Source organism: Ranitomeya imitator, chromosome 2, assembly GCF_032444005.1.
Source record: "Ranitomeya imitator isolate aRanImi1 chromosome 2, aRanImi1.pri, whole genome shotgun sequence".
NCBI classification, from domain to species: domain Eukaryota; kingdom Metazoa; phylum Chordata; class Amphibia; order Anura; family Dendrobatidae; genus Ranitomeya; species Ranitomeya imitator.
Genome location: NC_091283.1, coordinates 52,835,740 through 52,979,918, shown reverse-complemented (window position 1 = coordinate 52,979,918; position 144,179 = coordinate 52,835,740). Strand labels below are relative to the sequence as shown.

General features: G+C 45.2%; 1 protein-coding gene across 1 annotated transcript; it reads left to right on the top strand.

Moving 5' to 3' along the window:
• The first annotated feature begins 57,844 nt into the window (after nucleotides 1–57,844).
• LOC138661804 (cytochrome P450 2F2-like) lies at nucleotides 57,845–107,232 on the top strand. Its single transcript, XM_069746731.1, has 10 exons — nucleotides 57,845–57,920; nucleotides 62,293–62,470; nucleotides 67,957–68,119; nucleotides 71,922–72,071; nucleotides 74,185–74,345; nucleotides 97,761–97,937; nucleotides 98,039–98,180; nucleotides 103,829–104,013; nucleotides 104,114–104,255; nucleotides 104,758–107,232. The coding sequence occupies exons 2-10, from the start codon at nucleotides 62,294–62,296 to the stop codon at nucleotides 104,958–104,960; spliced, it is 1,500 nt and encodes a 499-aa protein (XP_069602832.1). The 5' UTR covers nucleotides 57,845–57,920; nucleotide 62,293; the 3' UTR covers nucleotides 104,961–107,232.
• The last annotated feature ends 36,947 nt before the right edge of the window (nucleotides 107,233–144,179 follow it).

The window sequence follows — 144,179 nt, the reverse complement described above, 5'->3', positions numbered from 1 at the left end:
ACACTTTTCCTGATAATGTTATTTTTGATTCGAGGTGCCCTAAAAATTTCCTCTGTTCCCGAAGTATCTGATGTTGCAATGTTCGGGTATGGAGTTGTGCCCACTGAACGGCTGGAGTACAGGAGGAAAGGGATCCTAGTAAGGACATACCTGCCCTCAAGGACATATGGGGTTTTTGAATGGCCGCTACTACTTTCTCCTCTATTAGTGATATCTTTACTTGTGGGAGTAGACATTTTTGTTTTGTGGAGTCTAGATTAAAACCTAGGAATGTCTGGAGAGAAAGTGGGATGAGTCTGGATTTTTCATAGTTGATGATCCAGCCCAGGTCTTTTAGGGATGAGACAGTGTTCGCTAACCGCTCAGCACACTGAAGGGATGAATTTCCAACAACTAAAAAATCATCCAAATAGGGGATGATTAAGGTGTCTTTTTGGCGGAGGTAGGCCATCACTTCTAACATAACTTTGGTGAAAATCGTTGGAGCTGTAGAGAGACCAAAGGGCATAGCCGTGTATTGGAAATGATATGTCTCCCCCTCAAGAGTTACCGCCACTCTTAAGTATTTTTGATACCTGTTATGAATAGGGAGATGGTAGTAGGCATCTTTTAAATCAATGCCGCCCATTTTACAATTTGGATACAGGAGTTTAATGGCAGATCTAATAGATTCCATTTTAAACGTATAATTTTTTATAAACTTATTGAGTTTTTTTAGATTTATAATCGTTCTAAAGGAACCATCGGGTTTAGGGATTAAAAATAACGGAGAGTAGAACCCCCTACCCTCTTGTCCCTTTGGCACCCTAACTAAGACATTTTTAATTATCAGACTTTGGATTTCCAGTTCAAGGGCCCTTTGTTGAACTGGTGAGGAAAGGGCTGTTAAAACAAAAAAATCATGGGGAATTTGGAGGAATTCTATTTTCATTCCTTCTTTAATAATATTCAGAACCCAGGAATTTAATGTAATCTTCTGCCATTGGGGAAAGAAAAATTTTAACCTGCCCCCTACTGGGGTAACTGGCCCTTTAATATTTGTTGTCTCTACGGAAGGGGGGCGCTTTAAACATAGTGCCACTCTGTTTTCCCTCTCTTGTAGCCCACCGTGACGGTCTTTCATTTTGCGTTCTTTTCCCGAACGGTCTCCTCCTAAAGGTCTTCCTATAGAAAGGAATTGAGGGGTCAGGGAAGGCTTTTTTCCTCTCTTTTGCTTTTTTGAGGATGTCATCTAAAGCTTTTCCAAAAAGAAACTCACCCTCACACGGGATACCACAGATCTTAGCTTTCGAATGTGTATCCCCCTTCCAACTCTTCATCCACAATGCACGTCTGGCATTATTCACTAGGCCTGCTGACCTCGCTGCAAGGCGTAGAGAGTCGGCTGACGCATCGGCCATGAATGCTGCTGCTCCTCTAATTAATGGCAGTGCATCCCGCAATTTTTGTCTGGAGATCCCCTGCTCAATCTGTTGATCTAACTGATCGATCCAAACAAGCATAGATCTAGCTGTGCACGTGCTGGCAATCGTAGGCTTAAATATGCCCATGGAAGCTTCCCATGACCTTTTCAGTGACGACTCTGCTTTCCGATCTAGAGGATCAGAGAGTAGCCCTGCATCCTCGACTGGTAAGGCTGACTGTTTAGAAGTGGAGGCCACCGCAGCGTCCACTTTAGGAATTTTGGTCCATGTGTTTAATTCCTCGTCGCTAAAGGGGTACTTCCTTTTGGAGGCTGATGGGAGAAAGCCCCTCTGGTCCTGCTTTTCCCATTCCCTCCTTATTAGTGCCTTAACCGCAGGAATTACTGGGAAGACTCTTCTCTTCCTCTCTGCCAACCCTGCAAACATGATGTCTTGTGCAGTTTGGTCGTCTTTTGCATCCTCACAACCTATGGTATTCCTGATAGATTTTACCAGGTTGTCAACCCCATCAAGGGGGAAACAAGCTCGACCTCCAATGTCAGATTGTGTCGAGGATGAGGATGATGAACATGAGGAATCAGAGTGGATGACGCCTTCCTCATCAGACTCAGAGCTGGATACAGCCTTTTCCTTACTGGATTTTTTAGGGGGTGCACTGGCTTGTTTAATGGCCTGCAACTCTTCCCTAATTATGGCCCGTATATCCGTAACCGACATGGATTGGCTCTGCATTGTTTCGGTGATACACTGGTTGCAGAGTTTTTTGGGGTGGGCGTCTGGGAGAGGCTCGTCACATAATGCACACTGTTTGTGTTTAGACTTTTGTCTCCTTTTGGCCTGGGTGAGGAAGATATTGTGGAAAAGTGTGTCAGCTTTATAGGCAGAGGGATTTTAACACTCACCCAGTGAAGCTGTACGGTACCGGATCAGGTTGTTGAAGCGTCTTCCTGGATCTGGAATCTGTGGCTTCACCTCTACGGCTGGCATCTGAGGACCTCCTGCTGGATGGCTCACCTGTTGGGTCCACTGACTTGCTTGACTTGCTTGACTGACTTGACATGTTGCATCGCCTGTGCGTTTGCAACCATCCCCTTTTAACTGCCAGGATCCGGACTTTTTTTTTTTTTTTCCTTTCCCCACCCCTTCACACAGCGGTGTACTGCGCATGCGCGAAACCGCGCTTTCCCTCACCGCTGTGTGAGTGACCCGGAAGTAGTCCAACACCTCCGGGTCAGTAAGGGGAATCTTCCACCGCTCCCCGCATGCGCGGCCGCCATTATTCCGGCCTGCGTCTGGGAGCGGTGTGCCGGCTGCCGCTGCTGCAGAGCCACGGATCGCGGACCCCAAATAAGCCGGTCCAGCGTCCGGCGCCTCCTTCGGCCGCACTCCCGCAGTGTCGTACCAGGATTCGGCCGGCCCCCATGGACCCAGCCATCCCACATGCTGGCCAGACGAGGGGGGAGCCGTCTAATGGAGTCTCCCCCGACGCTGCTACTGGACCGCATCCCCTGCCGTTCCCGCAGAGACCGCACAGGCGGATGCTTATGGCCCAGGTATGATTTTCTGTAAGTCTTCTTGGAGAATCCAGAGATCCTGTCCCCTGGGAACAGGAAACCTAAACTGAGGAGGAGAGGGGGACCGCCCCCTTTTATGTCTCTGTAGGTTTCCTGTTCCTTGGGGCGGATCCCTATCTCTCCAGTGGGTGCTGTCATGGCGAAGGGTAAAAATGCAGATACTGATGATTATACCCAGTATACAGGACAGGAGAAGTGGTACTGTGCAATGTATATATACAGAATAATACAGATACTGAGAATTACACCCAGTATACAGGACAGGAGAAGTGGTACTGTGCAGTGTATACAGTGGGGCAAAAAAGTATTTAGTCAGTCAGCAATAGTGCAAGTTCCACCAATTAAAAAGATCAGAGGCGTCTGTAATTTACATCATAGGTAGACCTCAACTATGGGAGACAAACTGAGAAAAAAAAATACAGAAAATCACATTGTCTGTTTTTTTAACATTTTATTTGCATATTATGGTGGAAAATAAGTATTTGGTCACAAACAAAATTTCATCTCAATACTTTGTAATATATCCTTTGTTGGCAATGACAGAGGTCAAACGTTTTCTGTAAGTCTTCACAAGGTTGCCACACACTGTTGTTGGTATGTTGGCCCATTCCTCCATGCAGATCTCCTATAGAGCAGTGATGTTTTTGGCTTTTCGATTGGCAACACGGACTTTCAACTCCCTCCAAAGGTTTTCTATAGGGTTGAGATCTGGAGACTGGCTAGGCCACTCCAGGACCTTGAAATGCTTCTTACGAAGCCACTCCTTCGTTGCCCTGGCGGTGTGCTTTGGATCATTGTCATGTTGAAAGACCCAGCCACGTTTCATATTCAATGCCCTTGCTGATGGAAGGAGGTTTGCACTCAAAATCTCATGATTAGTGTTGAGCATTCCGATACCGCAAGTATCGGGTATCGGCCGATACTTGCGGTATCGGAATTCCGATACCGAATTCCGATACTTCCCGCGTATCGGATACCGGAATCGGAAGTTCCCGGAATTCAAACTGCACGCAGCAGCCAATGAGGAATGAATGGAAGTGTGGGCATATCCTGTTTAGCATGGTGGGCATGTAACTACTGGCAAGGCTGTGATTGGATGCTGAACTGATGTCACCATGCACTATAAAAAAAACGCTGCCGCCATTTTGCGCTCACTCTGCTGTGATTTCAGTTAGGAACAGGACGCTGTGTTCTAACTGAGGGCCAGTTGAGATAGCTAATTGCTTTATTTTCCTTTCCCAAGGCTAATTTAGCAAAACGCTGTGTGTTCTTCACTGTTCTAAGACGATGGTGCAGACAACAAGGATTCGGATTCCTGGACCACGGTGTGAATTACTGGTATGTTGGACTCCTCGCCAGAGACGGACTACACCTCAACAAACCTGGGAAACACACATTCGCCAGAAGACTCGCTACACTCATCAGGAGGGCGTTAAACTAGAAGAAGAGGGGACGGGAAGAAAAACATTAGACTTGAACAAAGAAGATCCAGGAAAACATACTCAGAAGGGAGGTAAGAACATTTCTAAAACAATCCACAGCGAGGAGATTGGAACAAAACAAAATCCTCTAAACTGCATGCTTGCAAACGCCAGAAGCCTGACAAACAAGATGGAAGAACTAGAAGCAGAAATATCTACAGGTAACTTTGACATAGTGGGAATAACCGAGACATGGTTAGATGAAAGCTATGACTGGGCAGTTAACTTACAGGGTTACAGTCTGTTTAGAAAGGATCGTAAAAATCGGAGAGGAGGAGGGGTTTGTCTCTATGTAAAGTCTTGTCTAAAGTCCACTTTAAGGGAGGATATTAGCGAAGGGAATGAGGATGTCGAGTCCATATGGGTTGAAATTCATGGAGGGAAAACTGGTAACAAAATTCTCATTGGGGTCTGTTACAAACCCCCAAATATAACAGAAAGCATGGAAAGTCTACTTCTAAAGCAGATAGATGAAGCTGCAACCCATAATGAGGTCCTGGTTATGGGGGACTTTAACTACCCGGATATTAACTGGGAAACAGAAACCTGTGAAACCCATAAAGGCAACAGGTTTCTGCTAATAACCAAGAAAAATTATCTTTCACAATTGGTGCAGAATCCAACCAGAGGAGCAGCACTTTTAGACCTAATACTATCTAATAGACCTGACAGAATAACAAATCTGCAGGTGGTTGGGCATTTAGGAAATAGCGACCACAATATTGTGCAGTTTCACCTGTCTTTCACTAGGGGGACTTGTCAGGGAGTCACAAAAACATTGAACTTTAGGAAGCCAAAGTTTGAACAGCTTAGAGATGCCCTTAATCTGGTAGACTGGGACAATATCCTCAGAAATGAGAATACAGATAATAAATGGGAAATGTTTAAGAACATCCTAAATAGGCAGTGTAAGCGGTTTATACCTTGTGGGAATAAAAGGACTAGAAATAGGAAAAACCCAATGTGGCTAAACAAAGAAGTAAGACAGGCAATTAACAGTAAAAAGAAAGCATTTGCACTACTAAAGCAGGATGGCACCATTGAAGCTCTAAAAAACTATAGGGAGAAAAATACTTTATCTAAAAAACTAATTAAAGCTGCCAAAAAGGAAACAGAGAAGCACATTGCTAAGGAGAGTAAAACTAATCCCAAACTGTTCTTCAACTATATCAATAGTAAAAGAATAAAAACTGAAAATGTAGGCCCCTTAAAAAATAGTGAGGAAAGAATGGTTGTAGATGACGAGGAAAAAGCTAACATATTAAACACCTTCTTCTCCACGGTATTCACGGTGGAAAATGAAATGCTAGGTGAAATCCCAAGAAACAATGAAAACCCTATATTAAGGGTCACCAATCTAACCCAAGAAGAGGTGCGAAACCGGCTAAATAAGATTAAAATAGATAAATCTCCGGGTCCGGATGGCATACACCCACGAGTACTAAGAGAACTAAGTAATGTAATAGATAAACCATTATTTCTTATTTTTAGTGACTCTATAGCGACAGGGTCTGTTCCGCAGGACTGGCGCATAGCAAATGTGGTGCCAATATTCAAAAAGGGCTCTAAAAGTGAACCTGGAAATTATAGGCCAGTAAGTCTAACCTCTATTGTTGGTAAAATATTTGAAGGGTTTCTGAGGGATGTTATTCTGGATTATCTCAATGAGAATAACTGTTTAACTCCATATCAGCATGGGTTTATGAGAAATCGCTCCTGTCAAACCAATCTAATCAGTTTTTATGAAGAGGTAAGCTATAGACTGGACCACGGTGAGTCATTGGACGTGGTATATCTCGATTTTTCCAAAGCGTTTGATACCGTGCCGCACAAGAGGTTGGTACACAAAATGAGAATGCTTGGTCTGGGGGAAAATGTGTGTAAATGGGTTAGTAACTGGCTTAGTGATAGAAAGCAGAGGGTGGTTATAAATGGTATAGTCTCTAACTGGGTCGCTGTGACCAGTGGGGTACCGCAGGGGTCAGTATTGGGACCTGTTCTCTTCAACATATTCATTAATGATCTGGTAGAAGGTTTACACAGTAAAATATCGATATTTGCTGATGATACAAAACTATGTAAAGCAGTTAATACAAGAGAAGATAGTATTCTGCTACAGATGGATCTGGATAAGTTGGAAACTTGGGCTGAAAGGTGGCAGATCAGGTTTAACAATGATAAATGTAAGGTTATACACATGGGAAGAAGGAATCAATGTCACCATTACACACTGAATGGGAAACCACTGGGTAAATCTGACAGGGAGAAGGACTTGGGGATCCTAGTTAATGATAAACTTACCTGGAGCAGCCAGTGCCAGGCAGCAGCTGCCAAGGCAAACAGGATCATGGGGTGCATTAAAAGAGGTCTGGATACACATGATGAGAGCATTATACTGCCTCTGTACAAATCCCTAGTTAGACCGCACATGGAGTACTGTGTCCAGTTTTGGGCACCGGTGCTCAGGAAGGATATAATGGAACTAGAGAGAGTACAAAGGAGGGCAACAAAATTAATAAAGGGGATGGGAGAACTACAATACCCAGATAGATTAGCGAAATTAGGATTATTTAGTCTAGAAAAAAGACGACTGAGGGGCGATCTAATAACCATGTATAAGTATATAAGGGGACAATACAAATATCTCGCTGAGGATCTGTTTATACCAAGGAAGGTGACGGGCACAAGGGGGCATTCTTTGCGTCTGGAGGAGAGAAGGTTTTTCCACCAACATAGAAGAGGATTCTTTACTGTTAGGGCAGTGAGAATCTGGAATTGCTTGCCTGAGGAGGTGGTGATGGCGAACTCAGTCGAGGGGTTCAAGAGAGGCCTGGATGTCTTCCTGGAGCAGAACAATATTGTATCATACAATTAGGTTCTGTAGAAGGACGTAGATCTGGGGATTTATTATGATGGAATATAGGCTGAACTGGATGGACAAATGTCTTTTTTCGGCCTTACTAACTATGTTACTATGTTACTATGTTACTATGTTCACCTTGCTCTTGCCTTGCAGCGCTGTTTTAACAGCGTTCTGCAAGGTCTCTCTGTGTGTGTGTGTGCAGCTCACTCTGTAGTCTGTGTGCAGCCATATACCCGGTTGTATTCAGCTCAGGGGGGGTTCACACTGCCTCACACAGTTGTCCTTTTTTGCTCATAGTGCAGCCTGCTGCACATTTTTTCTCAAATTTCCTATTAGTGTTTTTCCACCCGTCTCCAGCTAAATTGTGGAAAAACACTAGATAGGATAACCTAGAGGGGGGTTTTTGGGCCTTGCAGCGCCGTTTACGGCTGTCTGCACGGTCTCGGTGTGAGCGCAGCTCGCCCTGTAGTCTGTGTGCAGCCATAGCCGGTTGGATTCAGCTCAGGGTTCGTTACTGCCTCATACCTTGAAAAAAATTTTCCTTTTTTTCAAATAGAGCAGCCTGTTTAAAAATTTTTAAAAAATTTTCTATTAGTGTTTTTCCACCCGTCTCCAGCTAAATAGTGGAAAAACACTACATAGGATAACCTAGAGGAGGGTTTTTGGGCCTTGCAGCGCCGTTTACGGCTGTCTGCATGGTCTCGGTGTGAGCGCAGCTCGCCCTGTAGTCTGTGTGCAGCCATAGCCGGTTGGATTCAGCTCAGGGTTCGTTACTGCCTCATACCTTGAAAAAATTTTTCCTTTTTTTCAAATAGAGCAGCCTGTTTAAAATTTAAAAAAATATTTCCTATTAGTGTCTTTCCACCCGTCTCCAGCTAAATAGTGGAAAAACACTACATAGGATAACCTAGAGGGGTGTTTTTGGGCCTTGCAGCGCCGTTTACGGCTGTCTGCACGGTCTTTGTGTGAGCGCAGCTCGACCTGTAGTCTGTGTGCAGCCATAGCCGGTTGGATTCAGCTCAGGGTTCGTTACTGCCTCATACCTTGAAAAAAATTTTCCTTTTTTTCAAATAGACAAAAATATTGAAGGATAGCGGCGCTGTTACGTTTGACAGGGGTGGACTGCAGCAGGTGGACCCTTATATCACTTATAGGGTGTGTATGCACTTATTGTGTATATTTGTTATCTTTTTTTCAAATAGTGCAGCCTGTTTAAAATTTAAAAAAATATCCTATTAGTGTCTTTCCACCCGTCTCCAGCTAAATAGTGGAAAAACACTACATAGGATAACCTAGAGGAGGGTTTTTGGGCCTTGCAGCGCCGTTTACGGCTGTCTGCACGGTCCCCGTGTGAGTTAAACTTGCTCTGTAGTCCGATTTGCAGAAAAAAAAAAAAGTAAAGTTCACCAAACACCACTTAACACTTGTGTAGGCCACATTTGAAAAATAATAAAGTTTAGTCCACACTTTACAACATTAGTGTTTCTTACACCTGTTAGGAGGAGCATTTCAGGAATAAGCACACTAAGGCCTTAGTACTTTTCTGCTTATCTTTATCTGTCAACCAAGATGAAGAGGGCAGGGAGTAAGGCATGTGGGCGTGGGCGCGGAGCAGGGAGAGGAGCAGGGAGAGGACGTGGTGATTCTGTGCCTGCTGCGGGCACCGGTGACTCGTCGTCACTCAGTTTCAGCAGGGAACAGTCCTTCATGCACAGCTTTGTCGGAGAGCGCCGTGCACCGCTGCTGCGTGAAGATCAAATTGAAGCCGTTGTCGGGTGGATGGCAGCTAACGCCTCGGCATTGACTTCAGTTAGTGCCACATCCTCTCAGGCACAGAGCACTGGAGAGCAGCCATCTGTCTCTTCACCATCTGCCAAATTGGCCAGGCAGTCAGAGAGCCCAGGACAGGAGCCGTCTCTACTTCTGTTCTCTGAATCTCTTGGCTTGGAAACAGGGGGCCAGCCAAGCAGCATTGGAGAAATGGAAGAAGAGGCAGTGTGCAGTGATGCCCAACAGCTTTGTCTCTCTGACTCTGAAGAGGCGGGTGGGCCAGTGCCTGCGGTGACCACAGCGCAGTACGCATCTGATGATGAAACTCACGTGCCGCTTTCTGGTGCGTACTGTGCTGCCGAGACTACCCAGGAGGAGCAGTTGGTGGCAGAGGGTAGTGGAGATGATGAGGTCCTTGACCCATCGTGGCGTGAGGAACAGGAAGGTGGTGGGAGCAGCTCAGAGGAAGAGATTCCCCTTACGGGCCAAAGAGGGAGAGGGAGGGGGAAGACTGCGAAGCCTGTAGCCTCCATTTTTGCACCCGTTAGGAGCCTGTCTCTTTCCAAAGCCAAAAAGGGCGCTCCCAAGACTTGCAGTGCCTGGTCCTTTTTTGACACAGTTGCAGATGACATTTGTTTTGTCAAATGCAAGCTGTATCATCAGAAAGTCAAAAGAGGTAAAAGTGTCAGCAACCTCAATACCACAAATATGTGGAAACATGTGCGGACCAGGCACGCAGTGGAGTTACAGAAACACACTGAAGATGTAGGCCAACCAACAGCGGCAGCTACCACCTCTTCAGCTCGTGTTGCCTCTTCCTCCAGCTCACGCACAGCTAGTTTGGCTTCCTCCCAGGATCGCCATGGAAGAACCTCTGGCACTGTTGTCCAGAGACCTTGTGTAATTCCACCCACAGCACCACCTTCCCAGTCATCCTCACACTCCCAGCCTAGTCTACAGCCATCGGTAGTACAGGCATGGGAGAAAAGGCGGGCATTCTCGGCCAACCACCTCCGAGCACAGGCTCTGAATGCAGGCATTGCCAAACTGTTGTCCCTGGAAATGCTCTCATTCAGGCTGGTGGAGACTGACAGCTTCCGTGACTTGATGGCATTGGCAGTCCCACAGTACAAGGTGCCCAGCCGCTTTTACTTCAGCAGGCAAGCTGTCCCTGCCCTGCACAGGCATGTTGAGGGAAACATAAAACATGCGCTACTGAACGCCGTCAGTAGCAAGGTCCACCTCACCACCGATGCGTGGACCAGTCAGCATGGACAGGGGCGATATGTTTCCCTCACTGCCCATTGGGCTAATGTTGTTGAGCCAGGTACAGATCGTGCGAGTGGCGCAGGACGTGTCCTGCCCACTCCAAGGATTGCAGGAATCCAGTCTGTACGCATTGACTCCTCCTCTTACACAAGTTCCTCAGAATCATCTCTGCAGGAGTCGTCACAGTCCACCTCCACATGGACCCGTGAACGTTTACCTATGACCGACATGAGCACAGCCGTGGCCAAACGTCAGCAGGCTGTCTTGAAACTAGTTTCATTGGGGAATCGAAGCCACACAGCGCAGGAGCTCTGGAATGCCATCAAGCAGGAGAGCGATGTGTGGTTACTGCCAGCGAATCTCCAGCCAGGCATGGTAGTGTGTGACAATGGCCGAAATCTGGTGGCAGCTTTGGCCCTTGGCAACCTCACTCACATCCCATGTCTGGCACATGTGCTCAATTTGGTTGTGCAGAGTTTTCTGAGGGACTATCCGGATCTTGATGCACTGCTGCACAAGGTCCGCCTAGAGTGTGCTCACTTGCGGTGTTCCAGCTTGGCAAGATCCCGCATTGCTGCTCTGCAGCGCCGATTCCGCCTTCCGGAACACCGCATCATATGTGACCTACCTACCAGGTGGAATTCCACGTTACATATGTTGGAGCGGTTGTGTGAGCAGCAGCAAGCAGTTATGGAGTACCAGCTGCATCAGGCGCAAAGAAGTCGCAGTCAGCGCCGATCAGACTTCACAACCACAGAGTGGGCCACTATGAAGGACGTATGCCTGGTTTTGCCTCCTTTTGATTATTCCACGCGGATGGCAAGTGCAGATGATGCACTAGTCAGCATGACTGTCCCCCTTATCTGCCTGCTTCAGCAAACTTTGCAAGGGTTAAGGGATGATGTTGTGGAAGAGGTGGAGGATGAGGAGTCACCTTTTCCATCAGCTTCTGGAGAGTCAGCGCCACGTGGTTCCTCACAAAGGGGTACGCAGGGGCCACTTTGTGAGGAGGATGAGGAGTCAATGGAGGAGGAAGAGCTCCGTCCAGAGGAGGGAGTGACACAATTGTCCAGTGGTCAGTGTGTACAGCGAGGATGGGGTGATGACGAGCGGGCAGAGATCATGTCTCAAGCAGGGGACAGCGTTTCTGGGCCAGTTGGCAGTCTGCAGCACATGGTGGATTTCATGCTGCAGTGCCTGAGAAACGACCGCCGCATCGACCACATTCTCAACATGCCTGATTATTGGGTGTTCACCCTCCTCGATCCTCGCTACCGGGACAACGTCCAAAACCTCATCCCAGCGTTGACCCGGGAGCGTAAATTGCGGGAGTACCACGACACACTGGTGAATTCCATCATCTTCTCCAGTCCAACTGAGAGGAGTGCTGCTAGTGCTTTACAAAGCAGCTCAGTGCGTCGAGGCAGTGGGGGAGGCTCTGCCCAAAAAGGGAGCAGAAGCAGTGCCTCTGCCCAAGGCAAGCCCAGTATGGCACAACTCTGGCACAATTTTGTGTGCCCGCCCCAAATGTCTGCACCATCACCGGCGGCTCCAGTCAGCAGGAGGCAACGGTTCCGTCAGATGGTGACAGACTACATGGCTTGCCCTCTTACTGTACTCCCAGATGGCTCTTCCCCGTTCAAGTTTTGGGTCTGTAAGCTGGATACATGGCCAGAGCTAAGCCAGTATGCATTGGAGGTGCTGGCTTGCCCTGCGGCTAGTGTCTTATCGGAACGTGTCTTTAGTGCCGCAGGTGGTGTACTAACAGACCGTCGGATGCGACTATCCTCCGATAACGTTGACCGGCTTACTTTCCTGAAAATGAACCAGGCCTGGATCTCGCAGGAATTTGCCACTCCTCTGCCTGATTAAGTAATTGGGTGTCATCCAGGTCTCCTGCTGTGTTCATCTTTCTACCACCTGAACTGCTATTCCTGGGCTCCAACACCGCCAGTTGCGGCTCAGAAGTGCAGGCTGCACAGTAAAAACATACAACCCAGTGTTATTGGGTTTCAGTAACGTCAGCTGATCCCCAGCTGTGTAGCCGGCAATGTGTCCTGCGACCGCCACGCTGGCACAACAACCTAAATGTAAGGGAAACTGTCCCCCCCCGTCGCTTGTTACTGAAAGAGCCACCTTTAGTTTAGCTCCTTGCACACGCAGAACTTAACACTTATAAAATGTGTTCACTGATACCATTATACTGTCCCGGAGCTGGGACTTTCCTTCGTAATGTGACGCAGCACAGCCGTCATTCCTACCCCCTTGCTGCCATGCGCTGCCTCCTCAGCGTTGTTTTAAGCTGTCACGGAGCCTGCGCTGTTCTGTTATCCCTTGGCCATGCCCTATTTGCGTTGCCTGTCTTCTGACATAATTTGGTGTCAGGCTGGCTGCGCCTGTGCGGCCGCGCTGCCCGAGATCCCGCCTCGCAGTGTCTTCTGATTGAATCACACTGCGGGCCTGGGATCCATGGGCATGCGCAGTGCATATCTTTCCCTCGGGCTCTCGCTCATCTCCCTCCGCCTTCTTTAGACTGTGCGCCGTCAGCTGATCCCTAATAGCATGCCACGGCCGTGACACTGTACAGTCTGAAGAAGAGGGAAAGAGGGGAGTGAGAGTCGAGGATATGCACTGTGCATGCCCATGGATCCAAGGCCCGCAGTGGGATTACGTTAGATGACACTGCGAGGTGGGATCTGGAGCAGCGTGGACGCACAGGCACTGACAGCCTGACGCCAAATTATGTCAGAAGACAGGCAGCGCTAATTGGACATGGCCAAGGGATGACAGAACAGCGCAGGCTCCGTGACAGCTTAAAACAACGCTGAGGAGGCAGCGCACGGCACCAAGGGGATAGGAATGACAGCTGTGCTGCGTCCCATTACGAAGGAAATTCGTACCTCCGGGACGGTTTTACGGTATAAGGGGACACATTTTTAGTGTTTACTTCTGTGTTTGCAAGGAGCATAATTAAAAGAGCAACCTTTTCCTTTTGCATCTTGCTGCACAAGATGGCTCTTTCAGCTACAAACGTCTGGGAGGGGGGTTAAAGGTTCCCTTTCAAATTGCTCCAATCAGGCTTCGGCCTACACTCTGTTCCTCTGCTCCTCCTGCTGTCCCTGAGCTCTAACACCGCCAGTTGGTGCCTGGAAGTGCTGTCTGCACAGTCAACAGTCGCTCCTCTGTTATTGGGGTTCAGTAACGTCAGCTGATCCCCAGCTGTGTGTGCGGCAATACCTCCAATCTGCTCCTCCTGCTGTCCCTGGGCTCTAACACCGCCAGTTGGTGCCTGGAAGTGCTGTCTGCACAGTCAACAGTCCCTCCTCTGTTATTGGGGTTCAGTAACGTCAGCTGATCCCCAGCTGTGTGTGCGGCAATACCTCCAATCTGCTCCTCCTGCTGTCCCTGGGCTCTAACACCGCCAGTTGGTGCCTGGAAGTGCTGTCTGCACAGTCAACAGTCCCTCCTCTGTTATTGGAGTTCAGTAACGTCAGCTGATCCCCAGCTGTGTGTGCGGCAATACCTCCAATCTGCTCCTCCTGCTGTCCCTGGGCTCTAACACCGCCAGTTGGTGCCTGGAAGTGCTGTCTGCACAGTCAACAGTCGCTCCTCTGTTATTGGGGTTCAGTAACGTCAGCTGATCCCCAGCTGTGTGTGCGGCAATACCTCCAATCTGCTCCTCCTGCTGTCCCTGGGCTCTAACACCGCCAGTTGGTGCCTGGAAGTGCTGTCTGCACAGTCAACAGTCCCTCCTCTGTTATTGGGGTTCAGTAACGTCAGCTGATCCCCAGCTGTGTGTGCGGCAATACCTCCAATCTGCTCCTCCTGCTGTCCCTGGGCTCTAACACCGCCAGTTGGTGCCTGGAAGTGCTGCCTGCACAGTCAACAGTCGCTCCTCTGTTATTGGGGTTCAGTAACGTCAGCTGATCCCCAGCTGTGTATCTGGCAACGTGTCATGCAACCGCCACGCTGGCACAACTAAAATGTAAGGGGACCTGTCCCCCCCCCCCCTAGGCGTTTGTTACTGAAAGAGCCATCTTGTGCAGCACTAATACTGCACAAGGAAAAGGTCGCTCTTGAAATTATGCTCCTTGGAAACGCTGAACTACACACTCATGTAAGGTGTCCCCTCACACCGTCCAACCGTCCCGGAGGTGGGATTTTCCTTTGTAATGTGACGCAGCACAGCTGTCATTCCTACCCCCTTGGCTCCGTGCGCCGCCTCCTTAGCGTTGTTTGATTCCGTCATGGAGCCTGCGCTGTTATGTTATCCCTTGGCCATGCACAGTTTGCGCTGCCCGTCCTCTGACATCATTTGTTGTCGTCCTGGCTGCGCCTGTGCGTCCACGCTGCCCGAAATCCCACCTCGCAGTGTCGTCTAATGTGATCCCACAGTGGGCCTGGGATCCATGGCCATGCGCAGTGCATATACTAGCCTCTCACTCCCCTTCTTCACGCTTCTTCAGACTAGGCGGCGTCATCTGATCCCTAATAGCATGCCACGGCCGTGACGCCGCACAGTCTGAAGAAGTAGGAAGGAGGGAAGTGAGAGGCGATGATATGCACTGCGCATGCCCTTGGATCCCAGGCCCGCAGTGGGATTACATTAGATGACACTGCGAGGTTGGATCTCGGGCAGCTTGGACGCACAGGCACTGCCAGCCTGACACCTAAATGATGTCAGAAGACGGGCACCGCTAACTGTGCATGGCCAAGGGATAACATTACAGCGCGGGCTCCGTGACAGAACCAAACAACGTTGAGGAGGTGGCGCACGGCACCAAGGGGGTTGGAATGACGGCTGTGCCGTGTCACATTACAAAGGAAAGTCCCACCTCCAGGACGGTTTAACGGTGTGAGGGGACACATTGTATGAGTGTGTACTTCAGCGTATGCAAGGAGCATAATTTTAGGAGCCACCATTTTCCAAGTGCAGTATTACTGCTGTACAAGATGGCTCTTTCAGCAACAAATGCCTGGGGGGAGGGTTAAAGGTTCCCTTTCAACTTGCTCCACTGCAGGCTTTGGCCTACACTCTGCTCCTCTTTGATTCCCTGGGTTTCAACACTGTCAGTTTCCACCTGGAAGTGTTGTCTACACAGAAAAAACACTCGCTGATGTGTCAGTGGGGTTCAGCACCGTCAGCTGTTCCCCTGCTGTGTAGTCGGCAACGTGTCCAGCACAAGCCACGCTGGCACAACAGAACAAAGGCTGCCACCAGTGTAGGCTTCGGCCTACACTATGCTCCTCCTGCTGACCCTGGGCTCTAACACCGCCAGTTTTTGCCCGGACGTGCTAGTTGCACAGAGAAAAACACCCGCCAATGTGTTAGTGGGGTTCAGCACCGCCAGCTGTTCCCCTGCTGTGTAGCTGGTAACGTGTCCTGCAAACGCCATGCAGGCACCTGAACTGAAATTAAAGGGACCCTGGCCCCCCACCCAGGTTTTTCTATGTACAACAGCCACCTTGTACAGCAGTAATGCTGCATTTGTACAAGGTGGCTGACTTTTTCTCCTTGCCCACGTGGAACTCAACACGTACAAAATGTGTCTCATTAGAGTCCATTACACTGCCCCTGAGGTGTGACTTTCCTTACTAATGATACACAGCACCCCCCTTGGTAGCGCTGCCCGTCTTCTGACATCATTGGTTGGCTGGCTGTGCCTGTGCGTCCGACCTGCCCAAAACAACGCCCCTCGTTGTCTCATTTCGTTTGACAGCGAGGGTGTGCTTGATGGGCACTAGCAGTGCATATCTTCGCCTGTCTTCACTCCCCTCCTTCCGCCTTCTTCAGACTGTGCGGCCTCATGGCCGCGGCATGCGATAAGGGATCAGCTGAGGCCTCACAGTCTGAGGCAGGTGTAAGGACATGAGTGAGCGGCGAACATATTTACTGCACAAGGCCATGAATCCAAGACCCGCAGTGTGAATTTTAAGAAAACACACTGTGGGTCTGGGATTCATGGCCATCGCTAACCGCACCGGCCAACATGAAATGAGGTCAGAAGACGGGCAGCGCTCACAGGGCATTGCCAAGGGATAACACAAGAGCGCAGACTCCTGTACAGCAAATAACAACGCTCAGGAAGCTGTTATGAAAGGCAATTCAGAATCACAATGGACATGGAGGTCAGAGCACATACAGTGATCTGACAATAACCCAAAATAATAGCACGAGCTCTGAGACGTGGGAACTCTGCAGACCGCAATCCCTAATCCTATCAAACCACACTAAAGGTAGCCGTGGAGCGCTCCTGACCAGAACCTAGGCGCCTCGTCACAGCCTGAGAAACTAGCTAGTCCTGAAGATAGAAAAATAAGCCTACCTTGCCTCAGAGAAATTCCCCAAAGGAAAAGGCAGCCCCCCACATATAATGACTGTGAGTAAGATGAAAACACAAACATAGAGATGAAACAGATTTAGCAAAGTAAGGCCCGACTAGCTGAACAGAACGAGGATAGGGAAGATAACTTTGCGGTCAGCACAAAAACCTATAAATAACCACGCAGAGGGGACAAAAAGACCCTCCGCACCGACTAACGGTACGGAGGTGGTCCCTCTGCGTCTCAGAGCTTCCAGCAGGTGAGAAAAACCAATAAAGCAAGCTGGACAGAAAAATAGCAACAAAATAACATAAGCAAAACTTAGCTTTGCAGAGCAGCAGGCCACAGGAATGATCCAGGGAAAAAACAAGTCCTACACTGGAACATTGACAGGAAGCATGGATCAAAGCATCAGGTGGAGTTAAGTAGAGAAGAAGCTAACGAGCTCACCAGATCACCTGAGGGAGGAAACTCTGCAGTACCACTTTCCTCCACAAACGGAAGATCCCAGAGAGAATCAGCCGAAGTACCACTTGTGACCACAGGAGTGAACTCTGCCACAGAATTCACAACAGGAAGCAGCGCCCAGCACAAAGGCGTTATTTTTGGACACCTGTTCTGCGTGTCATTAAAAAGACAAGTCACGCCTCCAATACAGTTCTACTGTACAATGGGCAAAATTGTGTACGTCTTTCATTCTGCGTGTGCAATGAGCAAAATGTAAAGAGCAACCTTTCACTTGTGTAGCATTACTGTTGCACAAGATGTGGCTCTTCTAAATTGTAACACCTGAGGGTGGGTTAAAGGTTACCTTTGAAATTGGTTCAATTAGGCTGCGGCCTATACTCTGCTCCTCTCCTCCTCCTGCTGCTGACCCTGGGCTCTAACACCGCCAGTTTGGGCCCGGATGTGCTAGCTGCACAGATAAAAACACCAGCCAATGTGTTAGTGGGCTTCAGCACCGCCAGCTGTTCCCCTGCTGTGTAGCCGGCATCGTGTCCAGCACAAGCCCCGCTGGCACAACAGACAAAAAGCTGCCAACAGTGCAGGCTTTGGCCTACACTCTGCTCCTCTCCTCCTCCTGCTGACCCTGGGCTCTAACACCGCCAGTTGGGGCCCGGAAGTGCTAGCTGCACAGAGAAAAACACCCGCCAATGTGTTAGTGGGGTTCAGCACCGCCAGCTGTTCCCCTGCTGTGTAGCTGGCAACGTGTCCTGCAAACGCCATGCAGGCACCTGAACTGAAATTAAAGGGACCCTGGCCCCCCCCAGGTGTCTCTATGTATAACCGCCACCTTGTACAGCAGTACTGCTGCATTTGTACAAGGTGGCTGACTTTTTCTCCTTGCCCACAAGGAACTCAACACGCACAAAATGTGTCTCATTAGAGTCCATTACACTGCCCCTGAGGTGTGATTCTCCTTTTAAATGACACGCAGCACCCCTCTTGGTAACGCTAGGCGTCTTCTGACATCATTGGTTGGCTGGCTGTGCCTGTGCGTCCGCCCTGCCCGACACAACGCCCCTCGTTGTCTGATATATTTGGACTGCGAGGGTGTGATTGATGGGCACAAGCAGTGCATATCTTCGCCTGACTTCACTCCCCTCCTTCCGCCTTCTTCAAACTGTGCGGCGTCATGGCCTGCGGCATGCGATAAGGGATCAGCTGAGGCCGCCCAGTCTGAAGCAGGTGTAAGGACATGTGTGAGCGGCGAAGATATTTACTGCACAAGGCCACGAATCCCAGCCCCGCACTGTGACTTTATTAAAAGACACTGTGGGTCTGGGATTCATGGCCATCGTTAACCGCACCAGCCAACATGAAATGAGGTCATAAGACAGGTAGCGCTCACAGCGCATGGCCAAGGGCTAACAAGACCGCAGACTCCTGTACAGCAAATAACAACGCTCAGGAGGCTGCGCCCAGCACCAAGGCGTTTTTTTTGTGCACCTGTGCTGCGTCTCCTTTAAATCAAAAATCACGCCTCCAATACAGTCTTACTGTATAATGGGTAAAATTGTGTACGTCTTTCATTCTGCGTGTGCAATGAGCAAAATTCATAGAGCAACCTCTGACTTGTGCAGCATTAGTGCTGCACAAGGTGTGGCTCTTGTACTTTGCAACACCTGAGGGGGGGTTAAAGGTTACCTTTGAAATTGGTTCTACTAGGCTTCGGCCTACACTCTGCTCCTCTCCTCCTCCTCCTGCTGACCATGGGCTCTAACACCGCCAGTTGGGGCCCGGACGTGCTAGCTGCACAGAGAAAAACACCCGCCAATGTGTTAGTGGGGTTCAGTACCGCCAGCTGTTCCCCTGCTGTGTAGCCGGCATCGTGTCCAGCACAAGCCACGCTGGCAAAACAGACCAAAAGCTGCCACCAGTGCAGGCTTCGGCCTACACTCTGCTCCTCTCCTCCTCCTGCTGACCCTGGGCTCTAACACCGCCAGTTGGGGCCCGGACGTGCTAGCTGCACAGAGAAAAACACCAGCCAATGTGTTAGTGGGGTTCAGCACCGCCAGCTGTTCCCCTGCTGTGTATCCGGCAACGTGACCTGCAAACGCCATGCAGGCACCTGAACTGAAATTAAAGGGACCCTGACCCCCACCCCCAGGTGTTTCTATGTATAACAGCCACCTTGTACAGCAGTACTGCTCCATTTGTACAAGGTGGCTGACTTTTTCTCCTTGCCCAGGTGGAACTCAACACGTACAAAATGTGTCTCAATAGAGTCCATTACACTGCCCCTGAGGTGTGACTTTCCTTACTAATGATACGCAGCACCCCCCTTGGTAGCGCTGCCCGTGTTCTGACATCATTGGTTGGCTGGCTGTGCCTGTGCGTCCGCCCTGCCCGACACAACGCCCCTCGTTGTCTCATTTATTTTGACAGCGAGGGTGTGCTTGATGGGCACAAGCAGTGCATATATTCGCCTGTCTTCACTCCCCTCCTTCCGCCTTCTTCAGACTGTGCGGCCTCATGGCCGCGGCATGCGATAAGGGATCAGCTGAGGCCGCCCAGTCTGAGGCAGGTGTAAGGTGTAAGGACATGAGTGAGCGGCGAACATATTTACTGCACAAGGCCAGGAATCCCAGACCTGCAGTGTGAATTTTAGAAATCACACTGTGGGTCTGGGATTCATGGCCATCGCTAACCGCACCGGCCAACATGAAATGAGGTCAGAAGACGGGCAGCGCTCACAGGGCATTGCCAAGGGATAACACAAGAGCGCAGACTCCTGTACAGCAAATAACAACGCTCAGGAGGATGCGCCCAGCACCAAGGCGTTATTTTTGGACACCTGTGCCGCGTCTCCTTAAAAAGACAAGTCATGCCTCCAATACAGTTCTACTGTACAATGGGCAAAATTGTGTACGTCTTTCATTCTGCGTGTGCAATGAGCAAAATTTAAAGAGCAACCTATCACTTGTGGAGCATTACTGCTGCACAAGGTGTGGCTCTTCTACATTGTAACACTTGAGGGTGGGTTAAAGATTACCTTTGAAATTGGTTCAATTAGGCTGCGGCCTACACTCTGCTCCTCTCCTCCTCCTGCTGCTGACCCTGGGCTCTAACACTGCCAGTTTTTGCCCGGAAGTGCTAGCTGCACAGATAAAAACACCAGCCAATGTGTCAGTGGGGTTCAGCAACGCCAGCTCTTCCCCCGCTGTGTAGCCGGCAACGTGTCCTGCAAACGCAAAGCAGACACAAAGCTGCCTCCAGTGCAGGCTGCGCCCTACACTCTGCTCCCCCTGCTTACCCTTTGCTCCAACACCGCTAGTTGGGGCTCTAGGAAGACAATCTTGAATAGGCAACGCATCCGGGTTCCAGCACCACCAGCTGGTTCCCGGCAGTGTTTTTGTCACGGGTACTCCCTCGTGCCCAGCCTGGTTCCAGCACCGTCAGCTGTTTCCGGGTCCTGTCAAACTCACTGAGACACCTATGCGTTGCCCCGTCGTGTTGCGGTCGGGTTAGCCAACTCCAGGGTGCCTCCAGTTTAGGAGCTTCCTATGTGGGCTGCGTGAATTGGTAGTCAAGGCTGGTTCTGTAGTGCCAGTAGGCCAAGCTCCCGCTGTAGGACTGTTGGGGTTCGGTAACTGCGGCTGCCTCGCGGCCTAGCTGTTCTCTCCTGTGGACCTTCGGGTCCACCGCCTGGTTCCAGCACCGTCAGCTGGTTCCGGACAGAGCCTTTGGCTTAGGTGCCTCCTCCTGGGTGTCCGAGTTCCGCCAACGCCAGGCGGTCCTCGGTAGTGCTTTTAAGCGCGGGCACCTACAGCTTAGTAACCGGGTTCCAGCACCGTCAGCTGGTCCCCGGTCGTGCCATTGGCTCTTGCACACTGGGGCGACGCATCCGGGTTCCAGCACCGCCAGCTGGTTCCCGGCAGTGTTTTTGTCACGGGTGCTCCCTCGTGCCCAGCCTGGTTCCAGCACCGTCAGCTGTTTCCGGGTCCTGTCAAACTCACTGAGACACCTATGCGTTGCCCCGTCGTGTTGCGGTCGGGTTAGCCAACTCCAGGGTGCCTCCAGTTTAGGAGCTTCCTATGTGGGCTGCGTGAATTGGTAGTCAAGGCTGGTTCTGTAGTGCCAGTAGGCCAAGCTCCCCCTGTAGGACTGTTGGGGTTCGGTAACTGCGGCTGCCTCGCGGCCTAGCTGTTCTCTCCTGTGGACCTTCGGGTCCACCACCTGGTTCCAGCACCGTCAGCTGGTTCCGGGCAGAGCCTTTGGCATAGGTGCCTCCTCCTGGGTATCCGAGTTCCGCAAACGCCAGGCGGTCCTTGGTAGTGCTTTTAAGCGCGGGCACCTACAGCTTTGTAACCGGGTTCCAGCACCGTCAGCTGGTCCCCGGTCGTGCCATTGGCTCTTGCACACTGGGGCGACGCATCCGGGTTCCAGCACCGCCAGCTGGTTCCCGGCAGTGTTTTTGTCACGGGTACTCCCTCGTGCCCAGCCTGGTTCCAGCACCGTCAGCTGTTTCCGGGTCCTGTCAAACTCACTGAGACACCTATGCGTTGCCCCTTCGTGTTGCGGTCGGGTTAGCCAACTCCAGGGTGCCTCCAGTTTAGGAGCTTCCTATGTGGGCTGCGTGAATTGGTAGTCAAGGCTGGTTCTGCAGTGCCAGTAGGCCAAGCTCCCGCTGTAGGACTGTTGGGGTTCGGTAACTGCGGCTGCCTCGCGGCCTAGCTGTTCTCTCCTGTGGACCTTCGGGTCCACCACCTGGTTCCAGCACCGTCAGCTGGTTCCGGGCAGAGCCTTTGGCTTAGGTGCCTCCTCCTGGGTATCCGAGTTCCGCAAACGCCAGGCGGTCCTTGGTAGTGCTTTTAAGCGCGGGCACCTACAGCTTTGTAACCGGGTTCCAGCATCGTCAGCTGGTCCCCGGTCGTGCCATTGGCTCTTGCACAGTTGGCCAACGCATCCAGGTTCCAGTACCGTCAGCTGGTTCTCGGGAGTGTCTTTTGCTCTTGTACCTTCTGCTCCCCATCCTGGTTCCAGTACCGTCAGCTGGTTCCGAGCAGAGCCTTTGGCTTAGGTGCCTCCTTCTGGGTATCCGAGTTCCACCAACGTCAGGTGGTCCTTGGTAGTGCTTTCAGGCACGGGTACCTCCTGCTTAGTAACCGGGTTCCAGTAACGTCAGCTGGTCCTCGGTAGTTCCATTGGCTCTTGGACCTTCGGCTACCCATCTGGGTTCCAGTACCGTCAGCTGGTTCTCGGCAGTGTCTTTTGCTCTTTTACCTTCTGCTCCCCATCCTGGTTCCAGTAACGTCAGCTGGTTCCGGGCAGAGCCTTTGGCTTAGGTGCCTCCTTCTGGGTATCCGAGTTCCGCCAACGTCAGGCGGTCCTTGGTAGTGCTTTTTAGCACGGGTACCTCCTGCTTAGTAACCGGGTTCCAGTAACGTCAGCTGGTCCTCGGTAGTTCCATTGGCTCTTGGACCTTCGGGTAGCCATCCGAGTTCCAGTTCCATCAGCTGGTTCTCGGCATTTTCTCAGCCTTCTTGTACCTTCTGCTACATTTCCAAGTTGAAGACCCTAAAGACGACGACCCGGAAGACCACCCCTAAGATGACGACGACAACCACTGAGATGACGACGACCCTGGAGATGACGACCCTGAAGACCACCCCGATGACGACGACGACGACGGCGGAGATGACGACGGTAGAGACGACGACGGCGGAGACGACGACGGCGGAGACGACGACCCTGGAGACGACGACATGGAAGACCGAGAAGCAGAAGAACAAGAGGCTGCAGAACAAAGAGCAGAAGAACATTAAGCATAACACTTAATATCAGAGCAAAAGATATTATCTAAATTATATGCAGAAGAAGACTAAGCAGTGTATGGGGGTGAGTCCGTTCCTCCTCGTGGTGCCCCTGGATAAAGCCTGATGCTGCAGGACAAACTGAACGCGGACAAATGTAACTTTTGTGACTGGCAGAATGGAAGGTGTAATCTTCAAACTTTTATAGATAACAACTACGGGAATGCCTGTCACAAATGTGAATATGATGAAAAAGTAGAATAGGAAGAATAATAATAGTTGGATAAAATGAATATGAAGAATGTAATAAAAAAAAATAGATAGAAGATTTAGAAGAAGATGAATAAGGTGAAGAAGTTGATGTCAAAGATGCTGATGTTAATGAAGATGAAAGTGTGGGAAAAGTAAAAAAAAAAAAAAAAAAAGGGGAAGGGCGTGGAATAGTGAAACATCAATATTTAAAAAAAAAAAAAAATAGTCAATATCTTTGTCAATCCTAACGTCTTTAAAAAAAAAAAATAATAAAAAATAATGCTATTCTATTTGATTGGGCTACGCCTCTACTATGACTTTAATGTCTCCGCCACCTCCCCAAATACATCCTGCATTATTCTTAGTTGTTTACCTTCATGTAGAATGAACCTACAAGGAAAGAAAGGGTTTATTTTAATTCCGATATTTTCGTCCCATTGACTTGCATTGGGATCGGGTATCGGTATCGGCGATATCCGATATTTTTTGAATATCGGCCGATCCAATCTGATACCGATACTTTCCGATATCGGAAGGTATCGCTCAACACTACTCATGATACATGGCCCCATTCATTCTTTCATGTACCCGGATCAGTTGTCCTGGCCCCTTTGCAGAGAAACAGCCCCAAAGCATGATGTTTCCACCACCATGCTTTACAGTAGGTATGGTGTTTGATGGATGCAACTCAGTATTCTTTTTCCTCCAAACACGACAAGTTGTGTTTCTACCAAACAGTTCCAGTTTGGTTTCATCAGACCATAGGACATTCTCCCAAAACTCCTCTGGATCATCCAAATGCTCTCTAGCAAACTTCAGACGGGCCCGGACATGTACTGGCTTAAGCAGTGGGACACGTCTGGCACTGCAGGATCTGAGCCCATGGTGGCGTAGTGTGTTACACTGCAGTTCATTCACTAGGTCCCCCCGCGTGGTTCTGGGATTTTTGCTCACCGTTCTTGTGATCATTCTGACCCCACAGGGTGGGATTTTGCGTGGAGCCCCAGATCGAGGGAGATTATCAGTGGTCTTGTATGTCTTCCATTTTCTAATTATTGCTCCCACTGTTGATTTCTTCCCTCCAAGGTGGTTGGCTATTGCAGATTCAGTCTTCCCAGCCTGGTGCAGGGCTACAATTTTGTTTCTGGTGTCCTTTGACAGCTCTTTGGTCTTCACCATAGTGGAGTTTGGAGTCAGACTGTGTGAGGGTGTGCACAGGTGTCTTTTTATACTGATAACAAGTTTAAACAGGTGCCATTACTACAGGTAATGAGTGGAGGAAAGAGGAGACTATTAAAGAAGAAGTTACAGGTCTGTGAGAGCCAGAAATCTTGATTGTTTGTTTCTGACCAAATACTTATTTTCCACCATAAAATGCAAAAAAAATGATAAAAAAACAGACAATGTGATTTTCTGTATTTTTTTTTCTCAGTTTGTCTCCCATAGTTGAGGTCTACCTATGATGTAAATTACAGACGCCTCTCATCTTTTTAAGTGGTGGAACTTGCACTATTGCTGACTGACTAAATACTTTTTTGCCTCACTGTATATACAGAATAAGGCCGGGGTCACACTAGCGTATTGCATCCGATGCGAGAGCATCGGATGCAATATGCTAATGACACTTGGCTCCTGCTCGCAGCAGAGCAGGAGCCGAGTGTCGTGCGTCTGTGCTCCGATTCTCTTGCACAGGGAGGATCGGAGCACAGCTGTGGAGGAGGCGGAGAAATGAATTTCTCCATCTCCTCCATTGCTGGGGTCCGCTGATGATATCCCAGTGGTGTGCGCTGTCTCACTCGCACCCATAGGTTTATATGGGTGCGAGTGAGCCGAGAGTTTTCCTCGGTCCGAGACAATCGCAGCATACTGCGAGTGTCTCGGACCGAGGAAAATGGCCGAGAAAAAGTCGGCTAGTGGGAGCGGCCCCATATAGTAATATTGGTCCGAGTGCAATGCGATTTTTTATCGCATTGTACTCGGCCGTATTACGGTCTAGTGTGACCCCGGCCTAATACAGATACTGAGAATTACACCCAGTATACAGGACAGGAGAAGTGGTACTGTGCAGTGTATATATACAGAATAATACAGATACTGAGAATTACACCCAGTATATAGGACAGAAGAAGTAGTACTGTGCAGTCAGGGCTGTATTTCGAGTTTCTGCTGCCCTAGGCACTTTTAGTTCTTCCTCCTCCTTTGGTGAGTATGACACTATCGGCAGTGACTTTGGCAAGAATCGCTGATGTGAAAGTCGCCTTTTGCAGCAGATTTGGCAGTTTTTCTGCATCTGCCGCGTAACGGATCACTTACAGCAACACTGCGTTTGGCCTCATTCATTCCCTATGGGATTTGTGGCACTTGCCGTGATCTGGCAAATGTGATACCATACCTCCCAACTTTTGAAGAAGGGAAAGAGGTATAAAGTTTGCGGTGCGCTTAGTGCACCGTGGCAAATTTTAGGCCATGCCTCTGACCACACCCATTTCACAACTAGTCACACCCATATCCACGACCCAACCACACCCATTTAGCACTGCTGATCACACTGTTTCATATACAATAATTATAACAAAAAAAATATGGCCATACAGTGCTCCATACTGTATAATGGCCACACATGATGCTCAATACTGTATAATGGCCACACAGTGCTCCATACTTTATAATGGCCACACATGATACTCCATACTGTATAATGGCCATACATGATGCTTAATACTGTATAATGGCCACACATGATGCTCAATACTATATAACGGTCACACATGATGCTCCATACTGTATAATGGCCACACACAGTTCTCCATACTGTATTATGATCCCACATGATGCTCAATACTCTATAATGGCCACACATGATGCTCCATAGTGTATAATGGCCACACATAATGCTCAATACTGTATAATGGCCATTGGCCACACATGATGCTCCATACTGTATAATGGCCACACATGATGCTCCATCCTGTACAATGACCCCACATGATGTTCAATACTGTATAATGGCCATTGGCCACACATAATGCTCCATACTGTATAATGGCCACACATGATGCTCCATACTGTATAATGACCCCACATGATGTTCAATACTGTATAATGGCCCCAAATGATGCTCAATACTGTATAATGGCCCCACATGATGCTCCATACTGTATAATGGCCACACATGATGCTCCATATTGTATAATACCCACACATGATGCTCAATACTGTATAATGGCCACATATGATGCTCCATACTGTATAATGGCAACACATGATGCTCAATACTGTATAATGGCCATTGGCCACACATGATGCTCCATACTCTATAATGGCCACACATGATGCTCCATACTGTATAATGATCCCACATGATGCTCAATACTCTATAATGGCCACACATGATGCTCCATAGTGTATAATGGCCACACATGATGCTCAATACTGTATAATGGCCATTGGCCACACATGATGCTCCATACTGTTTAATGGCCACACATGATGCTCCATACTGTATAATGACCCCACATAATGTTCAATACTGTATAATGGCCATTGGCCACACCTAATGCTCCATACTGTATAATGGCCACACATGATGATCCATACTGTATAATGACCCCACATGATGTTCAATACTGTATAATGGCCCCACATGATGCTCAATACTGTATAATGGCCCCACATGATGCTCCATACTGTATAATGGCCACACATGATGCTCCATAGTGTATAATGGCCACACATGATGCTCAATACTGTATAATGGCCACACATGATGCTCCATACTGTATAATGGCCACACATGATGCTCAATACTGTATAATGGCCATTGGCCACACATGATGCTCCATACTGTATAATGGCCACACATGATGCTCCATACTGTATAATGACCCCACATGATGTTCAATACTGTATAATGGCCATTGGCCACACCTAATGCTCCATACTGTATAATGGCCACACATGATGATCCATACTGTATAATGACCCCACATGATGTTCAATACTGTATAATGGCCCCACATGATGCTCCATACTGTATAATGGCCACACATGATGCTCCATAGTGTATAATGGCCACACATGATGCTCAATACTGTATAATGGCCACACATGATGCTCCATACTGTATAATGGCCACACATGATGCTCAATACCGTATAATGGCCATTGGCCACACATGATGCTCCATACTGTATAATGGCCACACATGATGCTCCATACTGTATAATGACCCCACATGATGTTCAATACTGTATAATGGCCCCACATGATGCTCAATACTGTATAATGACCCCACATGATGCTGAATACTGTATAATGGCCACACATGATGCTCCATACTGTATAATGGCCCCCTCCCATCTTGTATGCATGACTCATCTCCCCCCATCCTGTATGGATGGCTCATATCCCCCCTCCTGTATGCATGGCTCATCTCCCTCCCATCCCATATGCATGGCTCATATTTCCCCCCTCCTGTATGCATGGCTCATATTCCCCCCTCCTGTATGCATGGCTCATATTCTCCCCCTCCTGTATGCATGGCTCATATTCCCCTCCCCATCCTGTATGCATGGCTCATATTCCCCCCCCTCCTTCATGCATGGCTCATATTTCCCCCCCTCCTGTATGCATGGCTCATATTCACCCCCCTCCTGTATGCATGGCTCATATTCACCCCCCTGTATGCATGGCTCATATTCCCCCTCCTGTATGCATGGCTCATATTCCCCCTTCCTGTATGCATGGCTCATATTCCCCCCGTACCTCATACTCACCTTTCCCACACCGTGCAGCCGCGCCGAACATCCCTCTGGCTCTGTCCTGACTCCCGGCGCAGCACCTTCTTCCTGAGTGAGCGGTCATGTGGTACCGCTCATTAAAGTCAGGAATATGCCCATATTCATGACCTTAATAAGTGGTACCACGTGACTGCTCACTCAGGACGAGCTGCAGACGCTGAGACCAGGCATCGCTGGAGCTGGGTGAGTATGACGACTTCAAGGAGGGTGCATGGGAAGCAGGCGGCCGGGGGGGGGGGTGGGGCGGGAGGCAGGGGGGCGGTCGGTCAGGAGGTGACCCAGGACTTAAATAGATAATAAAAAAACAACCTTGCTCAGGTGCCGCCCCCTGCATTGTCCCACCCTAGGCACGTGCCCTCAACTGCCTAGTGGCAAATACGGCCCTGTGTGCAGTGTATATATACAGAATAATACAGATACTGAGAATTACATCCAGTATACAGGACAGAAGAAGTGGAACTGTGCAATGTATATATACAGGACAGGAATAGTGGTACTGTGCAGTGTATATCTACAGGACAGGAGTAGTTGTATTGTGCAGTGTATATATACAGGACTGGAGTAGTAATACTGTACTGTATATATTTACAGAATAATACAGATACTGAGAATTACACCCAGGATTCAGGACAGGAGAAGTGGTACTGTGCAAAGTATATATACAGAATAATACAGATACTGAGAATTACAGACATGGCTGGATGAGAGCCATGACTGGGCTGTTAATTTACAGGGCTATAGTCTGTTCAGAAATGACCGAACAGATAAGCGAGGGGGAGGTGTGTGTCTATATGTGAAATCATCCTTAAAACCCATCCTGCGTGATAATATAGCTGAATCGATGAAAACGTAGAGTCGCTGTGCGTGGAGATAAGGAGTGGGCGAAAAAATAATAAATTATAGGGGTTTGTTATGAGTCTCCAAAAATAATGGAGGCAACGGAGAATATCCTCGTAATGCAAATAGATGAAGCTGCGACTCAAGGAGATATCATTATTATGGGGGACTTCAACTACAGTGAAATAGATTGGGGAACAGAAACCTGCAGTTCCAGCAAAGGTAATCGTTTTTTTACAACTATGAGAGACAATTACCTTTCACAACTGGTTCAGGACCCAACAAGAATGGGGGCACTGCTAGACCTAATATTAACCAACAGGCCAGACCGCATAGCAAATATAAGGGTTGGGGGTCACTTGGGAAATAGCGATCACAAAATAATAAATTTTCATATATCCTTTTATAAGATGTGTAGTAGAGGGGTTACAAGGACACTAAACTTCAGGAGGGCAAATTTCCAACGGATGAGAGATGATCTTGGTTCAATTAACTGGGACGATATCCTGAGACATAAAAATACACAAAGAAAATGGGAGACGTTTATTAGCATCCTGGATAGGACCTGTGCACAGTATATACCGTATGGGAATAAACATACTAGAAATAGGAGGAAAACAATATGGCTAAATAGAGCTGTAAGGGACGCAATAAGCAAAAATAAAGCATTTAGAGACTTAAAGGAAGTAGGTAGTGATGAGCCATTAAATAAATACATAAAATTAAATAACATCTCTAAAAAGCAAATCAAGGCAGCAAAATTTGAGACAGAGAGACTCATTGCCAGAGAGATTAAAAATAATCCCAAAATATTCTTTAACTACATAAATAGTAAGAAACAAAAAAATGGTAGTGTTGGCCCCCTTAAAAATAGTCTGGGTAAAATGGTGGATGAGGATGAGGAAAAAGCCAATATGCTAAATGAATTTTTTCAACAGTATTTACACAAGAAAATTCCATGGCAGACAAAATGACTAGTGATAACAAAAATTCCCCATAAAATGTCACCTGCTAACCCAGCAGGAAGTCGGCGATGTCTAAAAATCACTAAAATTGACAAATCTCCGAGCCCGGATGGGATACACCCCCGAGTACTGCAGGAATTAAGTACAGTCATTGATAGACCATTATTTTTAATCTTTAAAGACTCCATAATAACAGGGTCTGTACCACAGGACTGGCGTATAGCAAATGTGGTGCCAATATTCAAAAAGGGGACAAAAACTGAACTCGGTAATTATAGGCCAGTAAGCTTAACCTCTACCATGGGTAAAATTCTGGAGGGTATTCTAAGAGATGCTATACTAGAGTATCTGAAAAGGAATAACCTCATGACCGAATATCAACACGGGTTTACGAGGGACCGTTCATGTCAGACTAATCTGATAATCTTCTATGAAGAGGTAAGTTCCGGACTGGACCATGGAAACGCAGTGGACATGGTGTATATGGACTTTTCAAAAGCTTTTGATATGGTGCCACATAAAAAGATTGATACATAAAATGAGAACAATGGGGAGAGAGGAAAATATGTGTAAGTGGGTTAAGAACTGGCTCAGGGATAGGAAACAAAGGGTGGTTATTAATGGAGCACACTCGGACTGGGTCGCGGTTTGCAGTGGTATACCACAGGGTCTGTATTGGGCCCTCTTCTTTTTAACATATTTATTAATGACCTTGTAGGGGGCATACAGAGTAGGATTTTAATTTTTGCAGATGACACTAAACTCTGCAAGGTAACAAATACAGAGGCGGACAATTTAATATTACAGGAGGATTTATGCAAACTAGAAGCTGGGGCTGATAAATGGCAAATGAGTTTAAATGGGGATAAATGTAAGGTCATGCACTTGGGCAGAAGAAATAAGAAGTATATTTATGTGCTAAATTGTAAAACACTGAGCAAAACTATCACTTGAAACTGTGTCAGCCTCTCATTACAGTTGTACTCCACTGAACAAAGCAATGCACCCTGGTTAGTCCTGTTACCAATTTTGAACTGCATTTAGCCCACTTTATTATTTGGGCCTATATCTGTGTTTCCTCCTCATCCTGCCCATTGCCCAGCCAGTGATAGATGAGTCAGCTGGTACATTGACCCATAACTCTACATTCCCCGTGCACGCTACACAGCCAGAATGTGACCCTGCTGAAAGTCAGGTTCCCCTTCCCGCATACCATACCACCTTACACGGGGACAAAGAGGAAGGTGCAGAAGAAAGTGCAGGTTCCTTCATCAGGTTGGGGGGATACTCGTTGGCGACGTCACTGGCTCAGGGCCCCTCATAGTACGCAAAAGTGTCGCTGCCGGTGGGAGGCGCCCCCGCCGTGCAAACACACCGTCGTACTTTGAGGGGCCCTGTGCCAGTGCCAATGCCAACGAGTGAGCCCCCCCTGCTTGCTCAGGATCACAGCACTTGCAAAGTTGAAATACTTACCTCTCCCTGCTCCACTGCCGTGATGTGGTCCACATTTCCTGGGCCCACTAAATACTTGAACCAGCCCTACCACCCACAAATTTAGCCAAATGACCCCCAATTTCCAATGCCTAACTATTATTATAAGGTAAATTAAGATTGACAAGCTTCAGTAACAAGAATGGATGTTTTTGCCATTAAAATGGGCACTGTAGGTGTTTTCCTGGCCTCCACTCACTGCCGACTATGCTTCCCCATTGACTTGCATTGGGTTTCGTGTTTCGGTCGATCCTCGACTTTAATCGGCCGATTTCGCTCGACTCGACTTTTGAGATAGTCGGGTTTCGCGAAACCCGACTCGACCCTAAAAAACTAAAAGTCGCTCAACTCTATACATCTCGAGCTTCTGGCCTCTCGTTTCCCTACAGAGCGGGCAAAGGTGGGGTTTATTGTGTCTCTCCTGTCGGACAGGGCGTTAGAGTGGGCTATGCCGCTGTGGGAGCGTGGCGATCATGTGGTGCAGAGTGCTTCGTTTTTCCTGAGCACTCTGAAACAGGTCTTTTTAGGAACTCGTGTCACCCATGATATGGCGCTCCAACTGCTGGCATTGACTCAGGGCTCGTCCTTGGTCAGCCATTTTGCTGTCCACTTCCGCATCCTAGCATCTGAGTTGGAGTGGTCGGATAAAGCCCTAATTCCGATATTTTGGAGGGGGCTGGCTGACCACGTGGAAGATTCCCGCCACACTGGAGGAGTTAATAGCAGTGTCCACTCGTGTTGACCTCCGTTTTCACGAGCGGAGGTTAGAGCGAGCCCAGTGTAGGCAGAGGTTTCGGTTGGCTCCCACCTTCGACAAACCTTTGGAATCTCCAGTCCAGGTCCCTGAGTCACATGAGGCCATGGAAGTGTCACGAGTGGGATCTAAGTCCCGGACCGCTTGTGCACTCCAGATTTGTCATGTTTGCCAGCAGTCAGGACATCTTGCCACCAGATGTCCCCAGCGGTCGAGGAAACGTCAGCGTCTAGTGGTAGTAGGTGGAGGTACACTAGACAAGGCGACGTTTGCCTCCAAATTATCCTTTAAGGGGACAATAACAATAGGCTCATTCACTCACTCGGTAGAGCTCTGCGTGGGTTCTGGGGTGGAGGCAATTTTATGTCTTCTGCCTTCACCCAATGTCACGCTATACCCCTGGTTATGCTAGCTCAACCAGTAACGGTACGAGTGGTGAATGAGTCGACACTGCCTTCACAGATAACACACCAGACCATCCCTTTTACTCTGTCCATGTCGCCATCCCAACAGGAGATTATATCTCTGCTCGTCATTCCTGAGGGAATTGATGAGGTCCTGTTGGGGATACCTTGGCTACGGTACCACTCTCCTCATATCGAGTGGTCCTCAGGCAGAATTCTGGGATGGGGTGAATCTTGTGGGGGTAGGTGTCAGAGGGAGTGCGTTCAGGTTGCTACTACAGAGGTACCCGCAGATCTATCCTCTCTCCCCAAGCAATATTGGTCCTATATGGACGTGTTCTCCAAAAAGGCGGCAGAGACCTTTCCGCCTCATCGCCCCTATGACTGTCCTATTGATCTCTTGCCTGGTGCTGAGCCTCCCCGGGGTCGAGTCTATCCGTTTTCTCTCCCGGAGATGGAGGCAATGTCTCAGTACAGTTAAGAGAATCTGGCAAGAGGGTTCATCAGGAAGTCAGTGTCACCTGCTGGGGCAGAGTTCTTTTTCATGCAGAAGAAGAATGGGGAACTACGCCCATGTATAGATTATAGGGGTCTTAACGCCATCACCGTTAAGAATAAGTATCCTTTGCCCCTGATATCTGAGCTTTTTGATAGGCTACAGGGAGCAAGGGTATTTACTAAATTAGATCTGCAGGGTGCTTACAACCTGATTCGCATCCATGAGGAGGACGAATGGAAGACGGCTTTTAACACCAGGGATGGGCACTATGAATATTTGGTGATGCCCTTCGGGCTCTGTAATGCCCCAGCTGTTTTCCAAGACTTTGTGAACGACATCTTCCGGGATATGCTTTCCACCTCGGTCGTAGTTTATCTGGATGATATTCTCATCTACTCTCCAGATATAGACTCCCACCGGAGAGATGTTTGCAAGGTCTTCGACCTCCTACGGGCTAATACCCTCTATGCCAAGTTGAAGAAGTGTGTGTTTGAGCAGGAGTCCTTTCCTTGGCTATATCATCTCTGCCCAGGGATTGGCTATGGATCCTGCCAAGCTACAGGCTGTGATGGACTGGCAGGAACCCCATTCTCTCAAAGCGGTACAGCGCTTTATGGGGTTCAGCAATTACTATCGACAGTTCATTCCCCACTTCTCAACTTTGGTAGCTCCCTTGGTTGCCCTCACCAAGAAGGGGGCAAATCCCAAGTTGTGGTCGGAGGAGGTCTCCAAGTTCTTTCTCTTGATTAAGTCACACTTCGCTAGCGCTCCCATCCTACATCGCCCCGATGTAGATAGGCCATTTATTATGGAGGTGGATGCCTCCAAAGCAGTGGCGAGCAGACGCTTTTGGGACTAAGTCCTGCTTTTTCCCTTCTGAGCATGCCCAGGGTGAGATCCCCCGTTGGAGATCGAGGGTCACATGCTCCGATGCTGTAGCGGTTCCCATTGGTCCTCCAGGAAGGTCTTGAAGGTGCTAAACTTCTGTGGCAGCTTCCCATTGGTCCTTTATTGGAAGGTCCTGAACGTGCTGCAGCTATATAAGCTTCGCATGACCGCACAGCCATGCGCTAGTGTACATTTGTAAACGTGTGTGTGTTGTGAGTGAAAGTCATTCTTTAAAAAACCCTCCCTATTGGATGACTGTTTGCGGAAGGTGGATGATTGCTGTCTAGCGCCCGACTTACCCAACAGCACGTTACACACCAATACAGTGTCTAGTTGCTGTGTCCGCCAGTGCGGCGCCGTGCGCTTTCACAGCGCTTTCCTGACCCAAGCCTGGGTGGTTAGTGTCATCCGCCAGTGTGGCACCACATGCACTCTCGTGCATTCTTTAGTTATTATTTTGGTTACGCTGACACCTGAGTTGCTGTGTCGACCGCAAGTAGTCTACACAGACTCAGATCCCAAGTCTTAGGACTGAGCTCGGAGACTCCTTGCTTGTGCTCTTGTGTGCAGTACCATGGCCCTGTGACTTAACAGGGTTCACTTCCTTCACACAGGGTGAAGTTAACCCGTGTGTGTATTCACATTGTACCGCCATATAGTCCGTCGTTACTTGGCAGCAGGTCCCATCTCTGCACGGTGGACCCCGGGCTGCGAACACACCTTATTCTACCTATCTTATTATTTGGTGCATTCCACTAGCCCTAACACCATAGATGCTCCATATAAAGCTGTGCAATATATAATGCTGCTGCTGCTGCAATAAAAAAAAATGACATACTCACCTCTCTTGCTGCCCGCAACTCCTCAGCGTCCCATCTCGGCATCTCTCCACACTGACTGTTCAGGCAGAGGGCGGCGCGCCCCCGTCCTGTGCTCCCGCTCCCCCCGTGCTCCAATCACCCTCCCCGTGCTCCGATCCACCCCCCCGTGCTCCGTTCCACCCCCCCGTGCTCCGTTCCACCCCCCGTGCACCGTTCCACCCCCTCGTGCTCCGTTCCACCCCTCCCGCGCTCCGACACCCCCCCATGCTCCGATCCCCCCCCATGCTCCGATCCCCCCCCCGTGCTCCCCCCCACCCCATCATACTTACCGATCCTGCCGGGGTCCGTCCGTCTTCTCCCCGGGCGCCGCCATCTTCCAAAATGGCGGGCGCATGCGCAGTGTGCCCGCCGAATCGGCCGGCAGATTCGTTCCAAAGTGCACTTTGATCACTGAGAGAGATTACATCTCAGTGATCAAAATAAAAAAAAAAATAAATGACCCCCCCCCTTTGTCACCCCCATAGGTAGGGACAATAAAAAATAAAGATTTTTTTTTTCCACTAATGTTAGAATAGGGTTAGGGGTAGGGTTAGGGTTAGGGGTAGGGTTAGGGGTAGGGTTAGGGTTAGGGGGAGGGTTAGGGGTAGGGTTAGGGTTAGGGGTAGGGGTAGGGTTAGGGGTAGGGTTAGGGGTAGGGTTAGGGTTAGGGGTAGGGTTAGGGTTAGGGCTAGGGTTAGGGCTAGGGGTAGGGTTAGGGCTAGGGGTAGGGTTAGGGCTAGGGTTAGGGTTTCGGTATGTGCACACGTATTCTGGTCCTCTGCAGATTTTTCCGCTGCGGATTTGATAAATCCGCAGTGCTAAACCGCTGCGTGTTTATGGCGGATTTACCGCGTTTTTTCTGCGCATTTCACTGCGGTTTTACAACTGCGATTTTCTATTTGATTAAGTGACATGCTGCGGAATGTAAACCGCTGCGTTTCCGTGCAGTTTTTCCGCAGCATGTGTACAGCGATTTTTGTTTCCCATAGGTTTACATTGAACTGTAAACTCATGGGAAACTGCTGCGGATCCGCAGCGTTTTCCGCAGCGTGTGCACATACCTTTAGAATTAGGCTATGTGCACACGGTGCGGATTTGGCTGCGGATTAGCAGCAGTGTTCCATCAGGTTTACAGTACCATGTAAACATATGGAAAACCAAATCCGCTGTGCCCATGGTGCGGAAAATACCACGCGGAAACGCTGCGTTGTATTTTCCGCAGCATGTCAATTCTTTGTGCGGATTCCGCAGCGTTTTACACCTGTTCCTCAATAGGAATCCGCAGGTGAAATCCGCACAAAAAATACTGGAAATCCGCGGAAAATCCGCAGGTAAAACGCAGTGCCTTTTACCCGGGGATTTTTCAAAAATGATGCTGAAAAATCTCACACGAATCCGCAACGTGGGCACATAGCCTTAGGCTTAGGGTTGTGATTAGGGTTACGGCTACAGTTGGGATTAGGGTTAGGGGTGTGTTGGGGTTAGTGTTGGAGTTAGAATTGAGGGGTTTCCACTGTTTAGGCACATCAGGGGTCTCCAAACGCAACATGGCGCCACCATTGATTCCAGCCAATCTCGTATTCAAAAAGTCAAATGGTGCTCCCTCACTTCCGAGCCCCGACGTGTGCCCAAACAGTGGTTTACCCCCACATATGGGGTACCAGCATACTCAGGATAAACTGCGCAACAATTACTGGGGTCCAATTTCTCCTGTTACCCTTGTGAAAATAAAAAAATGCTTGCTAAAACATCATTTTTGAGGAAAGAAAAATGATTTTTTATTTTCACGGCTCTGCGTTGTAAACGTCTGTGAAGCACTTGGGGGTTCAAAGTGCTCACCACATATCTAGATAAGTTCCTTGGGGGGTCTAGTTTCTAAAATGGGGTCACTTATGGGGGGTTTCTACTGTTTAGGCACACCAAGGGCTCTGCAAACGCAATGTGACGCCCGCAGACCATTCCATCAAAGTCTGCATTTCAAAAGTCACTACTTCCCTTCTGAGCCCCGACGTGTGCCCAAACAGTGGTTTACCTCCACACATGGGGTATCAGCGTACTCAGGAGAAAGTGGACAACAACTTTTGGGGTCCAATTTCTCCTGTAACCCTTGGGAAAATAAAAAATTCTGGGCTAAATAATTATTTTTGAGGAAAGAAAACGTATTTATTATTTTCACGGCTCTGCATTATAAACTTCTATGAAGCACTTGGGGGTTCAAAGTGCTCACCACACATCTAGATAAGTTCCTTTCGGGGTCTAGTTTCCAAAATGGGGTCACTTGTGAGGGGTTTCTACTGTTTAGCCACATCAGGGGCTCTGCAAACGCAACGTGACGCCCGCAGAGCATTCCATCAAAGTCTGCATTTCAAAACGTCACTACTTCAATTCCGAGCCCCGGCATGTGCCCAAACAGTAGTTTACCCCCACATATGGGGTATCAGCGTACTCAGGAGAAATTGGACAACAACTTTTGGGGTCAAATTTCTCCTGTTACCCTTGGGAAAATAAAAAATTGCAGGCTAAAAGATCATTTTTGAGAAAATATATTTATTTTTTTTTATTTTCATGGCTCTGCGTTATAAACTTCTGTGAAGCACTTGGGGGTTCAAAGTCCTCACCACACATCTAGATTAGTTCTTTTGGTGGACTAGTTTCCAAAATGGGGTCATTTCTGGGGGATCTCCAATGTTTAGCCACACAGGGGCTCTCCAAACGTGACATCGTGTCCGCTAATGATTGGAGCTAATTTTCCATTTAAAAAGCCAAATGGCGTGCCTTCCCTTCCGAGCCCTGCCGTGCGCCCAAACAGTGGTTTACCCCCACATATGGGGTTTCAGCGTACTCAGGACAAACTGGACAACAACATTTATGGTCCAATTTCTCTTATTACCCTTGGCAAAATAGGAAATTCCAGGCTAAAAAATCTTTTTTGAGGAAAGAAAAATTATTTTTTATTTTCATGGCTCTGCGTTATAAACTTCTGTGAAGCACCTGGGGGTTTAAAGTGCTCAATATGCATCTAGATAAGTTCCTTGGGGGGTCTAGTTTCCAAAATGGGGTCACTTGTGGGGGAGCTCCAATGTTTAGGCACACAGGGGCTCTCCAAACGCAACATGGTGTCCGCTAACAATTGGAGCTAATTTTCCATTCAAAAAGTCAAATGGCGCGCCTTCCCTTCCGAGCCCTGCCGAGTGCCCAAACAGTGGTTTACCCCCACATATGAGGCATCGGCGTACTCGGGAGAAATTGCCCAACAAATTTTATGATCCATTTTATCCTATTGCCCATGTGAAAATGAAAAAATTGAGGCGAAAAGAATTTTTTTGTGAAAAAAAAGTACTTTTTCATTTTTACAGATCAATTTGTGAAGCACCTGAGGGTATAAAGTGCTCACTAGGCATCTAAATAAGTTCCTTGGGGGGTCTAGTTTCCAAAATGGGGTCACTTGTGGGGGAGCGCCAATGTTTAGGCACACAGGAGCTCTCCAAACGCGACATGGTGTCCGCTAACGATGGAGATAATTTTTCATTCAAAAAGTCAAATGGCGCTCCTTCCCTTCCGAGCCTTACCATGTGCCCAAACAGTGGTTTACCCCCACATATGAGGTATCAGTGTACTCAGGAGAAATTTCCCAACAAATTTTAGGATCCATTTTATCCTGTTGCCCATGTGAAAATGAAAAAATTGAGGCTAAAAGAATTTTTTTGTGAAAAAAAAGTACTTTTTCATTTTTACGGATCAATTTGTGAAGCACCTGGGGGTTCAAAGTGCTCACTATGCATCTAGATAAGTTCCTTGGGGCGTCTAGTTTCCAAAATGGGGTCACTTGTGGAGGAGCTCCAATTTTTAGGCACACGGGGGCTCTCCAAACGTGACATGGTGTCCGCTAAAGAGTGGAGCCAATTTTTGATTCAAAAAGTCAAGTGGCGCTCCTTCCCTTCCAAGCCCTGCTGTGCGCCCAAACAGTGGTTTACTCCCACATATAAGGTATCAGCATACTCAGGACAAATTGGACAACAACTTTCGTGGTTCAGTTTCTCCTTTTACCATTGGGAAAATAAAAAAATTGTTGCTAAAATATAATTTTTGTGACTAAAAAGTTAAATGTTCATTTTTTCCTTCCATGTTGCTTCTGCTGCTGTGAAGCACCTGAAGGGTTAATAAACTTCTTGAATGTGGTTTTGAGTACCTTGAGGGGTGCAGTTTTTAGGATGGTGTCACTTTTGGGTATTTTCAGCCATATAGACCCCTCAAACTGACTTCAAATGTGAGGTGGTCCCTAAAAAAAATGGTTTTGTAAATTTCGTTGTAAAAATGAGAAATCGCTGGTCAAATTTTAACCCTTATAACTTCCTAGCAAAAAAAAATTTTGTTTCCAAAATTGTGTCGATGTAAAGTAAACATGTGGGAAATGTTATTTATTAACTATTTTGTGTCACATAACTCTCTGGTTTAACAGAATAAAAATTCAAAATGTGAAAATTGCGAAATTTTCTAAATTTTCGCCAAATTTCCGTTTTTATCACAAATAAACGCAGAATTTATTGACCTAAATTTACCACTAACATGAAGCCCAATATGTCATGAAAAAACAATCTCAGGACCGCTAGGATCCGTTGAAGCGTTCCTGAGTTATTACCTCATAAAGGGACACTGGTCAGAATTGCAAAAAACGGCAAGGTCTTTAAGGTCAAAATAGGCTGGGTCATGAAGGGGTTAATAGTGTGGTGCACGTTTTTTGGCTGACAAAATAAAATTCGTTTAATTTTGTATATATTCTAGTGGTGGTCCCCTTTCTATAGCCTGACGTTTTTCTAGTAGTGTCGGGACCGTCAAACGGAGCCATCGCTGTTCCCAACCGCCGGACCCGGTGTCTTCACCAGACTACAACCGGAGAGGACACTCCGGACACCGGACATCGAAGCTGCGGTGAGTTCTTGCAATGGTTCTCCCCCTGCTATCGGTGGAGCACAAAAAACCGGCACTAACATATACTAACAGGATCCTCCACGGTTTCCCGCCTTTTTTTGTCAAACCAGAGGCCCCCGGCCGCAGTGAGGTTCTATTATTACTGTCACCAAAAAAGAAAGAATATGCGGCACTCACCCTAGATTGGCAGTATGAATCGTGATTTATTTGAAGAAACTTTAACAGGAATAGTCCATTAGAGCGTGCGGTACAACAGAGGGTGCGGCATTGGAGTCAGGACTCCAATGCCGCACCCTCTGTTGTACCGCACGCTCTAATGGACTTTTCCTGTTAAAGTTTCTTCAAATAAATCACGATTCATACTGCCAATCTAGGGTGAGTGCCGCATATTCTTTCTTTTTTGGTGACTTTGGACTGCTTGTTATTGCTTATTATGCTGAGCACCCGAATCTAGAGGCAATCGTGAGTACCTGGTCTCAGTCAGCCCGCTAACAGTTCCGCCTGGTGGAATCAGTATTCACTCTAGTGCCGTCCATTCTGCTCCTGTGGTTTACTCTATTATTACTGTGGCTGTACTTTGCTCACCATAACCGAATTAGCTCTTCATACCCCCCAGGGCTGTGGGTTATTAAATCTGCCAAAGAAGGCATACTATATACATTTTTTGTACTACAACAGCAACACTTCAAAGGGCACACTGTGCCTTATGGTCCCCCCACTTCCTCCCTTCAGCCTCAGCTTGCTCTAACTCTAACAGCATATTAACCCAAGAAGAGTTGCTATATTACAGCAGCGTCTCTCGGGGCTCCCTGCACCCTGTGGTACCCCTCCTAAAAAATGATCTGAACATTTGCTGGGCATATGCTGTATTAAACCTCCTTGGGGCTGTGGAAAAACAATTACCCTTTCACCCCTGATACAGGAGCGTTATAAGCAGTTCGTGGCAAGGCATTTGACATCAGGCCACACATTTAATCTACAGTAGTGTTTCTCAAGGCTTGCTGCGCCCTGTGGTACCCCTTACTCCACAATCTGCGTTTTGGACATCTGCTATACTAAACCTCCCTGGGGCTGTAGTTAACAATTACCCTATCACACCTGTTACAGAAACACTATAAACAGACCTTGTCAAGGCCTTTAGTATCAGGCCACATGTTTATACTACAGCAACGTTTCTTAAAGCTTGCTGCGCCATATGGTACCCCTCCTTCCACAGTTTTCTCAGTCTAGAGAATTCTTTTACACCTACTCTCTCTACAAGCTGCTGACCCTAACCTCTGGAGCGGAAGATTTCTGCTGGATACACCTGCTTAAAATTTAGTTTATATTTGCTGCATTATATTCTCTTTTCTTCTATCCTGACAGGATTTGCTAAGAACTAATTGTCATAATATACTATCGGTACTCTGCTTTGTCTCAACAGGTTTAAATATCTGTGTATGTTCTATAAGCATATTTGATAGTTATTATTGACGAATATACTCTGCATAATATCATCACCATGGGAAAAAAAGAGGGAACCGTTCCTAAATCTAACATTCCTCAATTCTCCAAGCAAACCAAAACGCAAGGAGGGGAAAGAATACATTACTACTGCTACCCTCCAGGGGACAAGATTAACACCTTAAGCCCTGAAAAATCTAGATCCGCCATAAAAGATGAGAGAAAAACCTATAATACCCCTCAAAAAATAAAAAAATTGAATCCTCCAAAGTTTCCTCAGATGGAGGACCAACCTGAAAATATGGACTCATCTCAGTCCAACAAAAGAAAAGATCGAGAGGAGGAGAGACAAAAACTCTCCACACCATCTCAGGGATCAGAACAAGAAGAAGAACTCTCCAGTTCCAGTTTCAGTGATTCTTCCCCTAACACAAGTCCACTAAAAATAAGCTCAAATTAGACAATGACCATGATACAACCCCGCCAAATTTATTGGATACTAATCCTAGTCAAATCCCCTCTCTCAGCAACAATACTAGTACTGAGGCATTTATGCTTAATCTAGCTAACAAAATAAACGAAAAGATGTTAAAAAACTTCGACATTCAAGCTAAACGGTTTGAAGTCACTTTTGAACAACTTAGCTTAAAAATCTCAGATCATGAAACAAGAATTGGGGTAGTGGAAAAAATTACTACAAAATCTTCCAATACTATTCAAGATCTGGCTTCAGAGGTCAAAAAGCTAAAAAACAAACTGGCTGACATAGAAGACCGTAATCGCAGGAATAACTTAAAAATCCGAGGTATCCCGGAAAATATCCACACGAATAACCTCTCAAACCATGTAAAATCCATCTTTAGGAAAGCTATTCCTACTCTCTCAGAATCAGACCTAATCATAGATCGAATTCATAGGCTCCCAAAACCCCCCAAAATTTCACCAGATTTTCCCAGGGACGTAATTCTTAGAATCCATTTCTACAACACCAAGGAAAGAATACTGCAATACTTAAAAAAGAAAAAAATAATTCCAGAACCTTATAACATTCTCAATATATTTGCTGACCTGTCCAAGGAAAACTTTCAATACTGTTACCTCATCACTCAGGGATAACAACATCCTCTCAAACTCTTAATTTTCTTAGACGGAAAAACCATCCCAATCTTCACACCTGAAGAAGGGAAAAAAATGTATTGCCTCATTGAAAGACAACCCCTCACATAGAGGATCATGACTTTTGGTTTCGGTTTAGATCATTCATTCATTCCCGATACAAGAGGTTAATTTTCTTCTTCCTCAGTTCACGTTTAGTTCATACCCTCAGGAAGAATATATAACCCACTGTGAGTGGGTTCTATGTATTAAACAAATTTCTCAATTGTTGGTGTATTCTATACACCCCATTTTTGAATATTTGTAAATATTTAATTCATTTCTAGGTGTACCATATACACCTTAATTCTTGATCAATAGAGGTACGTTTTAGTATTGACCAGTGAGACTTTTATTTCTACTTTAACTTCCACTTTCCCCAACTCTTTTTACACAATACACTATAAACATGAACCTTAAAATCATGACATACAATATTAAAGGACTTTAATAGTCCTAGGAAAAGATTTTCCCTATGGAGAGAACTTGACAACTCTAAAACAGACTTAATATGTGTCCAAGAGACCAAATTTAAAAATGAAGACCATCCAAAATTTGAACACAAAAATTTCCCACATAGATACCAATCTAACAATTCAAAAAAGAAAGTGGGGGTAATGACAATAATAAAAAACTCGATCCCATTTGAATTTATTGAAGAAGTCAGGGACAATAACGGCAGATATCACATCCTAATTTGCCGTATTAACAACATAACCCGTACAATTGCCAACATCTATGCCCCTAATAAAAACCAAAAAAGATTTCTAAATGGGTTTGTTAAAAAATTCGACCAAAACAAAAAAGGTATACCCATTATATTGAGAGACTTTAACTCCACCCCAGACCACCTCCTTGACTCCTCTTCCAAAAAGAGACCACAAACAGGAGATCTCAACCCTTGGCTGTTCCAGAATGAGCTCTACGATACGTTTCGATGTATCAACGCATCTTCCATTGAATACTCTTTCTTCTCAGAGACTCATCAATCAGCGTCCAGAATAGACCTAATTATCGCTGACGTCTTTACTTTGGCAAGGTTTACAAAAATTTATATAAAAGACAGAACAATTTCAGACCATTCCCCGGAGGTTGGAGAGCTCGTTCTGGGACCCCCAATAAACAACAAAACTTTGTGGAAATGTAACTCTAATATAATCAACAACCCCATACATAAATACTCAATAGAATCCTTGATTAAACTGTACTTTAAAGAAAATTGCTCTGACTCCACTAACCTCATCATTAGATGGTGTGCCCACAAGGCAGTGATTAGAGGTTTGCTGATCCAGATCTCTTCCAGAGAAAAGAAAGAAAAAAGGGCTGACACAGAAAGAATCCAATCTCTTCTAAAAAATAAAATTATTGCGCAAATTGCACTCCCCTGCCCTTCTTCTACATTACAGACTGAGATATCGAAAATTGACACAAGACCTAAAATTAATATTATTCTCCCCTTATGAAGCAGCAGTCAAAAACACCAAATATAAATTGTATACATCTTTAAACAAACCCACTAAATTTATGTGCAATTGCATTAAAAAAAGAAGGCTCCATAACAGAATTGACACAATAAAAAATTCAAAAGGAACAATACTATCTCATCCCCAAGACATAGTAAATGAATTTGCGAAATTCTACGAGAAGCTATATAACATTAACCTCCCCCAAAAAAACCCTCCCAACTCCACCAAGATGCCATAACCTCATTCCTTTCTTCAATCAACCTCCCAAAAATTAGCAACGGAAGACAAGTCAATACTATCAGCTCCCTTTGATTTAGAGGAGATAGAGGATTGTATTAAGCAAATAAAGCCATCAAAATCCCCAGGTTCCGATGGCTTTGGCAACGATTATTATAGAACTTTCTTCAAAACTCTCTCCCCCATCTCTTGCAAACATTTAACATGGCCTCATCCTCGGGTACCTTCCCTACTGAAATGCTCAAAGCTTCTATTGTTTTAATTCCCAAACTCAAAGATAACCTTGAAGACATTGACAATTTTTGACCTATTTCCCTTTTCAATTGCGAAATCAAAATATACACCAAAATTCTAGCTAATAGGTTTAATCTGATACTTCCCACCTTAATAAATAATGAACAGATCGGGTTTGTCGTGGATCGCCGCGCTTCAGACGGTACCAGGAGAATCATCAACGCCATCAAAATAGCTAATCAAACAAAACAAAGCACCCTGATCGTCTCTCTAGATGCAGAAAAAGCTTTTGACTGTCTGGAGTGGTGCTTCCTATGGCAGACCCTGATCAAATTCAGTTTTGATAATTCCTTTATTACTACAATTATGGCCCTCTACTCCAACCCTAGAGCAAAAATCGTTGCTAACAATCATGTATCTCCCTCCTTCGCTATAACAAATGGTACAAGACAGTGATGCCCCTTATCCCCACTCCTTTTAATCTTAGCCATGGAGCCCCTTGCACAAATGGTCAGACAAAATAATAACATAAGGGATTGGAAACCCCCTCTCGCCAATATAAATGAAGTATGTTTGCTGATGACATCATTCTCACCCTAAGGGTACCGTCACACAGTGCCACTTTTGTCGCTACGACGGTACGATCCGTGACGTTCCAGCGATATCCATACGATATCGCTGTGTCTGACACGCAGCAGCGCTCAGGGACCCTGCTGAGAATCGTACGTCGTAGCAGATCGTTTGGAACTTTCTTTCGTCGCTGGATCTCCAGCTGTCATCGCTGGATCAGTGTGTGTGACACCGATCCAGCAATGCGTTCGCTTGTAACCAGGGTAAACATCGGGTTACTAAGCGCAGGGCCGCGCTTAGTAACCCAATGTTTATCCTGGTTACCATCCTAAAAGTAAAAAAAACAAACGCTTCATACTTACCTTCGGCTGTCTGTCCCCGGCGCTGTGCTTTCCTGCACTCACTGTGAGCACAGCGGCCGGAAAGCAGAGCGGTGACGTCACCGCTCTGCTTTCCGGCCGCTGTGCTCACAGACAGTACAGAGAAGCACAGCGCCGGGGACAGACAGCCGAAGGTAAGTATGAAGCGTTTGTTTTTTTTACTTTTAGGATGGTAACCAGGGTAAACATCGGGTTACTAAGCGCGGCCCTGCGCTTAGTAACCCGATGTTTACCCTGGTTACCGGCATCGTTGGTCGCTGGAGAGCTGTCTGTGTGACAGCTCTCCAGCGACCACACAACGACTTACCAACGATCACGGCCAAGTCGTATCGCTGGTCTTGATCGTTGGTAAATCGTATAGTGTAACGGTACCCTAACAGATCCTTTCAAATCCATGACAGAACTTCACAGGATATTGGATTCTTTCTCAAATGTCTCCCATTTCAAAATTAACGCAATAAAATAAAAAATCCTACCTCTAAATGTAGAGGAAGAGCAAATTAAGCAAATCAAGGCTTTCTCCCCCATTACCTGGACTAATAAAGAAATTACCTATTTAGAGATTAAGATCACTAAAAATCTAAACAACATAGTAACAAATAATATCAATTCCTTAATTAAAACTATAAATAACGACACTACCACCTTTGGGGCGAAGTCCTTACAATAAAAATCTTTACGTTACCTAAGATTTTATACACTCTGAATTCCATTCCTCTTCCTATTTCGGTATCATACCTTACATCACTCCAAACCATCATTAACAAATTTATTTGGAATAATAAAAAGCCCAGGACATCTTCAAGTATCATTTATAAAAAAAAGGGCTTATGGGGGCTTGGGATTCCCAATATAGCTGCCCACTTTTATACATCTTTGATAAGGCAAAGTAGATTATGGCTAACAATATCAAAACCCCCAGCATGGGTAGATATGGAAACCCTTCTAAACAAAAACAAAAACACCAGAGATTTAATTATAAAAACACTAACTGGTCATCAACTTAATTCAGTGACTCATCCGGTATTTCAGGCCACTATAAGTGCTTGGGAAAAATTGTCTAAATCAAGAAAGGGTACATCTATAAAAGCTATCTTGGTTAAAATTCCTCTCTCCACCATTTATACATGTAACAATATCACTCCTTCAACCCTCTGGGAGGAAAAAGGAATCACGAAATTGGGAGACATCTATGACGGCAACTTTTTAATAAAATTTAGCAACCTTAAAGATAAGCTTAAGCTCCCGTCGTCGATGTTCTTACAATTTGTATCGCTAAAAGAACAAATCATGAAGTTTCTCCAAAAGGGTCCTAAATTCTCTGAAGCATCCTTAAACTTAGTAAGTAACATAGAACAAGTAGTCTTTTGGAGTCACAAATACATTTACGACTGGTTAAATCATGATTGGGAAATGCCCAAACACCTATTTATACGTAAATAGGAAAAGGATCTGCAGTCTACCTTTACCAGAGAAGAACGGGAGGACGCTCTGTATTCCACATATTACAAAAATGGGGAAAAAGGAAAAAATGGGAAGAAAATAAGTCAGCTCACCAATCCCTCAACAGTGCTATGATGTCCACGCACGGAGCCGCCTTGGTCAAGGGCGTAGTCCAGAGCCAGCAATGAAAAAGAAAAAATAATCTCCAGCATGGATCTTCTAAAAAGTCAATTTATTGCAAACACTTTAAAATGCAAACATTTGCAAAAAAGAGATGGGGGTCCCAGGTGGTCAACGCCGACGCGTTTCGACCATCAGGTCTTAGTCATGGCATGACTAAGACCTGATGGTCGAAACGCTTCGGCGTTGACCACCTGGGACCCCCATCTCTTTTTTGCAAATGTTTGCATTTTAAAGTGTTTCCAATAAATTGACTTTTTAGAAGATCCATGCTGGAGATTATTTTTTCGTCTTCCACAAATGACTCCACATTATCTATATCTCTTCAAGAAATTCATTTCAAAATAAATACCCGCTGGTACTATACTCCAACAAGATTAGCTCATATTAACCAAGATGGATCTGCCGCCTGCTGGAGAAAATGCGGCATTAAAGGGGACCTCCTTCACATGCTTTGGCATTGCCCAAAACTAAAACCTCTCTGAACACAAATATCCACCCTTATAGACAAGATTTATGGCAAAGCACTAAATTTAACACCCCAAATAGCTTCGCTTTCCCTGGGCCTCGAGGACCTTAATCCTGATAAAAGAAATATGATCATACAAATATTACTGGTAGTAAAAAACAGCATAGCTTTTCACTGGAAACATCATCTCCCTCCTTCATTTTTAGACATAATAGAAAAACTATCTCTCCATAGGACATATGAAATATCCTTCGCCTTAGTGAACAACCAGCTAGTGAAATTTACAAATAAGTGGTCTCACTGGGACAATATATATCCCTAACTCTTATCCTCAAAGGTATAAATCCAATATACGTACCTTAAAAATTGTTTGATAAAGTTTATTTTATTCTATCTTTGTACATTTCAGTTTATTTTTATTGTTTATCTCTAAAGTGATATAAAGCGTTTAAAGCATCTAAAATTGATAACAAAACACAATAAAGCTTTATAGAGAATGTTTATGTCAAATATAATACTAAATATAAAAATATTATACAGTATGTTACAGTATATGTTACATAATGGCAAACAATGCCTATAAAATGAATGAATCCAGTTTTGTTACTAAAATAATAATAATAATAATAATAATTTTATTTATATAGCGCCAACATATTCCGCAGCGCTTTACAAATTATAGAGGGGACTTGTACAGACAATAGACATTACAGCATAACAGAAATACAGTTCAAAACAGATACCAGGAGGAGTGAGGGCCCTGCTCTCAAGCTTACAAACTATGGGGAAAAGGGGAGACACGAGAGGTGGATGGTAACAATTGCTTTAGTTATTCGGACCAGCTATAGTGTAAGGCTCAGGTGTTCATGTAAAGCTGCATGAACCAGTTACCTGCCTAAGTATGTAGCAGTACAGACACAGAGGGCTAATACTGCATAAAGTGTATGAGAACATGATGCGAGGAACCTTTTTTTTTTTTTTTTTTTTATTATAAATAGGCCACACAGGGATCGTTAGGTTAATGCATTGAGGGGGTAGGCCAGTCTGAACAAATGAGTTTTTAGGGCACGCTTAAAACTGTGGGGATTGGGGATTAATCGTATTAACCTAGGTAGTGCATTCCAAAGAATCGGCGCAGCACGTGTAAAGTCTTGGAGACGGGAGTGGGAGGTTCTGATTATTGAGGATGCTAACCTGAGGTCATTAGCGGAGCGGAGGGCACGGGTAGGGTGGTAGACTGATACCAGGGAGGAGATGTAGGGTGGTGCTGAGCCATGGAGTGCTTTGTGGATGAGGGTAGTAGTTTTGTACTGGATTCTGGAGTGGATGGGTAGCCAGTGTAATGACTGGCACAGGGTAGAGGCATCGGTGTAACGGTTGGTGAGGAATATGATCCTGGCAGCAGCATTCAGGACAGATTGGAGCGGGGAGAGTTTTGCAAGAGGGAGACCGATTAGTAGAGAGTTACAATAGTCCAGACGAGAATGAAAAAGTGAAACAGTCAGAGTTTTTGCAGAGTCGAAATTAAGAAAAGGGCGAATTCTAGAAATGTTTTTGAGATGCAGGTAAGAAGAGCGAGCCAGTGATCGGATGTAGGGGGTGAATGAAAGGTCAGAATCAAGGATGACCCCAAGGCAGCGGGCATGTTGCTTTGGAGTAATGGTGGAACCGCACACGGAGATGGCAATGTCAGGCAAAGGTAGGTTAGTAGAGGGAGAGAACACGAGGAGTTCAGTTTTTGACAGGTTTAGTTTCAGATAGAGGGAGGACATGATGTTAGAGACAGCGGTAAGACAATCACTGGTGTTTTCTAAAAAGGTCGGTGTGATATCGGGAGCAGAAGTGTATAATTGGGTGTCGTCAGCATAGAGATGGTACTGGAAACCAAATCTACTGATTGTTTGTCCAATAGGGGCAGTATACAACGAGAAGAGTAGGGGGCCTAGGACTGATCCTTGAGGAACCCCAACAGTAAGGGGAAGGTGAGAGGAGGAGGAACCAGCAAAACATACAGTGAAGGATCGGTCAGAGAGATAGGAGGAGAACCAGGAGAGAACGGTGTCCTTGAGGCCGATGGAGCGGAGCATAGTGAGGAGGAGCTGATGATCCACAGTGTCGAATGCTGCAGAGAGATCCAAGAGAATTAGCATGGAGTAGTGACCATTAGATTTAGCTGTTAGTAGGTCATTAGAGACTTTAATGAGGGCAGTTTCAGTAGAGTGTAAAGAGCGGAAGCCAGATTGAAGAGGGTTGAGAAGAGAATTATCTGAGAGATAGCGGGTAAAATGAAAATAGAAATATTGGAATGTACTTTTTCTATATCCCTAAAACGATATGAAGCATCTGATATGCTTAAAATTGTTAATGAAACAATACAAAGACTTTTAGACAACCATTTTATGTCAAATGTCAATTATAATATGGAATATCTTATGTTATATGTTACCTAATAGCAAACAATGCCTATAAACCCAAAACTTGTTATGTTGCTAAAATGAAAATAAAAACATTGGAAAAGAAAAAGTATAATATAAAAACATGCACCACTTCTGTATTTTTCACTGACTTCTGGGAATCCCATTTTCTGTTCCTCCGTAGTGAATAATGGTCCTATATCCTCATGTTTTTTCTTGAGATTTAGGCTGGTTTCTTTGAGATTTAGGCTGCCGCTGCGTTTTAACGCAAATAACGCATGCGTTTTTTTTCTATATTTAACATTAAAAACGCATCTGTTTTTTTTTATGCGTTTTGCCGCATTTGACGACGCATGCGTCGTTTCTATGCTTGCGTTTTGTTGCGGAAATGCAACATGTAGTAATTTCTAGAGGCGTTTTTTTGCGGCAAAAAAATGCATGCTTTTTTTGCGGCAAAAAAACGTATTGATGTCTATGTGAATGCATGAGTTGTTAAGCACATGCGTTTGGTTGCGTTTTTAAACGCATGCGTTTACATAGAGAAAAACTAGTCTACACACTGATAAGCCACCCCCCACCTTCAAGGTGATAAAGGGATCCAAACCCTAACCCTAACCCTAGCCCTAACCCTACCCCTAACCTTAACCCTAGGGATCCAAACCCTAACCCTAACCCTAGCTTTAACCCTACCCCTACCCCTAACCCTAACCCTAGGGATCCAAACCCTAACCCTAGCCCTAACCCTACCCCTAACCCTAACCCTAGGGATCCAAACCCTAACCCTAACCCCAACCCTACACCTAACCCTAGGAATACAAACCCTAACCCTACCCCTAACCCTAACCCTAGGGATCCAAACCCTAACCATAACCCTAGCCCTAACCCTACCCCTAACCCTAACCCTAGGGATCCAAACCCTAACCCTAACCCTACCCCTAACCCTAACCCTAGGGATACAAACCCTAACCCTAACCCTAACCCTAGCCCTAACCCTAGGGATCCAAACCCTAACCCTAACCCTAACCCTAGGAATACAAACCTTAACCCTAACCCTACCCCTAACCCTACCCCTAACCCTAACCCTAGGGATCCAAACCCTAACCCTAACCCTAACCCTAGCCCTAACCCTACCCCTAACCCTAGGGAACCAAACCCTAACCCTAACCCTGCCCCTAACCCTAACCCTAACCCTAGGGATCCAAACCCTAACCCTTACCCTAACCCTAGGGATCCAAACCCTAACCCTTACCCTGCCCCTAACCCTAACCCTAGGGATCCAAACCCTAACCCTAACCCTAGGAATACAAACCCTACCCCTAACCCTACCCCTAACCCTACCCCTAACCCTAACCCTAGGGATCCAAACCCTAACCCTAACCCTAGCCCTAACCCTACCCCTAACCCTAACCCTAGGGATCCAAACCCTAACCCTAGCCCTAACCCTACCCCTAACCCTAACCCTAGGGATCCAAACCCTAACCCTAACCCCAACCCTACACCTAACCCTAGGAATACAAACCCTAACCCTACCCCTAACCCTAACCCTAGGGATCCAAACCCTAACCATAACCCTAGCCCTAACCCTACCCCTAACCCTAACCCTAGGGATCCAAACCCTAACCCTAACCCTACCCCTAACCCTAACCCTAGGGATACAAACCCTAACCCTAACCCTAACCCTAGCCCTAACCCTAGGGATCCAAACCCTAACCCTAACCCTAACCCTAGGAATACAAACCTTAACCCTAACCCTACCCCTAACCCTACCCCTAACCCTAACCCTAGGGATCCAAACCCTAACCCTAACCCTAACCCTAGCCCTAACCCTACCCCTAACCCTAGGGAACCAAACCCTAACCCTAACCCTGCCCCTAACCCTAACCCTAACCCTAGGGATCCAAACCCTAACCCTTACCCTAACCCTAGGGATCCAAACCCTAACCCTTACCCTGCCCCTAACCCTAACCCTAGGGATCCAAACCCTAACCCTAACCCTAGGAATACAAACCCTACCCCTAACCCTACCCCTAACCCTACCCCTAACCCTAACCCTAGGGATCCAAACCCTAACCCTAACCCTAGCCCTAACCCTACCCCTAACCCTAACCCTAGGGATCCAAACCCTAACCCAAACCCTAACCCTGCCCCTAACCCTAGGGATCCAAACCCTAACCCTAACCCTAGGGATACAAACCCTAACCCTAACCCTACCCCTAACCATAACCCTAACCCTAACACCAAGGGATCCAAACCCTAACCCTAACCCTAGCCCTAACCCTAACCCTAGGGATCCAAACCCTAACCCTAATTCTACCCCTAACCCTAACGCTAACCCTAGGGATCCAAACCCTAACCCTAACCCTAGCCCTAACCCTACCCCTAACCCTAACCCCAGGGATCCAAACCCTAACCCTAACCCTACCCCTAACCCTAACCCTAGGGATACAAACACTAACCCTAACCCTAACCCTAGCTATTTCTATTTATAGTGGGTTTTCTAGTTGATTTTTATGATCGGCAGCTGTCACACACTTCTCATCATGCGTTTCAAAAACGCAAACGCAGGAAAAAATGCATGCGTCTAAAAAACACAGCGTTTGCACGCGTTTACATGCGTTTTTTCACCACCTGCGTTTGCGTTTTAAACGCTGCGTTTTTAAACGCAAATGTGAAACTAGCCTTAGTGCCAAAACGGCATTTTTTTTCCAATTTTAGAATATATTCATAATCACAAACTGGACCTTTTCCAAGTCTCTGAGTGGAAGTATTCGCTTCTCATGGCGCATATAAAAATAAGAAAAGTTTAAACGTTTCTTTGTGCCTGGATCACAACAGTTTTTCGCACAATGCCACAGTTTTAGCCATTAGAAAATCTTATCTCTCTCTTATGGAGTATAATGAGTTCCATCTTTCGTTTTTTGATTCCTCTAATGTTAGTTCTGATCAGCCTTTGGCTAGGATTAGGAACAATCTGTACCTTTAATACATTTTACCAGGATTCTTAATAGATTGCATAATCAGCAGGGTTGAGAACGAATTTGGAAGCTGTTCACTATAGATTTAAAGAGCCACTGTTGTTTCAAGAAATTTTGCATAATTAATTCAATAGTATAAATTACTGTAAGATATCTTATCAGAAAAATAAGCTTCTTTCTGACCCTGTGAGCCCCTTTTTCTGCCTCCTATCTTTTGAAGCCTTCATTACCTATAAAAAGCAGCTAGAATCTATTTTGGGGCGACAAAGATAGACTGCCAGGTCACATACAGGTGCTTCTCACAAAATTAGAATATCATCAAAAAGTTAATTTCTGGACATCTGTCAAGTCAGCAGTCTTCCCCATGATTGTGGAGCCTACTGAAACAGACTAAGGGACCTTTTTAAACACTTAGGAAGCCTTTGTTTTTTGTTAATTATTCTAATTTACTGAGAAAATGACTTTTAGATTTTCATTGGTTGAAAGCCATAATCATCAACGGAAATAAACACTTGAAATAGATCACTCTGTTTGTAATGACTCTATATAATATTTGAGTGTCACTTTTTGCAGTTAAGAACTGAAATAAAGTAACTTTTTGATAATATTCCAATTATATGAGAAGTACAGTGTATCACTACCAATAGACTTACGTTAGCAGTAGTCCAAAGAAGTGAACGATATATAGATTAAAATATACAACTTTATTTTAAATATTTAAAAACAAGTAAAAATAAGAAAAGAGACAAAAGTGCCCAGTAGGGGGAGCCCTCACATCAGTACATGTAAAATCACAACACTTGAACAATATAGTGTGGTAAAAATATAGAGCCCTATTGTTCAATAACAATAAGGATAATGAATTGAAGCAAATAGAACTTTCTAGGCTATGTATAACCTGGGGAATAAACCCCCTATGAGAACACCTAGAGCTCTAGTGACAAAAAACCTGGTCCAAATAAGTGAAATCAAAGAGTATACAGGTTCTATATATCAGGCTCAGTAAAAAAGATACAATAATACATTAAAAGGTGTGCAGCAGAGACTTTATAAATCAAAATATAGACACCCCATTTAGAAGTTCACTTAGGAGTACACATTGTTTTAGAAATATAGAATAGGAAAAAAAAACAAGCATGCAGAGTAACACTGAAGAAGCACCGAGAGACAAGGGCCTCGTGACAGGACCCAAGGAGCATCCCCCACCCACCCCAACGCACGTTTTACTGTAGAAGGATGCAGAATTCCCAGCTTTCTATCTCTCTATCTATTATATATATACACTGCTAAAAAAAATAAAGGGAACACTAAAATCCCACATCCTAGATATCACTGAATGAAATATTCCAGTTGTAAATCTTTATTCATTATATAGTGGAATGCTTTGAGAACAGTAAAACCTAAAAATGATCAATGTAAATCACAACTAATATCCCATGGAGGTCTGGAGTTGGAATGATGCTCAAAATCAAAGTGGAAAATCAAATTGCAGGCTAATCCATCTTCAGTGGAAATACCTCAAGACAAGGAAGTGATGCTCAGTAGTGTGTGTGGCCTCCACGTACCTGTATGACTTCACTGAAATGCCTGGGAATGTTCTTGATGAGGCAGCGGATGGTCTCCTGAGGGATCTCCTCCCAGACCAGGACTAAAGCATCCGCCAACTCCTGGACAGTCTGTAGTGCAACGTGACATTGGTGGATGGAGCTAGACATGATGTCCCAGATGTGTTCCATGGGATTCATGTCTGGGGAACGGGCGGGCCAGTCCATAGCTTCAATGCCTTCATCTTGCAGGAACTGGTGACACACTCCAGCCACATGAGGTCTGGCATTGTCCTGCGTTAGGAGGAACCCAGGGCCAACTACACCAGCATATGGTCTCACAAGGGGTTTGAGGATCTCATCTCGGTACCTAATGGCAGTCAGGCTACCTCTGGTGAGCACATGAAGGGCTGTGCGGCCCTCCAAAGAAATGCCACCCCACACCATTACTGACCCACTGCCAAACCGGTCATGCTGAAGGATGTTGCAGGCAGCAGATCTCTCTCCACTGTGTCTCCAGACTCTGTCACGTCTGTCACATGTGATCAATGTGAACCTGCTTTCATCGGTGAAGAGCACAGGGCGCCAGTGGCGAATTTGTAAATCCTGGTGTTCTGCGGCAAATGCCAAGCGTCCTGCACAGTGTTGGGCTGTAAGCACAACCCCCATCTGTGGACGTAGGGCACTCAGACCATCCTCATGGAGTCAGTTTCTAACCATGTGCGCAGACACATGCACATTTGTAGCCTGCTGGAGGTCATTTTGCAGGGCTCTGGCAGTGCTCCTCCTGTTCCTCCTTGCACAAAGGCTGAGGTAGCGTTCCTGCTGCTGGGTTGTTGCCCTCCTATAGCCTCCTACACATCTCCTGGTGTACTGGCCTGTCTCCTGGTAGCGCCTCCAGCCTCTGGTAGCGCCTCCAGTCCCTCATATGCTGCCACGAGTGTGAAAGCACAACCAACATTCAAAACTGACAAAAACATCAGCCAGAAAGCATTGGCACTAAGGTGTGGTCTATTGTCCCCACCTGCAGAACCACTCCTTTATTGAGGGTGTCTTGATAATTTCCAATAATTTCCAGCTGTAGTCTATTCCATTTGCACATCAGCATGTGAAATTGATTGTCAATCAGTGTTGCTTCCGAAGTGGACAGTTTGATTTCACAGAAGTTTGATTTACTTGGAGTTATATTCTATTGTTTAAGTGTTCCTTTTATTAATTTGAGTAGTGTATATATGTATATACAGTACAGACCAAAAGTTTGGACACACCTTCTCATTTAAAGGTTTTCTGTATATTTATGACTATGAAAATTGTACATTCACACTGAAGGCATCAAAACTATGAATTAACACATGTGGAATTATATACTTAACAAAAAAGTGTGAAAAAACTGAAATTATGTCTTATATTCTAGGTTCTTCAAAGTAGCCAGCTTTTGCTTTGATGACTGCTTTGCACACTCTTGGCAGGCTCTTGATGAGCTTCAAGAGGTAGTCACCGGGAATGGTTTTCCAACAATCTTGAAGGAGTTCCCAGAGATGCTTAGCATTTGTTGGCCCTTTTGCCTTCACTCTGCGGTCCAGCTCACCCCAAACCATATTGATTGGGTTTAGGTCTGGTGACTGTGGATGCCAGGTCATTTGGCGTAGCACCCCATCACTCTCCTTCTTGGTGAAATAGCCCTTACACAGCCTGGAGGTGTGTTTAGGGTCATTGCCCTGTTGAAAAATAAATGATGGTCCAACTAAACGCAAATCGGATGGAATAGCATGCCGCTGCAAGATGCTGTGGTAGCCATGCTGATACAGTATGCCTTCAATTTTGAATAAATCCCCAACAGTTTCACCAGCAAAGCACCCCCACACCATCACACCTTGTCCTCCATGCTTCACAGTGGGAACCAGGCATGTAGAGTCCATCCGTTCACCTTTTCTGCATCCCACAAAGACATGGTGGTTGGAACCAAAGATCTCACATTTGGACTCAACAGACCAAAGCACAGATTTCCACTGGTCTAATGTCCATTCCTTGTGTTCTTTAGCCCAAACAAGTCTCTTCTATTTGTTGCCTGTCCTTAGCAGTGGTTTCTTAGCAGCTATTTTACCATGAAAGCCTGCTGCACAAAGTGTCCTCTTAACAGTTGTTGTAGAGATGTGTCTGCTGCTATAACTCTGTGTGGCATTGACCTGGTCTCTAATCTGAGCTGCTGTTAACCTGCGATTTCTGAGGCTGGTGACTCGGATAAACTTATCCTCAGAAGCAGAGGTGACTCTTGGTCTTCCTTTCCTGGGGCTGTCCTCATGTGAGCTAGTTTCTTTGTAACGCTTGATGGTTTTTGCCACTGCACTTGGGGACACTTTCAAAGTTTTCCCAACTTTTCGGACTGACTGACCTACATTTCTTAATGTAATGATGACCACTCGTTTTTCTTTACTTAGCTGCTTTTTTCTTGCCATAATTCAAATTCTAACAGTCTATTCAGTGTATCCACAAGACTTCTGCAAAAACCAACTGATTGTCCCAACCCTATTTATAAGGCAAGAAATCCCACTTATTAAACCTGACAGGGCACACCTGTGAAGTGAAAACCATTCCCTGTAACTACCTCTTGAAGCTCACCAAGAGAATGCCAAGAGTGTGCAAAGCAGTCATCAACACAAAAGGTGGCTACTTTGAAGAATCTAGAATATAAGACATATTTTCAGTTGTTTCACACTTTTTTGTTACGTATATAATTCCACATGTGTTCATTCATAGTTTTGATGCCTTCAGTGTGAATGTACAATTTTCATAGTCATGAAAATACAGAAAAATCTTTAAATGAGACGGTGTGTCCAAACTTTTGGTCTGTACTGTATAGTAACATAGTAACATAGTTAGCAAGTCCGAAAAAAGACATTTGTCCATCCAGTTCAGCCTATATTCCGTCAGAATAAATCCCCAGATCTACGTCCTTCTAAAGAATCTAATAACTGTAAGATACAATATTGTTCTGCTCCAGGAAGACATCCAGGACTCTCTTGAACCCCTTGACTGAGTTCGCCATCACCTCAGACAAGGAATTCCAGATTCTCACTGCCCTAACAGTAAAGAATCCTCATCTATGTCGATGGAAAAACCTTCTCTCCTCCAGACGCAAAGAATGCCCCCTTGTGACCATCACATTCCTTGGTATAAACAGATCCTTGGAGAGATATTTGTATTGTCCCCTTATATACTTATACACGGTTATTAGATCACCTTTCAGTCATCTTCACACTGCATTCGGATGTAATTCGGATGCTAGGTGTGAAAAATCGGATTGTATTTGCATGAAAAACGCATAACACTTGCATTACACTCGTCTGACTTTGCAGGAACAAAATTGGACCAATTTTAAAATCGCTACTGTGACTCCGGCCTAAAGCTGAGAGTTTGCACATTAAGACCTAATTGATTACATAACTTTATCTTCAATATGATCAGCTAAAGTGACAAAACTTGTGCCACTGTCCAAATATTTCTGGTCCTGACTGTATTCCTCATTCTGCTCATATCTGGAGTCCACGAATAACCACAAAATATAAATGACAACAGACCTGAAAGTGTCAGTTATGAAATGTTTGCCTTATTATTTTTTTTGCCAATATTTGGCACCTTGACAGAGCATTTTTGTCTCTCCCCATATACATGTGACTACAAGAACTGAACATTACTTAGAGCTAACTATTGTGTAATCAGAGGTTATTCTAAAAAGAAGTCGAGATCAACACGCTGCAGTTTAAAGTACCGTAAGTGTCTTTCAATTCTCTATCGATCATGTCACCATTTTATGCTATTTTAATTAAAAGGTTTTTATACTATGGCAGAGATTATTGGGTTATATTATATGTCTCGTGATCTACTATTACATGAATATCAGGGAAAATCGGTTTAGGGTCAAAAAGCAACGTAGAACTTTTTGTTTACAATTTTTAGGCAGTTTACTCATAATTTTAATCAGATTAATACCACCAGATAGTGCTAATATAACATTGCCATTTACGGCCTATATAACATTACCAGATGTTACCAAAAATATGCAAAATCATTAAAGAAGAATACAGATAATACTGACTCTACGGATGGCTCAAAATGATGCAAATCACATACAAGCTGAATAAAACCGCCAAATATTGCCAAGTATTGCTAGGTGGTTTTTGCCCCTGGGTATTTTATTCTTAAATACCCCCTATTACATGAGGGTCCTAAACATTCTAATTTTTTCCTTGACATTTAGTTGAAAAATTGCCAATTTCAGGACGGATCCAAAAACAGGGAAGCACAAGCTGCAAACTATAATTTTGCCAAATCCGAGAAGAAATATTTGCTTTTTCCAGGAGTGTGGAGGAAAGTGTTAATTTTATTTTCTTTTACTAGAGTCACATAAGCCATTCTAAAATGTTCTCTCTCCTGGAGTATAATGAATTCCATTTTTCTTTTTTTTTGACCCCTTAGATACTAGTGTAAAAATTAAATTTGAGGCAGAGATTTACCAATTTTGTGCCAGAATTCCTGCCGATAAACTGTCCTTTATAACATGCACAATATTTATTAATAATCTTGCCTGTGGCAATAGATATCTTATTGTCTGGTTTTAGTGAGGATGAAGACAGCAAGATTGTGGGATGTTTTTTAAATCGATAAGGTCTAGGAAGATTAAAAAAAAAAAAAAAAAAAAAACGAAGAGAAACAAAAAAACACTATTTTTTTAAACATAAAATCTTGATTACGACAATTATTCATTTTTATTACACATTTTGTAAATTTGAAGGCAATAACTATAGAGAATGTGTCCGATTGTGCTTTGTCACTGTAAGATAGCAGGAACGTGGGATGCAGTGAAGAGCAGGAGGCAGAACAAGAGTTAATGGGTTTATTACAAAGATTACTCCACGCAGGGAGGGAAAGGGTTAAGGGGGAAATAAACTTGTGTTTTGTATCAGGGTATGAACAAACGGTTAGTAAACTGGTAAACTTATCAGTCTGATGATTTCCGGGCTGTGGAAGCTTGAAATCCCACGGTGGCACTGTAGGTGACACATGAAGTCTCTGGCCTGTTCTTGGAGGAAGGTGAAGCACTGTCTCCCGGCCGAAACAGCGTATCCTGGTTCTCTCTCTCTCAGGCAAGGAATCGGGTTACCGGGGAGATATCCACTGGGTGTAGCAGTCTCTGCCTCCACTGGAAGATGTCTCTGAACAATGCTGGTGACGGGAATGTAGTTATCTGCTCCTCAACGATCCTTCTGGCCGCACACTCATGGGTCAGAGCTTCGGTAGTCGGAATGGACGGACACACAACCTCATGTCCCTCACAGTCAGTGTGCAAAAGATCTGAGGAACTGCAGTGTGGACCTAGGTTATTGCGTAGACCCAAAGAAAGTGAGTCAACCTTCTCCTGTTGTGTGCTGTCTTCCCGACAAGTCTCTCACTTTCTCGCATACTGCCCCTTTTATACCTGACCCATCTCTACAGTTGAGTGCAAAGGTCTGTCTGGGTTGGAAAGCCTTCCCCCCTGCAACAATGGTGAAAGCCTCAATAGTTCTGGCACCGGCACGAGAGAGGCATCACCGACCCGGTCCATCTTCCTACATCACATCCACCATTAAAGCGCCACTACTATTTCAGAGAAGAGGCAGAGGTCATGTAAACACACTAGAAATTGCAACTACATATAGAGCAAAACATTTGCTGCATTTATACTTTTTCTAGTGTAGAGATGATTGATGATTCCCCTGTATGGTGGCATAGCACATAATCCTGGCACACTGACTCTGTTACCTCGCAATCATGGATCCACCAATATTTGGACATTTTTCTGAGTACTCTTCCACTCAGCGAATACATTGCTTAAGGTACCTTCACACTGAATGATATCGCTAGCGATCCGTGACGTTGCAGCGTCCTGGCTAGCGATATCGTTCAGTTTGACACGCAGCAGCGATCAGGATCCTGCTGTGATGTTGTAGGTCGCTGCAGAAAGTCCAGAACTTTATTTGGTCGCTGGACCTCCTGCAGACATCGCTGAATCGGCGTGTGTGACGCCGATTCAGCGATGTCTTCACTGGTAACCAGGGTAGGAAAGCACAGCGCCGGGGGACAGACAGCGGAAGGTAAGTATGTAGTGTTTGTTTTTTTTTACTTTTACGCTGGTAACCAGGGTAAACATCGGGTTATCAAGGGCGGCCCTGTGCTTAGTAACCCGATGTTTACCCTGGTTACCGGCATCGTTGGTCGCTGGAGAGCTGTCTGTGTGACAGCTCTCCAGCGACCAAACAGCGACGCTGCAGCGATCCGGATCGTTGTCTGGATCGCTGCAGCGTCGTTTAGTGTGAAGGTACCTTTAGGCTATCTGGCTTCTCTAGAAATGTAATGTCTGGTTATGAGATGGAGAACCAAAAAGTTATCTGACATAGGCGTCAATCAATTATTTGGTGTCAACAGAGAGTTTATCTGAGGACACCAAATCTGTCTTTCTCTTTGTCTATGATCTCTCTATTTCTTTGTCTCCCTCTCTATCTCTCTTTTTTTCTGCCTATCTCTCTCTGTCTTTGCCTGTCTCCTCTCTTCTCTTCCACTGTTTGTCTCTCTCTTCCTGTCTCTCTCTCTCACTCTGTCTCCCTGTCTCTCCCTATCTCTCTCTGCCTCAGTCTTTGTCTCTCTCCTCTATCTTTCTGTATCTGTGTCTCTTCCTGTCTCTCTCTATCTCTGTCTCTTTGTCTCTCTCTCAAGACATTTCTGTCTTATTTCTTTTTGTGAAAAATTGGCATCTTGTCTGAACATTTCTGGACTGTCAGTTTACTTACTATGGCCGACTGGTGTCTTTTTTTTTTAATAAATGGATGAAAGAGAGAAATTGTCGGGGAGTTTTGTTCTTAAATAAATCTTTTTTTGTGTGTGTTTATTTCTTGTGACTGCTGGATTAGAAATGGGGGTGTCTCTCCTTTACTAATCTGTGGGTTTCATGTCAGCACCACACCACCACACTACCACAATCTTTTTATCCTGATTGCCAATGCACAAGGGCAATTGGGAAAGCCGAGGCTAAGTGCCAGAATTGGCACATCTAATGGATGCACTATTTCTGGGGCAGTTGAGGGCTGGTCTTATTAGGCTGTAAAGGGGAGAATATCCATGGAGCTTCCCAGCCTATTAATATCAACCCGAAGCTGTCTGCTTTGCCTTAGCTGGTTATTAAAAATAGTGGGGATACCAAGTCAATTTTTTAGGATCCACCCAGTTTTAAAAACCATGAAAGGCAAAGCAGACAGCTGGGGGCTGATATTAATAGGCTGAGAAGGTCCATGGATATTGGCCACTTTGCATCATAATAAAACCAGCTCACAGCTATCTGCTTTCCTTTGGCTAGTTATTAAAAATAGGAGGGAACTCACATTGTTTTTTTAAAATTATTTATTTAATTTACACTGTCCCTCACTTGATCAGCGACACCACCCGTGATCTGGTGGTTATACAGGCCTGGACACGGGTGGCACTGGCCAATAACAGCCATGCCAATACTTGCCATGGCTGGGATTACTCTGGAAGTGTCCACAGCTAAAAAGCCTGTTGACTGGCTGCATTTCAGTCTTTCAAGAAGCTTTATTAAGCATCCGAACTCTGAACAGTAACATGGACTTCTGGGAGAAGTCCGTGTTTGGAGTTCAGCACCGGACACTAGAAGTCAGGTATGTACCCTGAACCTTACAGTTCGGGTTCCCTCATCCTTAATGAAAATGAATGATACACTCCCCAGGAATTAGCCCATTCTTCGGGCACTATATTTGACTCCAAGAAGTATGGCTGAGCTCAGAGCTACCCAAACCCGACGAGTAACTATCTGGTGACCTCCTGACTGGTTCCGTGAGCACATTTAACATTAGGTACAGTATATGACACAAGTTATTGTCTCTCTACTTTCCTAGGAGACAAATTATCTTGTTGCTTCTCCTGTACTGTCTTGTCTCAACACATCAGTAATAAAACTTAGTTTCTACTTTTTTGGACCTTGTCTTGTCCCTAAATTAAGATTTTGAAAATAGACAGTAAATGGTCAATGAAAGTGATTTAAGTATTTTAAATGGCTGACTTTTTGGATGATTTGGTGCTAATTTCTGTCCACAGGATGGATTTCTACTCACTGGTTACCGTCCTCTTGGTGATTCTCATAACCAGCGTGTTGGTTAACTATATAAAGCTACTGTTGGAGAAGTCAAAGTTGCCTCCTGGACCAACTCCTCTTCCCATAATCGGAACTCTTCATCTAATGAACCTTGATGATGTTGTGAAGTCCCTCCTGGAGGTGAGTAAAGCCAGAAAGAAAGTGCTGGATAAATAAGAATGAAGGCAGCACATTTGTTATGATCAAATTTAAGTCTGATGCATGCGATGCTGTGTTGTGTGATATTGTATGCTGTGTTCACCACTGCTGCATATCGTGAGCCAAGTACAATATTGCTAGATAACTTCACATCTTTACAGTTATGTTAGCACTGAAATGTGTGGGGGTTGTGACTGATGTGAGATTGCAAATTTGTCGACAATTGTAGCATACACTGTATGAGTTAAAGGGAATCTGTCAGGTGCTACATGCTGACCAAAAGGTGGGCAGCATGTATCAGGACTTGACTGTATGATCACAGCCATGTATATTGTACCTTCAAACTCTACAGCGTTTCAGAGTGAAGCATACTTTTGATAGCTGGCGGCTTCTTTCCACCCACTGACAGTTACTGACAAGCCTCTGCTTGCTTGCGCATATTGACAGAGCGTTTTTAGTCAGTGTAGGCTGCGGGGGACGAGCTTGTACAGCTAGTTACCAATCCGGCTCAGTCCTCGAAGGCTAGTGAAAGTATATTTTACTCTGAAACGCCAAAGTAAACATTCATGGCTGTGATCATTTAGCCAGTGGGTGATACATACGGCCCACGGTTTGAGCAGCGTGTATCACCTGTCAGGTTCTCTTTAGTGATACGAATAAATATAAGTCATTTATGGGAAACTCGTGTGTGAATAATGCTATATGCAGATTGGGATTTTTTGTGCACTGGTATTGTACCTGTGTTTCTGCCTTAATTAGTTGGGTCCGCTGCACCCTGATAGTGCATTTGCTTTGAGACCTGGGTAGGTAAGTATCTCTACCTTCTTTTCAGTGATTTTTGTATAAATTTTGAGGATTTTAGTCCTTTTTGTGTCAGTGAGTTTTTGATAATGCCCAGCAGGATATCACTGGTGGTGAAAAGGTGTAAAGTGCTGTGTCATTTAAGAGTTACTGCACTAATCAGCTGGTCACAAGACTTGGTCAGGGGGCACATGAGAGCAACTTAAAATGTTATGCCCATGAAACTCGAAATTTGCATTAAATACATGTTTTTTTTTGTCTTGATCGATATTGCTGTTGCCGCTATAGGTCACTAGTGTTTTTTTTTTCTTATTCTCTCACCTTGTCTTTTAGTCTCTGAATTATCATATTTATTACACAATATGGATCGCACCTCCAAAAATCATGCATCGATCTAATGCTGCTAGGCAAAAATATATATAACTGGGCATGAGGTTCTTAGTTTAACATTCTGATTAGACTGTGTGAAGCCCACTGCCACGTCACCGCAAACCTCTCAGTGGGTCCTAACTTTTTTTTTCCTTAAAGGACTGGCATCGTGCGGTAACGACTGCTGCAGCGACAATGCACCGCCCCACAAGTACAAAACCACAGCAACAATGGCTGCCACACAGCACCAACACCAAATGAAAGAAGCATTGAAACTCACCTTCACCAAGCTCTCAAATGAGAGCAAAAATAAGCTCTTTGCAGTCTCCAGCTATTTAAAATCACCTATGCCAAATGGAAGGAGTGCAGAACCGAAAAAAAGGACAGTTCATGCAATAAGCTGAAAAAAAAGTATGGACATCTTTTTTTGGCAGTTCTGGCATATGCATTGTTGTCCCCTATTATTTTTGTTTTACTTGGACCCACACTCCTCCAATTTGACCCCGGTGTTTTTAAATTAGCAGGAGACTGCAGGAGGGGTTCTGCCTATTTTTGCTCTCAGTCCACAGTCTGAGAACATGTGGAAGGTGAAGTTTTTACATCTATTCACCTGGTGTTTGGTGCTCTGTGGCCGCCATTGCTGCTGCGGTGTTGTGTCAGCCGGGCAGTGCGGCCTGGGGTCGTGAAGACTCAGTGTTGCAGCATGGATGTTATGAGGCACCGGGATGCCCGCCCTGCTCTTGCACTGTCGCTGTGATGGTGGTTTTCGCTGTGTTACAGTGCCTACAAGTAGTATTCAACCCCCTGCAGATTTAGCAGGTTTACACATCTTGAATTAACTTGGCATTGTGACATTTGGACTGTAGATCAGCCTGGAAGTGTGAAATGCACTGCAGCAAAAAAGAATGTTATTTCTTTGTTTATTTTTTTTTTTTAAATTGGGAAAAGTTTTTTCAGAGGGTCATTTATTATTCAACCCCTCAACCCACCAGAATTCTGTTTGGTTCCCCTAAAGTATTAAGAAGTAGTTCAGGCACAAAGAACAATGAGCTTCACATGTTTGGATTATCTCTTTTTCCAGCCTTTTCTGACTATTTAAGACCCTCCCCAAACTTGTGAACAGCACTCAAACATGGTCAACATGGGAAAGACAAAGGAGCATTCCAAGGCCATCAGAGACAAGATCGTGGAGGGTCACAAGGCTGGCAAGGGGTACAAAACCCTTTCCAAGGAGTTGGGCCTACCTGTCTCCACTGTTGGGAGCATCATCCGGAAGTGGAAGGCTTATGGAACTACTGTTAGCCTTCCACGGCCTGGACAGCCTTTGAAAGTTTCCTCCCGTGCCGAGGCCAGGCTTGTCCGAAGAGTCAAGGCTAACCCAAGGACAACAAGGAAGGAGCTCCGGGAAGATCTCATGGCAGTGGGGACATTGGTTTCAGTCAATACCATAAGTAACGTACTCCACCGCAATGGTCTCCGTTCCAGACGAGCCCGTAAGGTACCTTTACTTTCAAAACGTCATGTCAAGGCTCATCTACAGTTTGCTCATGATCACTTGGAGGACTCTGAGACTGACTGGTTCAAGGTTCTCTGGTCTGATGAGACCAAGATCGAGATCTTTGGTGCCAACCACACACGTGACGTTTGGAGACTGGATGGCACTGCATACGACCCCAAGAATACCATCCCTACAGTCAAGCATGGTGGTGGCAGCATCATGCTGTGGGGCTTTTTCTCAGCCAAGGGGCCTGGCTGCCATGATCCCAATGGCAGGGGATCACTAAAGGACAAGCACTGATACAAACAAGCTCTAGGGCGATGGAACCTGAGCTGACGGCGACCCTGAACCTAACACACAAATAAAAGTAGCCGGGGAACGTGCCTACGATGATCCTAGACGTCTCGCTCCAGCCGAAGATCTAACTTCCCCTATTAGAAGAAACACAGACCTCTCTTGCCTCCAGAGAAATACCCCACAGAAATAGCAGCCCCCCACATATAATGACGGTGAAATGAGAGGAAAGCACATACGCAGTATGAAAACAGTTTCAGCAAAATGAGGCCCGCTAAAGCTAGATAGCAGAGGATACAAAAGTGAACTGCGCGGTCAGCGAAAAACCCTTCAAAAAACCATCCTGAAATTACTTGAACTCATGTGCCAACTCATGGTACATGAGGAGCAATTTCAGCCCACTAGAGCAACCAGCAGCAAGAATCACATATCTGCAGGCTGGACTAAAAAACCAAATAAAGCAAAGCACCAAAACAGGAAAATCCAAACTTAGCTTGACCAGAAGGTTCTAGGAGCAGGGAGCAGAGGTAACAAGACACACTGGATACATTGATAACCGGCGAGGAAATGCCAGCAAAGCCAGGTTAAATAGGAAACTCCCATATCCTGATGGAACAGGTGGAACCCAGAGACCCAGGAAAGACAAGTCACCCAAAACCATCAGTAACCACCAGAGGGAGCCCAAAAACAGAACTTACAACACCTGGCCATCTGGTCCGCATCTATGGGAGGATGGATAGCACGGCCTACCTGGAGATTTTGGCCAAGAACCTCCGCTCCTCCATCAAGGATCTTAAGATGGGTCGTCATTTCATCTTCCAACAAGACAACGACCCAAAGCACACAGCCAAGAAAACCAAGGCCTGGTTCAAGAGGCAAAAAATCAAGGTGTTGCAGTGGCCTAGTCAGTCTCCTGACCTTAACCCAATTGAAAACTTGTGGAAGGAGCTCAAGATTAAAGTCCACATGAGGCACCCAAAGAACCTAGATAACTTGGAGTAGATCTGCATGGAGGAGTGGGCCAAGATAACTCCAGAGACCTGTGCCGGCCTGATCAGGTCTTATAAAAGACGATTATTAGCTGCAATTGCAAACAAAGGTTATTCCACAAAATATTAAACCTAGGGGTTGAATAATAATTGACCCACACTTTTATGTTTAAAATTTATAAAAATTTAACTGAGCAACAAAACTTTTTGGTTTGTAAGATTTATGCATCTGTTAATAAATCCTGCTCTTGTTTGAAGTTTGAAGGCTCTAACTTATTTGCATCTTATTAAACCTGCTAAATCTGCAGGGGGTTGAATACTACTTGTGGGCACTGTATATTTGTTTTCGTTTCATACCAAAATTTCCTAATTTTGGATGTGCATTCCTCCGTTCACATGTACTTTTTTGTTTTCCATTGGTTAACTTTATATGTTTGAATCTTCTCCATACATATTTATAGCTTTGCCCATTGTAATTTTTCTCTTCCCCATGAAACTGTGAAAGCTCAATGTATTGTTTTTCTTTTCAAGCTGCAATATGTATCTCTTGAGGATATGAAGCTTTCCCACTTTTCTAGTAATGTGTTATGAACAGGTGATTCAGAACCACAATAGACCTAGTGGTTAAGAGCGCATAAGTGACCTGTTTAGTTACTAACATAGGACGAGCTCTGAGACGTGGGAACTCTGCTGACCGCAATCCCTAATCCTATCAAATGACACTAAAGGTAGCCGTGGAGCGCTCCTGACAAAACCTAGGCGCCTCGTCACAGCCTGAGAAACTAGCTAGCCCTGAAGATAGAAAAATAAGCCTACCTTGCCTCAGAGAAATTCCCCAAAGGAAAAGGCAGACCCCCACATATAATGACTGTGAGTAAGATGAAAATACAAACACAGAGATGAAATAGATTTTAGCAAAGTGAGGCCCGACTTACTGAATAGAGCGAGGATAGGAAAGATAGCTTTGCGGTCAGCACAAAAACCTACAAACAACCACGCAGAGGGGACAAAAAGACCCTCCGCACCGACTAACGGTACGGAGGTGCTCCCTCTGCGTCTCAGAGCTTCCAGCAAGCAACAAAAACCAATATAGCAAGCTGGACAGAAAATATAGCAAACAAAGTAACATAAGCAAAACTTAGCTCATGCAAGGCAGACAGGCCACAGGAACGATCCAGGAGAAAGCAAGGCCAATACTGGAACATTGACTGGAGGCCAGGAACAAAGAACTAGGTGGAGTTAAATAGAGCAGCACCTAATGACTTAACCCCGTCACCTGAGGAAGGAAACTCAGAAGCCGCAGCCCCACTCACATCCACCAGAGGAAGCTCACAGACAGAACCAGCCGAAGTACCACTCATGACCACAGGAGGGAGCTTGACCACAGAATTCACAACAGTAATGCTCCTTAAGAACCATCGACCTACTCAATGGAATTTGTTTTGGCCACCTATGGAACATTATAGTATAGTTTCAGTTCATAACCTGTCATGTTGAATGTCTCTGTTTTCTCCTAGTTGTCGAAAAAATATGGTGACATATTTACAGTATATGAGGGGACTCGACCAGTTATCATTCTTTGTAGTTATAAAGCCCTCAAAGAAACTTTCATTGACAAAGCAGAAGAGTTCAGTGGTCGAGCCTATTATGCTTCATTCTATGATTTTACCAAAGGAGATGGTGAGTATTTAGTCAGGGGAAGTTTATTCTTCTTTGATTTCTGTGTATTATTCATTGACTTTTTCTTCACACTTGTTGGCTGTTTGGCTACTTTTATTCTTATTGTGGTTCCAGGAGAATATCATTGGAATATTGATGGATCTAGACCAATAATCCACATTTGGAGGGGTGGCCTGCTTTGAACAATATCACCGACAACCTGTTACCATATTGTCCTACTCAGTTCCATGGCAACATCACAACAGGGGAAATTTGGTTTTACCCAATTCTAAAATGAATCAATAGCCTCTTCATGTAATTCAAATACTTAATGTGTCTGCTTGTAATGGTTGCACGGGTCAATATGCAGCACTGCAACCTCAGACATCAGTGAAACGAGATCCTTTGGGTGCAGGTGTTATGGTTTGACTTCGGCAATCTTTCTTAAGCCACATACTAGAAAATGGTACAGGAACCTCCAGCTTATGCAGTAGACAAGGAAGATCTCAGTCTATTTTATATAAATAAAATAGTCTTTTCTAGTATAACATTAATACAGTTGGTGGCAGGTTCAAATCTTAATATCAAAATCTTCATCTGTTTTGCACAGAGGCACAGGCATATCGACTGCAAGTAGCAGCAAGGACTTTTCAAATATACGGAATAAACAACTTGATCTTCCCATCTCCATATTAACTTCTTAATAGTGCTATATTCCACTTTTGTAGTAGTACCTGTGTCCCTGCCTGGTTGGCCTCGTGTTATTTCTATGATTCCAGGACCAGCTTACACAGTGCCTCTTCAGTCCCACTCCTTCTTGGCTACCTTGGGCCCCTTAATTCACAGAACTATTTCTGGCTTAGGCAGTACTCACTACTGTTGCCTCCTTCCTGTAAGACTCACTCCTGAGTGCTAAGGATTTTCTGGCTTGATTTCTGCCACTCAATCTAGTTAGTTACTTCAAAACTTGGTACTCCTGCAATCTTCCTTTAATGCACATCTTAGTAAGGGGCCTATATCTTTCTCATCTCAGAACTATTCATTCACCCTGACTCACTGTAGCCATAACATAACCTTGCTTTACTCCCAAACACTAATCCCATCTGCATGGCTCGCTGACTGTTAACTGTTCCTTTCCCAGCTGTCTAATCTACTTTAGCTCTAATGGGGGATATTACATTAAATTCAGTATAAAACAGCCTTTTTATAACAGCACATAACGTTTTCAGGGAGGTTTCAGACAACTTATCTTTCCTTTACACAACCCCCATCTTTAATGATTGCCATCCTTGGCAATCCAGGACCTGTAAAATATAAAAGAGCGCATGGCAACATATTTCTGCAAGAATTCTTGTTGTCTTTCCTTCTTTGGTTCATTGAAAGGCATGAAACATGTAATAATCACTCCTTTACATGCCAAAGCAAGAGGCAATCAGGCCAATAAATGGGTTCTTACTATTGGCAGATATGCAACAGATACAGACTTATTTGCGTGCAGGAGGAGTTTACACCTTTCTGACAGTAGATGGCGATGTTTTTACTGTTATATGCTTAGTCGAATGTAATGCATATACTTGTTTTACTTTGGTTTCACTTTCTCTCTGGTAAAGGTCCTTCAGACTTCTGTTATGCTGTATTAAGAAGCTCATGCATGTACCTTATGTTCTGTGTAGATAAAAGTTGAATTACCCCATATAATCTACTCTCACAAGTTTATTCTGCTACCAAACTATGCAACATTTAGCAAGTCAAACTCTCTCAAAGGTTCCAAGTAGATAATTAAGATCACATATTGTTATGTATGAAACAAAGCTATAAAGCATGAAATGCACCTACAGTGGCGGAAATAAGTATTTTCTTCCTTGCTGATTTTGTAAGTTTGCCCACTGACAAAGATATGAACAGTCTATAATTTTAAGGGTAGGTTAATTTTAACAATGAGAGAGAGAATATCAAAAATAAAATCCAGAAAATCACATTGTATAAATTATATAATTTGCATTTTGCTGTGAGAAATAAGTATTTGATCTCCTACCAACCATTAAGAGTTTTTGCTCTTACAAACCAGTTAGATGCTCCTAATCAACTTGTTTCCTGCATTAAAGACAGCTCTCTTACATAGTCACCTTTATAAAAGATTCCTGTCCACAGAATTAATCAGTCAGACTCTAAATTCTACAATATGGACAAGAGCTTTATAAGGATGTCAGGGACAAGATAATAGACCAGCACAAAGCTGGAATGGCTACAAAACCATAAGTAAGACGCTGGGTGAGAAGGAAACAACTGTTGGTGCAATAGTAAGAAAATGGAATAATTGCAAAATGACTTTCAATCACCGTTGATCTGTGGTACCATGCAAAATCTCACCTCGTGGGGTATCCTTGATCATGAGGAAGGTGAGAGATCACCTTCAAGGGAACCTGTCACCTCATTTTGCTGCTATAAGATGCGGCCACTGCCTTTCAGGGCTTATCTACAGCATTCTGTAATGCTGTAGATTAGCCCCCGGTCCAACCTGAAAGAGAAGAAAAACAAGTTTTATTACACTCACCCGGGGGCGGTCCGGTCCGATGGGTGTCGCAGGTCAGGGTCCGCGCCTCCCATCTTCATGCGATGTCGTTATCCTGCTTCCTTCATGCCGTGCTCCTGCGCAGGTGTACTGATCTGCCCTGTTGAGGGCAGAACAAAGTACAGTAGTGTGCAGGTGCCAGGAAAGGTCAGAGAGGCCAAGTGCCTGTGCACTGCAGTACTTTGCTCTGCTCTCAACAGGGCAGATCAGTACACCTGCGCAGGAGCGCGGCACAAAGCAAGCAGGAAGACAACATCGCATGAAGATGGGAGGCCCCAGACCCGGACCTGTGATGCTCATTAGACCAGACCGGCCCCCAGGTGAGTATAATGAAACTTGATCTCTTTGGCATTAACTCAACTCGCTATGTTTGGAGGAAGAGAAATGCTGTCTATAACCCAAGGAACACCATCTTCACTGTCAATCATGGAGGTGGAAACATTATGTTTTGGGGGTGTTTCTCTGCTAAGGGCACAGGACTACTTCACCACATCAATGGAAAAATGGATGGAGCCATGTACCATAAAATCCTGAGTGACAACCTCCTTCCCTCCGCCAGGACATTAAAAATGAGTCGTGGCCGGGTCTTCCAGCAAGACAATGACCCAAAACATACAGCCAAAGCAACAAAGGAGTTGCTCAAAAAGAAGCAGTGGCCTAGCCAGTCTCCAGACCTTAATCCCATAGAAAACTTATGGAGGGAGTTGAAGCTCTGAGTTGCGAAGTGACAACCTCAAAATCTTAATGATTTAGAGATGATCTGCAAAGAGGAGTGGACCAAAATTGCTCCTGACATGTTTGCAAACCTCAGCATCAACTACAAAAAACACTGCTGTGCTTGCCAACAAGTATTTTGCTACCAAGTATTAAGTCTTGTTTGTCAGAGGAATCAAATACTTCTTTCTCACTACAAAATGCAAATGAATTTATATAATTTATACAGTGCGATTTTCTGGATTTTATTTTTGATATTCTATCTCTCCATGTTAAAATTAACCTACCCTTAAAATTATAGACTGTTTATGTCTTTGTCAGTGGGCAAACTTACAAAATCAGCAAGGGATCAAATACTTATTTCTCCCACCGTATCTTACCAAACCCAGAGTTTGTGTAAATCACACATAAATTATTGAAAATTTGACGATGCTGCAGTTTATTTTGCTACTGCAATACAATCCTCGAGTATGTATTGAGCTCTAAAGGCCCATAAGGAATTTCATTTGGAATTAACTATTTTATTATTTTGAACAGATCTTGCATTCAGTAGTGGTGAAAAGTGGAAGGAGTTCAGACGGTTTTCCGCGCTAACACTGGGTAATTTTGGAGTTGGAAAACGAAGCTTTGAGGAGAGGATACGAGAAGAGGCTATGTATCTGACTGAGGTGCTGAGAAAGTCTAATGGTAAGGTTTAATATTATCAACATACTTCATATATTTGTTTATTCTTCACAATTTTTTATTTTTAATACGGTATATGATTGCAGAATAGAATCAAGGGTAAGCCTGTTTTTGAATTGTGCCTGGTATAGCGCCTGCTTTTGACACCACCTCCTTTTGATTTACTGCCATGCAGTTTACAAATGCCTACATAACACAATGTCCATGTATGCAGACTGTATAGCAAAGTGCCCAATAACAGAACCATTCATTGGTGAACTATCACCTGCGTACGGTTGCTTAAACATCAGTGTTTTACAGTGCCACCACCATACAAGAACTGTCTGATAGCAGTGCCTCGCAAAAAAATACCACCACACAGTACTTAGAAAATACCAACATACAGTGAGAAAATAACAGAATAACTGCTTCATACATACAGGAATTAAGTAAGAGGAATGACAAAACAAGAACTAAGTAAAAGTAATACGACTTTGTAATGAAAATTTAGGTTGTGATTCATCAAGAAGTTTTTGTGACATGAAACTGCTTTAAATGTCACTTCTTTTGTGCTTACACTTACACCAGTCCTGGCCACCTCAGCCAACTTTTCGAAAAATGGGCAGGTCTTGGGCATGATGGGGCATGACCAAATGCACCCAACAAATTCAATACAGTTATAGTTGGTTTGAATTGTTTCAAATGACTTGGTCTATTTTTATTATTATTATTATTTATTGTTATAGCGCCATTTATTCCATGGCGCTTTACATGTAAGGAGGGGTATACATAATAAAAGCAAGTACAATAATCTTAAACAATACAAGTCATAACTGGTACAGGAGGAGTGAGGACCCTGCCCGCAAAGGCTCACAATCTACAAGGAATGGGTGAGAATACAGTAGGTGAGGATAGAGCTGGTCGTGCAGCGGTTTGGTCGATCGGTGGTTACTGCAGGTTGTAGGCTTGTCGGAAGAGGTAGGTCTTCAGGTTCTTTTTGAAGGTTTCGATGGTAGGCGAGAGTCTGATGTGTTGTGGTAGAGGGTTCCAGAGTAGGGGTGATACGTGAGAGAAATCTTGTATACGATTGTGGGAAGAGGAGATAAGAGGGGAGTAGAGTAGGAGATCTTGTGAGGATCAGAGGTTGCGTGTAGGTAAGTACCGGGAGACGAGGTCACAGATGTCTATTGGACATGACAGTAATCTGTGACCATAGGACAGAAAGTGTGCGAACTGCCCTTTACCTATTTGCATCCACAAGACTTCTTTTGATTAACCAATATAGTATGACATCAGATTTGTTTAATGCCATAACCATGATTTTGCACTTGGCTTGCTAATCAATGTAAGAGGTTGGTTTCTTGGCTCCTTTCCAGTGGCCCCAGATTACTGTCATGGCCTGTAGACCAAGTAGTGCAATGGACAGCTTTGTGTGAATTAATTCCCATTAACTGTATTCATGACTAACTGCACAAAAGTTGTGTAAATTTTGACAAAAATGCACTTCAGTTGGAGTGGTGGAACGCGGCATTTGAAAGGTTTATTAGAATATGCACATCTCTTAATGAACTTGTCACATCTTACTCCAGGGCATAGTTCATCAAGACTGGCAAGGAAAAACTCACAGGCCTGAAATGCCCATCACCCTTTACAGGCAATGGGGGGTGGGGTGTCACCATGGGGGGTGTAACTTGAGGGGGTGGTCGCTCAGTCTGGTTATCGCATTCTAGGAGATGCACTCCTAGCATTGCTGGGAGGTGGGACACCGCTGCTCCCAGCGATTATGCTGTGTGGGGACCCTGTAGTTTGGGGGTAGAGATTGGGTGTTGCTTCAGCTTGGTCAGATGATTGCTGGAAGGCAGATTTTAAGGGTGTGCAGCAGTGCGATGGCTGATGCCAAGTGAGCCCGACACACTGCGCTTGCTGGCTAGCAGTAGGTTATTTCACCATCTCCCAATATAATATCGTAAGGCACCATTAATGAGAGCCTGCTGATGAGCCCTGTGTGATCATTACAACTGACTTCAACAGTAAACCTAGTTATGCCACACAACTAACCCTGTTTAAAAACATGACATCAATTCTGTGACCCCTGAACTTTAACTTTTGATTTACCTATTTGTATGTGTTATTTTAGGATCCCCTATAGATCTCAATTACCACACATTACGTGCTGTGTCCAATGTGATTTGCTCTGTGGTATTTGGTAGTCGGTTTGAATATCAAGATGAAAATTTTCAAAAGCTTGTAAAGTGTGTTCAAGACAACTTTGAAATTATGAGCTCACGCTGGGGAATAGTAAGTATAAAAAATAGCCAAATTATAGGGTGTACCCACGTCCGATACCCCTAAAAGGTCCTCTAATAGAGAATATACAAATAGCCAGGAGAAAACCTCTTGAAATATAAAACATAACCTTTAATGGTAACTCTCTAAAAATGATTTTTATGGACAATAATGTGATAAAGTGCATATAGTGCTCAAATAACCAGTGCTCAATAAAAAAATGGTTATATCTCACCAAATCAGTCGTTTTTCTCACGGGAGCGTCCTCATATATTTAAGGGGGATGGGAAAACAATTACTATACTACCCAGTCGTGCCCCTGTGTTGCTCCCGCCCTGACAAGGGCAGTCCCCAAGTCAGGCTAAATAATTGTACCCACCATGACCAAGTAAACTTCCCTACGCGTTTCCTCTCCCATAGGTGAGATTCATCAGGGGAAAAGAAAGGGGTATAAATATTATAGGGTATCCTGTTTAAGAAGGGAGAGCCCCGGCATCGGCAGGTAGCTCCTATGTGTCCAGTGCACCTAGTTTTGGTATGGACTATGGTAAGGTGAGATGAAAGACGGGAAAGCATTCCCTTATATAGTTTCCCCCCCTCTCTACTTAATTACATAGCGTCCTACCTCATTTCCGGCAGGTCTGCATGACCGTTATATTTATTAAACGTCCCTGGCGCTGTATCGCCATCTTACCCACACGCCATGTGTATACATTTCCGGGATCTGGATAGTTCTTCACTGCGCATGCGGGTTGGAGACCTAGTTAGTGAAGCCGTGCTCTTATCGGCTTTCACTTCCGGTTCATGCTGCCTAGCTTGCCCGCTATTGCGCAGTGCAGAATACAAGCACATACCTGCCGCCTGACTGTATTCCTGGTAACCTTCGTGCTCCAGGGTTCCTCACTAATGTGCATGCGGCCTTTTTGCCCGCTGCTGCGCAGTACAAAATTAAATGTAGCCTAGTGGCCCAGCTGTATCCCCGGCAACAGTCGTGCTCCCAGGGAACCACGCTAATGCGCATGCGGCCTTTTGTAAATACATAACCTTATTATACGCGCATATATATTTTTAATTTTAGGTGTTATAATGAGAGGGGGATAAAGTAGACAATGAGGAAACTGTCCCTATATAGATATCCATAAAAAATCTATAAATTCTCAGTTTTATGCCTAATACAATGGGGCCAGAGATAAAGATATAGATAAAATATGGCAGCGGCTCATATTTTCAAATCATGATAGATAATATATCCTGTTTTATAGGCTTAGTACTCCTAGGGGGCAGAAACCCAAATTCCAACATATTCGTGACCTGCAGTAAAAACCCCAATTGATGGGGAGAATCATATACAGATATTGTAATTTCAAAGAAAGCAACTGTAACTCAATTGTTCATTCAGACCATGCGGATAACAGGTCTCAAGGCGAAATATCCACCTTCATTCTCTTTGAAGCAGAACCCTATCGAAGTCACCCCCTCTTCTTGGTGGCCTGACTTTCTCAATACCCATAAACTGTATGGCCTTCAAGGTGGATATTTCGCCTTGAGACCTGTTATCCGCATGGTCTGAATGAACAATTGAGTTACAGTTGCTTTCTTTGAAATTACAATATCTGTATATGATTCTCCCCATCAATTGGGGTTTTTACTGCAGGTCACGAATATGTTGGAATTTGGGTTTCTGCCCCCTAGGAGTACTAAGCTTATAAAACAGGATATATTATCTATCATGATTTGAAAATATGAGCCACTGCCATATTTTATCTATATCTTTATCTCTGGCCCCATTGTATTAGGCATAAAACTGAGAATTTACAGATTTTTTATGGATATCTATATACGGACGGTTTCCCCATTGTCTACTTTATCCCCCTCTCATTATAACACCAAAAAATAAAAATATATATGCGCGTATAATAAGGTTATGTACTTACAAAAGGCCGCATGCGCATTAGCGTGGTACACTGGGAGCACGACTGTTGCCGGGGATACAGCTGGGCCACTAGGCTACCGGCGTACATTTGATTTTGTACTGCGCAGCAGCGGGCAAAAAGGCCGCATGCACATTAGTGAGGAACCCTGGAGCACGAAGGTTACCAGGAATACAGTCAGGCGGCAGGTATGTGCTTGTATTCTGCACTGCGCAATAGCGGGCAAGCTAGGCAGCATGAACCGGAAGTGAAAGCCGGTAAGAGCACGGCTTCACTAACTAGGTCTCCAACCCGCATGCGCAGTGAAGAACTATCCAGATCCCGGAAATGTATACACACGGCGTGTGGGTAAGATGGCGATACAGCGCCAGGGACGTTTAATAAATATAACGGTCATGCAGACCTGCCGGAAATGAGGTAGGACGCTATGTAATTAAGTAGAGAGGGGGGAAACTATATAAGGGAATGCCTTCCCGTCTTTCATCTCACCTTACCATAGTCCATACCAAAACTAGGTGCACTGGACACATACAGTTAGGTCCAGATATATTTGGACAGAGACAATATTTTTCTAATTTTGGTTATAGACATTACCTCAATGAATTTTAAACAAAACAATTCAGATGCAGTTGAAGTTCAGACTTTCAGCTTTCATTTGAGGGTATCCACAGTAAAATTGGATGAAGGGTTTAGGAGTTTCAGCTCCTTAACATGTGCCACCCTGTTTTTAAAGGGACTAAAAGTAATTGGACAGATTCAATGATTTTAAATAAAATGTTCATTTTTAATACTTGATTGAAAACCCTTTGTTGGCAATGACTGTCTGAAGTCTTGAACTCATGGACATCACCAGACGCTGTGTTTTCGTCTTTTTGATGCTCTGCCAGGCCTTCACAGCGGTGATTTTCAGTTGTTGTTTGTTTGTGGGCCTTTCTGTCTGAAGTTTAGTCTTTAACAAGTGAAATGCATGCTCAATTGGGTTGAGATCAGGTGACTGACTTGGCCATTCAAGAATATTCCACTTCTTTGCTTTACTAAACTCCTGGGTTGCTTTGGCTTTATGTTTTGGTCATTGTCCATCTGTAGTATGAAACGACGACCAATCAGTTTGGCTGCATTTGGCTGGATCTGAGCACACAGTATGTCTCTGAATACCCCAGAATTCATTCGGCTGCTTCTGTCCTGTGTCACATCATCAATAAACACTAGTGACCCAGTGCCACTGGCAGCCATGCATGCCCAAGCCATCACACTGCCTCCACCGTGTTTTACAGATGATGTGGTATGATTTGGATCATGAGCTGTACCACACCTTTGCCATACTTTTCTCTTTCCATCATTCTGGTAGAGGTTGATCTTGGTTTCATCTGTCCAAAGAATGTTCTTCCAGAACTGTGCTGGCTTTTTTAGATGTTTTTTAGCAGAGTCCAGTCTAGCCTTTTTATTCTTGAATCTTGCGAGTGGCTTGCACCGTGCAGTGAACCCTCTGTATTTACTTTCATGCAGTCTTCTCTTTAAGGTAGATTTGGCTATTGATACGCCTACCTCCTGGAGAGTGTTGTTCACTTGGTTGGCTATTGTGAAGGGGTTTCTCTTCACCATGGAGATTATTCTGCGATCATCCACAATTGTTGTCTTCCGTGGGCGCCCAGGTCTTTTTGCATTGATGAGTTTACCGGTGCTTTTTTTCTTTCTCAGGATGTACCAAACTGTAGATTTTGGCACTCCTAATATTGTAGCAATTTCTTGGATGGGTTTTTTCTGTTTTCGCAGCTTAAGGATGGCTTGTTTCACCTGCATGGAGAGCTCCTTTGACCGCATGTTTACTTTGCAGCAAAACCTTCCAAATGCAAGTACCGCACCTCAAAACAACTCCAGGCCTTTTATCTGCTTAATTGAGAATGACATAATGAAGGGATTGCCCACACCTGTCCAAGAAATAGCCTTGGAGTCAATTGTCCAATTACTTATGGTCCCTTTAAAAACAGGGCGGCACATGTTAAGGAGCTGAAACTACTAAACCCTTCATCCCATTTTGATGTGGATACCCTCAAATGAAAGCAGAAAGTCCGAACCTCAACTGCATCTGAATTGTTTTGTTTAAAATTCATTGTGGTAATGTCTATAACCAAAATTAGAAAAATGTTGTCTCTGTCCAAATATATATGGACCTAACTGTAGGAGCTACCTGCCGATGCAGGGGCTCTCCCTTCTTAAACAGGATATCCTATAATATTTATACCCCTTTCTTTTTCCCTGATGAATCTCCCCTATGGGAGAGGAAACGCGTAGGGAAGTTTACTTGGTCATGGTGGGTACAATTATTTAGCCTGACTTGGGGACTGCCCTTGTCAGGGCGGGAGCAACACAGGGGCACGACTGGGTAGTATAGTAATTGTTTTCCCATCCCCTTTAAATATATGAGGACGCTCCCGTGAGAAAAACGACTGATTTGGTGAGATAAAACCATTTTTTTATTGAGCACTGGTTATTTGAGCACTATATGCACTTTATCACGTTATTGTCCATAAAAATCATTTTTAGAGAGTTACCATTAAAGGTTATGTTTTATATTTCAAGAGGTTTTCTCCTGGCTATTGGAATAGTAAGTATAACCTTAGATTTAAGAATAAATGTCATATACATTACATTTCCAACTTAAGAATCATGTGCTCAGCGTGTTCATGTAGTCTATGATTTTGCATTAAGGAGCTATAGGTGCTTTGTTTGCCATATGTAAAGTCTGTCAAAAGCCTCTAGCCAGGAAGTCTGTGTTACTGGTCGGGTTTGGCCCCCTGAACACAGGGTGTTTGTCATGCTGTCATGTGTGGCAAACACCGATTCTGATCGGTGGTAAAATCATCACTGCCAGTCAGAGAGCCGCCGTTCCCACGCTGTCAAAAGACAGCATGAGCTCCCAGCTGTGATTGAAAGTATAAAGTTTACCTCTAGTCATTGGTGCTGGCTGATGGGACTATTGGTCCCTTCAGTCAACGCCTGCTACCGCTAATAACAGTGAGAGCAGGAGCTGCTGTCGAAAGTATGCATCAACCGATGCCTGCGCTGTAGATAAATAATTTTTTTTAAAAATGACGTGCATTCCCTTGTGTTTTTTATAACCAGCCAGGCAAAACTCACATCGGAGTGCTTCAACCCTCAGCTGTCAGCTTTAGCAAGGCTGGTGTTAAGACTGGCGGAACGCACCAAGTTTAAGATGAAATAATATTAGGTGCGTTGGCAGTCCGGGGTCCACCGTGCAGGTGAAAACCTGCTGCTAGTAAATGGCAGCGCTATATGGCGGTGAAAGCGAACCCTGTTAAGTCACAGGACCGCAATACCGCACTAAAGAGCGCAAGCTAAGAGTCACCGAACTCAATCCCTAGACTCGGGGTTGAAGTCCGTACAGACTAATTGCGCACCGCACTGGCGGTCACAGCAATGGACGCTGATTCGTGTGTATCACGTTGTGAGGATAGTCGGGCGCTAGATAGCAGCCATACTCCTTATGCGAACAGTCATACAATAGGGTGGGTTATTTAAAGGACGACTTGCACTCATCAACATACACACGTATACAATTGTACACTAGCGCATGGCCGTGCGGTCATGCGAAGCTTATATAGCTGCAGTATGTATAGGACCTTCCAAAAAAGGACCAATTGGAACCGCAGCAGCATCTGAGCATGTGACCCTCGATCTCCAATGGAAGATCTCACCCTGGGCATGCTCAGAAGGGAAAAAGCAGGACTTAGTCCCAAAAGCGTCTGCTCGCCGCTGCCCAGCACTGGCTTTAATGGCAAAAGCTGGAGAAGCAACAGCAAGCCTAAGCACAGAGTGAGACTGAGCCAGACGCAAGGACCGATGCCTCTGCTGAGCAGGTTCCACTGCGGCAGGAGAAGAATGGGAGACCGCAGCAGAAACGGCCCGAGATTCCCCCTGTGCAGAAGCGGGAACCCGACCCCTAACACCACCCCCCTTGGGCCTTGCTACGTTCGAAGGCAGCAATGAGCTGCGGAGCCCGAATGTGCTCAGCAGGCTCCCAGGATCTATCCTCAGGACCGTAACCCCTCCAGTCCACCAAATAAAATTTTTTGCCACAAACCACCTTGCACCCCAAAATAGCGTTCACCTCGTAATCGTCCATAGACGAACCCGACGTCCCGGTAGATGACTCAGAAAACCGGGACATGTACACGGGCTTAAGGAGGGACACATGAAAGGTATCGGTGATACCTAGGCGTGGAGGAAGGGCTAGACAGTAAACCACAGGATTAACCTGTTCGAGGACCTTGAAGGGACCCAAGTAGCGAGGACCAAACTTAGTGGACTCAACACCCAGCCTGATGTTACGAGCGGCGAGCCACACTAAGTCGCCAGGAGCAAAGGTCGGAGCAGGGCACAGATGTGCATTGGCGGAGGACCTCATTCTCTCCTTGGAGGCCCGGATGGCATCCTGAGTGTGGTCCCAAATGTCTCGTGCCTCCACTGCCCAGTCTGCCACCCTGGAGTCAGCAGAGGACACGGGCATAGGCACAGGAACCCGAGGATGCTGGCCGTAATTAAGGAGGAAAGGAGTCTGACCGGTGGAATCGGCTACAGCGTTTTTAAGGGCGAACTCTGCCCACGGTAACAAGGATGCCCAGTTATCCTGCCTGGCAGAGACAAAATGTCGCAGATATGTGACCAAGGTCTGGTTGGCTCTCTCCACCAACCCATTCGTCTCGGGATGATAGGCAGAAGAGAGATTTAACTCAATACTGAGAAGATGACAAAGCTCTCTCCAGAACCGAGATGCAAACTGAGGACCCCGATCACTGACAATTTTGTCCGGCATACCGTGAAGGCGGAAGATATCTTTAATAAACAACGCTGCCAAGACCCGTGCAGAAGGTAGCCGAGGAAGCGGCACCAAATGCACCATTTTAGAATAATGGTCAGTGATTACCCAAATGACAGTACAGCCACGAGACTTAGGCAAACCCACCACAAAGTCCATCTCGACCATCTCCCAGGGCCTGTCTGCCACCGGCAGAGGATATAACAATCCAGCTGGCCGTTGATGAGGAGACTTATTTTTGGCACAGGAGACACATGCCCGAACATAGTCACTGACGTCACGAACCATATGTGGCCACCAGTATATTCTCGCCAGCAACTCAGATGTCCTCTTTGCCCCAAAGTGTCCACCCACTCTGGATGAATGAGCCCAAGAGAGAACTTCCGGTCGCAAATTGATCAGAACAAAAGTCTTGCCCGGAGGCACATACTCTAGTGAAACCGGAGCTACAGTTCTCAGACTCTCCGAAGGGACAATATGCCGAGGCTCCTCCTCCTCCTCCTCCTCCTTAGTTGACACAAGGGAGCGAGAGAGAGCGTCAGCACGAATGTTCTTCTCCCCGGCGAGATAATGGAGAGTGAAGTGGAACCGGGAGAAGAACAAGGACCATCTGGCCTGACGAGAATTAAGCTGCTGGGCTGTACGCAAATAGACCAAATTTTTGTGGTCCGTGAAGACTTGGAAGGGAAACCGAGCACCTTCCAAAAGATGTCTCCACTCCGTAAAGGCCAACTTCATTGCTAGCAACTCCCTATCCTTGATGGAGTAATTTCTCTCCGCTGGTGTGAAGGTCTTTGAGATGAAGAAGCATGGATGCTTCCGAACTTGAGCATCCTTTTGATAGAGGACTTCTCCGGCACCAACGGATGAGGCATCCACCTCCATAAGGAATGGCTTATCCACATCAGGACGATGTAAGATGGGAGTGCTAGCAAAATGAGACTTTATAGAAGTGAAGGCCTTGGAGATCTCTTCCGACCACAATTTGGGATTCGCTCCCTTCTTGGTGAGGGATACCAAGGGAGCTACCAAAGTTGAGAAGTGGGGGATGAACTGGCGATAGTAATTTATGAACCCCATAAAGCGCTGCACCGCTTTAAGAGAATGGGGTTCTTGCCAGTCCATCACAGCCTGTAGTTTGGCAGGACCCATAGCCAATCCCAGGGCCGAGATGATATAGCCCAGGAAAGGTAAAGACTCCTGCTCAAACACACACTTCTCCAACTTTGCATAAAAGGAATTCGCCCGTAAGAGTTCAAAGACTCTGCCAACATCTCTCCGGTGGGAGTCAATATCTGGAGAGAAGATGAGAATATCATCCAGATAGACTACGACCGAGGTGGAAAGCATATCCCGAAAGATATCATTGACAAAGTCCTGAAAAACGGCTGGGGCATTACAGAGCCCGAAGGGCATCACCAGATACTCATAGTGCCCATCCCTGGTATTAAAAAGCCGTTTTCCATTCGTCCCCCTCATGGATGCGAATCAGGTTGTAGGCACCCCGCAGATCTAGTTTGGTGAATACCTTTGCTCCCCTTAGCCTGTCAAAGAGCTCAGAAATCAGAGGCAACGGGTACTTATTTTTAATGGTGATAGCATTAAGACCCCTGTAATCGATGCAAGGATGTAATTCCCCATTCTTCTTCTGTACAAAGAAGAATCCCGCCCCTGCAGGAGACACTGACTTCCTAATGAACCCTCTTGCCAAATTCTCCTGGATTATTGAGACATAGCCTCTGTCTCAGGGAGAGAGAGGGGATATACCCTTCCCCGAGGAGGTTCAGCTCCAGGCAAGAGATCAATAGGACAGTCGTAGGGGCAATAAGGCGGTAGAGTCTCTGCAGCCTTCTTAGAGAATACGTCTGCATAGCACCAATAGCACTTGGGAAGAGAAGAAAGGTCTGCGGGTACCTTGGAAGTAGAAACCTGTACACACTCACTCACACACCTGCCCATACAAGACTTACTCCAACCCAATATTCTCCCTGAGGACCACTCAATATGTGGGGAGTGGAAACGGAGCCAGGGTATTCCCAGTAAAATCTCATCCATTCCCTCGGGAAGGACAAGAAGGGAAATAATCTCCTGGTGGGAAGGGGACATGGACAACGAGAATGGAACAGTCTGGTATGTGATTTGCAGTGGAAGTGTCGCCCCATTCACAACTCTAACTATTACAGGTTTGGCGAGCATTACTAGTGGTATAGCGTGGCGCAGAGCAAAAGCAGAGGACATGAAATTTCCCTCTGCTCCTGAATCCACACAAAGCTCGACTGTTAGAGTGGAGGAGCCTAACAGGATTGTCCCTTTAAAGGACAGTTTGGATGAAAATGCAGCTGTGTCTAGTGAACCTCCCCCAATGGTTACTAGACGCGATCGAATCCCGACCGCCGTGGACATTTATTGGCGTAATGTCCTAGTTGGTGACAATTTTTGCAAACCACGGGTACTCGAGCGGCCTGAGACTTAGGTCCCGCTCGAGAAACCTCCATGGCCTCATGGGAGTCGGACGTCAAAACAGGAGACTCAAGAGGTATGGCGAAGGTGGGAGCCAGCCGAAATCTCTAACTACACTGGGTCCGCTCTAACCTCCGCTCGAGAAAACGGAGGTCGATGTGGGTAGATACTGAAATAAGCTCCTCCAGTGTGGCGGGTATCTCCCTGGTGGCCAAAGCGTCCTTCAAGTGGTCTGCCAGTCCTTTCCAGAACACCGGAATAAGAACTTTGTCTGGCCACTTTAACTCTGAAGCTAGAGTCCGGAACTGGATGGCAAACTGGCTGACCACGGACAAACCCTGAGTAATAGTCAACAACTGGAGCACGGTATCGTGGGTAACACGAGGTCCTAAAAAGACCTGCTTCAGAGCGTCCAGGAAGAGAGGAGCACACTGTACCACAGGATCCTCACGCTCCCAAAGCTGCCTTGCCCACTCCAACGCCCTGCCCGACAAGAGAGATTAAATAAATCCCACTTTCGCCCGTTCCGTAGGGAAACGTGACGCCAGGAGCTCAAGGTGTATGGAGCACTGGCTCACGAATCCGCGACATTGTTTACTGTCACCAGCAAACTTGTCAGAAAGCGGGAGACGGGATAAAGTCGGAGCAGGGATGGCAGCGGACAAACTGGCTGCGGCTACACTTGCAGCCTGAACAGCGACAGCAGTGACATCCACAGCTGAGGTTGAACGTTAGAGCCGCCAACCTTCCCTCCAGCTGCTGGATGTACCGCTGTAAACGCTGATCGTCCGCCATTTACTAGCCAGACCCTGGCGCTAGTGTTCTGTTAAGACTGGCGGAACGCTCACGTGGCCGCGACGTCATCGAAGGTCCTTCACTCACTGCATTCTTAGGAACGGTGGCAGACGCTTGCAGCGGTGAGAGCCAGGGTCCTTCGGAGGGGTGAGTATATCCATATTTTTTATTTTTATTCTTTATTTTTTACATGAATATGGATCCCAGGGCCTGAAGGAGAGTCTCCTCTCCTCCACACCCTGGGAACCACACGCCATATAAGATGACTGGGCACGCCGTATAAGATGACTGGGCGTATAAGATGACACCTGTCTTATACGGCGGGTATATCCCAAATTCCATATTTTATATGGAAAAGTTGGGGGTCGTCTTATACGCCCAGTCGTCTTATACACCAGAAAATACGGTAGTTGAATCCTTCTAAGCTCAATTTAGGAACAGGAGGTCAATTTTCTCTGCACAAGTCATGAGTCATTGCAAAAGCCTAAAGCAGAGGGGAAGAATGGAGCAGCTGGGTCAGGATTTGAAGAGATGATGAGTAGAGTTGAGCGACCTTGACCTTTTTAGAGTCGAGCCGGGTTTTGCGAAACCCGACTATGTCCAAAGTCGGGTCGAGTGAAATCGGCCGATTATGACGTAAAGTCGGGATCGACCGAAACACGAAACCCAATGCAAGTCAATGGGGCAGCATAGTCGGCAGTGAGTGGGGGCCAGGAAAACACCTAGAGTGGCCATTTTAATGTCAAAACCATCCATTCTTCTTAATGAAGCTTGTCAAGCGTAATTTACCTTATAATAATTGGAAGGCATTTGAAATTGGGGGTCATTTGGCTAAAGTTGTGGGGGGTAGGGCTGGTTCAAGTAATTAGTGGGCCCAGGAAATCTGGACCACGTCACGGCAGTGGAGCAGGGAGAGGTAAGTATTTCAACTTTGCAAGTGCTGTGAACCTGAGCAAGCAGGGGGGGCCCACTCGTTGGCATTGGCACTGGCACAGGGCCCCTCAAAGTACAGCGGTGTGTTTGCACGGCGGGGGCGCCTCCCACCGGCAGCAACACTTTTGCGTACTATGAGAGGCCCTGTGCCAGTGACGTCGCCAACTAGTATTCCTCCCCCCACCTGATGAAGGAACCTGCACTTTCATCTGCACCTTCCTCTTTGTCCCCGTGTAAGGTGGTATGGTATGCGGGAAGAGCAACCTGACTTTCAGCAGGGTCACAATGTTGTTGTGTAGCGTGCACGGGGAATGTTGCGTTATGGGTCAATGTACCAGCAGACTCATCTATCACTGGCTGGGCAATGGGCACGATGAAGTGGAAACACAGATATAGGCCCAAAGAAGAAAGTGGGCTAAATGCAGTTCAAAATTGGTAACACAGGAATAACCAGGGGGCATTGCAGTGGAGGACAACTGGAATGAGAGGCTGACACAGAGAGTAGGGCCAAATCAGTAAGTAGTCGAAATGCAGTTCAAAATTGGCAACCGTAGTAAACAGGCGGCACAGCTTTGTTCAGTGGAGGAGAACAGCAAGGAGTGGCAGACACCGATAGTAGGCCCCAAACCAACTAGTACGCCAAATGCAGTTGTTCCATTTAACCACAATTTAATGAGAGCCTGAAGATAGAAGCTCAGGAAAGGCAACCTGGGGAACACCTTGGAGTGTAACACACCATCTCTCTCCACCCCATACCCATTTTGTATGGCCTAATGCAGTGTACTTTTCTACAACTACTAAACGAGAGTCGGAAGACCGAAGCAATGGCAAGGAAACCTGGGGAACACCTTAGAGTGTAACACACCCTCTCTCTACACCCCATACCCAATTTGAAGGCCTAATGCAGTGTAGTTTCCAAGAACTACTAAACGAGAGCCGGAAGATCGAAGCTCAGGAAAGGCAACCTGGGGAACACCTTGGAGTGTAACACACCCTCTCGCTACACCCCATACCCAATTTGAAGGCCTAATGCAGCGTAGTTTCCAACAACTACTAAACGAGAGCCGGAAGATCGAAGCTCAGGAAAGGCAACCTGGGGAACACCTTGGAGTGTAACACACCCTCTCTCTACACCCCATACCCAATTTGAAGGCCTAATGCAGTGTAGTTTCCAAGAACTACTAAACGAGAGCCGGAAGATCGAAGCTCAGGAAAGGCAACCTGGGGAACACCTTGGAGTGTAACACACCCTCTCGCTACACCCCATACCCAATTTGAAGGCCTAATGCAGCGTAGTTTCCAACAACTACTAAACGAGAGCCGGAAGATCGAAGCTCAGGAAAGGCAACCTGGGGAACACCTTGGAGTGGAACACACCATCTCTCTACACCCCATACCCAATTTGAAGGCCTAATGCAGAGTAGTTTCCAAGAACTACTAAACGAGAGCCGGAAGATCGAAGCTCAGGAAAGGCAACCTGGGGAACACCTTGGAGTGTAACACAACGTCTCTCTACACGACGGAAGGGCTGATTCTTAGGAAGGAAGGCTGTTGGAAATAAGCATTGCGCGTCCGAGGGTGATTATATTCTTATTAGGTATATACTCACCCTCGGACGCGCCCTGCTTCTTTATTTGGAATGAATGTTTATTTGCAATGTGGTGTTGACTTTCTCTATTATTTTGGTAATTAATGATTTTATTATTTTCATTATTTTGCATCTTCTCGGCAATAATATAAAGAAGACGCGACAGGACAACACTCGGTGGATGCCATATGTGTGTTTTCAATTTAAAAAAACTTTCAGTTAACTACTTGCAGGAGAAAGTAATTGTAGCTGGTGGCCATTTTTAGTACTGTACCAGATTAGAGTTGTGTGTTTGTTTTTAATGTTAAAATGTCTGCATTTGATATCTCACCAGTATTTTCTTTTTTATAAGCAAAATACTTATTTTTATATTTTCTGATGTTGGTTCCAGGGGTACACGGCCAGCAGTGCCCTGGTCAGTGTAGTAGTAGTTGAAAGAATGGACCGCAGACAGGCATCGAAGGCCTAAAATAATAACACATGGCTGTAGGCAATTTTAAATTGGTTCCAGGGGTACACGGACAGCAGTGGTGTGGTCAGTGGAGGCCTAGTGGAAGGAGTGACCGCAGACAGGCATCGAAGGCCTAAAATAATAACACATGGCTGTAGGCAATTTTAAATTGGTTCCAGGGGTACACGGACAGCAGTGGTGTGGTCAGTGGAGGCCTAGTGGAAGGAGTGACCGCAGACAGGCATCGAAGGCCTAAAATAATAACACATGGCTGTAGGCAATTTTAAATTGGTTCCAGGGGTACACGGGCAGCAGTGACCTGGTCAGTGTAGTAGTAGTTGAAAGAATGGACCGCAGACAGGCATCGAAGGCCTAAAATAAAAAAATTGGGCTGGCTGTAGGCAATTTTAAATTGGTTCCAGGGGTACACGGGCAGCAGTGACCTGGTCAGTGTAGTAGTAGTTGAAAGAATGGACCGCAGACAGGCATCGAAGGCCTAAAATAAAAAAATTGGGCTGGCTGTAGGCAATTTTAAATTGGTTCCAGGGGTACACGGGCAGCAGTGACCTGGTCAGTGTAGTAGTAGTTGAAAGAATGGACCGCAGACAGGCATCGAAGGCCTAAAATAAAAAAATTGGGCTGGCTGTAGGCACTTTTAAATTGGTTCCAGGGGTACACGGGCAGCAGTGGTCTGGTCAGTGGAAGTCTAGTGGAAGGAGTGACCGCAGACAGGCATCGAAGGCCTAAAATAATAACACATGGCTGTAGGCAATTTTAAATTGGTTCCAGGGGTACACGGACAGCAGTGGTGTGGTCAGTGGAGGCCTAGTGGAAGGAGTGACCGCAGACAGGCATCGAAGGCCTAAAATAATAACACATGGCTGTAGGCAATTTTAAATTGGTTCCAGGGGTACACGGGCAGCAGTGACCTGGTCAGTGTAGTAGTAGTTGAAAGAATGGACCGCAGACAGGCATCGAAGGCCTAAAATAAAAAAATTGGGCTGGCTGTAGGCAATTTTAAATTGGTTCCAGGGGTACACGGGCAGCAGTGACCTGGTCAGTGTAGTAGTAGTTGAAAGAATGGACCGCAGACAGGCATCGAAGGCCTAAAATAAAAAAATTGGGCTGGCTGTAGGCAATTTTAAATTGGTTCCAGGGGTACACGGGCAGCAGTGACCTGGTCAGTGTAGTAGTAGTTGAAAGAATGGACCGCAGACAGGCATCGAAGGCCTAAAATAAAAAAATTGGGCTGGCTGTAGGCAATTTTAAATTGGTTCCAGGGGTACACGGGCAGCAGTGGTGTGGTCAGTGGAGGCCTAGTGGAAGGAGTGACCGCAGACAGGCATCGAAGGCCTAAAATAATAACACATGGCTGTAGGCACTTTTAAATTGGTTCCAGGGGTACACGGGCAGCAGTGGTCTGGTCAGTGGAAGTCTAGTGGAAGGAGTGACCGCAGACAGGCTTCGAAGGCCTAACATAACAAAATTGGGCTGGCTGTAGGCACTTTAAATTGGTTCCAGGGGTACATGGGCAGCAGTGTATGGTCAGTGGAAGTCTAGTGGAAGGAGTGACGGCAGACAGTCTTCGAAGGCCTAACATAACAAAATTGGGCTGACTGTAGGCACTTTTAAATTGGTTCCAGGGTAACACGGCCAGCAGTGGCCTGGTCAGTGTAGTAGTTGTAGAAAGAAGGGACCGCAGACAGGCTTCGAAGGCCTAACATAACAAAAATGTCAAAACAATGGTATTGTCAGTGCCAGGCATTGAAGGATGTCAGCGGCTAGACTACACATTGGTGAAGCTGTGAGAGATAATTTTGCTAGTGGTACAGCACTGTTTGAGCTGGGGGGGGGAACTGTCTTGTGGCCGGCGGTACAGGCACAGGGCCCCTCATATTACAACGGTGTGTCTGACGTTGGGTGCGCACCACCACCGCCAGAGACACTTTATTGTACTATGAGGGACCCAGTGGCAGTGCCGTCGACCAAAAGCGGCCACACCCACCTCTTCAGACAAACAGCACTCTCAAGGGTCCAAGCGCAAAGTGGCGATAGCACGGCCCCGTGTGGGGAGTTTGGCCATTTCGTGAGGTGGAAACATGTCGTATGCTGGACAATCAGGTGAAGAAAATTACGAGATTGGAAAAGTCATTCAGAATAGTCCACAGGCAAGACCTTTTCATAGGAAAGCTAGGTGTCAGCCGGGCAGGGTGGGGCAAAAGATTTTGAAATCCAGTTGTGGTTCATTTTAATGAAGGTTAGATCATCTACATTTTGGGTAGCCAGACGAGTCCTTTTTTCTGTTAGTATTGAACCTGCAGCACTGAATACTCTTTCTGATAGGACACTAGCTGCCGGGCAAGCAAGCTCCTGCAATGCATATTCTGCCAATTCTGGCCAGGTGTCTAATTTGGATGCCCAGTAATCAAATGGGAATGACGGTTGAGGGAGAACGTCGATAAGGGATGAAAAATAGTTTGTAACCATACTGGACAAATGTTGTCTCCTGTCACTTTGAATTGATGCTGCAGTACCTGTCCTGTCTGCGGTCATAGAAAAATCACTCCACAACCTGGTCAGAAAACCCCTCTGTCCAACGCCACTTCTGATTTCTGCCCCTCTAACACCTCTGGTCTGCTGGCCCCTGGAGCTCGTGTGAGAACGATCACGGGCGCTGTGTGCAGGGAATGCCAGAAGCAAACGGTCAACAAGAGTTGATTGTTTTGTTGCTAATATTAGTTCCAAGTTCTCATGTGGCATAATATTTTGCAATTTGCCTTTATAGCGAGGATCAAGGAGGCAGGCCAACCAGTAATCGTCATCGTTCATCATTTTTGTAATGCGTGTGTCCCTTTTGAGGATACGCAAGGCATAATCCGCCATGTGGGCCAAAGTTCCCGTTGTCAAATCTGCGGTTGTGCTTGGTTGAGGGGCAGTTGCAGGCAAATCTACGTCACTTGTGTCCCTCAAAAAACCAGAACCCGGCCTTGCCACGCCACCAATTTCCCGTGCCCCCGGGAAAGCTTCCTCATTAAAAATATACTCATCCCCATCATCCTCCTCATCCTCCACCTCCTCTTCGCCCGGTACCTCGTCATGTACACTGCCCTGACCAGACAATCGCTGACTGTCATCAAGGCTTTCCTCTTCCTCTGGTGCAGACGCCTGATCCTTTATGTGCGTCAAACTTTGCATCAGCAGACGCATTAGGGGGATGCTCATGCTTATTATGGCGTTGTCTGCACTAACCAGCCGTGTGCATTCCTCAAAACACTGAAGGACTTGACACATGTCTTGAATCTTCGACCACTGCACACCTGACAACTCCATGTCTGCCATCCTACTGCCTGCCCGTGTATGTGTATCCTCCCACAAAAACATAACAGCCCGCCTCTGTTCGCACAGTCTCTGAAGCATGTGCAGTGTTGAGTTCCACCTTGTTGCAACGTCTATGATTAGGCGATGCTGGGGAAGGTTCAAAGAACGCTGATAGGTCTGCATACGGCTGGAGTGTACAGGCGAACGGCGGATATGTGCGCAAAGTCCACGCACTTTGAGGAGCAGGTCGGATAACCCCGGATAACTTTTCAGGAAGCACTGCACCACCAGGTTTAAGGTGTGAGCCAGGCAAGGAATGTGTTTCAGTTGGGAAAGGGAGATGGCAGCCATGAAATTCCTTCCGTTATCACTCACTACCTTGCCTGCCTCAAGATCTACAGTGCCCAGCCACGACTGCGTTTCTTGCTGCAAGAACTCGGACAGAACTTCCGCGGTGTGTCTATTGTCGCCCAAACACTTCATAGCCAATACAGCCTGCTGACGTATGCCAGTAGCTGCCCCATAATGGGAGACCTGGTGTGCAACAGTGGCAGGTGCGGATGGAGTGTTTGTGCGACTGCGGTCTGTGGACGAGCTCTTGCTTCTGCAGGAGGACGAGGAGGAGGAGGAGGAGGGGGTGCGAACGGCTACAGACAACTGTTTACTAGACCGTGGGCTAGGCAGAACTGTCCCAAACTTGCTGTCCCCTGTGGACCCTGAATCCACCACATTTACCCAGTGTGCCGTGATGGACACGTAACGTCCCTGGCCATGCCTACTGGTCCATGCATCTGTTGTCAGGTGCACCTTTGTGCTCACAGATTGCCTGAGTGCATGGACGATGCGCTCTTTAACATGCTGGTGGAGGGCTGGGATGGCTTTTCTGGAAAAAAAGTGTCGACTGGGTAGCTCGTAGCGTGGTACAGCGTAGTCCATCAGGTCTTTGAAAGCTTCGCTTTCAACTAACCGGTAGGGCATCATCTCTAACGAGATTAGTCTAGCTATGTGGGCGTTCAAACCCTGTGTACGCGGATGCGAGGCTAAGTATTTCCTTTTTCTAACCATAGTCTCATGTAGGGTGAGCTGGACTGGAGAGCTGGAGATCGTGGAACTAGCGGGGGTGCCGGTGGACATGGCAGACTGAGAGACGGTGGGAGATGGTATTGTTGCCGCCGGTGCCCTAGATGCAGTGTTTCCTACTACGAAACTGGTGATTCCCTGACCCTGACTGCTTTGGCCTGGCAAAGATACCTGCACAGATACAGCAGGTGGTGCGCTAAATGGTGGTCCTACACTGCCGGAAGGGATGTTGCGTTGATGACTAGCTTCATTGGCCGAGGGTGCAACAACCTTAAGGGACGTTTGGTAGTTAGTCCAAGCTTTCAAATGCATGGTGGTTAAATGTCTATGCATGCAACTAGTATTGAGACTTTTCAGATTCTGACCTCTGCTTAAGGAAGTAGAACATTTTTGACAGATGACTTTGCGCTGATCAATTGGATGTTGTTTAAAAAAATGCCAGACTGCACTCTTTCTAGCATCGGATACCTTTTCAGGCATTGCAGACTGAGCTTTAACCGGATGGCCACGCTGTCCTCCACCAGGTTTTGGCTTTGCCACGCGTTTTGGGCAAGATACGGGCCCGGCAGATGGAACCTGTGGCGATGTTGATGCCTGCTGCGGCCCCTCCTCCTCCTCTGCTTCAGAACTGCTGCCGCCTGCACCCTGTTCCCCCAATGGCTGCCAATCGGGGTCAAGAACTGGGTCATCTAATAACTCTTCTTGTACCTCCTGCGCAACTTCGTCTGTGTCACCGTGTCGTTCGGTGGTATAGCGTTCGTGATGGGGCAACATAGTCTCATCAGGGTCTGATTCTTGATCAGCACCCTGCGAGGGCAATGTTGTGGTCTGAGTCAAAGGACCAGCATAGTAGTCTGGCTGTGGCTGTGCGTCAGTGCACTCCATGTCAGATTCAATTTGTAATGGGCATGGACTGTTAACTGCTTCACTTTCTAAGCCAGGGACGGTATGTGTAAAGAGCTCCATGGAGTAACCCGTTGTGTCGCCTGCTGCATTCTTCTCTGTTGTTGTTTTTGCTGAAGAGGACAAGGAAGTGACTTGTCCCTGACCGTGAACATCCACTAACGACGCGCTGCTTTTACTTTTACCAGTTTCACGAGATGAGGCAAAAGAGCTAGAGGCTGAGTCAGCAAGATAAGCCAAAACTTGCTCTTGCTGCTCCGGCTTTAAAAGCGGTTTTCCTAATCCCAGAAAAGGGAGCGTTCGAGGCCTTGTGTAGCCGGACGACGAACCTGGCTCCACAGCTCCAGACTTAGGTGCAATATTTTTTCCCCCACGACCACCTGATGCTCCACCACTACCACTACCCTCATTACCAGCTGACAATGAACGCCCCCGGCCACGACCTCTTCCACTAGACTTCCTCATTGTTTTAAAAACGTAACCAAACTAACGTTATTTGTTGCAGTCACACAACTTACACGGTGAGCTATAACTTCTGTATGATTTAGCTACCCCTTTACAGGTTGGTGAGACCACAGCGAAAATCAGGCCCAATGTTACACACTCTTTTTTTGGTGGCTGCAAATTAGAGAGATGCCCCACACGCAGGACTGTCACTGAAGCACAAATGTTAATATTAATGTCACACTATTATTTTTTTTTTATTTTTATTTTTTTCAGGAACACTTTAGAAACCCCCCAAAAAAAAAAAAATAGATTTTTGCAGGGAGAATTTAGAAAACAAATGTAACAAACTATATGCTTTCTATGGGCCACTGAGTGAGAGATGACGCACACAGGAATCAGGAGTGGCACACAAGCCCAGAGGCCAATATTTTTCTACCAATGATTGATGGAGTTATTTTCTCTGGTAGATTTTGGAACCCAAATCAAGGAAAAAAAATGTAGGCTTTCTATGGACCACAATTGGAGAGAGAGAGAGAGAGAGATGGCACACCCAGGAGTCAAGACTGGCACACAAGCAGAAAGGCCAATATTAATCTCCCACTGTTTTTTTTGGTTGTTTTTTTTTTTTTTTTTTTCAGGGAGACTTTAGAAAAAAAAATAATAAAAAAAATATGATTTTATCAGGAAGAATTTAGAAACCAAATAAAATAAAATGATTTTTTCAGGGAGAATTTAGAAAACAAATAAAACCAAAAATAGGCGTTCTATGGCCCACTGACTGAGAGATGACGCACCCAGGAGTCAAGACTGGCACACAAGCAGAAAGGCCAATATTAATCTCCCACTGTTTTTTTTGGTTGTTTTTTTTTTTTTTTTTTTCAGGGAGACTTTAGAAAAAAAAATAATAAAAAAAATATGATTTTATCAGGAAGAATTTAGAAACCAAATAAAATAAAATGATTTTTTCAGTGAGAATTTAGAAAACAAATAAAACCAAAAATAGGCGTTCTATGGCCCACTGACTGAGAGATGACGCACCCAGGAGTCAAGACTGGCACACAAGCAGAAAGGCCAATATTAATCTCCCACTGTTTTTTTTGGTTGTTTTTTTTTTTTTTTTTTCAGGGAGACTTTAGAAAAAAAAATAATAAAAAAAATATGATTTTATCAGGAAGAATTTAGAAACCAAATAAAATAAAATGATTTTTTCAGGGAGAATTTATAAAACAAATAAAACCAAAAATAGGCGTTCTATGGCCCACTGACTGAGAGATGACGCACCCAGGAGTCAAGACTGGCACACAAGCAGAAAGGCCAATATTAATCTCCCACTGTTTTTTTTGGTTGTTTTTTTTTTTTTTTTTTTCAGGGAGACTTTAGAAAAAAAAATAATAAAAAAAATATGATTTTATCAGGAAGAATTTAGAAACCAAATAAAATAAAATGATTTTTTCAGGGAGAATTTAGAAAACAAATAAAACCAAAAATAGGCGTTCTATGGCCCACTGACTGAGAGATGACGCACCCAGGAGTCAAGACTGGCACACAAGCAGAAAGGCCAATATTAATCTCCCACTGTTTTTTTTGGTTGTTTTTTTTTTTTTTTTTTCAGGGAGACTTTAGAAAAAAAAATAATAAAAAAAATATGATTTTATCAGGAAGAATTTAGAAACCAAATAAAATAAAATGATTTTTTCAGGGAGAATTTAGAAAACAAATAAAACCAAAAATAGGCGTTCTATGGCCCACTGACTGAGAGATGACGCACCCAGGAGTCAAGACTGGCACACAAGCAGAAAGGCCAATATTAATCTCCCACTGTTTTTTTTTTTTTTTTTCAGGGAGACTTTAGAAAAAAAAATAATAAAAAAAATATGATTTTATCAGGAAGAATTTAGAAACCAAATAAAATAAAATAATTTTTTCAGGGAGAATTTAGAAAACAAATAAAACCAAAAATAGGCGTTCTATGGCCCACTGACTGAGAGATGACGCACACAGGAGTCAGGAGTGGCACACAAACCCAGAGGCCAATATTTTTCTACCAATGATTGATGTAGTTATTTTCTCTGGTAGATTTTAGAACCCAAATCAAGGAAAAAAAATATAGGCTTTCTATGGACCACAATTGGAGAGAGAGAGAGAGAGAGAGAGAGAGAGAGAGAGAGAGAGAGAGATGGCACACCCAGGAGTCAAGACTGGCACACAAGCAGAAAGGCCAATATTAATCTCCCACTGTTTTTTTGGTTGTTTTTTTTTTTTTTTTTTTTCAGGGAGACTTTAGAAATAAAAATAATAAAAAAAATATGATTTTATCAGGAAGAATTTAGAAACCAAATAAAATAAAATGATTTTTTCAGGGAGAATTTAGAAAACAAATAAAACCAAAAATATGCGTTCTATGGCCCACTGACTGAGAGAGAGAGAGAGATGGAACGCTTAGTACTGGCACACAAGCCCAAAGGGCAATATTAATCTCCCTTTTTTTTTCCAGGGAGAATTTCTGAAACCCAAAAAAAAAATAAAATAGGCTTTCTATGGCCCACTATTTGTGAGAGAGATGGGACGCTCAGGACTGGCACAGATGGCACGCTCAGGACTGGCACAGAAGCCCAGAGGCCAATATTAATCTCCCTTTTTTTCTGGGAGAATTTATAAAACCAAAAAAATATTTAAATAGGCTTTCTATGGCCCACTATTTGTGAGAGAGATGGCACGCTCAGGACTGGCACAGATGGCACGCTCACAACTGGCACAGAAGCCCAGAGGCCAATATTAATCTCCCTTTTTTTCTGGGAGAATTTATAAAACCAAAAAAATATTTAAATAGGCTTTCTATGGCCCACTATTTGTGAGAGAGATGGCACGCTCAGGACTGGCACAGATGGCACGCTCACAACTGGCACACAAGCCCAGAGGCCAATATTAATCTCCCTTTTTTCAGGGAAAATTTATAAAACCAAAAAAAAAATTAAATAGGCTTTCTATGGCCCACTATTTGTGAGAGAGATGGCACGCTCAGGACTGGCACAGATGGCACGCTCACAACTGGCACACAAGCCCAGAGGCCAATATTAATCTCCCTTTTTTCAGGGAAAATTTATAAAACCAAAAAAAAAATTAAATAGGCTTTCTATGGCCCACTATTTGTGAGAGAGATGGGACGCTCAGGACTGGCACAGATGGCACGCTCAGGACTGGCACAGAAGCCCAGAGGCCAATATTAATCTCCCTTTTTTTCAGGGAGAATTTATAAAACCCAAAAAAAAATAAAATAGGCTTTCTATGGCCCACTATTTGTGAGAGAGATGGCACACTCAGGACTGGCACACAAGCCCAAAGGCCAATATTAATCTCCCACTGTATTTTTATCAGGGAGAATTTATACACCCCACAAAAAAAAATACAGAAAAATGAAAAGGCTTTCTATGGCCCACTATGTGAGAGAGATGGCACACACAGGGATGGCACTCTAGCAGAAATGCCAAATTGCCAATCTTAATCTCCCACCAAAAAAAAAAAAAAAAAAAAAACAGGGAATGTCCTACAATTACTATCTCCCTGCCTGCAGTAATCTCAGCCAGGTATGGCAGGCAGCTACTATCTCCCTGCCTGCAGTAATCTCAGCCAGGTATGGCAGGCAGCAATAAGGAGTGGACTGATGCACAAATGAAATAAAAAGTGTGGACAAACAAAAAAGATAGCTGTGCAGAAAGGAAGGAACAAGAGGATTTGTGCTTTGAAAAAAGCAGTTGGTTTGCACAGCGGCGTACACACAGCAATGCAGCTATCAGGGAGCCTTCTAGGGCAGCCCAATGAGCTACAGCGCTGAGGGGAAAAAAAAAAAAAAAAAAAATTCCACTGTCCCTGCACACCGAGGGTGGTGTTGGACAGTGCAAATCGCTGCAGCACAAGCGGTTTTGTGGTTAATGGACCCTGCCTAACGCTATCCCTGCTTCTGACAAAGCGGCAGCAACCTCTCCCTAAGCTCAGATCAGCAGCAGTAAGATGGCGGTCGGCGGGAACGCCTCTTTATAGCCCCTGTGACGTCGCAGACAGCAAGCCAATCACTGCAATGCCCTTCTCTAAGATGGTGGGGACCAGGACCTATGTCATCACGCTGCCCACACTCTGCGTTTACCTTCATTGGCTGAGAAATGGCGCTTTTCGCGTAATTGAAACGCGACTTTGGCGCGAAAGTCGCGTACCGCATGGCCGACCCCGCACAGGGGTCGGATCGGGTTTCATGAAACCCCGACTTAGCCAAAAGTCGGCGACTTTTGAAAATGTTCGACCCGTTTCGCTCAACCCTAATGATGAGTCATGTAGGAACAAGAGACTTCCTGTTTCTACATAGAGCACAGAAAAGAGAAGAATTAACTAGTAGAAAGAAAAAAGGAACCATTGTAAGTACACAGTGCTATATAATATGATGAATGCAATATACTAAGATAAAAACATTGATGGGAGGAGGAGTGCTTCTTTAAATATTGGAATGATGTTCTCTTCCTTTTAGCAATTACAGTCTCCTGTGTAAACTTATAAATTTGCTCCTCACTGTAGAAGAGGGACCAAATATGTTAACTATTGAGCATACAGAAATTCCTATGGGAGCCTTACATGGGGGTAGATATGACTGTTTTTTTTAAATTAATCTAATTGAATCATTTTTCTTTTATTTCAGCTATACAACATTTACCCAAATGTCTTAAAGTATATACCTGGACCACATCATAAAATTAAAGAAAACTTTTCTTTCATGGCAGACTATGTCAGGAAGAAAATGGAGATCAATATGAAAACGTTTGACATTAATAACCCAAGGGATTTTATTGACTGTTTCTTGACCAAAATTGAGAAGGTAACCCGCTCCCATACACAAATGGCCATCAGTTGTCACATATATATATTAAGAAGCACTTTCTATCATTGTATACACTATTTTCTCTTGTCTGCACATAGGAAGGGAAGACTAAAGCAGATATCTACAATACTGATACTTTGGTGATGAACACTATGATCATGTTCTTTGGTGGGACAGAAACAGTAAGCGCTACCACCAGATTTACATTTTTGCTTCTTTTGAAATACCCCAGTATAACAGGTATGTAACTAGTATCAGACACATCTTTAAATGCCTTATGAGAACTTAAATGAAAGCTATCATCAGAAATTGACCTATCGTTTAAATCAGTTTTTTTTTATTTTGTTCAATATCCTTTATCATTGCAATTTTCACACCTCTAACTTCTTCTTTCACACTCTAACTTCTTGTTGCTTCAAGAAACAACACATGAACATAGCCACAATATTCTGATCTAAACCCTATCTCTTTTGTATTAAAATGTCTAATGTGCATGGGAAAAAGTCATTGTGAAGGGAGGAGCAGCAGGGTCAGACATCAGATGAGCAGAAAATACAATGCTCTCCAGCTCTTGTAGATTTACTGTGAAGATCTTTGGCATAAAAAGGGAAAGCCTTTGCTTAACTTGAAATGCAGACAATCAAACGTAGGCATCCAGCTGTTTGGAGATAAAATTTACCAATTTATTAGTACAGCTTATATCATTCTAGTCACATTAAAAATTTTTGTACCAAGGCATTAAAATGACGCGTTTCAGGCATAAAACTGTCATTCATCATGGTAGTAATATGACATCAGTTGCTTTTAGCGGTGTTACTTGTCATTATAATACTGCCTGTGATGATCTGCAACCTTCTAATTAACTGTTCCTGAAAGGGCAGGGTGTTCGAGTGTAAAAAATCCCAAGTGCCCTGAAATTGCAAAATTACAACTTTAAAAAAAAAAAATAATGATAGTAATATGAAACAAAAAACATTCTCAAAATTTTATTAAAAATACATCTAACACAAAAATCTGATTTAAACTTTAGGTATTTTTTGATAACCGGTCCCCTTTAACCCCTCTGTGACCTTAGACGTACTATCCCGTCGAGGTGCCCTGGGCTTATCTGACCCTGGACGGGATAGTACGTCATAGCCGATCGGCCGCGCTCACGGGGGGAGCGCGGCCGATCGCGGCCGGGTGTCAGCTGCTTATCGCAGCTGACATCCGGCACTATGTGCCAGGAGCGGTCACGGACCGCCCCCGGCACATTAACCCCTGGCACACCGCGATCAAAGATGATCGCGATGTGCCGGCGGTGCAGGGAAGCACCGCGCAGGGAGGGGGCTCCCTGCGGGCTTCCCTGAGACCCCCGCAGCAACGCGATGTGATCGCGTTGCTGCGAGGGTCTCCTCACCTCCCTCCCTGCTCGAGCCCCGGATCCAAGATGGCCGCGGATCCGGGTCCTGCAGGGAGGGAGGTGGCTTCACAGAGCCTGCTCAGAGCAGGCACTGTGAAGCAGCCTGCACTCCTATCAGATCAGTGATCTGACAGAGTGCTGTGCAAACTGTCAGATCACTGATCTGTGATGTCCCCCCCTGGGACAAAGTAAAAAAGTTAAAAAAAAATTTTCCAAATGTGTAAAAAAAATAAAAAAAAATATTCCAAAATAATGAAAAAAAAAAAAAAATATTATTCCCATAAATACATTTCTTCATCTAAATAAAAAAAAAAAACCAATAAAAGTACACATATTTAGTATCGCCGCGTCCGTAACGGCCCGACCTATAAAACTGGCCCACTAGTTAACCCCTTCAGTAAACACCGTAAGAAAAAAAAAAAAAAAACGAGGCAAAAAACAACGCTTTATTATCATACCGCCGAACAAAAAGTGGAATAACACGCAATCAAAAAGACAGATATAAATAACCATGGTACCGCTGAAAGCGTCATATTGTCCCGCAAAAAAAGAGCCGCCATACAGCATCATCAGCAAAAAAATAAAAAAGTTATAGTCCTGAGAATAAAGCGATGCAAAAATAATTATTTTTTCTGTAAAATAGTTTTTATCGTATAAAAGCACCAAACCATAAAAAAATGATATAAATGAGGTATCGCTGTAATCGTACTGACCCGAAGAATAAAACTGATTTATCAATTTTACTAAACGCGGAACGGTATAAACGCCTCCCCCAATAGAAATTCATGAATAGCTGGCTTTTGGTCATTCTTCCTCACAAAAATCGGAATAAAAAGCGATAAAAAAATGTCACGTGCCCAAAAATGTTTTCAATAAAAACGTCAACTCGTCCCGCAAAAAACAAGACCTCACATGACTCTGTGGACCAAAATATGGAAAAATTATAGCTCTCAAAATGTGGTATTGCAAAAAATATTTTTTGCAATAAAAAGGGTCTTTCAGTGTGTGACGGCTGCCAATCATAAAAATCCGCTAAAAAACTCGCTATAAAAGTAAATCAAACCCCCCTTCATCACCCCCTTAGTTAGGGAAAAATAAAAAAAAATGTATTTATTTCCATTTTCCCATTAGGGCTAGGGTTAGGGCTAGGGTTAGGGCTAGGGCTAGGGTTAGGGCTAGGGTTAGGGCTGGGTTAGGGCTAGGGTTAGGGCTAGGGTTAGGGCTAGGGTTAGGGCTAGGGTTAGGGCTAGGGTTAGGGCTAGGGCTAGGGTTAGGGCTAGGGTTAGGGTTAGGGCTAGGGTTAGGGCTAGGGTTAGGGCTAGGGTTAGGGCTAGGGCTAGGGTTAGGGTTAGGGCTAGGGTTAGGGCTAGGGTTAGGGCTAGGGTTAGGGCTAGGGTTAGGGTTAGGGCTAGGGTTAGGGCTAGGATTAGGGTTAGGGTTGGGGCTACAGTTAGGGTTGGGGCTAAAGTTAGGGTTAGGGTTTAGATTACATTTACAGTTGGGAATAGGGTTGGGATTAGGGTTAGGGGTGTGTCAGGGTTAGAGGTGTGGTTAGGGTTACCGTTGGAATTAGGGTTAGGGGTGTGTTTAGATTAGGGTTTCAGTTATAATTGGGGGGTTTCCACTGTTTCGGCACATCAGGGGCTCTCCAAACACGACATGGCGTCCGATCTCAATTCCAGCCAATTCTGCGTTGAAAAAGTAAAACAGTGCTCCTTCCCTTCCGAGCTCTCCTGTGTGCCCAAACAGGGGTTTACCCCAACATATGGGGTATCAGCGTACTCAGGACAAATTGGACAACAACGTTTGTGGACCAATTTCTCCTGTTACCCTTGGGAAAATACAAAACTGGGGGCTAAAAAATAATTTTTGTGGGAAAACAAAAAGATTTTTTATTTTCACGGCTCTGCGTTATAAACTGTAGTGAAACACTTGGGGGTTCAAAGTTCTCACAACACATCTAGATAAGTTCATTGAGGGGTCTAGTTTCCAATATGGGGTCACTTGTGGGGGGTTTCTACTGTTTAGGTACATTAGGGGCTCTGCAAACGCAATGTGACGCCTGCAGACCAATCCATCTAAGTCTGCATTCCAAATGATGCTCCTTCCCTTCCGAGCCCTCCCATGCGCCCAAACGGTGGTTCCCCCCCACATATCGGGTATCAGCGTACTCAGGACAAATTGGACAACAACATTTAGGGTCCAATTTCTCCTGCTAACCTTGGAAAAATACAAAACTGGGGGCTAAAATATAATTTTTGTGGAAAAAAAAATATTTTTTATTTGCATGGCTCTGCGTTATAAACTGTAGTGAAATACTTGGGGGTTCAAAGCTCTCACAACACATCAAGATGAGTTCCTTAGGGGGTCTACTTTCCAAAATGGTGTCACTTGTGGGGGGTTTCTACTGTTTAGGTACATTAGGGGCTCTGCAAACGCAATGTGACGCCTGCAGACCATTCCATCTAAGTCTGCATTCCAAATGGCGCTCCTTCCCTTCCGAACCCTCCCATGCGCCCAAACGGTGGTTCCCCCCCACATATGGGGTATCAGCGTACTCAGGACAAATTGGACAACAACTTTTGTGGTCCAATTTCTCCTGTTACTTTAGGGAAAATACAAAACTGGGGGCTAAAAAATAATTTTTGTGGGAAAAAAATTTTGTTTTATTTTTATGGCTCTGCATTATAAACTTCTGTGAAGCCCTTGGTGGGTCAAAGTGCTCACCACACATCCAGATAAGTTCCTTAGGGGGTCTACTTTCCAAAATGGTGTCACTTGTGGGGGTTTTCAATGTTTAGGCACATCAGTGGCTCTCCAAACGCAACATGGCGTCCCATCTCAATTCCTGTCAATTTTGCATTGAAAAGTCAAACGGCGCTCCTTCCCTTCCGAGCTCTCCCATGCGCCCAAACAGTGGTTTACTGCCACATATGGGGTATCAGCGTACTCGGGACAAATTGGACAACAACTTTTGAGGTCCAATTTCTTCTCTTACCCTTGGAAAAATAAAAAATTGGGGGCAAAAATATAATTTTTGTGAAAAAATATGATTTTTTATTTTTACGGTTCTGCATTATAAACTTCTGTGAAGCACTTGGTGGGTCAAAGTGCTCACCACACCTCTAGATAAGTTCCTTAGGGGGTCTACTTTCCAAAATGGTGTCACTTGTGGGGGGTTTCAATGTTTAGGCACATCAGTGGCTCTCCAAACGCAACATGGCGTCCCATCTCAATTTCTGTCAATTTTGCATTGAAAAGTCAAACTGCGCTCCTTCCCTTCCGAGCTCTCCCATGCGCCCAAACAGTGGTTTACTGCCACATATGGGGTATCAGCGTACTCAGGACAAATTGGACAACAACTTTTGAGGTCCAATTTCTTCTCTTACCCTTGGAAAAATAAAAAATTGGGGGCAAAAATATAATTTTTGTGAAAAAATATGATTTTTTATTTTTACGGTTCTGCATTATAAACTTCTGTGAAGCACTTGGTGGGTCAAAGTGCTCACCACACATCCAGATAAGTTCCTTAGGGGGTCTACTTTCCAAAATGGTGTCACTTGTGGGGGGTTTCAATGTTTAGGCACATCAGTGGCTCTCCAAACGCAACATGGCGTCCCATCTCAATTCCTGTCAATTTTGCATTGAAAAGTCAAATAGCGCTCCTTCCCTTCCGAGCTCTCCCATGCGCCCAAACAGTGGTTTACTGCCACATATGGGGTATCAGCGTACTCAGGACAAATTGGACAACAACTTTTTGGGTCCAATTTCTCCTGTTACCCTTGGTAAAATAAAACAAATTGGAGCTGAAGTAAATTTTTTGTGTAAAAAAGTTAAATGTTCATTTTTATTTAAACATTCCAAAAATTCCTATTAAACACCTGAAGGGTTAATAAACTTCTTGAATGTGGTTTTGAGCACCTTGAGGGGTGCAGTTTTTAGAATGGTGTCACACTTGGGCATTTTCTATCATATAGACCCCTCAAAATGACTTCAAATGAGACGTGGTCCCTAAAAAAAAATGGTGTTGTAAAAATGAGAAATTGCTGGTCAACTTTTAACCCTTATAACTCCCTAACAAAAAAAAAAATTGGTTCCAAAATTATGCTGATGTAAAGGAGACATGTGGGAAATGTTACTTATTAAGTATTTTGTGTGACATATCTCTGTGATTTAATTGCATAAAAATTCAAAGTTTGAAAATTGCGAAATTTTCAAAATTTTCGCCAAATTTCCGTTTTTTTCACAAATAAACGCAGGTACTATCAAAGAAATTTTACCACTATCATGAAGTACAATATGTCACGAGAAAACAATGTCAGAATCACCAGGATCCGTTGAAGCGTTTCGGAGTTATAACCTCATAAAGGGACAGTGGTCAGAATTGTAAAAATTGGCCCGGTCATTAACGTGCAAACCACCCTTGGGGGTAAAGGGGTTAAGCAGCATTTAAAAATATATATATAATTTTTTTTGTTTTCCTCAGAGAAAGTCTACAATGAGATAGACAACGTAATTGGCCAACGTCCACCAAATTTTGAGGACAGATTCAAAATGCCGTACACAGACGCTTTTATACATGAAGTTCAGAGATTTGCTGATGTGACACCATTGGGTCTTCCCCATGAATTGACCATGGATACTGAGATTCGCAATTATAAATTCAAGAAGGTAAGTATCAATTTGGACTAAAGCAAATATTAAAAATGAAAAATAAAAGCATTAAAAAAAGGTTTACTGATCAATTTTCTAATTATTTATCAAATCACAGGGAACAGTTTTCACTTCAGTTCTTACAGGTGTGCACAATGACGAGACACAGTTCAAGAACCCTGAACATTTTGACCCAAAAAACTTTTTGGATGAAAATGGGAAACTAATGAAGAACGAGTCCTTGATGCCATTTTCTGCAGGTGAGGGTGACATGAAACTACTTTCTGACACTAATATTTTAGTAAAAAATTGGATTTTGGACCAAACAGGATATCGAATTCTGGAGATATTCCACTTGGAAGTGTATAAATTAAATGACAGCTGGGTGTTACCAGCCATGTAACATTTGGCTACTCCAAGTCAACAGAGCAGCTTTTCCTCTCCTGGGCTGCTTTGTTTCATGAGGTGTGACTGACCGCGTCATGCTGATTGCCAGCCGGCTCTCCGCAGTTATGTAGTGGGGAGAGGCTGTCAATCAGCATGACTTCGGCAGTATGCCTCATCAAAAAAGCAGAGCAAAAGAGAATCCACGGCAGTCACAACAAGCAGGTAGGTAGCAAATACCTGCCTGTTAGTTCTTAGGCACATAGTAAAAAAATAAAAAATCCTGAATCAACCCTTTAAAATGAATGTGTATGTAATATAAAGCCGAATATATCACTGATTCTAGATGTTTTTAAATTCATTGATTTTTCTTTCCAGGTAGAAGAATTTGCCCAGGCATGACCTTGGCGAAGATTGAGCTTTTTATTTTTATCACCACACTTCTGCAGAACTTCACAATCAAGTCACCAGTGCCCCCCGAAAAAATCTCAGTTGCTCCGGTGGGATGTGGGATTGGGCATATTCCTCCCACATTTGAGATATGTCTTATACCCCGAACATGTTCTCAAGAAGAACAATAATATGATAAGTTGTAAGAACCTAAGAGATTAGGAGATTAGTGAAGTGTTCATGAGTGCAGGAAGCAATTTGATTATAGGGAAGAAAGATAACATTCCATGTATTACTCATTTGTATCATTAGCTTATGGAATAAATAACAATTTACAGAATGGAAATGAGCTGCATTACCAGGTACAGCACTTGAGAAGAGCATTGCTATTAAAAAATAAATAAATCAATAAATAAATACAAAATGTTATTTTGAGAGTCTTTAAAACCACTTTAATATGCAAATTGCCTCTTCAGAGAGAAAAAGGACTTGAACTCTTTAGCGTCACCTGTTGGAAGCAGGGATCCTAAGAGTCACAATCAACCCTTTAATGAGTCTTGCAATATGACCTAGGATAAAAGCCAAATCAGAATCTCAATTCGCAAATATGGTGTTTCAGACTATTGGCCCTCGTCAGTGCAAAGTATGAGAACTGAATTGGCTAGGTGAGAGGCTCTGGACTGGGGTCTAAGGGTAATGTATCTCCTTATGGAGAGTGACATAAAATCTCTGGCATGTCAAGGCTAAGGAGGCTTATTCTCTGTGAAATGCTCCTCTTGGAAATATAATATGCAAATTACCTCTTCATCGAGAAAGAGAACTTGAACTCTATAGCGCCACCTGTTGGAAGGAGCGATCCTGTCAAATCACAATCAACCCTTTAACAAGTCTTGCAATATGACCTTGGATAAAATCCGAATCAGACTCTAAATTTGCGAAACAGTGTTTTGGGTTATTGGCCCTCATCAGTGCAGTGTATGTCACTGTCCATAAGAAGAAATGTTGTCCCTTAGACCTCAGTCCAGAGCCTCTCACCTAGCCAAATTAGCTCTCATACTTTGCACTGATAATGGCCAATAGCCCGAAACACCGTGTCTGCAAATTGAGATTCTGATTAGGCTTTTATCCTAAGTCATATTGCAAGACTCGGTTAAGGGATGACTGTGACTTGTAGAATCACTGCTTCCAACAGGTGGCGCTATAGAATTCAAGTCCCCTTTCTCTCTAATGAGGCAATTTGCATATTGAATTTTCCTAAGGAGCATTGCATGGCGAATAAGCCTCATTATCTTGACATGCCAGAGCTGGTATGTCACTCTCCATAAGGAGAAACGTTACCCCTAAAACCACTTTAGGAATTTAGTGACATTTGGGAAAAACTGAGGATCTCTTCCATCCAAAGAACATAATGTAAAGATATTCCTTTCAAAAAAAGCAGCTGACCGGCACTGCTGCAAGTATTTACCACTGGAGCATGCAATGGTGGTTAAAAGAGAATGTCAGATGTGATGGTGCTCAATTGTGCAGCTGTACAATCTTCAAAAATGATGAGAAGAAAAATAAGTGGCACTCACCACTGGTGCATTCATTTGTGCTTTTTAATTCCAAGATTATATGGGAATACAGTGTGAAGACACAGACTGGGACAAAAAAGTAGCCCTGCCACACTAATACCACTAGCCCCGAACTATACAGTCCCCCATTCAATGAATTTTGCTTTGCTTAGTCATGCTCTTTAACATTCTCTTAGAGGAGTTACTTGAAGAGCCACATGTACATGGTGCAACAGTGGCATGATCGACTACAGATCCATTTACATGGTCTTCCTCAGAGCTCTGGTTCTCAGGATCTTGGGGGTCCCAGAGGTTGGATTCCCAGCGATTGAAAAGTTACCCACTATCCAGAGAAACGGGGATAACTTCCAAACTTGTGATAACCCTTTTTAAACAGGTTTTCCAAGATTGTGTTTTATTTGCATATAGGGATATAGAAAATAATAAATCAATAATGGGGAAATTACACCCAGTATATAGGGTGGGAGAAGCAATTCTGTGCAAGGTATATATATATATATATATATATATATAGTAGCATGGCTACAGGGTGTGTAGTCGACGGGAGGTATGTGCCACATAAGTGCCTTGTTGCTGTAATGTAGCCCGGAGTATTTCTTTGTTGTACATAACCATGTATATATATATGTGTTTCAGGACCTGTGGTGATGTCAGACCACATGGCTAATCATGTGATGGGTTACTGGGTGTGGTTAGCTTTATATAAGACAGGCTAATGCTTAACACAGCAGATATGTGTGGAGGTAAAAACCCTCCTGAGTGTGTGAAGGCTCCAGAACTGAGCCTGATGGACTGGACACTTTGTTTTCTTTTCCTGAGCTAAAGGCTATTTGTTTGCTGTTATTTTGCCATGTGGTTTATGAAGTAATAAACTCTGTGAACTTTTAAAGGAATGTGCCTCCTGAGTGTCAGCCGTCACACCTGAGTGAGTGAAATCCCTACAATATATATATATATATAATGTGCAGCCACTGAGAATCACACACAGTATACAGGACATGAGAAGTGGTACTGTGCAGTGTATATATACAGAATAATATAGACACTGAGGAATACAACCTGTATACAGGACAGGAGAAATGGTACTGTTCAGTGTATATATACAGGACAGGAGAAGTGGTACTGTGCAGTATATAAATACAGAATAATAAGAGGCTGTAACTGCAGTATGTACATAGGAGGCTATGGTATATACAGCTGTGTGAAAAAGTGTTTGCCCCCTTCGCCAAACTTAAATGTTGTTCAGATCACCAAAAAAGTTTCATTATTAGACAAAGATTGTTAACACAAGTAAACATAAAATGCAGTTTTTAAATAAAAGTAATTATTATCAAGGGTAAAAGAAATCTAAACCTACAGGGCCCTGTGTGAAAAAAGTAATTGCTCTCTACACTTAGTAACTTGTTGGGTCACCCTTAGCAGCAACAACTGTAATCATTTGCGATAGGTGACAATGAGTTTTTTTTTTATGTTCTGGAGCAATTTTGGCCCACTCGTCTTTGCAGAATTGTTGTAATTCAGCCACATTGGTGGGTTTCCGAGCATAAACCACCTTTTTAAAATCATACCACAGTATCTCAGTTGGATTAAGGTCAGGACTTTGACTTTGCACTCCAAAGTCTTAATTTTGTTTATCTTAAGCCATTCAGAGGTTGACTTGCTGGTGTGTTTTGGATCATTGTCCTGCTGCATGACCCAAGTGAGCTTCGGTTTGAGGTCACAAACAGATGGCTGGACATTCTCCTTCAGGATTTTTTGGTAGACAGCAGAATTCACGGTTTTATTCACCACAGCAAGTCTTCCAGGTCCTGAAGCAGAAAAACAGACCATAAGACTACCACCACCATATTTTACTGTTTATATGATGTTCCTTTTTAGGAAAGCTGTGTTACTTCTACACCAGTCTTAAGGATCATCTTAAAGTTTTCTGTCAAAAAAGAGATGAACCTTTATGCTCTTATTGCTCAATAGTGTTTTTTGTCTTGGAACTCTGAACGCAGGCCATTTTAACTCAGTCTCTTTCTAATGGTGGAGTCATGAACACTGACCTTAACTGAGGCAAGTGAGGCCTGCAGTTTTTTTGATGTTGTTGTGGGGTCTTTTGTGACCTTTTGGATGAGTCATCGCTGCACTCTTGTGGTAATTTTGGTAGGCCAACCATGCCTGCAAAGGTTCTCCAGTGTTCCATGTTTTCACCATTTGTGGATAATCGCTCTCACTGTAGTTCGCTAAAGTCACAAAGCTTTAGAAATGGATTTATAATCTTTTCCAGACTGAAAGATCTCAATTACTTAGTTTCTCATTTGTTTTCTTTATATCTCTGCATGATGTCTAGCTTTGGTGGACCTTTTGGTCAACATCACCTGAGACAAGTCCTCTTTAAGTGATTTCTTGATTGAGAACAGGTGTGGCAGTAATCAGGCCTGACTGTGGCTAGGGAATTTAAACTCAGCTCCCCAAAGATGTGATAAACCAGGGTTAATTTGTGTTTTAAGGAGGGTGGGCAATCACTTTTTCCCACAGGGCGCTGTAGATTTGAATTTCTTTTTCCCTTAATAATAAAGTCCTGTATTTAAAAACTGCATTTTGTGTTTACGTGTATTATCTTTGTCTTATATTTTAATTTGTTTGGTGATCTGAAATATTGAAATGTGACAAACATGCAAAAGAATAGGAAATCGTGAATGGGGCAAACACTTTTTCACACAACTGTACATAGGAGGCTGTGACTGCGGCATATACAGTACATAGTAGGCTGTGACTGCTGCAAATGCTAATAAAAGTTCCATGTGGCCAGGACTTACCCAGATTATAGGCAGCAGAGAGTCTCCAGAGCTGGGTGTGCATAGAAGCAGATTCCATGTAGCCTCATCCCAACAGGTGCTGTGGCAGCACCGCCAGTGCGAGTGTGCCTGCAAACGCACACCTTTTAAATGACCGGTGACAAAAGTCAAAAGGGCCTATGGCTATAAAGTAGGGCTGGCTACACATTTTGTAGGTCGTTGGCCCCTTGGGCAAATGTCCAATCTGGGCCTGAACACTGGTTTGGTTCAATTCGATTAGCTGAACGTTTAGACGTTCGCCGAACGGTTGGACTCTATTAGATTCAGCGGGAAGCTAAACCAAACATATATGCAAAACCTTAAGGGGTGACAAAACGCTTTCCAAACAGCTAAAATTATGGGTAAACATCATGAAAAGTGACATCACAGTAGAAATTTGCAAATGGCACACCAGTCAGCCATGGACTATGCATGAAGTATCAGTGTCTGGCCCAGCATTTACAGCATGGAATTAAAGATTCAATGAGAACCTGGTGGTTAAGGGAACAGTGTAAGCCTTCTTAGCTGAGAGACCAGATACTTCATGCAACACCTCCACATTTTTTTATACCAGCCACACTCAGATGGCACAGTAATATTGGTAGATAAATGTAAGGAAAGTAACACATGTAGGTGACTGATCAATTGATCCACAGCATAACCTTTTATAATGGTGTAGAATCAGTCAGCCGTGGCCCATGCATGAGGTATCGGGGTCTGGCCCAGCATTTACAGTACAGCTTGGAGTTGAAGTTTCAATGAGGACCTGGTGGTTAAGGCAACAGTGTAAGGCTTCTTAGCTGAGAGACCTGATACCTCATGCAACACCTCCAATTATTTTTCATTATTCCAGCCACACTCAAATGGCACAAACATCAGTTTCATACAGTACTTTAGGGGAAAAAAATGTAAGGAAAGTAACACAGGTAATTAACTAAAAGTAATTCCAGTTCTGCTTACCTCGGAGCCCTATTTACGCATGCAACCCACCAGATGGAAATCCCACTTGGAGTCTCCACATTTCAAAAAATTATTGTCACACACCACTAAGGTAGCATGTATTTCCACAGAGGACAAACAGTATAATTGGCCTCTGACACACCCTCTACTACAGGCAACCCACCAGATAGAAACTCAACTTGGAGTTTCCACATTTGAAAAAATAATTGTCACACAGCACTAAAGTGGCATCAATTTCCACAGAGAAGAAACAGTATAATAGGCCTCTCACACACCTTCTACTACAGGTAACACACCAGATGGAAACCCAACTTGGAGTCTCCACATTTTAAAAAATTGTTTGTAACATCAGCAGCAGTAGCAACAGAGGGCACACAAGACATCACAAAGATGGCACGGACTACAATAGCAAGAGATCAATGCATGACACTAAAACCTACACCATCGCCTAATCTGTCCAGTCTGCGACTGGGGTGCAAAAGTCATTGGAGATCCTTGACTTGTTCATTTTGATGAAAGTTAGGTGGTCTATACTTTTAGAGGACAGTCAGATGCGCATATCTGTCAGGACACCACCAGCAGTGCTGAAGACACACTCTGAGAGAATGCTGGCTGCTGGGCATGACAAACCCTCCAAAGTATGACAGGCAAGCTAAGGCCACTCTTCCATTTTTGAAGACCAAAATGCAAAACAATCCAACCCCCCGATGGCTTTGATAGTGAGCTCCAGCACAATCCTCTCCAGTCGTTCACAACGTTTCCGATTTGTACTCTGCTCTGCTGGTGCATGGACTGGTCTAAAAAATGTGTGAAACGACTCACTGAAATCTCGTATGCCTCTTAGACTGCTGCTGCTAGTGTTTTTGCAATGACACCATGATGTTCCCAGGGTTGGACGCTTAGGACCAGGATGCACACTGGGTGCCTCACTGCTATCTTGGTGAAAACCACTCTTAAGATTGTCTATAAGCATGTTTTGGTACTGCAGCATGCGCACATCCCTTTCCAGGGGTGGAAGCATTGGTCTAAATTTACTCTTGTACCATGGATCAAACAGAATGGCAACCTAGTAGTCAGCACTATTTCTAACCCTAAGAATAAAGACATCATGTTGAAAATAGTGCAGCAAGAAGGAGATCATGTGTCGAGCTCTTCCATGAGGTCCAAGTCCATGGGGTGTCGGTGGTGGAGGTAACACTCAAGGTCATCATTATGCTCTTCATCTCCTGACTGTGGTGAGTCCATCACCTCACCCTTCTCCTTTTGTTCCTTGGCACCTGCACCTTCACTAACAGTTTGTCTGGGAATGAGAGCCCCCCTATCGCTACAAGCCATCCTCCGATGGCACTCGCATGTGCAATAACAGTCTAGAAATTTGAGAAACTGTTATCCCTTACGCGTCATCCTCTGCTTATGCCTCTTCCTCCGGGACCACCACCTCCTCACGGAGACTATTCAAAGTGTGCTCCAGCATGTAGGTGACTGGAATAATGGTGGCATCGTCAGCGCTAACCATCTTTGTAGCCATTTCGAAACTGTGCAGAAGGGTGAAGAGGTTCTTCATCTGTACCCACTCTGCAAGCGTTTGCACCATGTCTGTACTGCATTGGCCAAGGCTATGTAAAAGGACATACTGCACCAGGGCTCATCACTATTGCCACAGTTGCTGCAACATCTGCAGAGTAGAATTCCACTATGTCAGAGCATCACAAATCAAACGGTCAACTGATAGGGTGTAAGACCTCAGTAGCAATGCAAGTCGATGGCTTGTGGGTGCGATTGGTTGAAGTGCGATCGCTTGAGACCTGTGGGAAGACTTGACATGGGATTGAGGAGGAATAAGCAACAGATGGGGCTGATGGGATGGTGGGTGGTTGGCGAGACCTGCTAGTGCGTATTTTAGCACAGTAAGATTTCCGCACTAAGGCATGTTGGTCGCTTATGTGTTGTTATGCATGTAGTTGTCAAATTATTGCAATTTTTGCCTCTAATATGTTTTTTTTGCAAATAATGTGTGTTATTCTGTTACTGTTATTATGATTGTGTAGGTCATCCTTTGCAGTCTCAAAAAGTCCTAGGCTAGGCAATCCTTGCCACCCCTATGAACTGCACACTCGCAACCAGTGCTGGCCACAGCCAGAGTTAGAGCTGAGGATGTAGTGTTTGTTTTGGTTGCATCACTTCTTGTCTGTGTGGGAAGCCGAAAGTAACTTCTTTGTCTTCCTCCACCTCCATCTCCTCTGCTGAGCTACTCTGCTGCATACCTCTGGGTTCACACCAATTTATATTAACAACGTCATCATCATCCTCTTTGTTCTCACACTCCTCACCCTGAGAGACACCTTCCTCCCCTTCCTGCCCTGACACCACAGTACAGTCAGCATGCACCTCTAATATCTGAGTCTCAACAGCTTCACTTGCATCACCTCGGCTTCAGGCCCTTAACCCGGTAAACGCGGACCTGGCAAGGTGAAATGGAAAAAATTGATTACTAGACGTCATGTCTAACAGTAATCTTACTCCGGAAGTTGGTGGCTGACTTCGAGGGCGACAAAATGGTGTATTGGCGATTTTTTTTGGCGCTCCAAAACCCCTGGCGTGGAATGGCGAAAGCGGCAAAAGGGTCGAAAGAGGTTGAAACTTTTTAAAATGCATCCGATCCACAAACTACAGACGTCTATTCATTTGCCTTTTCAAGCCGGTCGATTTGATACCCTACTCGGGCATTTGCCGCCAAAGGGGGCGTGTCCAGAGCATCGGAAAGGCGTCGGCCATTTTGTTTAGCCAGTGTTTCGGGTGAAATACTTCCATATCCATTTGCGGTATTGATTCAAGTTTTTTACGCCTAGCTTAAGACTACTGAGAGATCTTGCATGCAAAAACTCGTGTCGCTGGGATGCACGGTTCCTGCAAAAATAATTTTTAAAATGCGCAATTTTTCATTCTGCAGGCCTTTTTTTAAATAAAAAAATTAATATCTTCAAAACCAAACATCCGAAGTCTACAAAATTTGGCAAACCTTTAGGGGCCTCCATTCTTACCAATTGCTGAAAATATTGAAGCTGTAGACAAAACGTAGCCTCCGAAATTCCTTTTTAATCCTGAACATTTTTTCACTAGGCCTCTTTTTTTTCCACATTTAAAAATTAATATATTCAAATCTAAACATTATAAAACCATAATATTTGACAGGCTCTTAGATATGTACAGTATGTTTCAAACAAATGCTGAAAATTTGGTGGCTATAGGATAAGAGTAGCTCGCATGGTACCCTAAAGAGTGTTTATTGCATTCGCCATTTTGTTTTTTCCATGGTTTTAGCTAAAATATCTCTATATCCTCATGTGTCAGGACCAAAAGTTTTGTATCCTTTGTTTGTCACCACAAAGTGCGCGATTTTTTATTTAGGCATATTATTTAAATTAAAAAAATAATATCTTCAAAACTAACAATTATAAAACCATAATATGTGTCAGGCTTTCTGCTCCCCCAGAGGCTCTGGCCCTCAACCCAGGGAGCCTGTTCCCCCCCAGAGGTGCTGACCCTCAACCCAGGGAGCCTGCTCCCCCCAGAGGGAGCCTGCTCCCCCAAAGAGGCTCAGGACCTAAAACCAAGGAGCCTGCTCACCCCCAGAGGGAGCCTGCTCCCCCAGAGGCTCTGGCCCTCAACCCAAGGAGCCTGCTCCCCACAGAGGGAGCCTGCTCCCCCCAGAGCTTCAGGCCCTTAACTAATGGAGCTTGCTCCCCCCAGAGGGCGCCTGCTCTTCCCCAGAGGCTCAGACCCTCAACCCAGGGAGCCTGCTCCCCCCCAGAGGCTCTTGTCCTAAAACCATAGAGGCTGCTCCACCCCAGAAGCTCTGGCCCTCAACCCAGGGAGCCTGCTCCCCCCGCAGAGGGAGCTTGCTCTCACCCAGAGGCTCTGGCCCTCAACCCAAAGCGCCTGCTCCCCCAGAGGCTCTGGCCTTCAACCCAGGGAGCCTGGTCCCCCCCCAGAGGGAGCCTGCTCCTCCCAGAGTCTCTGGATCTCAACCCAGGGAGCCTTCCTCCCCCCAGAGGGAGCCTGTTCCCCCCCAGAGGCTCTGGCCCTCAAACCAGGGAGCCTGCTCCTCCCAGAGGCTCTTACCCACAAACCAGGGAGCCTGCTCCACCCCAAAGGCTCTGCCCCTCAACCTAGGGAGCCTGCTCTTCCGCAGAGGGAGCCTGCTCCCACCCAGAGGCTCTGGCCCTCAACCCAGAGAGCTTGCTCCCCCCCCAGAGGGAGCCTGCTCCTCCCCAGAGGCTCTGGCCTTCGACCCAGGGAGCCTGCTTCTCCTCAGGGAGCCTGCTTCCCCTCAGAGGTTCTTGCCCTCAACCCAGGGAGCCTGCTTCCCCTCAGAGGTTCTTGCCCTCAACCCAGGGAGCCTGCTCCCCCCAGAGCCAGCCTCATCTCCCCCAGAGGCTCTCGCCCTCAACACAGGGTGCCTGCTCCCCCGAGAGTCTCTGGCCCTCAACCCAGGGAGTCTGCTCCACATCAGAGGCTCTGGCCCTCAACCCAGGGAGCCTGCTCCCCCATGAAGGAGCCTGCTCCCCCCAGAGGCTCTGGCCATCAACCAAGAGAGCCTGCTCTGCCCCAGAGGCTCTGCCTCCCCCCCAGAGGGAGCCTGATCCCCATCAGAGGCTCTGGCCCTCAACCCAAGGAATCTGCTCCCCCACAGAGGGAACCTTCTCCCCCACAGAGGGAACCTTCTCCTCCAGACTGGCCTCAATACAGTAGATTGCACTCTCCATCGAACGCCATACAGTCGAATGCAATCCCCAATTGGCCTCCATATAGTAGAATGCCTTGCCCATTGGACTCCTTACAGTTGAATGCACTCCCCATCGGACTCAATACAGTAGATTGCACTCTCCATCGAACTCCATAAAGTAAAATGCACTTCCCATCAGACTGCATGAAGTAGAATGCCCCAAAACCTAACCCTAACCCCTAACCCTAACCATAAAGCCCTAACCCCAACCCCTAACCCTAACCCCTAACCCCTAACCCTAATCCCTAAACCTAACCATAACCTTAACCCCTAATCCTAACCCCTACCCCTAACCCCTATCCATAACCATAACCCCTAACGCTAACCCCTAACCCCTAATGCTAACCCCTAGCCCTTAACCCTAAACCCTAACCCCTAACCTAACCCCTAACCCATAAAGCTAACCCTAACTTTAACCCTAACCCCTAAGCCTAACCCTAACCTTAACCCTAACCCCTAATTCTAACACCAAACCCCTAACCCTAACCCCTAAACCTAACCCCCAAACCTAACCCTAACCCCTAACCCTAACCCCTAACCATAACCCTAACCCCTAACACTTAACCCTAACCCCTAACCCTAACAACTAACCCTAATCCCTAACCATAACCCTAACCCCTAACCCTAACCCCTAACTATAACCCCTAACCCTAACCCCTAACCCTAACCCCTAACCCTAACCCAAAACCCCTAACCCCTAGCTCTAACCCCTAACCCTAACCCCTAAATCCTAACCCCTAACCCTAAATCTAACCCTATCCCCTAATCGCTACCCTTAACCCCTACCCCTAACCCCTAAATCCTAACCCCTTACCCTAACCCTAAACCCTTAACCCCATCCCTAACCCCTAGCAATAACCCTAACCCTTAACCCTAAACCCTAACCCTTACCCCTAACTCCTAACCCTTAACCCTAACCATAACCCTAACCCTTAACTCTAACCCTTAACCATAACCCTAACCCCTTGCCCTAACCCCTAACCCTAAACCCTAACCCTAGCCCTAATCATAAACCTAACCCCTAACCCCTAACCCTAACCCCTAACCCCTTGCCTTAACTTCTAACCCAAACCCCTAACCCTAAACCCTAACCCTAGCCCTAATCATAAACCTAACCCCTTACCCCTAACCCTAACCCCTAAACCTAACACTAATCCCTAACCGCAACCCTAACCACTAGCCCTAACCCCTAGACCTAACCCATATTTCTAAACCCTAAATCCTAACCCCTAACCCTAACCCTAACCCTATCCCCTAATCCCAACCCCTACCCCCTACCCCTAACCCCCAACCCCTAAATCCTAACCCTTACCCTAACCCTTAACTCCAACCCTATCCCTAATCCCTAACCATAACCCTAACCCTTAACCCTGAACCCTAATCCCTAACACTTAACCCTAACCCTAACCCTTAACCCTAACCATAACCCTAACCCCCTAACCCTAACCCCTAACCCTAACCCCTAACCCTAACCTTAACCCCTAACTCCTTACCTCTAACCCTAACCCCTAACCCTAGCCACTAACCCTATCCCCTAACACTAACCCCAAACCCCTAACCCCCAGCCCTAACCCCTAACCCCTAACCCTAACCCCTAACCCTAACCCCTAAATCCTAACCCCTTACCCTAACCCTAACCCTTAACCCCAACCCAATCTAGAAATCCTAGAAATGGGACTAAAATACCACCACTCTCCCTGAGAGCCTGCCAAATTGCACCAAATAAGGTGCAGGATTCCATGGCTTTCAGACTGAAATACCAGAAATAGTACTAACATACCACCACTCTGCCTAAGATCCTGCCAAATTGCACCAAATACGGTGCAGGATTCCATGGCTCTCAGGCTCAAATCCAAGAAATAGGACTAAAATACCACCACTCTGCCTGAAAGCCAAGAGATTGCAATCTACTGTATTGAGTCCGATGGGGAATGCATTCTATTGCATTCAGTAGGATGGGGAGTGAATTCTACTGTATGGAGTCCGATGGGGAGTACAATCTACTGTATTGAGTCCGATGGGGAGTGCATTCTACTGCATGCAGTGTGATGGGGAGTGCATTCTGCTGTATGGAGTCCGATGGGGAGTGCATTGAATTCAATTTCCCTGGGCACCAGGATGAAAAGGATCCTGGTGGTGAAGGCTTGAGGGGGCACAAATGCCCAAACAGAGCACCACACAGCCCCAACAACTGTTCCCTCACCTCAGTCTGGTAATTAGCTTTCAAATGACACCCCAATGGCCCCTCTGGCTTTACCGGACGTCCCACCAGGGGCCCCAATGTCTGATTCGGACATCAGATTTGAAAAGACATTTTGAGGCCTTGGGTGGTTTTGAGGTGCTGAAACCCCACAACCACCCAGCAGGAAGTACCTGGCAAACCAAACTTGGCAGGAATATTGTCCAGGATGCCACCTACACACAGAGACATCACTTGTCCCCCTGCTGCCCAGGGAAATTTAATTCAGGGGGTTAGAGCTGACTGTCCCTTGATGAAAAGGATCCTGGTGGTGAAGGCTTGAGGGGGCACAAATGCCCAACAGAGCACCACACAGCCCCAAGAACTGTTCCCTCACATCAGTCTGGTAATTAGCTTTCAAATGACACCCCAATGGCCCCTCTGGCCTCACCATAAGTCCCACCAGGGGCCCCAATGTCTGATTTGGACAGCAGATTTGAAAAGACATTTTCAGTCAGAGCCATTTTTAGGGGTTCTCTAACCCCATAACTCCTCTGCAGAAGGGGTCAGACAACCCAAACTTGGAAGGAACATCATCCAGGAGGCCACCTACACACATCAACATCACTTGTCCCCTGCTCCCCAGGGAATTTGAATTCAGGTGGTTAGAGCTGGCTTTCCATTGATGTAAAGGATCCTGGTGGTGCAGGCTTGAGGGGCACAAATGCCCAAACAGAGCAGCACACAGCCCCAACAACTGTTCCCTCACCTCAGTCTGGTAATTAGCTTTCACATGACACCCCAATGGCCCCTCTGGCTTTACCATAAGCCCCACCAGGGGCCCCAATGTCTGATTCGGACAGCAGATTTGAAAAGACATTTTGAGGCCTTGGGTGGGTTTTGAGGTTCTGAAACCCCACAACTAACCAGCAGAAGGTACCTGGCAAACCAAACTTGGCAGGAATATTGTCCAGGATGCCACCTACACACAGAGACATCATTTGTCCCCCTGCTGCCCTGGGAAATTGAATTCAGGGGGTTAGAGCTGGCTGTCCATTGATGAAAAGGATCCTGGTGGTGAAGGCTTGAGGGGGCACCAATGGCCAACAGAGCACCACACCTAACCCTAACCCCAAACCCCTAACCCCTAGCCCTAACCCCTAACCCTAACCCCTAACCCCTAAATCCTAACCCCTAACCCTAAACCTAACCCTATCCCCTAATCCCTACCCCTAACCTCTACCCCTAACCCCTAACCCTAACCCCTAAATCTTAACCCCTTACCCTATCCCTAAACCCTTAACCCAAACCCAAACCCTAACCCTAACCCCTAACCATAACCCTAACCCTTAACCCTAACCCCTAATCCCTAACCCTTAACCCTAACCATAACCCTAAGCCTTAACCCTAACCCCTAACCATAACCCCTAACCCAAACCCCTAACGCTATCCCCTAACCCAGGGGTGTTAAACTGCATTCCTCGAGTGCCGCAAACAGGTCATGTTTTCAGGATTTCCTTCTATTGCACAGGTGATAATTTAATCACCTGCGCAGAATGATTCCAGCACCTTGTGTAATGCAAAGGAAATCTTGAAAACACGCATGGTCTGAGGCCCTCGAGGAATGCAGTTTGACACCCCTGCCCTAACCCTAACCCCTTGCCCTAACCTCTAACCCAAACCCTTAACCCTAACCCCTAACCCTAGCCCTAACCATAAACCTAACCCCTAACCTCTAACCCTAACCCCTAAACCTAACCCTAACCCCAACCCTAACCCCTGGCCCTAACCCCTAGTCCTAACCCCTAACCCCTAATTCCTAACCCCTAACCCTAACACTAACCCTAACCCTATCCCCTATGAAAAGGATCCTGGTGGTGAAGGCTTGAGGGGGCACAAATGCCCAACAGAGCACCATACAGCCCCAACAACTGTTCCTTCACCTCAGTCTGGTAATTAGCTTTCAAATTACACCCCAATGGCCCCTCTGGCCTCACCATAAGTCCCACCAGGGGCCCTAATGTCTGATTTGGACAGCAGATTTGAAAAGACATTTTCAGTCAGAGCCATTTTTAGAGGTTCTCTAACCCCATAACTCCTCTGCAGAAGGGGTCAGGCCACCCAAACTTGGCAGGAACATTATCCAGGAGGCCACCTACACACAGAAACATAACTTGTCCCCCTGCTCCCCAGGAAATTTGAATTCAGGGGGTTAGAGCTGGCTGTCCATTGATGAAAAGGATCCTGGTGGTGCAGGCTTGAGGGGGCACAAATGCCCAACACTTGACACTTGTCTGAAATTTTTAAAGTATGAAAATACGGTTTTTCACACAAAATTCAACTTTCCACCTGTGAACCACAAACTTCACCCACATTCAGGTCATTGTCTTGGGATACCTTACAACATATTGACACCCACCTGTGGTGGAAGTAGGGGAAGTGTGTCATTTTTCACAAATTGAGAATTTCTCAAAATTTTTGTAAGTGTCAAGGACTCTTCCAGAAAAGCTTTCCCAGGCTTCTGGAAGCTTCCTCGGTACACTTCCAGCGGTTTCCCCTGCCTGGAAGTCTGACACTTGTCTGAAATTTTTAAAGTATGAAAATACGGTTTTTCACCCAAAATTCAACTTTCCGCCCGTGAACCACAAACTTCACCCCCACTCAGGTCTCTGTCTTGGGGTACTTTACAACATATTGACGCCCCCTTTAGGGTGGAAGTAGGGGAAATGGGTCATTTTTCACAAAATCAGGATTTTTTCAAAATGTTTCTAAGTGTCAAGGACTCATCCGTAAAAGCTTCCCCAGGCTCCTGGAAGCGTCCTCGGTACTGCTCCAGCGGTTTCCCCCGCCTGGAAGTCTGACACTTGTCTGAAATTTTTAAAGTATGAAAATACAGTTTTTCACCCACAATTCAACTTTCCGCCTGTGAACCACAAACTTCACCCACACTTAGGTCCCTCTCTTGGGGTACCTTACAACATATTGACGCCCCCTTTACGGTGGAAGTAAGGGAAATGGGTCATTTTTCACAAAATCAGGATTTTCTCAAAATTTTCAAAATTTCAAGCTTCCCCAGCAGTCCAATCGGGAGTGCATTCTACTGTATGGAGTCCGATGGGGAATGCAATCTACTGTAAAACTGGAAGGGGGTCAGGTAACTCCTCAAATTGCATCTGACCTGCCCCAAAAACATACAGGTGTCGAACAACTTGTGTTCAAAGAAAAGCAAAGAGAAATATCGGTCATACACAGATTTCCCATAGAGATGCATTGTGCTTCCAAAATTAGAAGCCTGGAGCTCTGGGGAGGAAATACAGAGCAATGCAATGCACTAAGAGTGGACTATACTGCCATTTAGTGAGTATTTTTTATACTACACTCTAGCAAATTTATTTTAAACATCCCCCTCTACAAGCACTTAATTAACATTCAATGTCTTCTCAGAGAGATAAGCTTCTTTTGTTTTACCCTGGAGCTAAGAAAGTCTGTATTTTCCTACTCTTTTGAAATAAAGGTACCTTCACACTGAAAAACATTACAACGATAACGACAGCGATCCGTGACGTTGTAGCATCCTGGATAGCGATATCGTTGTGTTTGACACGCAGCAGCGATCTGGATCCTGCTGTGACATCGCTGGTCGGAGCTAGAAGGCCAGAACTTTATTTCGTCGCTGGATCGCTGAATCGGTGTGTGTGACGCCGATCCAGCAAAGTGTTCACTGGTAACCAGGGTAAATATCGGGTTACTAAGCGCAGGGCCGCGCTTAGTAACCCGATGTTTACCCTGGTTACCATTGTAAATGTAAAAAAAACAAAACACATACTTACATTCCGGTGCCTGTCACGTCCCTGGCGTCCGCTTCCCTGCACTCCTCCTGCATCCTGTGTCAGCGCTGGCCGGCCGTAAAGCAGAGCACAGTGGTGACGTCACCGCTTTGCTTTACGGACGGCGCTTACACAGGATGCAGGAGGAGTGCAGGGAAGCGGACGCCGGGGACGTGACAGGCACCGGAATGTAAGTATGTGGTTTTTTTTTTTTACATTTACAATGGTAACCAGGATAAACATCGGGTTACTAAGCGCGGCCCTGCGCTTAGTAACCCGATGTTTACCCTGGTTACCCGGGGACTTCGGCATCGTTGGTCGCTGGAGAGCTGTCTGTGTGACAGCTCCCCAGCGACCACACAAGGACTTTCCAACGATCATGGCCAGGTCGTATCGCTGGTCATGATCGTTGGAAAGTTGCTGAGTGTGACTGTACCTCAACATGACTGCTTTGCAAGAATTCAAGAGTTTGAATGGAAAAGCATTTGGCTTCATGTAAAGAGTTTGGCTGAAATCAGCTTCTATCACTTGCCAAATGTAAAGGAGCAGAATATTTCAATGTAATGAGACTCTGGTCCCTGAGCCAAATTTTGCATAAAGTGTTTTAAGGTTTCATAAATTAGGTGGATGCAAACAGGCTTAGAAAATAAATAAAAGACACTTGATGAAAAATATTACCTTTATTTCTAGAAGTGCTACTGCTAGTATAGGAATGATTGTTAACTTTAAGGGCAGATATACAGTACAGACCAAAAGTTGGGACATACCTTCTCATTTAAAGATTTTTCTGTATTTTCATGACTATGAAAATTGTACATTCACACTGAAGGCATCAAAACTATGAATTAACACATGTGGAATTATATACTTACAAAAAAGTGTGAAACAACTGAAATTATGTCTTATATTCTAGGTTCTCCGAAGTAGCCACCTTTTGCTTTGATGACTGCTTTGCACACTCTTGGCATTCTCTTGATGAGCTTCAAAAGGTAGTCACTGGGATTGGTCTTCCAACAATCTTGAAGGAGTTCCCAGAGATGCTTAGCTCTTGTTGGCCCTTTTGCCTTCACTCTGCGGTCCAGCTCACCCCAAACCATCTCAAATGGGTTCAGATCTGGGGACTGTGGAGGCCAGGTCATTTGGTGTAGCACCCCATCACTCTCCTTCTTGGTCAAATAGCCCTTACACAGCCTGGAGGTGTGTTTGGGGTCATTGTCCTGCTGTAAAATAAATGATGGCCCAACTAAACACAAACCGGATGGAATAGCATGCTGCTGCAAGATGCTGTGGTAGCTGTTGTGAATTCTGTGGCAGAGCTCCCTCTTGTGGTCACAAGTGGTACTTCGGCTGATTCTCTCTGTGATCTTCCGTTGGTGGAGAAAAGTGGTACTGCGGCTTCTGAGTTTCCTTCCTCAGGTGATATGGTGAAGTCGTTAGGTGCTACCCTATTTAACTCCACCTGGTGCTTGGATCCTTGCTTCCAGTCAATGTTCTAGTGTTGGACCTGTTTCCTCCTGGAGTGTTCCTGTGGCCTGCTTCTGCATAGCTAAGTTCCTCTTTGCTATTTGTTTGCTGTTTTTTCTATTCCAGCTTGTCTATTTGTTTTTTCTGTTTGCTGGAAGCTCTGGGACGCAGAGGGTGTACCTCCGTGCCGTTAGTTCGGTACGGAGGGTCTTTTTGCCCCCTTTGCGTGGATTTAGTAGGGTTTTGTGTTGACCGCAAAGTTGCCTTTTCTATCCTCGCTCTGTTCAGGAAGTTGGGCCTCACTTTGCTAAATCTATTTCATCTCTACGTTTGTCTTTTCATCTTAACTCACAGTCATTATTTGTGGGGGCTGCCTTTTCCTTTGGGGTATTTCTCTGAGGCAAGGTAGGCTTATTTTTCATCTTCAGGCTAGTTAGTTTCTCAGGCCGTGCCCAGTTGCATAGGTAGCGTTAGGCGCAATCCACGGCTGCCTCTAGTTGTGTTGGAGAGGATTAGGGATTGCGGTCAACAGAGTTCCCACGTCTCAGAGCTCGTTCTTATTTTTTGGGTTATTGCCAGGTCACTGGACCACGGTGTGAATTACTTGTACGATGGACTCCTCGCCAGAGACGGACTACACCTCAACAAACCTGGGAAACACACATTCGCCAGAAGACTCGCTACACTCATCAGGAGGGCGTTAAACTAGAAGAAGAGGGGACGGGAAGAAAAACATTAGACTCGAACAAAGACGACCCAGGAAAACATACTCAGAAGGGAGGTAAGAACATTTCTAAAACAATCCACAGTGAGGAGATTGGAACAAAACAAAATCCTCTAAACTGCATGCTCGCAAACGCCAGAAGCCTGACAAACAAGATGGAAGAACTAGAAGCAGAAATATCTACAGGTAACTTTGACATAGTGGGAATAACCGAGACATGGTTAGATGAAAGCTATGACTGGGCATTTAACTTACAGGGTTACAGTCTGTTTAGAAAGGATCGTAAAAATCGGAGAGGAGGAGGGGTTTGTCTCTATGTAAAGTCTTGTCTAAAGTCCACTTTAAGGGAGGATATTAGCGAAGGGAATGAGGATGTCGAGTCCATATGGGTTGAAATTCATGGAGGGAAAAATGGTAACAAAATTCTCATTGGGGTCTGTTACAAACCCCCAAATATAACAGAACGCATGGAAAGTCTACTTCTAAAGCAGATAGATGAAGCTGCAACCCATAATGAGGTCCTGGTTATGGGGGACTTTAACTACCCGGATATTAACTGGGAAACAGAAACCTGTGAAACCCATAAAGGCAACAGGTTTCTGCTAATAACCAAGAAAAATTATCTTTCACAATTGGTGCAGAATCCAAACAGAGGAGCAGCACTTTTAGACCTAATACTATCTAATAGACCTGACAGAATAACAAATCTGCAGGTGGTTGGGCATTTAGGAAATAGCGACCACAATATTGTGCAGTTTCACCTGTCTTTCACTAGGGGGACTTGTCAGGGAGTCACAAAAACATTGAACTTTAGGAAGGCAAAGTTTGAACAGCTTAGAGATGCCCTTAATCTGGTAGACTGGGACAATATCCTCAGAAATGAGAATACAGATAATAAATGGGAAATGTTTAAGAACATCCTAAATAGGCAGTGTAAGCGGTTTATACCTTGTGGGAATAAAAGGACTAGAAATAGGAAAAACCCAATGTGGCTAAACAAAGAAGTAAGGCAGGCAATTAACAGTAAAAAGAAAGCATTTGCACTACTAAAGCAGGATGGCACCACTGAAGCTCTAAAAAACTATAGGGAGAAAAATACTTTATCTAAAAAACTAATTAAAGCTGCCAAAAAGGAAACAGAGAAGCACATTGCTAAGGAGAGTAAAACTAATCCCAAACTGTTCTTCAACTATATCAATAGTAAAAGAATAAAAACTGAAAATGTAGGCCCCTTAAAAAATAGTGAGGAAAGAATGGTTGTAGATGACGAGGAAAAAGCTAACATATTAAACACCTTCTTCTCCACGGTATTCACGGTGGAAAATGAAATGCTAGGTGAAATCCCAAGAAACAATGAAAACCCTATATTAAGAGTCACCAATCTAACCCAAGAAGAGGTGCGAAACCGGCTAAATAAGATTAAAATAGATAAATCTCCGGGTCCGGATGGCATACACCCACGAGTACTAAGAGAACTAAGTAATGTAATAGATAAACCATTATTTCTTATTTTTAGTGACTCTATAGCGACAGGGTCTGTTCCACAGGACTGGCGCATAGCAAATGTGGTGCCAATATTCAAAAAGGGCTCTAAAAGTGAACCTGGAAATTATAGGCCAGTAAGTCTAACCTCTATTGTTGGTAAAATATTTGAAGGGTTTCTGAGGGATGTTATTCTGGATTATCTCAATGAGAATAACTGTTTAACTCCATATCAGCATGGGTTTATGAGAAATCGCTCCTGTCAAACCAATCTAATCAGTTTTTATGAAGAGGTAAGCTATAGACTGGACCACGGTGAGTCATTGGACGTGGTATATCTCGATTTTTCCAAAGCGTTTGATACCGTGCCGCACAAGAGGTTGGTACACAAAATGAGAATGGTTGGTCAGGGGGAAAATGTGTGTAAATGGGTTAGTAACTGGCTTAGTGATAGAAAGCAGAGGGTGGTTATAAATGGTATAGTCTCTAACTGGGTCGCTGTGACCAGTGGGGTACCGCAGGGGTCAGTATTGGGACCTGTTCTCTTCAACATATTCATTAATGATCTGGTAGAAGGTTTACACAGTAAAATATCGATATTTGCAGATGATACAAAACTATGTAAAGCAGTTAATACAAGAGAAGATAGTATTCTGCTACAGATGGATCTGGATAAGTTGGAAACTTGGGCTGAAAGGTGGCAGATGAGGTTTAACAATGATAAATGTAAGGTTATACACATGGGAAGAGGGAATCAATATCACCATTACACACTGAACGGGAAACCACTGGGTAAATCTGACAGGGAGAAGGACTTGGGGATCCTAGTTAATGATAAACTTACCTGGAGCAGCCAGTGCCAGGCAGCAGCTGCCAAGGCAAACAGGATCATGGGGTGCATTAAAAGAGGTCTGGATACACATGATGAGAGCATTATACTGCCTCTGTACAAATCCCTAGTTAGACCGCACATGGAGTACTGTGTCCAGTTTTGGGCACCGGTGCTCAGGAAGGATATAATGGAACTAGAGAGAGTACAAAGGAGGGCAACAAAATTAATAAAGGGGATGGGAGAACTACAATACCCAGATAGATTAGCGAAATTAGGATTATTTAGTCTAGAAAAAAGACGACTGAGGGGCGATCTAATAACCATGTATAAGTATATAAGGGGACAATACAAATATCTCGCTGAGGATCTGTTTATACCAAGGAAGGTGACGGGCACAAGGGGGCATTCTTTGCGTCTGGAGGAGAGAAGGTTTTTCCACCAACATAGAAGAGGATTCTTTACTGTTAGGGCAGTGAGAATCTGGAATTGCTTGCCTGAGGAGGTGGTGATGGCGAACTCAGTCGAGGGGTTCAAGAGAGGCCTGGATGTCTTCCTGGAGCAGAACAATATTGTATCATACAATTATTAGGTTCTGTAGAAGGACGTAGATCTGGGGATTTATTATGATGGAATATAGGCTGAACTGGATGGACAAATGTCTTTTTTCGGCCTTACTAACTATGTTACTATGTTACTATGTTACTATGTTACTGTATGTGCACTGACCTCTATGTCCATTGTGGTACTGAATTACCAGCCATAACAGTACTGGAAGCCAAAAGTACTAATGATTCTCAATAGAGGGAAAAAAGAAGTTCTGAGACCATTTTTTTTCCTTTGCACTGTGTTTTGCCTTTTTTTTCCCCTAGACATTTGGGTGGTTCAGGACACAGGTGTAGCAATGGACATTAAAGGTCTGTCATCATGTGTGGATCAGCTCACGGCAAGAGTACAAAGTATTCAAGACTTTGTGGTTCAGAATTCTATGTTAGAACCGAGAATTCCTATTCCTGATTTGTTTTTTGGAGATAGAACCAAATTTCTGAGTTTCAAAAATAATTGCAAACTATTTCTGGCTTTGAAACCTCGTTCCTCTGGTGACCCAGGACAACAAGTTAGGATCGTTATTTCTTTTTTGCGTGGTGACCCTCAGGACTGGGCATTTTCTCTTTCGTCAGGAGATCCTGCATTAAGTAATATCGATGCGTTTTTCATGGCGCTCAGATTGCTGTACGATGAGCCTAATTCTGTGGATCAGGCAGAGAAGAATTAGCTGGCTCTGTGTCAGGGTCAGGATGAAATAGAGGTATACTGTCAGAAATTTAGAAAGTGGTCCGTACTCACTCAGTGGAATGAAGGTGCGCTCGCAGCTATTTTCAGAAAAGGTCTCTCTGAAGCCCTTAAGGATGTCATGGTGGGATTTCCTATGCCTGCTGGTCTGAATGAGTCTATGTCTTTGGCCATTCAGATCGGTCGACGCTTGCGCGAGCGTAAATCTGTGCACCATTTGGCGGTAGTACCTGAGCTTAGACCTGAGCCTATGCAGTGCGATAGGACTTTGACCAGAGTTGAACGGCAAGAACACAGACGTCTGAATGGGCTGTGTTTCTACTGTGGTGATTCCACTCATGCTATCTCTGATTGTCCTAAGCGAACTAAGCGGTTCGCTAGGTCTGCCACCATTGGTACGGTACAGTCAAAATTTCTTCTGTCCGTTACCTTGATCTGCTCTTTGTCATCGTATTCTGTCATGGCATTTGTGGACTCAGGCGCTGCTTTGAATTTGATGGACTTGGAGTATGCTAGGCCTTGTGGGTTTGTCTTGGAGCCCTTGCAGTGTCCTATTCCATTGAGAGGAATTGATGCTACGCCTTTGGCCAAGAATAAGCCTCAGTACTGGACCCAGCTGACCATGTGCATGGCTCCTGCACATCAGGAGGTTATTCGCTTTCTGGTGTTGCATAATCTGCATGATGTGGTCGTGTTGGGGTTGCCATGGCTACAAGTCCATAATCCAGTATTAGATTGGAAATCCATGTCTGTGTCCAGCTGGGGTTGTCAGGGGGTACATTGTGATGTCCCATTTCTGACTATTTCGTCATCCACCCCTTCCGAGGTTCCTGAGTTTTTGTCTGATTACCGGGATCTATTTGATGAGCCCAAGTCCGATACCCTACCTCCGCATAGGGATTGTGATTGTGCTATCGATTTGATTCCTGGTAGTAAATTCCCAAAAGGTCGACTGTTTAATTTATCTGTGCCTGAGCATGCCGCTATGCGGAGTTATGTGAAGGAGTCTTTGGAGAAGGGGCATATTCGCCCGTCATCGTCGCCATTGGGAGCAGGGTTCTTTTTTGTAGCCAAGAAGGATGGTTCACTGAGACCTTGTATAGATTACCGCCTTCTGAATAAGATCACGGTTAAATTTCAGTACCCCTTGCCATTGTTTTCTGACTTGTTTGCTCGGATTAAGGGGGCTAGTTGGTTCACCAAGATAGATCTTCGTGGTGCGTATAATCTTGTGCGTATTAAGCGAGGCGATGAGTGGAAAACTGCATTTAATACGCCCGAGGGCCATTTTGAGTATCTAGTAATGCCATTCGGACTTGCCAATGCTCCATCAGTGTTTCAGTCCTTTATGCATGACATCTTCCGAGAGTACCTGGATAAATTCCTGATTGTGTACTTGGATGACATTTTGATCTTCTCGGATGATTGGGAGTCTCATGTGAAGCAGGTCAGAACGGTGTTTCAGGTCCTGCGTGCTAATTCTTTGTTTGTAAAGGGATCAAAGTGTCTCTTTGGTGTTCAGAAGGTTTCATTTTTGGGGTTCATTTTTTCCCCTTCTACTATTGAGATGGACCCTGTTCAGGTCCAAGCCATCCATAATTGGACTCAGCCGACATCTCTGAAAAGTCTGCAAAAGTTCCTGGGCTTTGCTAATTTTTATCGTCGCTTCATCTGCAATTTTTCTAGTATTGCTAAACCATTGACCGATTTGACCAAGAAAGGTGCTGATGTGGTCAATTGGTCTTCTGCTGCTGTGGAAGCTTTTCAAGAGTTGAAGCGTCGCTTTTCTTCTGCCCCTGTGTTGTGTCAGCCAGATGTTTCGCTTCCATTCCAGGTCGAGGTTGATGCTTCTGAGATTGGAGCAGGGGCTGTTTTGTCGCAGAGAAGTTCTGATTGCTCGGTGATGAAACCATGTGCCTTCTTTTCCAGGAAGTTTTCGCCTGCTGAGCGAAATTATGATGTGGGCAATCGAGAGTTGCTGGCCATGAAGTGGGCATTCGAGGAGTGGCGTCATTGGCTTGAAGGAGCTAAGCATCGCGTGGTGGTCTTGACTGATCATAAGAACTTGACTTATCTCGAGTCCGCCAAGCGGTTGAATCCTAGATAAGCTCGTTGGTCGTTGTTTTTTTGCCCGTTTTGACTTTGTTATTTCTTACCTTCCGGGCTCTAAAAATGGGAAGGCGGATGCTCTGTCTAGGAGTTTTGTGCCCGACTCTCCGGGTGTATCTGAGCCGGCGGGTATCCTCAAAGAGGGAGTAATTGTGTCTGCCATCTCCCCTGATTTGCGTCGGGTGCTGCAGAAATTTCAGGCTAATAAACCTGATCGTTGCCCAGCGGAGAGACTGTTTGTCCCTGATAGGTGGACGAATAAAGTCATCTCTGAGGTTCATTGTTCGGTGTTGGCTGGTCATCCTGGAATCTTTGGTACCAGAGAGTTAGTGGCTAGATCCTTTTGGTGGCCATCTCTGTCGCGGGATGTGCGTGCTTTTGTGCAGTCCTGTGGGATTTGTGCTCGGGCTAAGCCCTGCTGTTCTCGTGCCAGTGGGTTGCTTTTACCCTTGCCGGTCCCGAAGAGGCCTTGGACACATATCTCTATGGATTTTATTTCAGATCTTCCCGTCTCTCAAAAGATGTCAGTCATTTGGGTGGTCTGTGATCGCTTCTCTAAGATGGTCCATTTGGTACCCTTGTCTAAATTGCCTTCCTCCTCTGATTTGGTGCCATTGTTTTTCCAGCATGTGGTTCGTTTACATGGCATTCCAGAGAATATCGTTTCTGACAGAGGTTCCCAGTTTGTTTCGAGGTTTTGGCGAGCCTTTTGTGGTAGGATGGGCATTGACTTGTCTTTTTCCTCGGCTTTCCATCCTCAGACTAATGGCCAGACCGAACGAACCAATCAGACCTTGGAGACATATCTGAGATGCTTTGTTTCTGCTGATCAGGATGACTGGGTGTCCTTTTTGCCTTTGGCTGAGTTCGCCCTTAATAATCGGGCCAGCTCGGCTACCTTGGTTTCACCGTTTTTCTGCAACTCTGGGTTCCATCCTCGTTTCTCTTCAGGGCAGGTTGAGTCTTCGGACTGTCCTGGTGTGGATACTGTGGTGGACAGGTTGCAGCAGATTTGGACTCATGTAGTGGACAATTTGACCTTGTCCCAGGAGAAGGCTCAACGTTTCGCTAATCGCAGACGCTGTGTGGGTCCCCGACTTCGGGTTGGGGACTTGGTTTGGTTATCTTCTCGTCATGTTCCTATGAAGGTCTCCTCTCCTAAGTTTAAACCTTGTTTTATTGGTCCGTATAGGATTTCTGAGGTCCTTAATCCTGTGTCTTTTCGTCTGACCCTGCCAGATTCTTTTTCCATACATAACGTATTCCATAGGTCATTTTTGCGGAGATACGTGGCACCCGTGGTTCCATCTGTTGATCCTCCTGCCCCGGTTTTGGTGGAGGGGGAGTTGGAGTATTTTGTGGAGAGGATTTTGGATTCTCGTGTTTCTAGACGGAAACTCCAGTATCTGGTTAAGTGGAAGGGTTATGCTCAGGAAGATAATTCCTGGGTCTTTGCCTCTGATGTCCATGCTCCCGATCTTGTTCGTGCCTTTCATATGGCTCATCCTGGTCGTCCTGGGAGCTCTGGTGAGGGTTCAGTGACCCCTCCTCAAGGGGGGGTACTGTTGTGAATTCTGTGGCAGAGCTCCCTCTTGTGGTCACAAGTGGTACTTCGGCTGATTCTCTCTGTGATCTTCCGTTGGTGGAGAAAAGTGGTACTGCGGCTTCTGAGTTTCCTTCCTCAGGTGATATGGTGAAGTCGTTAGGTGCTACCCTATTTAACTCCACCTGGTGCTTGGATCCTTGCTTCCAGTCAATGTTCTAGTGTTGGACCTGTTTCCTCCTGGAGTGTTCCTGTGGCCTGCTTCTGCATAGCTAAGTTCCTCTTTGCTATTTGTTTGCTGTTTTTTCTATTCCAGCTTGTCTATTTGTTTTTTCTGTTTGCTGGAAGCTCTGGGACGCAGAGGGTGTACCTCTGTGCCGTTAGTTCGGTACGGAGGATCTTTTTGCCCCCTTTGCGTGGATTTTGTAGGGTTTTGTGTTGACCGCAAAGTTGCCTTTTCTATCCTCGCTCTGTTCAGGAAGTTGGGCCTCACTTTGCTAAATCTATTTCATCTCTACGTTTGTCTTTTCATCTTAACTCACAGTCATTATATGTGGGGGCTGCCTTTTCCTTTGGGGTATTTCTCTGAGGCAAGGTAGGCTTATTTTTCATCTTCAGGCTAGTTAGTTTCTCAGGCCGTGCTGAGTTGCATAGGTAGCGTTAGGCGCAATCCACGGCTGCCTCTAGTTGTGTTGGAGAGGATTAGGGATTGCGGTCAACAGAGTTCCCACGTCTCAGAGCTCGTTCTTATTTTTTGGGTTATTGCCAGGTCACTGTATGTGCACTGACCTCTATGTCCATTGTGGTACTGAATTACCAGCGATAACAGGTAGCCATGCTGGTTCAGTATGCCTTCAATTTTGAATAAATCCCCAACAGTGTCACCAGCAAAGCACCCCCACACCATCACACCTCCTCCTCCATGCTCCACGGTGGGAACCAGGCACGTAGAGTCCATCCGTTCACCTTTTCTGTGTCGCACAAAGACAAGGTGGTTGGAACCAAAGATGTCAAATTTGGACTCATCAGACCAAAGCACAGATTTCCACTGGTCTAATGTCCATTCCTTTTGTTCTTTAGCCCAAACAAGTCTCTTCTGCTTGTTGCCTGTCATTAGCAGTGGTTTCCTAGCAGCTATTTTACCATGAAGGCCTGCTGTACAAAGTCTCCCCTTAACAGTAGAGATGTGTCTGCTACTAGAACTCTGTGTGACATTGACCTGGTCTCTAATCTGAGCTGCTGTTAACCTGCGATTTCTGAGGCTGGTGACTCGGATAAACTTATCCTCAGAAGTAGTGGTGACTCTTGGTCTTCCTTTCCTGGGGTGGTCCTCATGTGAGCCAGTTTCTTTGTAGCGCTTGATGGCTTTTGCTAGGGTTGAGCGAAACGGGTCGGCCATTTTCAGAAGTCGCCGACTTTTGGCAAAGTCGGGTTTCATGAAACCCGACCCGACCCCTGTGTGGGGTCGGCCATGAGGTCGGCGATCTACTGAATCTGGTATCGGAATTCCGATTCCAAGTTCCGATATGTTTGCAATATCGGAAATCGGTATCGGAATCCATATTTAAGTGTAAAATAAAGAATTAAAATAAAAAATATTGCTATACTCACGCTCTGACGCGCCCTGGTACTAACCGGCAGCCTTCCTTCCTTAGAATCAGCGCGTGAAGGGCCTTAGATGACGTCGCGGCTTGTGATTGGTCGCGCGACCGCTCATGTGACCGCTCGCGCGACCAATCACAAGCCGCGACGTCACCGAAGGTACTTCAAGCACTGATTCTTAGGAAGGAAGGCTGCCGGAAAGAAGCAGGGCGCGTCCGAGGGTGAGTATATACTCAAAACCAGGGATTCAAGCTTGAGGAGGCTAATTTGCATATTCCAGGTGCCTTCTGGGAAAGCGAAGAGTCTCCCTAAGCTAGAAGATCGTTGGGTACAGCCGGGACCAGCTGCTTGGAAAGAATCACCAAACCAGGGATTCAAGCTTGAGGAGGCTAATTTGCATATTCCAGGTGCCTTCTGGGAAAGCGAAGAGTCTCCCTAAGCTAGAAGATCGTTGGGTACAGCCGGGACCAGCTGCTTGGAAAGAATCACCAAACCAGGGATTCAAGCTTGAGGAGGCTAATTTGCATATTCCAGGTGCCTTCTGGGAAAGCAAAGAGTCTCCCTAAGCTAGAAGATCGTTGGGTACAGCCGGGACCAGCTGCTTGGAAAGAATCACCAAACCAGGGATTCAAGCTTGAGGAGGCTAATTTGCATATTCCAGGTGCCTTCTGGGAAAGCGAAGAGTCTCCCTAAGCTAGAAGATCGTTGGGAATTTTTGCCTGTAGGACATTATTGCAAGAGAGCTTGGCTGAGTAGATTACACAAGAAGGAAAACACACAGCAAGTCAGCAGGATCTAGGAGCAACATGGCAGATGTGACAACCTACATGGTGAGCTGCAGCATGTTCTACATGTTCACAGATCGACCAGAAGAAGAATTAAATTTCACCTGTCAGAAGTGTAGACTAGTGGCCCTTTTAGAAGAAAAGGTGCGGGGTCTGGAAGAAAGAATAGCAACTTTGAAACTCATCAAAGAGAATGAAGACTTTCTAGACAGAACAGAAGCATCTCTACTGGTCACAGAAGGTGAAAAAAGTGTCAGAGAACCTCCAAAAGCAGATGAGTGGAAGCATGTGACCAAAAGAAGCAAGAAGACCATAGAGAAATCACCAACCACACAACTGAAGAACCGATATCAAATCTTTGTAGAGGATGAAGATGGCACACCTAAGGATGAAGCAATACCAGCAAGCAAAAAAGAAAAGGGCACACAGCAACAAGTGACAGCAAAAAGTACAGCCAAGAAGCAACGAAGAGTGGTGGTGGTGGGAGACTCACTACTGAGAGGCACAGAAGCAGCCATCTGCAGACCGGACATAACTGCAAGAGAAGTATACTGCCTTCCAGGTGCGATGATCAAGGATGTGACCGATAGGATACCAAAGCTCTTCAGCTCCAAGGACTTCCACCCATTTCTTCTGATACATGTTGGCACCAATGACACGGCAAGGAAGGACCTACCGACAATCTGCAAAGACTTTGAAGAGTTGGGGAAGAAAGTAAAGGAACTGGATGCACAGGTAGTTTTTTCTTCTATCCTTCCAGTAGACGGGCATGGCACCAGGAGATGGAACAGGATCCTTGATGCAAACAACTGGCTAAGACGATGGTGCAGACAACAAGGATTCGGATTCCTGGACCACGGTGTGAATTACTTGTACGATGGACTCCTCGCCAGAGACGGACTACACCTCAACAAACCTGGGAAACACACATTCGCCAGAAGACTCGCTACACTCATCAGGAGGGCGTTAAACTAGAAGAAGAGGGGACGGGAAGAAAAACATTAGACTTGAACAAAGAAGATCCAGGAAAACAAACTCAGAAGGGAGGTAAGAACATTTCTAAAACAATCCACAGTGAGGAGATTGGAACAAAACAAAATCCTCTAAACTGCATGCTTGCAAACGCCAGAAGCCTGACAAACAAGATGGAAGAACTAGAAGCAGAAATATCTACAGGTAACTTTGACATAGTGGGAATAACCGAGACATGGTTAGATGAAAGCTATGACTGGGCAGTTAACTTACAGGGTTACAGTCTGTTTAGAAAGGATCGTAAAAATCGGAGAGGAGGAGGGGTTTGTCTCTATGTAAAGTCTTGTCTAAAGTCCACTTTAAGGGAGGATATTAGCGAAGGAAATGAGGATGTCGAGTCCATATGGGTCGAAATTCATGGAGGGAAAAATGGTAACAAAATTCTCATTGGGGTCTGTTACAAACCCCCAAATATAACAGAAACCATGGAAAGTCTACTTCTAAAACAGATAGATGAAGCTGCAACCCATAATGAGGTCCTGGTTATGGGGGACTTTAACTACCCGGATATTAACTGGGAAACAGAAACCTGTGAAACCCATAAAGGCAACAGGTTTCTGCTAATAACCAAGAAAAATTATCTTTCACAATTGGTGCAGAATCCAACCAGAGGAGCAGCACTTTTAGACCTAATACTATCTAATAGACCTGACAGAATAACAAATCTGCCTGTGGTCGGGCATCTAGGAAATAGCGACCACAATATTGTACAGTTTCACCTGTCTTTCACTAGGGGGACTTGTCAGGGAGTCACAAAAACACTGAACTTTAGGAAGGCAAAGTTTGACCAGCTTAGAGATGCCCTTAATCTGGTAGACTGGGACAATATCCTCAGAAATAAGAATACAGATAATAAATGGAAAATGTTTAAGAACATCCTAAATAGGCACTGTAAGCGGTTTATACCTTGTGGGAATAAAAGGACTAGAAATAGGAAAAACCCAATGTGGCTAAACAAAGAAGTAAGACAGGCAATTAACAGTAAAAAGAAAGCATTTGCACTACTAAAGCAGGATGGCACCATTGAAGCTCTAAAAAACTATAGGGAGAAAAATACTTTATCTAAAAAACTAATTAAAGCTGCCAAAAAGGAAACAGAGAAGCACCTTGCTAAGGAGAGTAAAACTAATCCCAAACTGTTCTTCAACTATATCAATAGTAAAAGAATAAAAACTGAAAATGTAGGCCCCTTAAAAAATAGTGAGGAAAGAATGGTTGTAGATGACGAGGAAAAAGCTAACATATTAAACACCTTCTTCTCCACGGTATTCACGGTGGAAAATGAAATGCTAGGTGAAATCCCAAGAAACAATGAAAACCCTATATTAAGGGTCACCAATCTAACCCAAGAAGAGGTGCGAAACCGGCTAAATAAGATTAAAATAGATAAATCTCCGGGTCCGGATGGCATACACCCACGAGTACTAAGAGAACTAAGTAATGTAATAGATAAACCATTATTTCTTATTTTTAGGGACTCTATAGCGACAGGGTCTGTTCCGCAGGATTGGCGCATAGCAAATGTGGTGCCAATATTCAAAAAGGGCTCTAAAAGTGAACCTGGAAATTATAGGCCAGTAAGTCTAACCTCTATTGTTGGTAAAATATTTGAAAGGTTTCTGAGGGATGTTATTCTGGATTATCTCAATGAGAATAACTGTTTAACTCCATATCAGCATGGGTTTATGAGAAATCGCTCCTGTCAAACCAATCTAATCAGTTTTTATGAAGAGGTAAGCTATAGGCTGGACCACGGTGAGTCATTGGACGTGGTATATCTCGATTTTTCCAAAGCGTTTGATACCGTGCCGCACAAGAGGTTGGTACACAAAATGAGAATGCTTGGTCTGGGGGAAAATGTGTGTAAATGGGTTAGTAACTGGCTTAGTGATAGAAAGCAGAGGGTGGTTATAAATGGTATAGTCTCTAACTGGGTCGCTGTGACCAGTGGGGTACCGCAGGGGTCGGTATTGGGACCTGTTCTCTTCAACATATTCATTAATGATCTGGTAGAAGGTTTACACAGTAAAATATCGATATTTGCAGATGATACAAAACTATGTAAAGCAGTTAATACAAGAGAAGATAGTATTCTGCTACAGATGGATCTGGATAAGTTGGAAACTTGGGCTGAAAGGTGGCAGATGAGGTTTAACAATGATAAATGTAAGGTTATACACATGGGAAGAAGGAATCAATGTCACCATTACACACTGAATGGGAAACCACTGGGTAAATCTGACAGGGAGAAGGACTTGGGGATCCTAGTTAATGATAAACTTACCTGGAGCAGCCAGTGCCAGGCAGCAGCTGCCAAGGCAAACAGGATCATGGGGTGCATTAAAAGAGGTCTGGATACACATGATGAGAGCATTATACTGCCTCTGTACAAATCTCTAGTTAGACCGCACATGGAGTACTGTGTCCAGTTTTGGGCACCGGTGCTCAGGAAGGATATAATGGAACTAGAGAGAGTACAAAGGAGGGCAACAAAATTAATAAAGGGGATAGGAGAACTACAATACCCAGATAGATTAGCGAAATTAGGATTATTTAGTCTAGAAAAAAGACGACTGAGGGGCGATCTAATAACCATGTATAAGTATATAAGGGGACAATACAAATATCTCGCTGAGGATCTGTTTATACCAAGGAAGGTGACGGGCACAAGGGGGCATTCTTTGCGTCTGGAGGAGAGAAGGTTTTTCCACCAACATAGAAGAGGATTCTTTACTGTTAGGGCAGTGAGAATCTGGAATTGCTTGCCTGAGGAGGTGGTGATGGCGAACTCAGTCGGGGGGTTCAAGAGAGGCCTGGATGTCTTCCTGGAGCAGAACAATATTGTATCATACAATTAGGTTCTGTAGAAGGACGTAGATCTGGGGATTTATTATGATGGAATATAGGCTGAACTGGATGGACAAATGTCTTTTTTCGGCCTTACTAACTCTGTTACTATGTTACTATGTATGTTACTAATAGGAATATACTCACACTCGGACGCGCCCTGCTTCTTTCCGGCAGCCTTCCTTCCTAAGAATCAGCGCTTGAAGGACCATCGGTGACGTCGCGGCTTGTGATTGGTCGCGCGAGCGGTCACATGGGCGGTCGCGCGACCAATCACAAGCCGCGACGTCATCTAAGGCCCTTCACGCGCTGATTCTAAGGAAGGAAGGCTGCCGGTTAGTACCAGGGCGCGTCAGAGGGTGAGTATAGCAATATTTTTTATTTTAATTCCTTATTTTACACTTAAATATGGATCCCAGGGCCTGAAGGAGAGTTTCCTCTCCTTCAGACCCTGGGAACCATTGGAAACCCAATGCGCTGCATTGGGGTTTCGTGTTTCGGCCAACCCTGACTTTTTTATAGGATCGGCCGATTTCACTCGACCCGACTTTTGAAAAAGTCGGGTTTCGTGAAACCCGACCCGATCCTATAAAAGTAAAAGTCGCTCAACCCTAGCTTTTGCCACTGCACTTGGGAACATTTTCAAAGTTTTCCCAATTTTTCGGACTGACTGACCTTCATTTCTTAAAGTAATGATGGCCACTCATTTTTCTTTACTTAGCTGCTTTTTTCTTGCCATAATACAAATTCTAACAGTCTATTCAGTAGGACTATTAGCTGTGTATCCACCAGACTTCTGCACAACACAACTGATGGTCCCAACCCCATTTATAAGGCAAGAAATCCCACTTATTAAACCTGACAGGGCACACCTGTGAAGTGAAAACCATTCCCGGTGACTACCTCTTGAAGCTCATCAAGAGAATGCCAAGAGTATGCAAAGCAGTCATCAAAGCAAAAGGTGGATACTTTGAAGAACCTAGAATATAAGACATAATTTCAGTTGTTTCACACTTGTTTGTTAAGAATAATTCCACATGTGTTAATTCATAGTTTTCATGCCTTCAGTGTGAATGTACAATTTTCATAGTCATGAAAATACAGAAAAATCTTTAAATGAGAAGGTGTGTCACACTTTTTTGTTAAGTATTGTCAGATCTTATGGAAAAGTGAACCCGCAGAACCACGACAACGAACCTCCCAAGGGTGAGCTGGTCTGGTGGACCACCCCCAATACAGGGAGCATTAGGGGCAGGTCCAAGGTAGACTATTGCCGCAGAAGCTGATACCAAGGAACAGGAAGTAGGAGAGGAAAGACACGGAAGTCGCTAAGGCGGAGACATAGGACAGAGTGACAGTGACTGAAACACAGAGTGGACTGGTTATGGTGGACACCCAGGACAGGTTGGGTACGGTGGAGACACAGGACAGGCTGGATATGGCAGACAGACTGAATATGGCGGAGACACTGGACAAGCACGATATGACAGACAGACTGGATATGGCGAAGACACTGGACAAGCAGGATATGACGGATCACCAGGACTGACAGGGTAAGGTTTAGACACAAGACGGACAGAGTATCGCACTGGAGAGAAACAAAGCACAGAGGGACCTGGGTCAAGTAAGGACAAATGACAAACAGACAAAGGACAGAGGGAGAGGCTATCTGATAAAGGAAGCATCTGTAGAGCTTCTGGGTCAGGAAACCAGCAGAATTATGGTAAGGAGGAGCGGAACGAATGAAGGTCGGGCACGTGCGCCGCTGGAGCCGAAGGGAGGAGTGCGCACGCGCCACCACCGGGAACTAGAAGCCAGCGAGGAGACCGGAAGTCGGGAGGCCAAGCGGTGCGCGGACACAGCAGAGACACGCAGAGCCGGTCAAGCACGCCGGGACCCAGCAGAACACAAAGCCGGAGCGGCAGCAGCGAGGGAAGCGCACCGGGAGAGGTAAGTATGCTGTGAACCAGGTGCGGCAGGTGTCACAAGTATATAATTCCACATGTGTTAATTCATAGTTTTGATGCCTTGAGTGTGAATGTGCAATTTTCATAGTCATGAAAATACAGAAAAATCTTTAAATGAGATTTTGGTCTGTGCTGTATATGTGTCAGTAGAAAAGAAATCACGCATTTGATCTTAAAATGTCGAACTCTTTCAAGCATACCTATAAATTTTAAAAATCACATGTAAAGTTATATATGGTCAATTGTAAGGTGTTGGGTATTTTACAATTTAATATAGTGGTTTGTCCTGATAAAGAAGTGTTGTTTGCTTTGAAATGCGTTGACAAATATCAATCGCTTCCAACTACCTTTCACTGTTACTTCATCATCTGGTGGGAGCTTGGCAGCGTGATTTTAAATCCATGTTTCCATTTGTCTATATTTCATCTACATATATAACTAGCTATTGAACCCGTTCTACGCCCGTGTGGCGAGCATTTATATTGGTATATGGTCTCCATCCTGGTATGTGCTGCTCCATCCTGCGCCCCCATCCTGTCATGTGCTGCTCCCATCCTGCGCCCCCGTTCTGTCATGTGCTGCTCCCATCCTGTGCCTCCATTCTGTCATTTGCTGCTCCCATCCTGTCATTTGCTGCTCCCATCCTGCGCCCGTTCTGTCATTTGCTGCTCCCATCCTGCGTCCCCGTTCTGTCATTTGCTGCTGCCATCCTGCGCCCGTTCTGTCATGTGCTGCTGCCATCCTGCGCCCGTTCTGTCATGTGCTGCTGCCATCCTGCGCCCGTTCTGTCATGTGCTGCTGCCATCCTGCGCCCGTTCTGTCATGTGCTGCTGCCATCCTGCGCCCGTTCTGTCATGTGCTGCTGCCATCCTGCGCCCGTTCTGTCATGTGCTGCGGCCATCCTGCGCCCGTTCTGTCATGTGCTGCGGCCATCCTGCGCCCGTTCTGTCATGTGCTGCGGCCATCCTGCGCCCGTTCTGTCATGTGCTGCTGCCATCCTGCGCCCATTCTGTCATGTGCTGCTGCCATCCTGCGCCCGTCCTGTCATGTGCTGCTGCCATCCTACGCCCGTTCTGTCATGTGCTGCGGCCATCCTGCGCCCGTTCTGTCATGTGCTGCGGCCATCCTGCGCCCGTTCTGTCATGTGATGCAGCCATCCTGCGCCCGTTCTGTCAAGTGCTGCGGCCATCCTGCACCCGTTCTGTCATGTGCTGCTGCCATCCTGCGCCCGTTCTGTCATGTGCTGCTCCCATCCTGCGCCACCATTGTATTATATGCCCCCCGCTCCAGTGTGTATGCCCCCGAATGCTGCTGCCATATAAAAAAATAAAAAATACCATACTCACCTATCGTCCGGCTCCACTGCAGGTATGTCTTCAAGAAAATGGCGCCGGAAAGCGGGGACTGCGCAGGCGCCGATTCCGGCAGCAGGAATCGGCGCCTGCGCAGTCCGCGCTTTCCGGCGCCATTTTCTTGAAGACACACCTGCAGTGGAGCCGGAGTGTGTCTTCAAGAAAATGGCGCCGGAAACCGCGGACTGCGCAGGCGCCGATTCCGGCAGCAGGAATCGGCGCCTGCGCAGTCCGCGCCCTCCGGAGCCGGGAGCAGAGGAGCCGGGAGATGGAGCCGCAAGCAGCGCTGGAACCGGGAAAGGTGAGTATACTTACCCTCCCTCCTGGCGGTCCCTGACTCTCCGGTGGAGATCGCGGTATGCGTTCAGTGCTTACGCATACCGCGATCTCCCGGGAGCGTCGCTCTGTGAGGCCCAGACTGCGCCGGCGCTTGCGCTTGCGCAGTCTATAGAGGCTTCGGACAGAGTGACGCTCCCAGCGTTATATTATAGATCTTCTAAGGGGCACTTCTATCTGTTTGTCTGTCTGTCGGTCTGTTTGTCATGGAAATCCCGCATCGCTGATTGGTCGTGGCCGCCCCTTCCTACTCTCTGTCAGTGCCCCCTCCATACTCCCCTCCAGTCAGCACTCACACAGGGTTAATGGCTGTGTTACACCGCGTTATGCCGCAGTGTAACGCAGTCCGTTAACGCTGCTATTAACTCTGTGTGACCAACTTTTTATTATTGATGCTGCCTATGCAGCATCAATAGTAAAAAGATCTAATGTTAAAAATGATAAAAAAAATAAAAAATCATTATATACTCACCTTCTGGTGCCTTTCCCGCTCCTCGCGACGCTCCAGGCCATGCATTGCGGTCTCGCGAGATGATGATGTAGTGGTCTTGTGAGACCACTAAGTCATCATCTCGTGAGACCGCAATGCATTCTTGGGACCGGAGCATCGCGAGGAGCATCGCTAAACACCTCGCCTGGATCCGGGGGCCACCGGAAGGTGAGTATATAGCTATTTTTTATTTTAATTCTTTTTTTAACAGGGATATGGTGCCCACATTGCTATATACTACGTGGGCTGTGTTATATACTACGTGGGCTGTGTTATATACTGCATGGGCTGTGTTATATACTATGTCTCTGTGCTATATACTATGTGGGCTGTGCAATATATTATGTGGCTGGGCAATATACTACATTTCTGTGTTATATACTACGTGGGCTGTGTTATATACTACGCGGGCTGTGTTATATACTGCATGGGCTGTGTAATATACTATGTCTCTGTGCAATATACATGCCTGGGCAATATACTACATGGCTGTGCTATAAATTACATGGCTGTGTTATATACTACGTGGGCTGTGTTATATACTACGTGGGCTGTGCTATATACTGCATGGGCTGTTATACTGCGTGGGCTGTGCTATATACTACGTGGGCTGTTATACACTGTGTGGGCTGTGTTAAATACTACGTGGGCTGTGCTATATACTATGTGGGCTGTGTTATACACTGCGTGGGCTGTGCTATATACTACATCGGCTGTGTTATACACTGCATGGGCTGTGCTATATACTGCGTGTGCTGTGCTATATACTACTTGGGCTGTGCTATATACTACATGGGCTGTGCTATATGCTACGTGGCTGTGTTATGTGCTCCGTGGCTGTGCTATATGCTACGTGGCTGTGTTATGTGCTCCGTGGCTGTGCTATATGCTACGTGGGCTGTGCTATATGCTACGTGGGCTGTGTTATATACTATGTGGCCTGTGTTATATACTACTTGGCCTGTGCTATATGCTATGTGGCTGTGCTATATGCTATGTAGGCTGTGGTATAAGCTACATCGGCTGTATTATATGCTACTTGGCTGTGGTATATTTCTCTGCTGTATCTGTGCATCATGAATCGTGGTATATGTTAAAGAGGGGGCCCACTGAGACTCTTTTGCCCGGGGCCCTGAAACACCTGGAGCTAGCCCTGGCTTCACCGATTGGTCACGGCCGGCCGGCCACGAACAATCAGTGACAGGTGCAGTCCGGCCGCGAATTAGAGCTGAATTTAAACCATGCTTCGCTAATTGGTTGCACCTTGAGAATGCGAGGCTGACAGCAGCGAAACGCGCATTCTATGTATATACTAATTACTGTGCGGTAAACCTTTAAATCTGGTGTCTTTTGATATTTGCACTTTTGTGTTATATGCACTCTCATTATTCTGATATGTGCTTGTTTTTAAATCGTGTGTATTGTTATAAATAAAATTTGTTCATTTTTTATACAAAACTTCCATTAGTTCTCCTGAGTCTTATATGGCTAATCCATGGAGGTATATGCTACTATTAAGTGACTAACAGTGGTCACAAAATGAATCTGGTAACGTTGATATTCATACTACGTTCCTGCTAGATACTGCGTGGCTGTGTTATATACTTTGTGGCTATACTATATCCTGCACCCCAAACCCCCGACATCCAGCGCCCTGAACCCCCGACATCCTGCGACCAATCAGCGACAGACGCAGTCCAGCCACGAATTGACGCGGGATTTAAACCACGCTGCGCTGATTGGTCGAGCCCGGCCGGCCATGACCAATCAGCTATATTGGCACGGGATTTAAACACTGCTTAAGTTATTAGTCGCGCACGGCCGGCCACATCCAATCAGCGATATTGGCGCGGTATTTAAACACCGCTTCAGTCATTGGTCGTGCCATCAAGGCACAGGGAGGACTATTCGGCACAGCATTCATCAGACATCAGGGCTTGGGTGGGAATATAATTTATTACTCATCAAGGCTCGAGTGAGGCTAATTGGCCCAGTGTTCACAAGCCATAAAGGCTTAGGTGAGATTACTTGGCCCAGCGTTCATCAGACATCAATTCTCAGGGGAGACTACTTGTCTCAGCATTCATTAGACATCAAGGCTCAGGTAAGAATACTAGTCAACAGCACTCCTGACCAAGCATTTCAGTTCACATTCTCTCCTCCATAAATTTAGGCACCCATTTCGTGATTGACAGCCCTGGCTTTACAGGAGCCAAAGGCACTGAAAATTGCAACACCAAGAAGGAAAAGTCATGGAATTATGGAAATTGCAAGGGAGTTCAAATCGACTTTCTTCCTCATTGAAAAGAAATACAAAGCAAGAAAAAAATACAAATGGAGTTAGTTTGTAATTAATTTGTCTCAGCGTACTGTGTTTTATGGTTAGATCAGGGGCTTTATCTGAATCCTTGTTTTTTGGAACATACGAAGGAAGGGAGATGTGCCTGGCACCTCATTGTATACATCATCAAGTTAAGTTTGCTGAAGCGTAAATGTGAATATGATGTGTCCAATACACCAAATCAACAGTGTGGATCTACTAAAAGTCTTAAGCGCTCATATACATTCAGCTAATTTGGGCCACATTTGCTTGTATCAAAGGGTTCAACCAACACTCTGCTGTGTATGGGGTCACTGGACAAATGATTGTTGGGGGAGATGTTGCTCGGCCAAGTTTGATTTTGAACTGCCTATCAATTTTTTCCCTTGGAGAAAAGCTGCCAGCAGAGAAGTCTGCTTTGTCATATATAACACCTGAACGCTGAGCCGAATAAGTTCTTCTGTGTATGACTGTCTCCTGAATGATCGGCCAAAGCATCGTTTGGCCATCAGCCATCCAATGTGTAGGGGGACCCTTACAGGCCTCATGAGAGTTCATTGTCTCTTGCTTAGTTCCAAGGTTAATCTCTTCTTTTGTTTTCTCCTGGAGCTAAGGAGGTCTGTATTTTCCTTCTTCTCTGCTGAAATAGGTTACATGCCAGCTTTGCAAGGATTGAAGAGTTTGCATGGAAAAGGATTTGGCTTCATATGAAGAGTTTGGCTGAAATCAGCTTCTATCACTTGCCAAATGTAAAGGGACAGAATATTTCAATGTAATGAGACACAGCTCCCTAAGGCAAATTTTGCATAAAGGTTTCATAAATCTGTTGTGTACAAAAAGGCTTAGAAAATAAATAAAATACACTGGATGAAAAATATGATCTTTATTTCTAAAAGTGCTACTTTTGGTATATGCATGATTGTTAACTTTAAGGGCAGATATATATTCACCAACAGAAAATAAATCAAGTATTTGGTCTTAAAATTTCAAATTCTTTCAAGCATACCTATAATTTTAAAAAGCTACACATGTAAAGATATATAGTCAAACCTAAGATGTTGGGTGTCTTAAAGTAACCAGAAGCCCT

What these genes read in the sequence shown, in the direction of transcription:
- LOC138661804 (XM_069746731.1), top strand. Translation starts at nt 62,294, where the DNA reads ATGGATTTCTACTCACTGGTTACCGTCCTCTTGGTGATTCTCATAACC. An exon ending in GGTGCTGAGAAAGTCTAATG is followed by an intron (nt 72,072 to 74,184) that starts GTAAGGTTTAAT and finishes GTGTTATTTTAG; the next exon opens with GATCCCCTATAGATCTCAAT. An exon ending in CTTGATGCCATTTTCTGCAG is followed by an intron (nt 104,256 to 104,757) that starts GTGAGGGTGACA and finishes TTTTCTTTCCAG; the next exon opens with GTAGAAGAATTTGCCCAGGC.